Consider the following 144,179-nt stretch of genomic DNA (forward strand, 5'->3'; position numbering starts at 1 on the left):
CTGTTACGGAGCATCTCGCATTATTCCAGTTGCCAACAACCAATCATTGGTGCCAGCGAAGCCTATTCCAAGGCCCAGCCAACCACAGTAATCCTGTGATCCATGGGACCAGGACAGCCTTGAAGGATCAGGATCTCTTACTCTACCACCAAAGCTGTGAACCCACAACATATTCATGTGAGTTGTGAGTGAAAGAAAAACAAGAGCAGGTATTTAGATCCACACAGATTCAAAGATAGTGACAGGCACCAGAGAGGCAGAAAACATATCGGTACTCTTCAATACATAGTATGCTCTTTGTTTTTCGTGTGCTTTGTAGAGATTGATGTGTTATTGTTTTTGCTGCCTGGCAACTCTGTGCTTAACTTCCATTTTGCTTAAACATTTTAAATCTAGGAAAAATGGAAGTTAAGCTAGAGCTCCCATGAAGAGCTTGAGTCGCAAGAGCCCAACTCCCCTGACCCATAAATGTAAGAATGTTATGGGATGTCAGTTGGATGACACTGTTTACAGGTCAGTGCACAAATAGTGCACTCTCTGAAGTAAACTGTGTGTGCAGAGGGTTTTCTGTGACATAGAATGGTCTGGAGTGGATGCCTCTTCCTTCATTGAGTGTAACTACCTGCAACTCGCAGGACTGTAGAAACTAACATTGGTGGCAGTAAAAGATTGTAGAGGCCTTTTTACAAGTTATGTGTCAGAAAGAGTTTCCTGCTGGACTGTGGTCTGCATTTTTTCAGTTGGACTGCCAGTCATTTGTTCCATCAAAGTGGGACACGGATGATCCATGTGTGTGAGCATGTGTGATCCATCTATGTGCAATAGGCTGTGGGTGGAGAGATGAATAGAGCTGTAAGGGGCAATGTGAATGGCAGGGCTATCATCCAGCATTTCTTAGTTCCTTTGTAGTGAACCAGACTCCAGAGTATGTAGGATAGGAGATAGAAGGACCCTTTATTGTAAAGGGAAAATCGTTAACTTTTTGCTGCTTAATTCTTCGCTAGAAGTGTTGCCCGCAATAATTTCAGAGGTGGTTAAGTGACGATTCTGTGCCTTTGTTTTGGGTTTGCCTTAGAAGAGACTCCCAACTCTACCCCTCCTTTCTACTGACACTGTAGAACAAAGGGCCTGATTACAATATTGGCGGATGGGATACTCCATCACAAAGGTGATGGATAACCCTTCCGCTGTATTTCAAGTTCAATAGGATGTAATGGAACTTGTAATGTGGTGTACGGGATATCAGCCAAATTTGCGATGGAGTATCCCATCCGCCAAGATCATAATCAACCCCCCAGTCTGGGAGGTATACATGTAAGTCAGGAAATGCCTGAAACAAATATCCGAGTTAGACTCTGGAGTATGCACACTCCATTTGGAAACATGGTATTCATGTGAGGCAGAAACTACCAGGCAGTGTCTCATGGTTTGTCTTGCAGAATCCAGGGTCCCACAGCAATGGAGACTCAGAAATTCTTTTTTGCTTGAGGTTTGGGGCTTCTAAATGCCAGCTACCCTCGGTCATGTGTGAGAATATGAACTTTGATGCTCTGCAGTCTGCCGGGAAAAAAGGTGCCTGGAGTCCGCCTTGAAGAAAGCAGCTGGCTGACTGCTGAGGAAGGGTGCTACATGAAGAAGATCATACCTATAAGGAGGGGACAGTGAGGAATTGAGAGGAGGAACTGAAAGATGCGAGCGGCTAAACAGAGAAGTATCTGCACCTCAGGCTGTGTGGAGAGGTCTTGAGACCCTTGTGGCACTGCTGTGTGTCCAGGAAATTATCTCCTGTAGCTGAGGCATGACCAGGGATACCACAAATTCATTTTGTGGCATTCCTGCCATGAAGACATGGAGCTTGTGATTACTGGAAACTGAGAAAATCTTGATCACATTTGATAGCCTTATCTGAAAAACTGAAGTGCAGTAAGCAGCTTAGCACTAGGTCAGACCACTCTTCAGAATCAGTGAGGGCCTCTGTCTCCATCTCCTGATCATTGCTGCAACATAGGATGGACAGGTCATTTGGGTGCTGGGGTTGTGTGTTGATGACATACACATCCTCCTCAACTGAGGAGAAACAGCAGCTTTGATCCTCCTTGTCCTCTCGGCAGCCTATACCCCACAGACTGATTGAAAGACTCCACTATATCGGCATCCAAGGGGACACACTCAGATGGATCACCTCCTTCGTCACAGGAAGAACCCAGAGGATCGACCTCCCACCTTCACCTCTGAATGCAAGGAGGTCACCTACGGTGTCCCCCAGGGCTTATCCCTCAACCCCACACTCTTCAACACATATATGACCCCAGTGACCAACATTGTCAGATCCCACGTTCTCAACATAAATTCCTATTCAGAGGACACCCAACTCATCCTCTCACTCACCAACAACCCCACCACCACCAGAACAAATTTCCACAGATTCATGACAAATGTCACCGACTGGATGAAAAACAACTGCTTGCAGCTGAATACAGACAAAATGGAAGTACTGATTTTGGCAAAAGCAGCAACACATGGAAGGATTCCTGGTGGCCATCAGACCTAGGACCCACACACTCGCTTTAACCATGCCAGAAACCTCAGAATATTAATTGACAACAAGTTCACCATGAACTCATAGATCAACGCCTTCTCCTCTGCCTGCTTTCCTCACTCTGCTCATGCCATGTAAGATGGATCCTCAAGTTACTCCCCTTAAACAAGAGGTGTACCGTGACACAATCCATACTCACCAGCTGACTGGACTACAGCAATGCCCTCTATGTAGGAATTGCCACCCATTTCCTACAGAAACTTCAGAACATACAGAACGCTGCAGCCAGACTCATCATTAGCCTTCACCGATAAACCCATATCACACTCCACCTCAGGAAACTCCACTGGCTCCCTGTACAGAAAACATGCCAATTTAGGCTGCTGATCCACGCACACAAGGCTCTACACAACCAAGGACCTGCCTACATTAACCACCGTCTGAACTTCCACCAACCGTCAAGAAAACTACGTTCTGTAAGCACGCAGGACGACCTTTCAACCAAGAGGCCTGAGGGTGGTGGGTCGCAGGAAGGGCTTGGACGGCTCTGTACTACAGAGGTACCTGGGGGTGCGTGCTGTGCAGCAAGGCAACATGGACAGGTTAAATGATAAAGACCCCAAGCATCCCAAGCAGGGGACACTAGATCGCTATGCTAAGTCGGGGCTCCCGCTGGAGGAGGACATTGGGGTCACCCGCTTAGATATGGCCCTGCTGATGAACGCAACACAGGCCTCGCGCGAAGCCCTGGAGAATTAAATTGGAGCGGTGGGGTCGGACGTAACTCTCCTGCGACAGGACCTCCGAAATTTGGCGGCAAGGGTGACAGAATCGGAAACGAGTTTAGGTGACGCGGACGACACACTGCACGACCTGAAAAAAGGGATGGCGGAGCTTCAATCATCCCATAAGCAACTACTGTGGAAGGTGGACAATGCCCAAAACAGGGCAAGACGCAACAACCTCTGCTTTGTGGGATTTAGAGAAGGATTCGAGGGAGCCAACATGGCGGAATTCCTGCACTCCTGGCTGATGCGCATCTTCCCTAAGGAGACATTTTCGACCAGTTTCATCATTGAAAGGGCTCACTGCGCACTACTGGCTAAACCGCCAGTGGGAGCGAGACCCAGGCCGGTCATAGGCCGCTTTCTAAACTTTTTAGACATGATACTACGGGAGGTGAGGATTCTTCCCGGACTACAGCCAGGAAGTGCAGAGGCAGAGACGCTCCTATGACTTGGTTAAATCCAAACTAAGAGACCTCCAAATTCAATATATGCTACTGTTCCCAGCAAAACTAAAAGTGATCTATAAGGGCAAGTCACTATCCTTTCAGACCCCGGAGGAGGCCTGGCACTGGCTGGAGGAGCGCCTGCCGTCGGCACGGAGGGAGTCTGGGGCCCCGGCGGTCGTTATGAGGCCATAGAGAGGTACGAGGCCACATAGCTCTCGCCAGGAACGGGGTCCTGCTCCCTGGCGGCGACTCCATACTCCATGGCTGGGCTTGCAAGGCAAAGACATCGAGACGCTGTCTCCCTGGATTCTCCCTGACCCTCGGGATCCCGCTATCAGTGTCTGGCGGAAAAAGCACGCTCTGAGGAGGAATAAGATCCACAAGGCACCGCATCTGAAGGAGAAGAGGCAGACGGGCAGTCTCTGCACCCTTTGGCGTTGGAAATACACGAACTGGAAAAAGGACAGACGCCGGACGCAGCGGCATCTCAGGGGGACCCCTGGACTCTAACTCATGAAGCTCGGACCGAGTTGGCTGACCAAGAGACGATGGAACATGCCTAGAGCACGCAAGTTGGACACTCCCCCCTTGCTTGCTTGTTTTGTTTCTCGAATTTGACTCTGTTTGCCTTTCTTTTCCCTATCTCATTCTTTACTTTCTTTCCTAAGTGTTATAACTCCTAAAGTTTGCGTCTTCAGGGCTCGTCCCTGATGGTTTAAGAGTACCCACAGGAGTTGAAACTTGTGGATTGAGTTTGCTGTGGGAGTGCGACAGACCTCCACCTGCCCTAGAGTCTACCTCAATGAAATGCTGCCGGGAGGGGGTCGCTGGGGAGGGGGGGGTCAGGAGAGGGAGAGGGTCACAATGGGTTCTGGGTTACGAGACAGTTGTTTTGTGTTCTATTTCTTGTTTGATTGGCATATGGCATACAGCTCCCCACCACCGGACACACACGCTGCCGCACCCGCCCGTGGTCCACACCTACCTGCTACTACAATATGACTGCTGTAAACACACACAATGCCCCCTGGGGTAGTAGGGAGACGGGACCCTGTCGGATACTCACATGGAACGTCAATGGTTTGGGGGACAAGGTAAAACGAGGGCTGGTAACAGCGTATATTGAACGATTGCACCCAGACATAGTCTGCCTCCAGGAGACTCATCTTAAGGGCACGAAGTGGGGATTCCTGGTACGAGGAGCCTACACAGTCCTAGCACATGCGATATACACATCCGGGTGACGGGGGATGGCTATCCTGATAAAAAAATCTCCACCCTTTACTCTGACTCGAACCTGGGTAGATCTACAGGGGACCTATGTGGGGGTGACAGGAACATGGAGGAGACAACGGATCACTCTAGTCTTGGTCTATGCCCCCACGAAACTACAGGCCAGGACACTGACCGGGAGAACAGAAATATTGTTGGACACGCCTGATAGGCTACATATTATAGCCGGTGACTTTAATGATGTTATGTCCACCCCCCTGGACCGGTCTGGGACGAGATTTGACGGCTTCCACGCGATGCCCCTCGCTAGGACCATAAGAATGATGGGTTTGATGGATGTGTGGAGACTGTTGCATTCCGACGTGAAAAATGATTCCTACTACTCAGGGGCACACAACGTAATTTCCCGCTTAGATTATGGCTTCCTTCCCCAACACGCCCTAGGAACTGACGACGAAGCTGCGTATCTAACAGAAAGGGGATGGGAGCACACTGCCTTACCTCCCAGCACAGTTTGCCCCTTAGCATTGCGGTAAATGCAGTTCACAGTGATTGCTTACTTGATTTTTAGCTGTAGCTTTTCACCAAAGTTGGTGCAGGTTAGTGCTGTAAATCTCTAGACACATGCGTTTCTGGATATGATCCTTTATCAGTAGAGATCAAAAACGAAATTCATTCTTGGGTGGCTGAGAAGGCTGCCACAGTCTCTCAGGTCTCAGTACCTCTCTCTGGCGCACAGGTGCATCTCCAAAAGCTCGTCAACTCATTGGCTCAAGGGAGCCTTTTCAAACAGAAGGGGGATGGGAGCACACTGCCTCACCTCCCAGCAGTTTGAACCTTAGCATTGTGGTAAATGCAGTTCACAGTGATTGCTTACTTGATTTTTAGCTGTAGTTGTTCACCAACGTTGGCGCAGGTTAGTGCTATAAATCTCTAGACACATGCGTTTCTGGATATTATCCTTTATCAGTAGAGATCAAAAACGAAATGCATTCTTGGGTGGCTGAGAAGGCTGCCACAGTCTCTCAGGTCTCAGTACCTCTCTCTGGCGCACAGGTGCATCTCCAAAAGCTCTTCAGCTCAGTGGCTCAAGGGAGCCTTTTCAAACAGAAGGGGGATGGGAGCACACTGCCTCACCTCCCAGCAGTTTGCACCTTAGCATTGTGGTAAATGCAGTTCACAGTGATTGCTTACTTGATTTTTAGCTGTAGTTGTTCACCAAAGTTGGCGCAGGTTAGTGCTGTAAATCTCTAGACACATGCGTTTCTGGATATTATCCTTTATCAGTAGAGATCAAAAACTAAATTCATTCTGGGGTGGCTGAGAAGGCTGCCACAGTCTCTCAGGTCTCAGTACCTCTCTCTGGCGCACAGGTGCATCTCCAAAGGCTCGTCAACTCAGTGGCTCAAGGGAGCCTTTTCAAACAAGCTCTCTAATACTGCTCCTCTCTACTGAAGACTGGCTCAACCCAGAAACACGTGTCTAGAGATATACAACAATGTCTGCATCAACTTTGGTGAAAAACTCCAGCTAATTTTGAATTACGTTTGAACTGAGTACTGCATTTACCAGGATCAAATGGGGCAAACTGTGCTGGGACTGTGAGGCAGTGTGCTCCCAACCCCCTTTCTGTTTAAAAGGCTCCCTTGAGCCAGAAAGATGACGAGCTTTGGAGATGCACCTGTGTGCCTGTGAGTGGTACTGTGACCTAAGAGGAACTTGGCAGCATTTCCAGCAACCCCGGAAGATTTTTTTTTTGCTCTCTAATACTGCTGCTCTCTACTGAAGACGGGCTCAACCCAGAAACACGTGTCTAGAGATATACAGCAATGTCTGCACAAAGTTTGGTGAAAAACTCCAGCTAATTTTGAAGTAAGTTTGAACTGTGTACTGCATTTACCACGATGCAATGGGGCAAACTGTGCTAGGACTGTGAGGCAGTGTGCTCCCAACCCCCTTTCTGTTTAAAAGGCTCCCTTGAGCCAGCCAGCTGACGAGCTTTGGAGATGCACCTGTGTGCCTGTGAGTGGTACAGTGAGTAAAGAGGAAATTGGCAGCATTTCCAGCAACCCCAGATGATTTTTTTTGTTTGCTCTCTAATACTGCTGCTCTCTACTGAAGACGGGCTCAACCCAGAAACACGTGTCTAGAGATATACAGCAATGTCTGCACCAACTTTGGTGAAAAACTCCAGCTAATCTTGAAGTAAGTTTGAACTGTGTACTGTATTTACGAGGATGCAATGGGGCAAACTTTGCTGGGACTGTGAGGCAGTGGGCTCCCAACCACCTTTCTGTTTAAAAGGCTCCCTTGAGCCAGCAAGCTGACAAGCTTTGGAAATCCACCTGTGTGCCTGTGAGTGATACTGTGCTTGGCAGCATTTCCAGCAACCCCATTTGAATTTTTTTTTTTGCTCTCTAATACTGCTGCTCTCTACCGAAGACGGGATCAACCCAGAAACATGTGTCTAGAGATATACAGCAATGTCTGCACCAACTTTGGTGAAAACTCCAGCTAATTTTGAAGTAAGTTTTAACTGTGTACTGCATTTACCAGGATGCAATGGGGCAAACTGTGCTGGAACTGTGAGGCAGTGTGCTCCTAACCCCCTTTCTGTTTAAAAGGCTCCCTTGAGCCAGCAAGCTGACGAGCTTTGGAGATGCACCTGTGTGCCTGGGAGTGGTACTGTGACCTAAGAGGAACTTGGCAGCATTTCCAGCATTCCCAGATGATTTTTTTGCTCTCTAATACTGCTGCTCTCTACTGAAGACGGGCTCAACCCAGAAACACATGTCTAGAGATATACAGTAATGTCTGCACCAACCTTGGTGAAAAACGCCAGCTAATTTTGAAGTAAGTGTGAACTGTGTACTGCATTTACCAGGATGCAAAGGGACAAACTGTGCAGGGACTGTGAGGCAGTGTGCTCCCATCCCCCTCTCTGTTTAAAAGGCTCAGTTGAGCCAGCAAGCTGACGAGCTTTGGAGATGAACCTGTGTGCCTTTGAGTGGTACTGTGACCTAAGAGGAACTTGGCAGCATTTCCAGCATCCCCCGATGAATTCTTTTTGCTCTTTAATACTGCTGCTCTCTACTGAAGACGGGCTCAACCCAGAAACACGTGTCTAGAGATATACAGCAATATCTGCACCAACTTTGGTGAAAAACTCCAGCTAATTTTGAAGTAAGTTTGAACTGTGTACTGCATTTACCAGGATGCAATGGGGGAAACTGTGCTGGGACTGTGAGACAGTGTGCTACCAACCCCCTTTCTGTTTAAAAGGCTCCCTTGAGCCAGCAAGCTGACGAGCTTTGGAGATTAACCTGTGTGCCTGTGAGTGATACTGTACTTGGCAGCATTTCCAGCAACCCCAGTTGATTTTGTTTTGCTCTCTAATACTGCTGCTCTCTACTGAAGACGGGTTCAACCCAGAAAAACGTGTCTAGAGATATACAGCAATGTCTGCAGCAACTTTGGTGAAAACTCCAGCTAATTTTGAAGTAAGTTTGAACTGTGTACTGCATTTACCAGGATGCAATGGGGCAAACTGTGCTGGAACTGTGAGGCAGTGTGCTCCCAACCCCGTTTCTGTTTAAAAGGCTCCCTTGAGCCAGCAAGCTGACGAGCTTTGGAGATGCACCTGTGTGCCTGTGAGTGGTACTGTGACCTAAGAGGAACTTGGCAGCATTTCCAGCAACCCCAGATGAATTTTTTTTGCTCTCTAATACTGCTGCTCTCTACTGAAGATGGGCTCCACCCAGAAACACATGTCTAGTGATATACAGCAATGTCTGCACCAACTTTGGTGAAAACTCCAGCTAATTTTGAAGTAAGTTTAAACTGTGTACTGCATTTACCAGGATGCAATGGGGCAAACTGTGCTGGAACTGTGAGGCAGTGTGCTCCCAACCCCCTTTCTGTTTAAAAGGCTCCCTTGAGCCAGCAAGCTGACGAGCTTTGGAGATGCACCTGTGTGCCTGTGAGTGGTACTGTGACCTAAGAGGAACTTGGCAGCATTTCCAGCAACCCCAGATGAATTTTTTTTGCTCTCTAATACTGCTGCTCTCTACTGAAGATGGGCTCCACCCAGAAACACATGTCTAGTGATATACAGCAATGTCTGCACCAAACTTGGTGAAAAACGTCAGCTAATTTTGAAGTAAGTTTGAACTGTGTACTGCATTTACCAGGATGCAATGGGGCAAAGAGTGCTTGTACTGTGAGGCAGTATGCTCCCAACTCCCTTTCGGTTTAATAGGCTCCCTTGAGCCAGCAAGCTGGCGAGCTTTGGAGATGCACCTGTGTGCCTGTGAGTGATACTGTACTTGGCAGCATTTCCAGCAACCCCAGTTGATTTTGTTTTGCTCTCTAATACTGCTGCTCTCTACTGAAGACGGGCTCAACCCAGAAACACGTGTCTAGAGATATACAGCAATGTCTGCACCAACTTTGGTGAAAACTCCAGCTAATTTTGAAGTAAGTTTAAACTGTGTACTGCATTTACCAGGATGCAATGGGGCAAACTGTGCTGGAACTGTGAGGCAGTGTGCTCCCAACCCCCTTTCTGTTTAAAAGGCTCCCTTGAGCCAGCAAGCTGACGAGCTTTGGAGATGCACCTGTGTGCCTGTGAGTGGTACTGAGACCTAAGAGGAACTTGGCAGCATTTCCAGCACCCCAGATAATTTATTTTGCTCTCTGTTGGACTTGGGCCTTAGGGCAGGTTCACTCCTAATCTTTTTGCTTTTATTTGTGACCCAGTGTTAGTGATTTTTGGGTCTTGGTGCACTTTTTCCCTGTGTCCCAGAGTAAAGTGCGTGCGTGTAGTATGCCTGGCCTGCTCTCCCATAGGAATGCATGGGGAATGTGTGTGTCCATGTTAGTTCCTGATGCGTGGGGAGTGCAGGCTCGAGTTTAGTATGTGTGAACTCGTGAGAGTGAATGCTGCGCGATGGTATGTGCGGCTTGTATGTGTCTAGAAGGGAAGTGCTACTTCTGGACATTGATGTATGTGTGCAGTGGGGGTGCTGGAGCGTGATTGGCTGGAGCTGGCTGGCATGCCAGGCTCCAGGAAGTCTGGATGGGTCTGCCCGGTGGTGAGTGTGAGATCAGCATGAGTGATGTGTGGGAGGAGTGCACCTGGGTCCTGGATGGGCTGGGTTTTTCCCCACACAATGCTGGCTCCGCCCCCCTGTGGTTTGTCTAACGACCCAAGCCTCCCCAGTGAATGAAAGGGGTGGTTGGGCCATCAAGGGTACTCCCAAGCCAGCTGCAACTGGTTTCCCCCCACCCTGCACCCTGGAAACAAAGGATTTCTCTGTATAAAAATGGGGCTGTGTCCCCACAGAAATGGTTCTACTTTTGGATCCTTGCCAGAGGGGGTTGTTGCTGCTGCTGGGGCCAGGAGGACCGCCATTTGGCTTGTCTCCCTGCCTGGAGACCCAGTGTGCTGGCTCTGGCCCTGCCTTGCCCCCCTGCCTGCCTCCAGACCCTTGCTGGAGCTGTACTTTGCCAGAGCGCCTGGAAGCGCTTTGTATTTGCCTTATAGCGCTGGCAGCGCTTTATTTCTGCCCCAGCGCTCAATAGCGCTTATTTTACTGCCTAGCGCTTGGGAGCGCTTATGTGCCTGCTAGCGCTGTGGAGCGCTTTATTTACGAGCCGGTGCCCACCCGGCATTGGACCCGTTTTGCCGATTTTTGGCAGAGCGAGTGCCCACCTCGCTTTATATTTTAATTCGGAGGCCGGTGCCCACCCGGCATTGCCCCGTTTTATTTAAATATTGGAAGCCGGTGCCCACCCGGCATTGCCAGAAATCACCGCCGCAGCCCAGGGACATTGAAGCCGTTGCCGGGCCGCTGCCTAGTGCGACCCGGAAGTCCCGCCTCCGCATCCCCAGGGCCGCGCTGCCATTGGCGGCCCCAGAGGAAGTCAGGCGGATTGCAGCGTGACGGGCCAGGCCAAAGCAGCAGGAAGCGCCCGGCGCGTCTCCCCGAGGCTCCCGAGTGAGAGGGAGCCCCGGAGTAGCAGAGGAGCCGCGAGATCGTCCCGCCAGCGTCCCTGAGCAGCCGGTGAGTGTGGGTGGGCCTCGTTGGTGCTCCTGGGCGGCCCCCATTGTTTCTTTGAGCCCCGAGAGGCTCCAGGCATCCCGGGGGTGATAGAGCGGCCCCGGTAGGCAGCGGGCCGCTCCGACGTACATTCCGAGTCCACGAAGGACTCCAACAGCCCCGCATTTTTAATTAGGAGCCCCGAGGCTCCTGGGGGCAATTTAAGTATTTCTAGCCCCACGAGGCTTCCAGCCCGTCAGTGTTTGCGAGCCCCGAGAGGCTCGAGGGGCATTAATTATTGCAGAGCCCCGAGGCTCTGAGGGGCCATTTGTCTACAGAGCCTGAGAAGGCTCACAACGCCCACATTTGGTTTTAGAGCCCCAGAGAGGCTCTTGGGCGCCATTCCTTGTTCTTGAGCCCCGAGGCTCCAACGTTGCCCAGCATTATTTACAACTGTCCAGCACTTAGTGGACAGTTGCTACGTTTAGGTTTGTGCTGTGCTGCCTGCGCAGCTTCCCTGACATTGAGACTCAGGGCATTCCAGCCCTTGCGAGGCCAGTTGGCCTGGGGGACAATTCTAGTGTTGTGCTACGTGCACCCTGCGCATTTTATGATTTACTGCTTATTTGATGCCTGCGCAAATGTTCTACCTGCACCTCTGAATGTGTTTTAATGTTTCATGTGCAATTGTTTGTTATTACCTTTGCTAAAAGTGACCTGCTTAGGTGATTCTTTATGTTTTATTCCCCTTTGCTAAAAGTGACCTGCTTAGAGGAATGTTTGTTATTACCTTTGCTAAAAGTGACCTGCTTAGGTGATTCTTTATGTTTTATTCCCCTTTGCTAAAAGTGACCTGCTTAGAGGAATGTTTGTTGTTACCTTTGCTAAAAGTGACCTGCTTAGGTAATTGTTTATGTTTTATCCCCTTCGCTAAAAGTGACCTGCTTAGAGGATTGTTGATGGTTTATTGCCTTTGCTAAATGTGACTTGCTTAGGTGATTATTTTAGGTTTCCTTCCCTTTGCTAAATGTGACTTGCTTAGGTGATGGTTTTCCTTCTTTAGGTCCTGATGATAAGGTCCTAGTTCCCTGCGTGATTTCCCTACAGTGTTTAGGGTGGCGTAGGAGGTATTTACCCTTTACCAGTAGTTACAGGTTGTATGCTACATTTACTATTTCTGTGTTACAGTCATTATATGTTTATGTGCTAAGTGTTATACCTACAAGTGCTATTTCTAAAAAGTGCATACCCCTGACAGTGGTCCAGGTGGCCCTGTCCTGTACATAATCCCTTGTAAATCTTGCCCGTGCCTGTTGGCACATTGTAAAGTGTGTGTGTTATCTAATGTGTTTTTATTATTATAATACAAAGGCTATTTTTGATATAACCTTGTGTGGAGTTTCCTTTGTGGTGGGCCTAGGGTGTTGTCACTGGGGTGCGCGCGCAAACGCTTTACACATCGCCTCCGAGATTAGCCTTGCTGCTTGCGCCACGTTACCTAGAGGGTGAGCAGGGGTTGCCTTGGTGTGTGACTCCCTTGCCCTGACCTTAGAAATGGCGATCCCTGACTGACTTTGGCGTGAGCCTTGGCCGGCCGGGGGTCCCGTTTCTAACATTGGTGGCAAGCGGTGCGGATTGGACTTGCGTTTGCGCTGTACCACAGTGGCGACAGGCCACACTACAAAACTCTGCAATTTTAGATAACCACATTTTTGGGGATTATTGTTTTTTAGGGAAGATAAGTATTGCTTCTCCTGAAAGGTGTCATTTTGTAATTTCTGTCCAGTACATTTGTTCCCCGCCCTGCTTCCAGAGTTTGGTACCTTTGTCTTTATGGTCAGGTTGAGAAGTCAGGGGTGGTAGAAACTGCCTTACCAGTCCGAGGGGAGGGTGTGTGTGAATGAGTGGTGTGTTACACTGGACAGAGGAGTGCAAGTTCTCTGAGATAGGAATCTTGCTGAATTTTGTAATTGTGTACTCCTGTGTAAGCTCAGACCCCCAGGTTCCCTGTGTCAAACTCTTCTTGAGAACGTCCTGCCAAGATGGAGCTTGTCTTTGATCTCAGTGATCTAGTTTGGTACAATACGCAGGAGTTGGAAGGGTTCTGTAGAGAGAGAGACATAGGGGTGGATGGGTCAGATACTAAGTACGAACTTAGGAACTACCTGGTCCAATGGTGTAAGGTACAAAGGGATCTTGAGCGCAGTGAGGAGAGGGCCCGGGCCGCACGCCATGAGGGTGGTGAGTCTGTGGGGAGCCCTGAAAAATGTGAAGTGAATGAGGATGACAGTGATTGGGCACCAGCAGATAGTGAGGACCCCATAGATAGGGAGTCCCTTGCTGGGTCCAGTGTCAGTACCAGCGTCCCATCCCTTGTCCTGTCCCCAGAGGAGTGGTTGGATAGGAGGGAAGAGCGGGAGCATCAGCTAGCGATGGAACAGCTCAGGTTGGAACACGCCAAGCTAGAGGCTGAAAGGGCCTTGTTCAGAGAGAAGGTAACCCTAGAGGATAGGTTATCCCCTGAGTGCAATTTTGATTTTCTGGATTCCCCAGGGAGGGTTGAGTCCAGTGGTGGCAGCTATTTAAGTGTTAGTGTAGACAGTCCCACTCCCAGTTCCCCGAGTATGGTACCTGTTTCCCAAGAGGAGGAGAACAGGTTGAAATTCAGGAACCTTAGGAAACCACCTCACCAGGGGTGGGAGTATTTTGTGGATGACTGTTCTGATGCAATGTGGGATTGGCTGAGGGCTAACTCGGACAATGAGGTGGACGAAGTGGTGAATATGTTCCTCAAAGAGCAGTTGCTCAGTGTTGTTTGTCCAGAGTTGCGCCAGCACCTGCTGGAGTTGAAATGTTTTTGTCCTTGGGACCTTGCAAAGGAAGCAGAGCGCTGGGACAGTGCGAGAGGTTCTTTAGAGTCACTAGTGAGTGATTCCAACAATAGTGGGTCAGGTGTCCTCCAGCCCAGCGTGGTGGAGGAGGGTGAGAGTAGCCCAGCTAGGTCCCAGGTTAGTGAGGAGGGTGTAGGGGCTGACTGCCTGTCTCAGTGGAGCAGGAGTGAGTGTGTGACCGAGAGTCCCCAGACGCCCGAAGCCCTGTCACAGAGCCTGGATGGTTTCTTTAGGGAACACCAGGATGGGAACCTAGGCTTGCCAGTTAGTTCACTTGAGGGAGATCTCCTAGTGTGTAGAGGACCTGGAGCATCTGTAAGCGGAGCTTCTATGGTTCTAGAGTCTGGCAGTACCGCTCCAGTGGGGAGGGTACAGGAGTCCAGCGAGAAGAGTGATTGGGGGATAGTATGTGAGTCCCCAGAAGTCCTGGAGTGCCAGGCATTGGTTCCACCAAAGGTTCTAGACCGGAGGTTGGAAGGCCAGGTTCAGGATCCGCCTGACCTGAAGGGTGGGACTACTGTAATCAGTGTCCTGACCATTTCTTTTTCCAGAGGTACCGCCCCGGTTGGGAGGGAGCAGGACTCCTGGAAGGGGGTGCAGAGGGTGGGAGAGCCCACCTCTGACCCCGGTGCAACCTGAGGGGTTAAACCCTAGGTTGGGAGGATGGTGTTTAGAGGGTACCCCTCGCAGGAGGAGGAGGAACCCGAGAAGAAGAGGTAGGGGGAGGAGAGCTTTCCCTGAGACTCCTGGTCCACCTAAGGTTGTAGACCCTAGGCTGGAGAACCAGTGGCAGTCTAGCCCTGTCTTGCAGACAGGAAGGGTGGAGAATGGCTATTATGTGCATGGGGTTACTACCCCCCACTTTGTGAGTAGGCAGGATCCAGTGGTACCTGGGTGGCCTAGGGCCTGGTCCTGGCCGAGGGCAGCTGGAGAGTACCAGTGGGGTTCCCCAGTTAGTCCCTACAGTAGTTTTAGAAGGAACCCCAGGGGCTCGCCGTGGCGTAAAACCGGAGGGTGTCCCTGCAGTTGTGGGCCCGCGTCCGTGTTTTACCGCCCCAAGCAGGGAAGCCCATCACGGTGGTGATTGGTCTGCCCTGCGTTTTGGCTGGAAGGGAGTTGTGTTGGACTTGGGCCTTAGGGCAGGTTCACCCCTAATCTTTTTGCTTTTATTTGTGACCCAGTGTTAGTGATTTTTGGGTCTTGGCGCACTTTTTCCCTGTGTCCCAGAGTAAAGTGCGTGCGTGTAGTATGCCTGGCCTGCTCTCCCATAGGAATGCATGGGGAATGTGTGTGTCCATGTTAGTTCCTGATGCGTGGGGAGTGCAGGCTCGAGTTTAGTATGTGTGAACTCGTGAGAGTGAATGCTGCGCGATGGTATGTGCGGCTTGTATGTGTCTAGAAGGGAAGTGCTACTTCTGGACATTGATGTATGTGTGCAGTGAGGGTGCTGGAGCGTGATTGGCTGGAGCTGGCTGGCATGCCAGGCTCCAGGAAGTCTGGATGGGTCTGCCCGGTGGTGAGTGTGAGATCAGCATGAGTGATGTGTGGGAGGAGTGCACCTGGGTCCTGGATGGGCTGGGTTTTTCCCCACACAATGCTGGCTCCGCCCCCTGTGGTTTGTCTAACGACCCAAGCCTCCCCAGTGAATGAAAGGGGTGGTTGGGCCATCAAGGGTACTCCCAAGCCAGCTGCAACTGGTTTCCCCCCACCCTGCACCCTGGAAACAAAGGATTTCTCTGTATAAAAATGGGGCTGTGTCCCCACAGAAATGGTTCTACTTTTGGATCCTTGCCAGAGGGGGATGTTGCTGCTGCTGGTGCCAGGAGGACCGCTACTTGGCTTGTCTCCCTGCCTGGAGACCCAGTGTGCTGGCTCTGGCCCTGCCTTGCCCCCCTGCCTGCCTCCAGACCCTTGCTGGAGCTGTACTTTGCCAGAGCGCCTGGAAGCGCTTTGTATTTGCCTTATAGCGCTGGCAGCGCTTTATTTCTGCCCCAGCGCTCAATAGCGCTTATTTTACTGCCTAGCGCTTGGGAGCGCTTATGTGCCTGCTAGCGCTGTGGAGCGCTTTATTTACGAGCCGGTGCCCACCCGGCATTGGACCCGTTTTGCCGATTTTTGGCAGAGCGAGTGCCCACCTCGCTTTATATTTTAATTCGGAGGCCGGTGCCCACCCGGCATTGCCCCGTTTTATTTAAATATTGGAAGCCGGTGCCCACCCGGCATTGCCAGAAATCACCGCCGCAGCCCAGGGACATTGAAGCCGTTGCCGGGCCGCTGCCTAGTGCGACCCGGAAGTCCCGCCTCCGCATCCCCAGGGCCGCGCTGCCATTGGCGGCCCCAGAGGAAGTCAGGCGGATTGCAGCGTGACGGGCCAGGCCAAAGCAGCAGGAAGCGGCCGGCGGGTCTCCCCGAGGCTCCCGAGTGAGAGGGAGCCCCGGAGTAGCAGAGGAGCCGCGAGATCGTCCCGCCAGCGTCCCTGAGCAGCCGGTGAGTGTGGGTGGGCCTCGTTGGTGCTCCTGGGCGGCCCCCATTGTTTCTTTGAGCCCCGAGAGGCTCCAGGCATCCCGGGGGTGATAGAGCGGCCCCGGTTGGCAGCGGGCCGCTCCGACGTACATTCCGAGTCCACGAAGGACTCCAACAGCCCCGCATTTTTAATTAGGAGCCCCGAGGCTCCTGGGGGCAATTTGAGTATTTCTAGCCCCACGAGGCTTCCAGCCCGTCGGTGTTTGCGAGCCCCGAGAGGCTCGAGGGGCATTAATTATTGCAGAGCCCCGAGGCTCTGAGGGGCCATTTGTCTACAGAGCCTGAGAAGGCTCACAACGCCCACATTTGGTTTTAGAGCCCCAGAGAGGCTCTTGGGCGCCATTCCTTGTTCTTGAGCCCCGAGGCTCCAACGTTGCCCAGCATTATTTACAACTGTCCAGCACTTAGTGGACAGTTGCTGCGTTTAGGTTTGTGCTGTGATGCCTGCGCAGCTTCCCTGACATTGAGACTCAGGGCATTCCAGCCCTTGCGAGGCCAGTTGGCCTGGGGGACAATTCTAGTGTTGTGCTACGTGCACCCTGGGCATTTTATGATTTACTGCTTATTTGATGCCTGCGCAAATGTTCTACCTGCACCTCTGAATGTGTTTTAATGTTTCATGTGCAATTGTTTGTTATTACCTTTGCTAAAAGTGACCTGCTTAGGTGATTTTTTATGTTTTATTCCCCTTTGCTAAAAGTGACCTGCTTAGAGGAATGTTTGTTATTACCTTTGCTAAAAGTGACCTGCTTAGGTGATTCTTTATGTTTTATTCCCCTTTGCTAAAAGTGACCTGCTTAGAGGAATGTTTGTTGTTACCTTTGCTAAAAGTGACCTGCTTAGGTAATTGTTTATGTTTTATCCCCTTCGCTAAAAGTGACCTGCTTAGAGGATTGTTGATGGTTTATTGCCTTTGCTAAATGTGACTTGCTTAGGTGATTATTTTAGGTTTCCTTCCCTTTGCTAAATGTGACTTGCTTAGGTGATGGTTTTCCTTCTTTAGGTCCTGATGATAAGGTCCTAGTTCCCTGCGTGATTTCCCTACAGTGTTTAGGGTGGCGTAGGAGGTATTTACCCTTTACCAGTAGTTACTGGTTGTATGCTACATTTACTATTTCTGTGTTACAGTCATTATATGTTTATGTGCTAAGTGTTATACCTACAAGTGCTATTTCTAAAAAGTGCATACCCCTGACAGTGGCCCAGGTGGCCCTGTCCTGTACATAATCCCTTGTAAATCTTGCCCGTGCCTGTTGGCACATTGTAAAGTGTGTGTGTTATCTAATGTGTTTTTATTATTATAATACAAAGGCTATTTTTGATATAACCTTGTGTGGAGTTTCCTTTGTGGTGGGCCTAGGGTGTTGTTGCTGGGGTGCGCGCGCAAACGCTTTACACATCGCCTCCGAGATTAGCCTTGCTGCTCGCGCCACGTTACCTAGAGGGTGAGCAGGGGTTGCCTTGGTGTGTGACTCCCTTGCCCTGACCTTAGAAATGGCGATCCCTGACTGACTTTGGCGTGAGCCTTGGCCGGCCGGGGGTCCCGTTTCTAACACTCTCTAATACTGCTGCTCTCTACTGAAGACGAGCTCAACCCAGAAACACGTGTCTAGAGATATACAGCAATATCTGCACCAACTTTGGTTGAAAAACTCCAGCTAATTTTGAAGTGTGAACTGTGTACTGCATTTACCAGGATGCAATGGGGCAAACTGTGCTGGGACTGTGAGGCAGTGTGCTCCCAACCCTCTTTCTGTTTAAAAAGCTCCCTTCAGCCAGCAAGCTGATGAGCTTTGGAGATGCACCTGTGTGTGGTACTGTGACCTAAGAGGAACTTGGCAGCATTTCCAGCATCCACATATGATTTTTTTTGCTCTCTAATACTGATGCTATCTACTGAATACAGGCACAACCCAGAAACACGTGTCTAGAGATATACAGCAATATCTGCACCAACTTTGGTGAAAAACTCCAGCTAATTTTGAAGTAAGTTTGAACTGTGTACTGCATTTACTAGGATGCAATGGGGCAAACTGTGCTGGGACTGTGAGGCAGTGTGCTCCCAACCCCCTTTCTGTTTAAAAGGCTCCCTTGAGCCAGCAAGCTGACGAGCTTTGGAGATGCACCTGTGTGCCTGTGAGTGGTACTGTGACCTAAGAGGAACATGGCAGAATTTCCAGCAACCCCAGATGATTTTTTTTTTGTTCTCTAAAACTGCTGCTCTCTACTGAAGACGGGATCCACCCAGAAACACATGTCTAGAGATATACAGTAATGTCTGCACCAACCTTGGTGAAAAACGCCAGCTAATTTTGAAGTAAGTTTGAACTGTGTACTGCATTTACATGGATGGAATAGGGCAAAGTGTGCTGGGACTGTGAGGCAGGGTGCTCCCTACCCCCTTTCTGTTTAAAAGGCTCCCTTGAGCCAGCAAGCTGACGAGCTTTGGAGATGCATCTGTGTGCTTGTGAGTGGTACTGTGACCTAAGAGGAATTTGGCAGCATTTCCAGCAACCCCAGATGATTTATTTTTTGCTCTCTAATACTCTTGCTCTCTACTGAAGACGGGCTCAACCCAGAAACACGTGTCTAGAGATATACAGCTATGTCTGCACCAACCTTGGTGAAAAACGCCAGCTAATTTTGAAGTAAGTTTGAACTGTGTACTGCATTTACCAAGATGGAATGGGGCAAACTGTGCTGGGACTGTGAGGCAGTGTGCTCCCTACCCCCTTTCTGTTTAAAAGGCTCCCTTGAGCGAGCAAGCTGACGAACTTTGGAGATGCACCTGTGTGCCTGTGAGTGGTACCCTGACCTAAGAGGAACTTGGCAGCATTTCCAGCAACCCCAGATGATTTTCTTTGCTCTCTAATACTGCTGCTCTCTACTGAAGACGGGCTCAACCCAGAAACACGTGTCTAGAGATATACAGCAATGTCTGCACCAACTTCGGTGAAAAACTCCAGCTAATTTTGAAGTAAGTCTGAACTGTGTACTGCATTTACCAGGATGCGATGGGGCAAACTGTACTGGGACTGTGAGGCAGTATGCTCCCAACCCCCTTTCTGTTTAAAAGGCTCCCTTGACCCACCAAGCTGACGAGCTTTGGAGATGCACCTGTGTGCCTATGAGTGGTACTGTGACCTAAGAGGAACTTGGCAGCATTTCCAGCAACCCCAGATGATTTTTTTTGCTCTCTAATACTGCTGCTCTCTACTGAAGACGGGCTCCACCCAGAAACACATGTCTAGAGATATACAGCAATGTCTGCACCAAACTTGGTGAAAAACGCCAGCTAATTTTGAAGTAAGTTTGAACTGTGTACTGCATTTACCAGGATGGAATGGAGCAAACTGTGCTGGGACTGTGAGGCAGTGTGCTCCTGTTAGACCTGTCAGCCCTTTGGGTGGTCCCTCCTATTATTTATTTACTTTTGCCCCCTTTTTGCCCCTCAATCTTTTTATTTTTTTTATGTCCACTGGCATTTTTCAGATGTTGACCTAGGGTTTAGGTGCTCCTTGCCCCTGTAGGTTTTTGTTCCCTGCCTTAGGTGCCTTTTCTGACCAAAACTATGGGATACACAAAATGGTGGCCAGTAACTGCCGTAACTGTTTTCCTCAGAGGATAGACCCATAGGACAACATAAGGAAACTCCAGAACCTTCCAGCTGGTTCTAGATGCCTGAGGTTAGCGATAAAAGGGTCAACGCCAGGGCAGCCATTTTAGAAGTGGGAAACCAGAGAGTTCAGTTAGGAGTCCAGACCACCAGACAGGGAGATCAGTGCACTGAAGGAGGGTTGATTGTCCCTTGGGGCTGCTATCCCCTGCTGTCGACACATCCCCTGCGTGTGGATCTGGCCCTGCTGCTTTGAGGTTAGGAAATCACCTCAAACCCCTTTCTCCTTAAAGCTCCTGTGAGGGAAGTCTTGGACTCAGTGGAGGGGTGTGAGGGCATGCAAGGCTATAGGAATGAAGGTAGAGAATAGCCTCTTCAAATAAGGGACTGGATTTGCTGTATTCCATCCCCCTTCTGTCCTTGCTGAATCGCCTGGAGGTCCGGTTCACAAACCCGGTGATAACCTGACCGGACTCCTTGGAATCTGCCCCCTCCCCCTGGCGCGAGTTCCAAGCTGTCATCATTCCTGACTGGGACGGAGAGTACCTGACTGGGCTGCTGCAGGCCGCCCGGAGCCCCGGCCGTGGAGTTGGTGCGGAGTGGGATTCGGTCCCGTTGGTGGCCGGGAGTCTGTTCGTTGCGGCAGAGGGTGGCGATCTGCATGTGGTGAGGAGATCGGGTCCGAGTATAGTCCCGCCCAGCGCTGACAGTGAAGAGCGCAAGGAGGCGGAACGTGCCCGAAGGAAGCCAAACTCCGGGGAGGTTCTTCCCTTCTTGGAGAGTGGAAGGGCGGAGACACCAGGAACCGGCTTCTGGCAGGCGGGGTCAGCTGAAGCTCCTTTCCGTGCACCAGCCGCTGAGGGCCCTCCTGACTGCAGAGAACGCCGGATGTGGGGACGTTACATCTCCGGGCACTCGAGAACACGAGGGCCTTGATTACCACTCGTTACGTCAAGTAAGGTGGGGGAATTGGGCTTGAGGGAGGCCAGGCAGTGTTCCCAGGTCTCCGGTGAGAACGTAAGGAGACTAGTCCCCTTTGATTTTAATAAGAAGAGGCCTAGGAAGGCCAGGGGGAGCAACTGTTCGAACTAGGAGCTCAAGAGCCACCCTATTTAACACCGGGCAAATCTGGGACTGGTGCTGAAAGACAGAAAGGAACAAAAGTTTATGTGGAAATGAAGGTGATGCAGGAGTTCATTGAAGAAATAAGCCCCCCCCGTGATTGATTAATTTCAGGAGTGGCCTCCATTAAGTGGGTTATTCCTTCTAGAGAAACCCGAAAGCCTGTATGTAAAGACAATCTAAACTGTATTCTTAAACGAATGTTAGTAATCGAATGTAATGTAAGGACAATAATGTACTGTTACCATCCTCAGTTAGTATTCTAGGCAGACAGCGGACTATTTTCTTTGACAAGGTACCAGTGCGCAGAATTGACACCAGTTTATATTCTCTTCCTATTAGGATATGTAATAGATTTGTGAGTAATCCACGTCAGGATAATTTAAATGCGAAGGGAGAAGTGCTCCTGAATGGTGTTCCTATGCTATTACATGTGTTTGCCAAACATTTATAAGGGGAAAACAGTTTAGATGATGATCTAATGAATTGTGAGTAACTGCAAAACTAACTTAAGGAAAGATAAAGCTTTTCTACTTTTATAAAAATTATGGTGTAGTGTCATTTTTGGATGGATGGACACTGAGTTACTGAGAGGGTGAGACGCAAACATAATACTTTGCCTCTAAGTTAGGCCTTCCTATTCAGTACCAGGCTACCCGATGTGACTGGGAAACCCCCAGGTCTAACAGCTCCCAACCCCCTTTCTGTTTAAAAGGCTCTCTTGAGCCAGCAAGCTGACAAGCTTTGGAAATGCACCTGTGTGCCTGTGAGTGGTACTGTGATCTAAGAGGAACTTGGCAGCATTTCCAGCAACCCCAGATGATTTTTTTTGCTCTCTAATACTGCTGCTCTCTAATGAAGACGGGCTTAAACCCAGAAACAAGTCTCTAGAGATATACAGCAATGTCTACACCAACTTTGGTGAAAAACTCCAGCTAATTTTGAAGTGAGTTTTAACTGTGTACTGCATTTACCAGTATGCAATGGGGCAAACTGTGCTGGATCTGTGAGGCAGTGTGCTCCCAACCCCCTTTCTGTTTAAAAGGCTCCCTTCAGCCAGCAAGCTGACGAGCTTTGTAGATGCACCTGTGTGCCTGTGAGTGGCAGCATTTCCAGCAACCCCAGTGGATTTTTTTTTTTGCTCTCTAATACTGCTGCTCTCTACTGAAGACGGAATCAACCCAGAAACATGTGTCTAGAGATATACAGCAATGTCTGCACCAACTGTGGTGAAAACTCCAGCTAATTTTGAAGTAAGTTTTAACTGTGTACTGCATTTACCAGAATGTGGTTGTTTTAAGGTTTTCCCTGGGCGTTATAGGGGTAAGAGCAAATGCCCTGGGTGCGGCTGGTCGAAAGACGCTGGTCCACGGCCACCTCCCCTTCGGGAGGTGGTTTCGGTGAAGCATCTGTGTACGCTATTGAATACCAGATCAGTGCGTAGTCACGCTCAGGAGCTCTTTGATCTCCTTACTCTGGAAAAACCGATTTGTTTAATGCTCACAGAGACCTGGCTGGGAGCTTCCTCCAACCCGGATATCGCCTCAGCTATCCCGGCAGACTATAGCATCTATAGGCAGGATAGACAGGTAGGAAGAGGGGGTGGTGTAGCCATTGTGGTGAATAACTCTGTTGCATGTTCTATCATTCCCACTGAGGCCATCAAAGGGTCTGAGTCCCTTGCCTTTTCTCTAGCTTTGGCGCCGCATCAGTCAGTGAAAGGTTTGTTAGTCTATAGACCTCCGGGTCCAGCAGGCTCGTTCTTTGATGAACTTCAGTCTGCTATGTCATCGCTGGCCATGAGAGCTGACCATTGCATTCTGGCCGGTGACTTTAACTTTCACATGGATGATGCCCAGGACTCTGACGTGATCAAACTATCGGATATCACGACCCCTTTGGGCTTAGCCCCTTTTCTTTTTGAACCTACGCACGATAAAGGCCATATCTTGGATCAGGTCTTCTCCTCCTCTCCCATAGAGGTGACAGCACTTCTGCCGGTGCTTTGGACCGACCATCGCCTGGTACAGTTCTATATACCGGCCAATGAGAGACCCCGGAGCAATGCCCCTAGGCAGCTTGGTTCAGAGACAAGGGCGTTGCACCAGGTGACTCCTGAATTGCTGTCTAAAGCACTACGTGAACACCCGTGCCCGTTGACGGGAGATTTGGATAGTGACCTGGAATCCTTGCAGGCTTGAGGAGAGGCTAAATGACCTGGCCCCGGTTAGACCTCCCCGACCACTACCTAAGCGGGCTCCTGCCCCGTGGTTTACGGGCGCGCTGCTTGCTTCCCGCAGGCAGTGCAAGGTAGCTGAAAGGACCTGGCGTGCCCAGTATAAACTAGAAGCCAAGCTCGAATATAGGACTATGGTCAAAGCCTACCACCAAGCGATTCTGGCTGAGAAGAAAAGCTATTTTGCCAGGAGGATCGAGGATGCCTCGAACTCCTGTAAAGAGATCTTCTCGATCGTTAGGGAATACATCGCCCCGCGGTCGGACGTGGCCCAGTCTGCTCCCACTCAGAAGTGGGCTTCGGATTTGGCCTGTTTCTTTACCGCGAAGATCAGGATGATACAGGAGTCGTTTCCACCACGGCAGGGGGCTGTCCTGCCTGGCCCCAAGATTGGCCCTGTTCCATTGATCCCCTCGGGACCTGTCCTGTCAGACTTCCCGCCTTTACCTATGGCCTCATCCTTGGCTCTGCTGGCCAATCTCAAATCTGGGTCACCGCTTGATCCATGCCCGGCCAAATTTTTGGCGAGGATGGCGGAGGTAGTTAACCCGTTGGTTAACCCTCTCCTGAATCGTTCTCTTAGCCTAGGTGAGGTCCCTTCGGCGTGGAAGCAGGCCATGGTTATCCCTTTGATTAAGAAGCCCGGTCTGGCTCCTGAGGTCTTGGCCAATTATAGGCCGATCTCTCTTCTTCCGGCTATGGCCAAGACCCTGGAGAAGCATGTCCACAGCGTGCTTTCCAATTTTTTGGAATCCAACGACCTGCTTCACCCCACTCAGTCGGGCTTTCGCCCTAATCTGAGCACGGAGACGGCGTTGTTGGAGGTTTCTGAGGCCATCAAGGAGATGCTAGATCTGGGTGGGAGAGCTATGTTGATCATGCTCAATCTGTCCGCGGCCTTTGACACCGTCCCCCATGAGGGCTTGCTCATCAGACTTCATGAGATCGGTCTGAGGGGGACGGTGTTCAGCTGGTTTACATCTTTCTTAGCTGGTCGCCGACAGTCGGTCTGGGTTTCCTCGGCTTCCGCCGAGATGCCGCCACTGGGAGTCGGAGTCCCGCAGGGCTCTGTATTGAGCCCGACTCTTTTTAACATCTTTATGACCCCTTTGGCGGCTCTGGCGGAGTCCTATGGAGCCCAGATCGTATCCTATGCGGATGACACCCAGCTGCTCTTCACCTGCCGGAAAGGGGAGGATTTCGACGGAGAGAGTATCCGTGAGTGCCTTGGGGCTGTTTTCAAATGGCTCCAACTGAACAGCCTCAAGTGCAACTCAGATAAGTCGGAGGTACTCTTCTTCGGCTGTCAATCCGACCCGGACTGGCAGATGTGGTGGCCGGCGGATATGTCTCCCCCGAGCCAGTCTTCACAGGTAGCAAAGAACCTGGGGGTCAAAATTGACAACGGCTTGACCCTCAGATCTCAGATCCTCACCCTCACAGGCACATGCTTTGGACTTCTCCGCATGCTGCGGAAGTTTTTTCCGTTGCTTTCAGAGGATCACAGGAGGATCACGGTGCAGGCCTTGATTGGTTCACGATTGGACTATGCTAACATCTTATATCTTGGCCTGCCCGAATACCTCCTGCAACGGATGCAGGTGGTCCAAAATGCGGCGGCTCGCGCCATTTTGGGTCTGCACAGGCGTGCGCATGTTTCTGGCCTATTACAGGCACTTCATTGGCTGCCTATCCGACAGCGGATAGTTTTTAAAACCTTGACCCTTGCGCATAAGGCCTTTTATTCCACCGGGGCTAAATACCTGCAGAGGAGGTTTAAGCAATACTGTCCATCGCGATCTCTGAGATCAGAATCGCAGCTTCTTGCCATTGTCCCCCGCGTGAGGAGGACCCGATTGGGAGGCCGCTCTTTTATGCTTCGGGCTCCTCAGCTTTGGAACTCTTTGCCTTTTGCGTTACGAAGCAATTCCAACATGCTATCCTTTAGAAAGGGCCTAAAAACCTGGCTGTTTGCCTCTTAGATTTTAAACTTCTTTTTATCCCCTTCTTTTTTTTTTTCTCTCTGTGTGTTATGTTTGCTTTTCAGGATGTTAATAAAGCGCCGGGACACTCTCTGAGTAGCCGTGCGCTATAAAAGCCACAAAATAACATAACATAACAGCAATGGGGCAAACTGTGCTGGAACTGTGAGGCAGTGTGCTCCCAACCCCCTTTCTGTTTAAAAGGCTCCCTTGAGCCAGCAAGCTGACGAGCTTTGGAGATGCACCTGTTTGCCTGTGAGTGCTACTGTGACCTAAGAGGAACTTGGCAGCATTTCCAGCATTCCCAGATGATTTTTTTGCTGTCTAATACTGCTGCTCTCTACTGAAGACGGGCTCAACCCAGAAACACGTGTCTAGAGATATACAGCAATATCTGCACCAACTTTGGTGAAAAACTCCAGCTAATTTTGAAGTAAGTGTGAACTGTGTACTGCATTTACCAGGATGCAATGGGACAAACTGTGCTGGGACTGTGAGGCAGTGTGCTCCCATCCCCCTTTCTGTTTAAAAGGCTCCCTTGAGCCACCAAGCTGACGAGCTTTGGAGATGCACCTGTGTGCCTGTGAGTGGTACTGTGACCTAAGAGGAACTTGGCAGCATTTCCAGCAACCCCAGTTGATTTTGTTTTGCTCTCTAATACTGCTGCTCTCTACTGAAGACGGGCTCCACCCAGAAACACATGTCTAGAGATATACAGCAATGTCTGCACCAAACTTGGTGAAAAACGCCAGCTAATTTTGAAGTAAGTGTGAACTGTGTACTGCATTTACCAGGATGCAATGGGGCAAACTGTGCTGGGACTGTGAGGCAGTGTGCTCCCATCCCCCTTTCTGTTTAATAGGCTCCCTTGAGCCAGCAAGCTGGCGAGCTTTGGAGATGCACCTGTGTGCCCGTGAGTGATACTGTACTTGGCAGCATTTCCAGCAACCCCAGTTGATTTTGTTTTGCTCTCTAATACTGCTGCTCTCTACTGAAGACGGGCTCAAGCCAGAAACACGTGTCTAGAGATATACAGCAATATCTGTACCAACTTTGGTTGAAAAACTCCAGCTAATTTTGAAGTAAGTGTGAACTGTGTACTGCATTTACCAGGATGCAATGGGGCAAACTGTGCTGGGACTGTGAGGCAGTGTGCTCCCTACCCCCTTTCTGTTTAAAAGGCTCCCTTGAGCCAGCAAGCTGACGAGCTTTGGAGATGCTTCTGTGTGCTTGTGAGTGGTACTGTGACCTAAGAGGAATTTGGCAGCATTTCCAGCAACCCCAGATGATTTTTTTTTTTGCTCTCTAATACTCTTGCTCTCTACTGAAGACGGGCTCCACCCAGAAACACGTGTCTAGAGATATACAGCTATGTCTGCACCAACCTTGGTGAAAAACGCCAGCTAATTTTGAAGTAAGTTTGAACTGTGTACTGCATTTACCAGGATGGAATGGAGCAAACTGTGCTGGGAATTTGAGGCAGAGTGCTCCCAACCCCCTTTCTGTTTAAAAGGCTCCCTTGAGCCAGCAAGCTGACGAGCTTTGGAGATGCTTCTGTGTGCTTGTGAGTGGTACTGTGACCTAAGAGGAATTTGGCAGCATTTCCAGCAACCCCAGATGATTTTTTTTTTTTTGCTCTCTAATACTCTTGCTCTCTACTGAAGACGGGCTCCACCCAGAAACACGTGTCTAGAGATATACAGCTATGTCTGCACCAACCTTGGTGAAAAACGCCAGCTAATTTTGAAGTAAGTTTGAACTGTGTACTGCATTTACCAGGATGGAATGGAGCAAACTGTGCTGGGAATTTGAGGCAGAGTGCTCCCAACCCCCTTTCTGTTTAAAAGGCTCACTTGAGCCAGCAAGCTGACGAGCTTTGGAGATGCACCTGTGTGCGTGTGAGTGGTACTGTGACCTAAGAGGAACTTGGCAGCATTTCCAGCAACCCCAGATAATTTTTTTGCTCTCTAATACTGCTGCTCTCTACTGAAGACGGGCTCAGCCCAGAAACACGTGTCTAGAGATATACAGCAATATCTGCACCAACTTTGGTTGAAACACTCCAGCTAATTTTGAAGTAAGTGTGAACTGTGTACTGCATTTACCAGGATGCAATGGGGCAAACTGTGCTGGGACTGTGAGGCAGTGTACTCCCAACCCTCTTTCTGTTTAAAAGGCTCCCTTCAGCCAGCAAGCTGATGAGTTTTGGAGATGCACCTGTGTGTGGTACTGTGACCTAAGAGGAACTTGGCAGCATTTCCAGCATCCCCAGATGATTTTTTTTGCTCTCTAATACTGCTGCTCTCTACTGAAGACGGGCTCAACCCAGAAACACGTGTCTAGAGATATACAGCAATATCTGCACCAACTTTGGTGAAAAACTCCAGCTAATTTTGAAGTAAGTTTGAACTGTGTACTGCATTTATTAGGATGCAATGGGGCAAACTGTGCTGGGATTGTGAGGCAGTGTGCTCCCAACCCCCTTTCTGTTTAAAAGGCTCCCTTGAGCCAGCAAGCTGACGAGCTTTGGAGATGCACCTGTGTGCCTGTGAGTGGTACTGTGACCGAAGAGGAACTTAGCAGAATTTCCAGCAACCCCAGATGATTTTTTTTTTTGTTCTCTAAAACTGCTGCTCTCTACTGAAGACGGTCTCAATCCAGAAATACGTGTCTAGAGATATACAGCAATGTCTGCACCAACTTTGGTGAAAAACTCCAGCTAATTTTGAAGTAAGTCTGAACTGTGTACTGCATTTACCAGCATGCAATGGGGCAAACTGTACTGGGACTGTGAGGCAGTATGCTCCCAACCCCCTTTCTGTTTAAAAGGCTCCCTTGACCCACCAAGCTGACGAGCTTTGGAGATGCACCTGTGTGCCTCTGAGTGGTACTGTGACCTAAGAGGAACTTGGCAGCATTTCCAGGAACCCCAGATGATTTCTTTTTTGCTCTCTAATACTGCTGCTCTCTACTGAAGACGGGCTCCACCCAGAAACACATGTCTAGAGATATACAGCAATGTCTGCAGCAAACTTGGTGAAAAACGCCAGCTAATTTTGAAGGAAGTTTGAACTGTGTACTGCATTTACCAGGATGGAATGGAGCAAACTGTGCTGGGAATGTGAGGCAGTGTGCTCCCAACCCCCTTTCTGTTTAAAAGGCTCCCTTGAGCCAGCAAGCTGACGAGCTTTGGAGATGCACCTGTGTGCCTGTGAGTGGTACCCTGACCTAAGAGGAACTTGGCAGCATTTCCAGCAACCCCAGATGATTTACTTTTTTGCTCTCTAATACTGCTGCTCTCTACAGAAGACAGGCTCAACCCAGAAACACGTGTCTAGAGATATACAGGAATGGCTGCACCAACTTTGGTGAAAAACTCCAGCTAATTTTGAAGTAAGTTTGAACTGTGTACTGCATTTACCAGGCTGCAATTGGGCAAACTGTGCTGGGACTGTGAGGCAGTGTGCTCACAAGCCCCTTTTTGTTTAAAAGGCTCCCTTGAGCCAGCAAGCTGACGAGCTTTGGAGATGCACCTGTGTGCCTGTGAGTGGTACTTTGACCTACGAGGAACTTGGCAGCCTTTCCAGCAACCCCAGATGATTTCTTTTTTTGCTCTCTAATACTGCTGCTCTCTACTGAAGACGGGCTCAACTCAGAAACACGTGTCTAGAGATATACAGCAATGTCTGCACCAACTTTGGTGGAAAACTCCAGCTAATTTTGAAGTACGTTTGAACTGTGTACTGCATTTACCAGGATGCAATGGGGCAAACTGTGCTGGGACTGTGAGGCAGTGTGCTCCCAACCCCCTTTCTGAAGCTGCGTATCTAGTCCGGGGTATTTTGGACCACTCACCTTTGCTGGTCTGGCTGGGAGGGAGGCCGCGACCACAGACAGGGGGCTGGAGACTGACACAATGGGACCTACAAAACCACACGATCTTACAGGGCCTCCGGGCTGATACAAAGGTTTATTTTGCTGAAAATCTAGGCTCCGTGCAGTCAGGGGTGACCTTATGGGAAGCCTACAAAACGGTCCTTCGAGATAAGGCACAGAATAGGGAATCCTGGGAGAAAGGAAAGCCCAAGAGGAGTTGTGCGCACTGGAAACAAAAATTTTAGGCCTTGAACGACAGCACTTGATTGACAGAGAACCGCAGCAACAGTATAGGGACCTGGCCACCAATGAGGCAAAGGCACAGGCACTTGCAACCCTGCACAGGTTATACGACATAGGGGACAAATCTTGGAAGCTCCTGGCTTGGCTGAGTCTCAGAGAGAGAGACGCAGGATGGGTAGAGGGAGTGACTGATAGGCAGGGACGATTGTAGAGGGGAGACTCCCAGATAGCCTAGGCGTTTGCCTCCTATTTCCCAGATTTTTTTGCTGCTCGGGACCTGGGAGATACTGGCGACATAGCGGCCTACCTGGCTGAGATCCACACCCCAGTCTTAACTGAGGAAGACAAAGAAACCCTTGAGGCTGATATCACGGCCATGGAAATAAGGGAAGCGATAACTAGGCTCCGGCCAGGGAAGGCTCCAGGCCCAAATGGGCTTCCAGCGGAATTCTTTAAGAAAGGAGCTGACCTTTTAATTCCCCACCTTCGGGCCATGTATGGAGACGCAGCCCAAGACGGTGAGCTCCCGCCAGACCTGAGAATGGCCACAATTGTACTGATATATAAACAGGGCAGGCCTCCAGAAGCCTGTGAGTCGTATAGACCGATCTCTCCTCAATGTGGAGGCCAAGCTGCTGGCTACGGTTCTGGCCCTCCGCTTACGCCAGGTGATCTCCGGATTGGTGCACTAGGACCTGACGAGGTTCCTACCGGATAGGGCGACAAGGCAAAACCTCCAACTGACCCATAACAGGCTTATGGAGGTGCAACACAGGAAAGACCCACATATGTTCCTCTCCCTAGATGCCGATAAGGCGTTTGATGCGGTCCACTGGCCCTTTTTGGAAGCGACAGTGATCACGTTCGGTGTCTGCCCCAATTTCCGAAGATGGGTAGGTCTATTGTACACGGATCCTAGGGCCCGGGTACAAATCAATGGTGTAATGTTGGAAGATTTCCCCGTTCGGAGGGGGATTCGCCAGGGGTGCCCCCTTTCCCCGCTACTGTTCGAAATAGTGGCATGTGATATCCATCAAGCAGAGGGGGTGCACGGCTTCCGAATCACACAGGCGGACCTCCATGAGGAGAAAATTTCATTATATGCAGACGATATCTTCCTATACGTGACACAGCCGACGATTCCGATTCCGATGCTGTTTGAACTTCTAGACAAATATGGCTCCTTCCCAGGTTACAAGATAAACTGGCACAAATCGATTCTATATAGCCCACGCCCGAAAAAGATTGGCCCCCACTACCGGGAGCCCTACAAGTCACCTAGTCTGGATTTAAATACCTGGGGGTCCACCTGACAACAGACAAACAAGCCTCCTATCAAAAGAACATACTTAGGGTAATTAAGAACTTTGCAGAAGACGCCCTCCGATGGAAGTCCCTACCTCTGACGATCCGAGGCCGAGCGGCAAAGTTCAAAATGATTACACTACCACGATTTCTGTATGCCCTACAGAATGTATATTTTCCCCTACCCCACCAGACATTTCAGACAATTAATGCCGAACTGCGCGCCCTCTTATGGCTAGGGAAGCAACCTAGAATAGCCCGAACTACACTCCAATGAAATCAATACAATGGGAGGATCTCCCTGCCGGATATAGAGGCCTATTACTGAGCGGAGCATCTTGCACCAATAAATGAATGGCTACATGCACCGGCAGACCACCCAACCTATTTGGTAGAGCGGGCCACCATGATACACCGCACCAGTTTGCACTATTTATACGGGGGAACTGGGAGGCGACGGCTTCTACCGGCCACACAGATTACCGTAGATGTATGGGGCAGGGCGACGAAGATGATGGGATGGACACACAAACCAACCAAGCAGACACCGATCTGGACCTGTACGTGGCTAAAAGAGCTGCACAAACTTACCAGCTTTGGTGGGTGGGACACCATTAGGATTTCAACGCTCGGAGACCTAGTGGTAAAAGGAGAGCTTAAGACGTATGACTCCCTAAGGGCGGAATATGGGCTGACCCCAATGCAGTTCTTCAAATATGCACGTTTGCGTCATGCCTGGAAGGCTGAGGTAGCGTTAACATCTCCACTACCGGAGTATGCTACCCTGGAGGGTCGACTATTACAAATACAGGTCCCCAATAAACTGGTATCCTTGACTTATAAAACGCTGAACAATAATGCACCGGACGGGTTAGGGAAGCTGAGGAAAATCTGGGAGCGGGACGTGGCCGACATGGACACCGTAGACTGGGAGGCGGCCCTGATGCACCACAGGGAGGTAGCAATCAAAACCCGACTATGTCTCATCCAATACAAAATGTATTTATTTATTTACTTATTAGTATTTTGTAGAGCGCACGGTTACACTAGCAAGTGTGTCCCCGCGCTGACGAATTGCTGATGATGTTTCCACGACTTCCTGCTCCTGTCTGATCTTAGTGCTTGGGGAAGAGGATTGTTTTTAGATCTCTTCTAAAATGTTGCTCAGATGGTTCAGTCCGCAGTTTTTCTGGCAGCTGGTTCCATGTCCTGGCCATCTTGACTCTGAAAGATTTACCTCCCATCCTGGCTGTTTTAGCCTTCGGGATTTGTACTTGCCCTGTGCCGCAGGATCTCAGCTGGCGAGTGGGTTCGTACCATTTCAGAAGGCCATGCAGGTATCTAGGGCCTTTTCCATGCAGGATGCGGTGTCCTACACACAGGGCTTTAAAGGTCACCCGTTCCCTGATCGGGAGCCAGTGAAGGGTTTTCAGAGCTTTCATTGATGATGCTCTTCTGGGTAGTTGTAGGATCAGGCGGGCCGCTGCGTTCTGTGTTCGTTGTAGTCTAGAAAGACTTTTTCCGCTGGCACCTAGAAACAGTACGTTTCCATAGTCTAGCCTGGATGTTATCAGGCTGTGGACTATGGTCTGTCGTACCGATATGGGCATAAGGTCCAGCGTTTTTCTAAGGACCCGCAGTATCCCAAAACAGGTGCCTGCCACTTGTTTGGTTTGGTGGTCGAACGTTAGATTTTTGTCTACCCAGACCCCTAGATTTTTGACTAAGTTGCTGGGTGTGGGCAGCTCACCCAGTTCTTCCGGCCACCAGGCTGAGGTCCATACTGATGGAGATTTACCTATGATCAGTACCTCCGTCTTATTTCCATTTAGGCGTAGGCAATTGTCTGCCATCCAGAGCGCCACCTTCTGCATGCAGAAAATACTGCACAGGGTCTATTATGACTGGGTTAGAATGGACCGCATAGGCAGGGCTAGTGACCCTTGTTGCTTGAGATGCGGACTCCCCCAGGGTACATTTTTCCAAACCCTGTGGCAGCTCTGCATCATAACCACTTATTAGACACGTATCTTGGGTGAGCTGAATAACATTTTGGAGGTGACGTTACCAATGGACCCTAAGTTTGTGTTACTGGGAATAACCATGGAGATAGATCTGACTCGCCCGCACCTGATCTTTGCCTTGCTGGTGCTAGTAGTGGCAAAGAGAGATTTAGCACGAGCATGGGGAGCACAATTACCTCCAAAGGTGGGAGATTGGCGGAGGGGAATGGACATGTACATGGCGGCAGAAAGAGTGACATAAAAAGCTAGGGGCTGCCCCCAAAAGTTTCATAAGGTTTGGGGGAAATGGAAGAAGTACCATGGATTTGATGTGGGATTGCGGATTGATTGAAAAGCTTCTGGGCACATAGGCTAGGATGTTGCCTGTGGTCCACGGCTTGTGGTGCATGACACTGGGACCTAAGGGACCCCCCTTGAAGGATGCCACATGTAGGGACTTGGTGTTTGATGGGCTAGGAATGGGCAATGTTGAATTGCTGTATGCAATATCACTGAAATGGATGAGGGGCGGAGAGGCGGGGAGGTGCTTGATGGGGTGGAAAATAACTGTGATGTGCCAATTATGAGTATGTTGATTCAAAATTCCAATCAAAAAAGTAAAAAAAAAAAAAAGAACACTACGTTCTGCCCTCTTTCACTTGCCCGTACTCCCTCCATCTACCGAAGTAGAGGACACTACTTCTCACACATCGCAGCAGAGACCTGGAATAGCCTCTCCACATACCTCCGGACAATCACCTCACTTTCAGAATTTCAAATGGCTCTCAAGACCTGGCTGTTCAAATAAGCCTGTGGGGCCTGCAGGCCCATGAATACTCTATCAGGTGATTAGCCATGCTTTATAAATCCTGATCGATTGTTCGATTGACCATTTCCCTGACAAGCCTTGGTCTGCTCAACTTCTCTACCCTGAGGGCCTAGTGTTAAAAGGGTATACTTGTTGCTCATTTTTTGGTTCATCTGTAAGCTTAGCCACAGGACGCCATTGGTAAAAGGCTCTCATTGTTATAAACTAAGATCAGTAACAATTTTCTGTCTTGGGCCGCCTAAAAATGATACAACTTGTCTTAAAGGCTACCTAAGAGACATCTCATTTTGCCCTGTAAGTTATAGTCAGTGGAGTAATCGGGGTAGGAGAAAGAAGTAAAGTGGGCCTGCTGCAGTCTCACTTCATGTAGTACATATTGTCTCAGCTGTCAGTAAACTTGTATAATCTCTTGTAGAATGTTTTTGCCGACCACTAATTACTGTTGGTCTCTTGGTAGGTGAAAGGTGTATTCTACTAATTCTGGGCATTGCTGACAGGTAACATTAATGGACTCGCCCACCCTGGCTTCATGACATGTGGTAACCCTCCTTGATATCACTTAATATGCTCTGAATATGTTAAGAGAAGCTCTTTGCATTGGTAATGATGATTTTGGGCAGGTATAATAGCAAGTAATTTTTTTTCATCATGTGTTATCATCGGCTGCAGCTACAGCTACCCATTAATAATAGATTTAACGAGTGAACATGTCCCTGGAATGAATGTGACTTCTTCTTCTGTCGGTAGGAACTCTATTCCCTGCCAAGTAGGCTGTAACCACAGGATGCACTTTTTGGGGAATATTTACTTCATCAGTCACGATTTAGTAACATTGAGGTTTCTTTTGTATCTGTTACACTTAACAAGCCCTGATGGATAAGGGTGACAAATGCAAAAACAACAGTTGATGGAGAGAATGCAGAACAATGTCATACATTCATCCCAGTACAGAGTTCTGGGTCTAAAGAACAAGTTACTTACCTTCGGTAACGCTTTTTCTGGTAGATACAGTATCTGCCTGTGGATTCCTCACCATGTGAATATCCCCCTTGCGTCAGCAACATTCGGAATTTTTCTTCGTAGCACGCCGGCGTGAGCGACATCATAGGAGCACAGCATCGCGCGCGACTCCGTCTGACGTCACCGACTCGTTATCAGACCCACGTCGGCGTGATGACGTCAGTTCCGCCCTTTTTTCCGTGCCTTCGAGGCACCCGGACGGACCAACGACAGTAAATATACATATATACAGTGTACACAGTACATACAAATCAAAACTGCACACAAAGTGCGTAGCAAAAGTATAAATACATAAAACCAGGTATAGCAGAGCGGACAACGGGGAGGCGGGTGGGCATGTGAGGAATCCACAGGCAGATACTGTATCTACCAGAAGGTAAGTAACTTGTTCTTCTGATAGATACATCTGCCTTGTGGATTCCTCACCTTGTGAATAGAGTCCCACAGCAGTCCCCACTCCCGGAGGAGGGTGTCCACTCTGCTATACCAGGAAATCTTGGAGGACAGAGCGCGCAAAGTGGCCGTCCCTCCTCACCTCGGTATCCAAGCAATAATGCTTCGCGAAAGTGTGGAGGGAGGCCCAAGTCGCGGCCCTGCAAATGTCCTCAACAGGAACACCTCTAGACAAAGCAGATGTTGCAGACTTTGCTCTAGTTGAATGTGCTCTAATACCCTCAGGAGGGTCCTTACCCGCCAGGGAGAAGCAAATCTTGATGCACAGGATTATCCACCTGGAAAGTGTGCGCTTGTGCACCGCTCTGCCCTTCTTGCAACCAGCAAAACCCACGAAGAGCTAATCATCAACACGATAGTCTTTAGTCCTATCGAGATAGAAACTGACTGCTCTCTTTGGGTCCAAGCGATGAAGTCTCTCCTCCTCCTTGGAAGGGTGAGGGGGAGGGTAAAAGGTAGGAAGGGTAATGGATTGTCCTAGATGGAAGGGAGTAACCACCTTAGGCAGAAAAGCAGCCCTGGTCCTAAGAACCATTCGATCAGCATGAATGGTCAAGAAAGGGGGCTTGTAACTAAGAGCTTGAAGCTCACTTACCCTCCTTGCCGAGGTTATTGCAACGAGGAAGACTGTCTTAAGAGTCAAAAGCCTCATAGGACATTTGGGAAGAGGCTCAAAGGGAGCACCCATCAAAAAGGTCAAAACAAGATTTAAGTCCCCCTGAGGCACAATAAAAGGAGTAGGAGGGAACTTATTTGTGAGGCCCTTCAAAAACCTTAAAACAACAGGAGATTTAAAAAGAGATGGCTGGTCAGGCAAACAAAGAAATGCCGACAGCGCTGAAAGATAGCCCTTCACTGTGGCAACAGCAAGCCCCTGCTGCGCCAGAGAAAGAGCAAACTGAAGAACATCAGACAAATGGGCTCTCAAAGGGTCAATAGATTTTTCCCCACACCACGTGACAAATTTCGCCCATCTATAAGAATAGATAGACTTAGTGGAGTCACGCCTGGCTGACAAGATGACATCCAAAATGTCAGGCGGGAGGGAAAAGGAATTCAGGTTGCCCCGTTCAATCTCCAGGCATGAAGGAGTAATGTCTGGAGGTGGGGGTGAAGAACCTGCCCCTCCATCGGAGAGAGGAGGTCTGCCCTGAGAGGGAGACGGTGCGGCGGGTGAGAGGAGAGGTGGAGAAGATCTGTATACCACACCCTTCTTGGCCAGTCCGGGGCGACCAATATGACTTGGGCCCGGTCTTGGCGAATCTTCCTCAGAACCCGAGGAATCAAAGGTATGGGAGGAAACGTGTAAAGGAGTTGATTTCCCTAACTCAACTGGAACGCGTCCCCCAAGGCTCCTTGCATCGGATACTGGAGACTGCAGAATGACAGGCAGTGAGCATTCTCGCAAGTGGAAACAGGTCCACCCGAGGAGTCCCCCACGTCCGAAAGACGTGACGAACCACCTCCGGGTGAAGCCTCCACTAGTGGTCAGCAGAGAACTGCTGACTGAGACTGTCTGCACGAACGTTCAGAACTCCGGCCAGATGACTTGCCATCAGACAAATCGGATGGTCCTGAACCCAGGACCAGAGACGCAGAGCCTCTCTGCAGAGACACTGCGACCCCACTCCTCCCTGTTTGTTGATGTACGACATCGCGGTCGTGTTGTCCGTCAGGACCTGGACCGAACGACCGCAAAGGGAAGGGAGGAAGGCCTTGAGCGCCAAACGTATCGCCCGCAATTCCAGAAGGTTGATGTGAAGCAACCTTTCCTCTGGAGACCAAAGACCCTTGACCTCCAGATCCCCCAGATCAGCACCCCACCCTAGAGTGGATGCATCCGTTATCACTTTGGTCACCGGAGGAGGCAACTGAAAAGGCTTCCCCTGAGACAGGTTGCCTTCCACGCCCCACCAAGACAGATCCGCCGCAGCTTCTCTGGAGATCCTCACTGACTCCCTGAGATCCCCATTGTGCTGATACCACTGCCTGCGGAGGCACCACTGGAGCGCCCTCATGTGCCAGTGTGCATGGTTGACCAACAGAATGCATTAAGCCATCAGACCGAGCAGGCGAAGGACCTTCAGGACTGGAACGACCGCTCCATTGTAAAATAAAGGAATCATTTCCTGTATGTCGCGAATCCTTTGAGGAGGAGGGAATGCACGACATACAGTTGTGTCCAGTACAGCACCTATGAACAGGTTGCGCTGGGAGGGCACCAGGTGAGACTTGGTTACATTTATCGAAAAACCCAACCTGTACAACAACTGGGTTGTCTCTCGCAGATGATGGAGCACTCTCTCTGACGACTCTGCTTTGATCAGCCAGTCGTCCAAATAAGGGAATACAGGAATCCCTGACCTTCTAAGATGCGCCGCCACCACTGGTGAAGACTCGAGGCGCAGTAGTAAGTCCAAACGGAAGGACCGCAAACTGATAGTGCTGCGATCCCACCGTAAAACGGAGATACTTCCTGTGTGACTTCAGGATCGGGATGTGAAAGTACGCATCCTGCAAGTCGAGTGACACCATCCAGTCTTCTTCCAGCAGAGCCTGAAGAACCTGAGCAAAGGTGAGCATCTTGAATTTCTCTTGTTTCAGATAAAAATTCAAGATCCTGAGATCCAGGATTGGACGAAGCCTGCCATCCTTTTTGGGAATCAGGAAATACCGGGAGTAGCATCCCTGACCCCTTTCCTGCTCTGGGACCACCTCTATCGCACCTTTTCTTAACAGAGTTTGAACTTCCTCCTGTAGGAGTAACAGATGTTCCTCTGAGCAATATCCCTGGTAAGGAGGGTAATTGGGAGGGAATTCCCGAAAGGGAAGGGCATACCCATTCTCTACGAGATTGAGAACCCAAAGATCTGATGTAACCGATTCCCAATCTCGTAGAAAGTGGGTAAGCCGACCCCCCACCGGACCCACATGATCCTGAATGGCGGATTAAGGGCTGCTTTTCTGTGGCTGGGGGGTTGGAGGACGTGGAGGAGGAAGAGGCTTGACGCCCTCGAGGACGTGACCTTTGCTTACCCCTGTATGACCTATACAAGGTACTTTGCTGCTGCTGTTGTTGTTGCTGCTGCTGACCTTGCCTATAGGTACGAAAAGAAGAGCGTCCAAAACCTCTGAATTTTCTGGTTGTTGAACCTCTAACTTGAAGACCAAGAGATCTAGCAGTCGCCCTGCTATCCTTAAATCTTTCTAAGGCTGTATCTGCCTTCTTGCCAAAGAGTCCTTCACCATCAAAAGGCAGATCTAATAATGCAGACTGCACATCAGCAGAAAAATCTGAAGATTTTAGCCAAGCTGAACGTCTTGTGGCGACCGCAGTGCCCAGGATCCTTGCAACAGGATCTGCAGTATCTAGACCGCTCTGGCTAACTTGACGAGCTGCCGCCTGAGTATCCAATAAAACTTCCTCAAAGTCACCTCTGCAGTCGTCTGGAACCTTTAGGATCAATGAACGCATAGCGTCCATAAGTGCGTGTACATATCTTCCCATAAGGCAAGTGGCATTCGTTGATTTTAATGCCATACTTGCGGAGGATAAAGTTTTCTTGGCCGTTTGATCCTGTTTTTTTAGCTTCTTTGTCACCAAGAACTTGTGGAAAAGCACCAACTGACTTTTTTGAACACGCAGCTTGAATCACCAGACTTTCAGGAGAAGGGTGAGATGACAAAAAGGCAAGGTCCTCAGGAGCCACTCTATGGGCCAGATGTAGGTCGCCAATTACCGGTCGGTAACGGCCGAAAATCGGTAATTTTGGCCGTTACCGACCGGTATCCATGAAATGAGATGTAGGAGCCTAATATTTACCGAATCGGAAAACACGAGTCGGTATAATTCCGACTCGGTAAATATGAGTCGGTATAATTCCGACTCGGTAAATATGAGTCGGTATAATTACCGAGGCGGAATCTACCGAATTCATATTTACCGAATTCTTATTTTCCGAATCGGTAAATAACAAACGGTAAAAAAAGGCCATGGAGATGTAGGAAAGCCCAAAAATACTGATTTTGCGGAAATTCGGTATTTATGAGACGGTATTTACCATGGATTGAATGCAGGTGGTAACCAGGGGAGGGCCATAAAAAGAGTCCCAAAATGCACCTCTGGAACCATAATGGCGGCTTTTTACGTCATAGCAAGGCGGCAAAGACTACAGGCAGCAGAAGAGAGAGAATGGCAAAGGGATGAACAAGTGTACAGGCAGAGGATAACACTGTTCCAACTGACAGAGCCAGAAATACTCCAGAGGTACAGGCTACACCCCGACACCATCAAGGACTTGATCAGGGACCTACACCCACTCCTGGAGCACCCAACACCCAGGGCCCACGCCATCCCACCCCATGTCCAGGTGCTATGTAGCTTACACCTGCTGGCCTCTGGGAGCTACCAGAGTGTGATAGCTGCAGTGGGTGGTGTGTTCTTCAGGAGGTTTCTTGACGCCATGATGCAGAGGATGGAGCATTACATTTCATTCCCTGCTACACCAGCAGAACTAGCAAAAACCAAGACAGACTTCTATCACCTGGCGCACTTCCCTCACGTGATAGGCTGCATCGATGGTACCCACGTACCACTCTGTCCACCTGCAGCCACAGAGCACATATACAGAAACCGCAAGTCAACACACTCCATCAACGTACAGGTCATATGTAACGCAGGGAACCTCATCACAGACATCGTAGCGAAGTTCCCCGGAAGTACCCATGATTCTTACATATTCCAGAATAGTGGAATATACAGACGCCTACTTGCCGGAGAATTTGGAAATGGATACCTGCTAGGTAAATCACATTGACACACCATGACACTCACAGCAGATCTACGTATCATGTACATGCAATTAATGTCATTCTTTCTCCCCCCAGGCGACAGTGCATATGCCCTGCGGTCCTTTGTGCTCACCCCCTACCTCAACCCATCCACCAGGAGTGAAAGGCGGTACAATGTGGCTCACAGATCTACACGAAACGTTGTGGAGCGCACATTTGGACTCCTTAAGAGCAGGTTTCGCTGCCTCCACAAGAGTGGAGGGGCACGGCAGTACACCCCAATCATCTGCTGCAAAATCATAGCGACCTGTGCAATGTTACATAATCTCGCCTCAAAGGAAGGCACAGAGGTGGAGATCACACATCATGAGGACATTGATGATGACACAGAAGTGGCAGAGCCCCATGGTACAGTAGCAGCAGCAGCAGCTACAGATGGGAGACTGAGACGGGAAGAGGTCACACAGCAATATTTCTGAGTGAGTAATGAGACACAGGCAGGCAAAGTTAATGGCGTACGTAGTTTATTATTCACTACGCTACTGCATTGGTAGCACACATCGGTTACACAATATCAAACTGTCCATGACTGTGTTGTCACGGTTAACACCACCGTGACCTCTTCCTTGGGTGGAGGGCAAAGTCACTGTTTGTGGCCATGGACCACAGGACGGGACTGCTGTGGCTGTGTGTCAATGTTCTCGATGTGGCCTGTCTCACTTGCCCGACGTCTGCCGCTCCTACGTAAGTCTTGTACAGGAGTGCTTGCGCCACTCCTGCTGGTGGACCCCTCACTTTCCAACACACAAGTGTCGCCTCCAGTGCCAGTCTGTTGAGCGAGCATGAGCTCCATTGCAGAGGTCATTCTGGCCATTCCTACTGATAAATTGGTGCAGCACTGCACAATGGCATCCTGCATCGCCACTGACCGTCTGCACAGCACGGTGGTAGCAGTAGCAAACCTGTTCAGGGCTTTTGTCTGCTGCCGCACATCAACACGAGCCTTGCGTCACTCCAAATGGTCCCTGTCCAACTTGTCACACAGGACAGTCATGCACTGTGTTATGTCGGAAATGCCAGACGCCATTGACTGCATGCTCTCAGATATTTCCCCAATGCCCTTGCCTACTGCTTCGAGCTTGTTGTTTGTTGTGCGTGCCTGCCTCTGAACCCCCATCATTGCTTTCGCCTGCAGGCGCTGTACTTTGACCATGGTGGCCTCCAGTCCGCAGAAGACACCCTGATCATGACGCACATCATCTGCCTCCCATGTCCTTCGCCCTCGGACACTGGCCCGCAAAACTCTGGGAGTGGGCAGCTGCTCAGTGTTGGCTGTTTCCTGTGTGTCACCCTCCTCCTCCTCCTCCTCCTCAGATGTTTCCAGTATTCGGCGAGGGGGCACATCAAGGCGCCTTGCCCTTCCCAGCACTGGGGATGGTGTTGTGGGGGTGGGGGACTGTGCAGCCGCTCCTGTCTCCTGACTCCCAAATAACAGAGGGGACTGTGGCTGTGGTGCTGTTGGCTCCTCAGGTGACTGGGCTGCCTGCTCTTGGTCCTTCCCTCCGTGTGATGTGCTGGGTCCAGCTTGTTCCCTCCTCTTCTCTCTATCCTCTGCTGTGCTGCGCATTGACTCTCCTGTGGACAGACATGGACATTGTGTCAGTGGAGTGGTTCACCTGTGTCTCATGATTAAACACAGTACTATTGCACTTTTGCCTGTCTCTCAATTTGCCTATGCTAGTTGTCTGTTGCTTCCCTTGCTGCATGGCATGCAGACTGCTTAGAGGTGTCTACCCATTACTACATTTCCCATGATGCATTGCAGAACATTTTTAAAACCTGTTCAGGAGTATGATGTGGGCACACAGAGTGTGTGAGGGGAATAGGTAAATGTGTAATTGACAATGTACTTGCATCTTACCTTGTTTCTTCGCACCTCTTGCTGAGCTGTCAGCGTCCCCGATGCCGTGGATGCATTCAGCCTCAAGGGTGGATGCCACCAGCTCCTCTATGTCGGTGAGTCGTGGGGATCGGTTTCTTCCTCCCCCTGTTACAGCACATTCCTTGCGGTGGGCAGCTAGTTTCTTCTTAGTGATGATGTGGATGTCATACCACCGTTTTTTAAGATCTTCCAGTTCACGGTGGGTGACACCAATGGCATTTACCTTGCCTTGTATTTCAATCCAGGTGCTGCGCTTGATGGATTCAGCTACATGCAGTGATTGCTTCCCAAATATCTTGCTGTAATTTCTTGCAACCTCTGCTACAAGCACCTGCAGTTCTTCTTGGCTGAACTTCTGCTTCCTTTTGCGCTCTGCAGCATCCCTCTGTGCATCCTGACTCTCCATGGTGCTGTGTTGGTTAGCTCAGGGAAGCCTGCTCCACACTCTGTCCTCCTGCTCTCCTGACTGTTGGTTTCTGCACCTGCATGGGCGTGGCCAGTCCCAGGTACTGGGGAGGGGTGCTTGAATCTGATTGGTTGATTCCCCAGTGCCTTTGGAATTGGGTGTGGTTGGAGTTCCTGATTGGTTTACCGGCTCACATGTTTGTCAGTTTCAAATTTCCGATTCGGTATTTACCGATTCGGTATTTACCGAATCGGTATTTACCGATTCGGTACTACCCATTCATTCCTATGGGCCATTGGCCCGTTGGTATGTATGGGTTTTACCGATTCGGCTTTTACCGAGTAGGTAAATACCGATTCGGTAAATACCGATTTCAGATACCGAGTGATTTCGAACCGGTAATTTTTACCGATTTTTTATCTACATCTCATTTTCCGATTCTGAAATACCGATTCGGTATGACTCGGTATTTTAGAATCGGTAAATTAAATTTACCTACATCTGGCCCTATATCTCCTAGCCAGACCTTTTGAGACAGCAGGAGCAGAAAGAGGCTTTTTCCACACCTCCATAATTGGTTCAGTCAAAGCCTCATTAAACGGGAGTAATGGTTCCACAGCTGAGCTCGGTGAGAACCTCAGTAAGCAGATTCGATTTAAATTCAACAGTAGGCAATGTTAAACCTAAAAGTCCTGCTGCCTTTTTCATTACCACATGATATGGTTGAACATCCTTAGAGGGTGCATCAGGACCTGATGGTAATACCCACTCTGGGGAAAATTCAAGACCACTAGCATCAGCTAGCTCACCTTCTTCCAAGTCAGAATGAGACTCATAATACCTCCGTTCTTCCAGGAGTCGTTGAGCTTCTCTCCTAGATCTCTGCTTAACATGGATTGCAGCCGGATCCACTGCCGACTCCGACGGCGCCGGAGCCGACGTCGGTACCGAAGCCACAGGTTTAGAAGGATGGTCCAGAGATTTGCTTGGAGCAGGCGACGCCGGTGCCGGAGTCGTCGACTTCGGTCAAGCCAGCGTCGATAACGGCGTCGACCTCGGTGGAGCTGGGTACTGCCACAGCGGAGTCGGGGCCAGCATATACGGCATGAAAGGTGCCGGGGCATAAGAGTGAGGCACACCCAAAATAAATGCCATTGGACCCATGGGACACGAAGGCGCTCCAGAGGGGTACCATGACCTCGAGAAAACACCATACATAGCGTTGAGAAACGCTGAAGGATCCTGACCTGGAGCTGGAAAAGGTAGATGATCACCTTCAGGTCGATCTCGAGGCAGATTCGAGTCTGTTTCAACAACAGGAGGCGATTCTTCTTCCTCATTAGGAACCTCACCGACCTCTTCTTGAGCTGGAGACGGTGTCGGGGTCGGGTCGGACACCGGAGTCGGAGAATGAATTTGCGACTCCGAAGGCGAGGCCTCGCCTTCTTGATCTGAAATCTCTTGTGGAGGAATCACTTTCGATTTAATCTTCTTGGGTGATCTCGACCTCGAGTCTGACTTCTCACCCGAATGACGTCGAGATTCATGTCTCCTTTTCTTATGCTTCTTATGTGACCTCGAAGCATGATCCGATGAGGACTTCGAAGCCGACGCCTCCCGAGATCTTGATCTCGACTTCGACCTCGACTTCTTCGAGCGGGATTTCGAATACTTCTTTCCTTTATCAGCCTTCAGTTTCGCCACAAGAAGCTTGGTCTCCCTTTCTCGCAGGGCCTTTGGATTCATCTTTTGACACGACGAACATCCATCTACGTCGTGGTCGGAGCTCAAACACCAAATACAGTCCTGGTGTGGGTCCGTAACGGACATCATCTTTCCGCATTCCCTGCAGGGTTTAAATCCTGTCTTCTTTGTCGACATAATAAAGAGACAAAGATGCAAGAGAACAGAGAAACAAAGAAAAACAGTAACAGAGTTACCAAAAGCTACTGAGTATCCCGAAACCGTTAGCGTCGACGACGCGGAAAAAAGGGAACTGATGTCATCACGCCGGCGTGGGCCTATTGTAGGCGTCGGTGACGTCAGCGGAGTCGCAAGCGATGCCGTGCCTCTATGACGTCCAAGTCCACGCCGGCGCGAAGCTACAAAAAGAATTTCCGAATGTTGCTGACGCAAGGGGATATTAACAAGGTGAGGAATCCACACGGCAGATGTATCTATCAGAATAGTAAGCCTGGGTGGAGTTCACGAAGTCATAAAAAAACTCCACTGTGCTCCGCTGAGCTCCGCATGCGGCGGAGTGAGTTAAGTCACGCTACAGATGTTTCGTACTGGGATTATTACAGCACACATGCCACCACCTGCAGCACAAGAGGGTACAGCTTCCTTCTGCCCCTTGAGCTGATGTTCTACTTGAGTGGCAGCTTTCTCAACGCAAGTGGCAGGCTTCTCAATGTGAGCGGTAATCCCCTGCTGTGACCGCCCGTGTTGAGAAATCTCCCCGGGACATAGTCTAGCAGTGGATTTTCCTAGCTTGTTCTTGCCAAATTAGAGTGGCAAACCATCCGAGAGGAAAATCTCAGTTCCATGCTACTACATAGAGTTTTTTCGAAACTCTGCACTCTGTGCGGAGAGCAGAGTGGGGAAAACTCTGCAAACTCCACGAGTGGAGCAGTTTACCCCCCAGGCTAACGAAAGGAATTCTTTATTTCATATTGCTTCCCCTGCACAGGACTGACCCAAGTGAATTAATAGACAAAGATCAGTGGGTCCCTGTGTTTCAAACTTTTGAATGTGATTGAAGAAACATGTTTAATCCAAATCTTAAATTCTGCATAGAAAAACCTTGCTGAGAGTGATTTTTCATGAGTGACGAATGGTGATGCAATGGGCCCCACACCTACTTAGTTTTGAAACTCGATCTTGAAGGATTACTGTGTAGCCAAGAATATATGAGAGTTCTCATTAAAGGCAAGAGTGATTTATTTAAAAAAAATATATTTACTGCAAAGAGCCCTAAAAATAGATTACATACAAAAAATGTACAATGATTATATTCAGTGGGTCTGGGAAACAACATTCGCAATACAAATATTTTAAAGAGTCCGATCCACATTACACATAGTAGGCAATTTAAAATTCATCATGGCTGTACAATAACTATTTACAACTCCTTAATATTGCTCAGGTTGTGATGAACCAACGTGTCAAGACTGACATCAGTTAATTATTTGATGTAGGAGCCCGAGACCGGAGGAAGCAAAACTTCGTTGTCATTCAAGGTGATCCTCAACCGTACTCCTGAGATAGGGTCATCATCCTTCACCAAATCACAAAAGTCGAATCTTCGTGTTTCTCTATGGCTGGTGAAGCTTTACTGTTCAATGATTTCTAATGGTTCTCTGCATGTCCTCTGGTGCGATATGGTGTTTCAGCTCTGAGTGCTTATCAGACAGGGAGATGGTGAGGGATCCTCAATAAATGCTATCGGTGATATCAGCTACAGTGGTCCGAATCAAAGGCCAAAGACATGGCACTTAGGCTGGTACCTGGAAGTCGAAAGGTACATGGTCAGATAGGTCAAGTAGGCAATTGTCCATCCTTACAGTGCAGCAAGCAATTGAGGCACCATGAGCTCTTAAGATATATTTTGGCTTGTTTCCAACTTTGGCTTGCAAAGAATTTGAATACATTTAACCAAGGTGAAGGGGATTCAGCACTGAAAAGATTGTGCCTCTTCAAATATGACAAGAGGTAAGTTAGTTCATAAAAATGTGCTGCCTTCAAATATTGTACCCCGCAGCTGCTTCTTGCTCTATTCAGTGTCACACCCTCTACTACACTGGAGCTACTCTACAGAATTGAAGACTCTGTGAAGTCCCTAAACAGGCAGTAGGTGTTTTGTAATCAGATGGATTATTTTTAACAATGTGATCCCGACCTGATAAATGCCAGTCTTAGACTCAAGGGAGCAGATACCCATGCTTACTCATAGCCCCCTCTTGCATCTGAACTAGATTTTCCGAATTATTATGCTCTTCTTTTGAAATCACAAAGCATCCATACTGGGATTACAGCCAAGCTCCTGGTGGCTGTATTTTCAGATGATACATCTATGAATTCATAAAAACAAAAAGGGCTTGATTCACAAAAGTAAAGGTCCACTGTCATTCTCTTCTAAAACGTTTTGCACCCAATCTTTCCTAACATAGACGTATTTCTTTGATGACAACTGCTTTGGACAACCCTACCCCAGAATCACTCCTTCTCCAGCACCAATGGGATGTGATCCCTCAGTCTCTCCATCTCCATTGTTGGTTACATATTTCTCTACATATTTCTCTAGACTTGAAAACCTATGTATTTCGTTCCTTTTCAACACACCCAATTGTAATGTAATTTAATACATTATTCAAAGGCCTTCTGTCAGAAGTGCTTTTGGAATTATGAGACTATGAAGGGCCAATTGTACTCTTGAACGTCTGGTACAAGAATATTGTGGCACACTAATGCCATGGACAAAATATCGAGGGACAAAATATTGAATGGTAAATGCAAAGAGGGGCAGATATATTTACCATTCTTAACTCCACATAAATGAAGACATATGTATATATATTTTTGGTACACATATGTGGAATTAGGGTACAGAAAATCTGTTCATATTTACCTTTTAATATTTTGGCTCGCTTTTTTGTCAGTTATATTAGTGTTCGACAATATCAATGTTCAGGAGGCACATTTGGAATGCTATATTATGGGACACAGTGAAAATTATGCAGCATAATTTATTACATTCTGTGAGAATACTATTCTGCTATTTTATCACACATTAATGCTGTTCTCCCAAAAAAGCTTTGCCTCTCGTATCCCAGTATAGCACGTGGGTGAGGTAATCTGGTGAGTAGTTAATGTTTGCCGTGGCGCAGCACCATGTGTTATTTTTGATTATTCTAAACTATCAATACATTTATTTGTGGAAATCTGTAACCTATGTAGAATAGAGTGGATTATTTGGTAAGTACAGCAAACCCAAAATTGTATGGAAGAAGCGCCTGGCTACCCTCATGGGTGAGAAGCAGCACTGTACAAATCCACCTTGCATTTACATTTTATTCCAGTGACTCCATCGATTAGTGATGGTTTGTTGTGTGATCCTTTCAATCTGATACTACTCATACTCTCACTGACATTGACAGAAAAAACAAAAGCATCAAAATCTTACCTCACCCTACTTAGAAAGTATGTAGTCGCACAACTTGAGAGTGTTTTTCATACTTTTGATCATGTCCTCGAGCTGGTAGATAGAGAGAATAGAAACGAGAAGGCTATTTAGATGTGACAACATGCATAACATGACTTATTTTTCTAAAAAATGGTAAACTGTGGGCATTGTCAGTAACTAGTTTATCCCAGGGAATAGGAGATTGTGTTCTCTGTTGCTCATTGCCAATGCAGCTGAATCCTTTGCCTGGTTTAGAAATGAGGATAGAAAAATCTAAATTTGCTCCTACGGTGAAAGGGAATTTTCGATCCCATAGTTCCTTGCTCGTCCACAAATACGATCAACCCCTGTGTGCTTTGTTCTCTTCTCTCACAGAAGAGGTTAGTCTTGTAGTCAGAAGGGGGATTGTTTTAATTAATTCCTGTTTCCAGCAAGAGATAGCTTCCACCTCTATCCATTTACACTGTGCAGTAAAACCAGCGTTGAAGTTACGAAATCGGTTCTAGCTCTCTAAGGGTACCACTGGATGAGAGACTGAGTGAGTTACTACACCATGCATTCCTTGGTAATATTGTAATGAATTCATTTTGTTTCTGAGAATGGAGTACAGTTTCCATGGGCAGTTATTCCTCTGGTATCTTGTGTATTTACTTTATTTTGTGTAGATAGAATGGAAGCGACAAAGTTTCAGAGAGAGGGCACATGAACTTGCTGGTATAGAACTTTAAAGAAGACTCACATATTTCTCAGCTGCAATGGTGGGCATATCGAAGGCATCCCTGTGTTCCGGTGGTGTTACTTCTTCAAGCAGAATAGATGGATCCTGAAAATATAATTAACATATCAGCATTACCAAGACCGTTGTCAACACATCTAGACTCTCATGAGTCTCACAGAGACAGAAGTCACAAAAGGCTGCACACCTCAAGAAACTACAAAACTAAGAAAAACATTTGTACAAGAGATAGCATACTATGTTCGATTCCTATTGGCCATTTCACAGCCTTAGCACCTTGTGTTCATCCCCTCTAAAAGCAGAGAATCCTGCTGAATCCGACCCTTAGGCTACCTTTTTCAGCCGTAAATACCGGTGCGGTGGCCCATATACTAACCACCTTTGGTCCACCGGAGCCCATCCAGGGAGCCCGGGATGAGAGACAATTTTGGCGATCGACAGCCTGGGTGTTCGTACGACCTGCCTGGAGACGATTCTGCTGGTGACAAACATCACCTGAAGCTGTGAAATCGCAATGGTAAACCTCCCTGTGCATTGACTCCTGGGTCGTGCAAGGGAGAGAAGACAGCCAAGTGGCTGGGGTGTGGCACAAAGCCGCTTTCACTCTCCAAGAGGTGGCTGGAAACAGCAGAACAGGTACCTTAGAGTGGAGGAGCCGGACTGGGCGCCATACGTGGCCAGGGCTGCAACTTCAGACTGGGCGAGCCGACTATGGAGCAACCTTTTCTCTGATGCAAACATCCATGTTGTGGCCCCTACTCTTGTACCCTTTGTCCTACCCAAGCCCATGCAGGTAGCCAGGGATAAGAGAAAAGCATTAGGCAAACAACGACATGTCGGAATACTGGACTGCTGCCAACGTACCCATCCTGGTGCTGCAAATCCCACAGCGGCGATCCATCTTTACCTCCGTATTGACTCTTGGGGCACAAAGGAAACAGCCACATGGGAGGGGAGTGGTAGGGACTGCTTTCCATGTTTAGGCAGCCACATCAGATTGTGACAGCCAAATTGCTGGGCCAGAGTAGAGGAGATTGGATAGGCAGCATGAGCATCCAGGACTAAGATTATAGCCCAGGTAGGCCGGGAGCCACACAAGATGTCTCGCCCCAAAGGTAGGAGACTGGGTACATGGCTTCAACCTCAGGAGGTGATCCCCCTCTGGGAGCCCAGAAGTCCTGGGAGACTGCTATAGCCAATGGGGGGGCAGTGACGGTAACACAAGCCCAGCCTTACTCCACGCCTGATCACCGTGGCGTCTCAGGAGGACATCTGGAGAGAGGAGGGGAGAGAGAGTGCCCCAGCACTGGGCCAGTAAGACATGGCCTCACAGAAACAAGCGAGGGCAGATGTCCCTTGCATTGTGTGTAAGGAGGACCCTCCCAGCTGGTAGACCTGCCAGATGGCGTGGGGGACCAGCACCCAGAGAAATTCCTCACAGAATAGTTCAGAACCAGGGTCCCGGATTGTGAGCTATCCCCCTACTTCGTTCTGGAAAGGGCATACAGAGCGCTGGCCCCATGCCCTCTGCCGGTGACACAGCCTAGAGCCATTATCATTAGGGTACTGAACTTTTTAGGCAGAGACTCTATCCCACGGCAGGCACGCCAACATCCAGACGTCCTTTGCACCGACTCCAAGTTTATGCTCTTCCCCAATTACACAGTTAAGTGCAGCTCCTTCGTAAATGTTTCTTAGAGGTTAAGTGGAAAGTCAGGGCTATGTACATTGTATGTGCTGATGTACCCTGCCAAACTAAAAGTTATGTATCAGTAGGGAACCATTTTTATTTTAATGCCCGGAAGAGACCTGGATCTGAGCGTCGGAGATGAAATAACTGCCCATATCAACAAAGGAGCCAATGACATCTCGGGAGACTGAAGGGGGTCTACCATCCCACTCGAGGCTGAAGTGCAGCAGACTGATAGGAGACCAAATCTGGTTATAACAGGAGGATAAACATAGGGCATCCTCCTCATAGAGCTCTGGTGAGTACCAGGGAGGGGACCCTACTAGTGGATGATGAGATATTATTCAGCGACATAGAGGAGGGGTTTAGTCTCCTTCCTTTCTTTCCTTCATGTAGAGCTACAAGTGTGTTCTCATTCACGGAGGGCTAAGAGACACATTGCCTCTGGGGAGAGGGGCTGGCCCGAGGCAAACCACTCCCCACAACACAAGATTATTGTGGTTACTTTATTTTGATTTAGTATTACATTGTATTGTATGTTGTTTCTATTGGAGCTGCTTTTTTAGGGGTGAAAAATACTTCCACCTAGAGGTGTTGAGTAGAGGGTTGTTGGGGGGAGAGTTGGGTACTTTAGGGTTGATTTGGTCACAATACTACGTCTCATGCAAGAGATTGCGGACCCCAGTCAAAAGGGCGCAATGACCTGCCATGACCTCGGGCAACAGCATCATCCACTACAAGCAATTGTCTTGGAATTTCAGTGGGTTGCTGGATAAAATAAAATGCACACCCATCCTTCGACAGGCCCACAATCTGGTCCTAGTGGTTCCATTGTTGCAAGAGACACATTTTCTTGGGAATAGGGGTGCCTTTTTGGACACTATGGGCCAGATGTAGGTAGAATAGATTACCGATTCTTAATTACCGAAAATTACCGAATCAGTAATTAAGAATCGGTAAATCTGAGGGGTGGATATGTAGGTATTCCAGATGTGCTGGAATACCGAATCGGAACAATTCGGTATTTACCGATTCGGTAAATACCGAATCGGTAATGCCCATTCATTCCTATGGGCTTTGAAGCCCATAGGAATGAATGGGCATTACCGATTCGGTATTTACCGAATCGGTAAATACCGATTTTCACAAGGGTGCAGGGGGTGTCACTTTGACACCCTCTGGCCCCCCAAAACAGGCTCGGGTGCCATGTGGCAGGCATACATGCCCTAAGGGCAGGTGTGCCTGTCATATGGCATAGGTGTGCATGCACACATGTGCATGGACACCGGAATCGGTATTTTACCATCAAATTGGATTTGATGGTAAAATACCGAATCGGTACGGCTCTTGGGACTCAGAAGAGTCCCACCTACATCTCAGATTTACCGAATTGGTAAAAATACCGATTCGGTATTTTACAGAATCGGTAAATTTACCGAATCGGTAAATTTACCGATTCTGTAAAAAATTGCACCTACATACCGAAAACCCATTTACCGGTCGGTAACGGCCGAAATCGGCCGTTACCGGTCGGTAAATGGCCTGAAACGGCCACCTACATCTGGGCCTATGTCTTTAATTATGCAGGGTTCACTAGGGGTTCCAGATAAGTTACTTTTCCCCTGATGGTCATGGACACTATCTGATGGTTACAGGCTTCCTGTTTGGCATTCCATTGGCAGTAGTGTTTGTGTATATTCCACCGACCCTGCACGCGACCACGATGAAAAATCTGATGACAGTTATCACCTTGGGCCTGGGCCTGGATGAGGAGCTTATCGTACGGAAGATTTCAATGATATCATGTACCTACAACTTGATTTGAAAAGAGGGGCTAAACCATAGGTGGAGTCCCTGCGGCTTTGTAATCCTTGTAGAGCAAAGAACAAGTCGGCATGTGAGTTCACATATTATTCCCCCTCCCATAGGTCACATTCAAGACTAGACTACTTCTTCCTCCCAGCTGCTGGACTCTGATAGTCGTCAGGAGCTACAATTCATGCAGGGGTACTGTTGGGCCAATCACCGATTTAATTAACTATGGGGCTGGGGAGGTGTAGGTCTAACATGCACTGGAGCCTTTAGGTTGGGTGGCTGAAGGATGTTAGGTTTTAAGAACACATGAAGAAACAGATAGAACTCTACTTAAGAGCAAGCTCCACAACAGAAGTCTCCCTAATCACATTGTGGGAGGCAATGAAACAGTTCTTTGGGGGTTAATAATGGCAGACTCGCCATTCAGGTAACAGAGACCGAATTGCCACATCGCTGGAGCGAGTGGCAAAGGGCTCCCATTGATCTTAAACCTCTTCTGCTCAGGAGACCTTGCACTCTTTCACTTTTTAATCAGCTAAATTCGCCTTTTAGTCACACAGTGCTCACCTTGTCAATCACCCCCTTCTCCGGTCCACCACTGACGTAGTCAGATTTTTGTGGAGGGAAGGCGGGACCGGAAGTGATTACAACTTCCCCTCGCTTGCGGCGCAGGTTAGCAGGCTAGTTGTTCTGCCCACCCTTAGTACAAGAACTGAGCATTCACACGCGCCGGCAGACTCATCATTCAGGTAACAGAGACTGAATCGCCACATCACTGGAGCGAGTGGCAAAGGGCTCCCATTGATTTTAAACCACTTCTGCTCAGCAGACCTTGCGCTCTTTCACTTTTTAATCAGCTAAATTTGTCTTTTAGTCACACAGCGTTCACCTTGTCAAACACCCCCTTCCCCGGTCCACCACTGACGTAGTCAGATTGTTGTGGAGTGAAGGCGGGACCGGAAGTGATTACAACTTCCCCTCGCTTGCGGCGCAGGTTAGCAGGCTAGTTGGTCTACCCTGTTTGACCATAAAAGAACGATGCCATTGTGTTCGCGCAGGCAAGCCCGTCTGTGCCCGTCCGTGCCAGAACAGGCCCAGGGCCAGGAATCGCTGCCCCCCTCCATCAGCCCCTAGAATTTACACTCGGGAGACACTACTACAACTCAGACACAAATACACCATGCCTCCACTCATTTTCCCTGGAGGAACGACAAAGCAACTACACTCACTGCTCCTACACTCTATCACTATCTCCAAAGATAATCTCACCCCCCATCGAGCACTCAATCAGCATGGCTCTGCTGAACTGCAGGTCCCTACCCAAACGCTCCTTGGAAATCAATATGCTTCTCCAAGACACAGAGCTAGATGTTCTGTTTCTGACAGAAACTTGGCTATCCCCAAGCTCAGAGCCAGACATCGTTCAAGCCCTCCCCCCAGGATACCTCACCCAACGCCTCGACAGAATCACTGGGAAAGGCAGTGGAATCGCAATCATTCACAAAAGTCACCTCTCCTGCCGCATACTAGACAGCCCGATTCTTGATTGTGAAAACGTTCTTTTTATCATCCAACTCTCCCCTTTAAAATCACTTTCGGGCATTCTCCTGTACCGCCCACCAGGAGCACATGTAGCACCCTGATGGAAGCCATCATCTCACGTGCCTGCTCCTCTTCCAACTTTACATTACTCGGAGATCTAAACCTCCACTTTGATGACCCTTCGGACGAAGTGGCAGGGAACCTAACACTTGACCTGGTTTCCTACCACCTTCTCTTGAAAAGCCAACAAGCCACACATGTAAAAGGCCATTTACTAGACCCCATCTTCTCAAACATCACCGAATTAAAAACGAGTAAGCCCCTCCCCATCCCCTGGTCAGACCACTTCCTAGTATCATTCCACTGGCAAACCAACACCGAACCCGCTCACGGGCCTCCACCTCGCTTTCCAGAACGCCCATGGTCAAAATTAGTCCCTGAGTACTGGAGACGCGAACTCGAAATCACCACCCCCTCATTCGAACCAGACCCAGTCTTAGTAGACGAGCAATTCTCCACTCATTAGATCAAGTACTGGCAAGAAAAATCTTACCTAAAAAAAATGGAACCTTCAAATCCCCTTGGCTCACCCCAGAACTCCGCGACTTGAAAAAACAATGCAAAAAACTTGAACGCATATTCAGGAAGGACTGGGCCAATAACAAAAAAATAGAATACAAAGCACCCATCAGGTCCTACAAAGCTAACCTAAAAACAACCCAGGCGGCCTTCTATAAAGAACAAATCCAAGCCTCCGCCAACTCCTCTAGGGAAACATTTCGTATTGTCAAAAAACTGCTGAAAGTTTCAGATCCACCCCCCTTCACCGACCCCTCGGGTCGCAGATGCAACGAACTGGCATAGTTTTTCTCCACTAAAATTCTAAATATCCTAAAAACACTCCCCGTCCCGACTACTCACCAGATTACCTCCCCCCAGCACCCCGCAATTAACACCCCCCGCTTTGACTCCTTCTCTCTCCTGATAAGGGAGATGCTCCCCCATATCTTAAACTCAATCAAAAGTAGCTCCCCACTCGACCCCGCACCTTTCAACATCCTGAAACTCATGACACCAACCATCACCCCCCCCATCACTAACTTAACACCTCCCTAGAACTGGGCACCATCCCCCCCAGTTGGAAAAGGGCTACAGTTATAGCACTGTAAAAGAAATCCCATCTGGACCCCCTAGAGATGGGCAACTACCGGCCCATATCCTTACTGCCTGAAATCAGCAAGGTGGCGGATAAATTCATTAACCTACAGCTCTCCACCTTCTTCGAATCCAACAGACTCCTACACCGCTCACAGACAGGGTCCGGCCTGGCCAGGGCACAGACACAGCCCTGATGGCAGTGGTGTAAGAGGCACGAATGGTCCTGGATGCAGGTGGATCTACAGCAGTGATCCTCCTAGACCTAAGCGCTGACTTCAACAGGGTGGACCGCTCTATACTTGTCCATCGTCTAAGCAGAATAGGAGTCACAGGTTCAGCAATATCCTGGCTCAAATCTTTTCTAGAACATAGAACCTTTCAGGTCGCCGAAGGCAACATTAGATCCAGAGCTGTGCCATTCCCATACGGGGTGCCTCGGGGCTGATCCCTAAGCCCTACACTTTTCAACGTGTATATGTCCCCTCTGGAGGAAATTGTAGCCCCTTTCGGCATCAACCTGGCCACGTATGCCGACGACACCCAACTCATGATCTCTCTAAATCAGACGGACCACTGCCAGGAAAATCTATGCTCCTCTCTCAAAGAAATCTCCAGATGGATGAGCAAATCTCTCCTCAAACTAAACGGAGACAAATCAGAGATCCTAGTGCTAGGCAATCAATCTAAACTCACCACAAAACTTTTGTGGCCATCGTGCACGGGACCAGTTCCAGCTCCCAAAAAAGAAATAAAAAGCCTGGGTGTCTGGCTCGATCAAGACCTCAATTTTCAAATACAAGCTAGGAAAACTGCGGGAACCTGCTTTGGTCTCCTACACACCACATGTAAAATCCTTCCCCTTTTATCCCCACACTCCAGAAAACTCCTAATTCAGGGTCTCATCCTGTCCAGACTGGATTTCGGAAACGCCCAATATCTTGGCGCCCCGAAATCGGTCATAAACAAACTTCAACTTGTCCAGAACTCTGCAGCTAGGCTGCTAACAGGCACAAAAAAATTATGCTCTGCTAAGCCTGCCCTAAGCTCCCTACACTGGCTCCCAATCCATGAGAGAGTCAATGTCAAACCCTTCTGTATTACACATAAAATTCTACAGGACAAGGGCCCCCCAATCTTGAGATCCCTGATCAAACCATACAAAGCCAACAGGAAGTTAAGATCCGACCACCTCTTTCTGGCAAACGGTTCCAGAATCAAGAAAGCGCGGTCAGGAGGATGCCTATTCTCATACAATGCCTCCAAGCTCTGGAATTCCCTTCCCCTCAACATTCGCAGGGAAACCAACCTACTAAAATTCCGTAAGCTCCTGAAAACCTGGCTGTTCTCCTAGGTCTCTTCTGTTCCCGAGCTAATTCCTCGAGTCCAATACAGGGTGACGCCCCCGGGTAGCTACGCGCCTTACAAATCCACTTCCAATTCCAATTCCATACCCTGTGGGAGGAGAAAGACAAGTACAGCACTGGAAAGGCAGATTGGGGAATTAGATTATTGCCTGAACCAAATGAGAGATCATGACACATTTTGTAGTCTAGAGGCTACTAAGGAGGCCCTTAAATAGAAACTGATGACTCATGCCAGGGCACCAGTGTCTGATTTTTAAAAACCGAGAGTAGGAATTTGAGGCAAGACAGGATAATTGCTAAACAGGCTTGCAGCCAACTCTGGAAGACAGGTTTGTCCCATAGACATGGGGCCTGACAGTGGGGTAACCCATTACAAATCACACATTACTCTCAGGCACTTTACAAATCAAAGCCGCCGGGCGGGTTGGAGCAACAACACCTCTTAGCTGCAAACCTGGTCATGCCGAGGCTCTCCAGTAGTGAGAGGGTGAATTTGGATGCTCACCTGTCGAAGGAGGAGTTATATGCAGCCTTGTAGGAGATGCAATCTGAGAAGGTACCTGGTTCAAATGGATTCCATATGCAATTCTTGGAAAGGTTTGCATCAACACTACTCTCACTTCCTCACGAAGGTTGAAGCTGCAGAGACAGCTTTGCTACTTCCTTATGATATCTGGAATGCCTCAGTGGTAGCCCTCCCCAAACCATAGAGCCACCTACAGACTGCGCGTCTTACAGACTGATCTCCCTAATAAATATTTAAGTCAAAATAGTTGCAAAGGCCTCAGCAACCAGGCTACTGAAAAAGGTGAGACCCCTAGTGCATTGCGATCAAAATGGCTTTATGCCATTCAGAAGCACAAGGCCTTGTCTTAGGAGGCTAAATATGTACTTGGACCACATACATTCTGTATCTGACCACACAACCATGATGCAACTTGACTTTGAGAAGGCCTTTGGCCCATTTGAATGGTCTTTCCTCCACAATATCTTAAAAAATATTAATTTTGGTCCTAGATTCCTTTAGTATGTGAGGCTGTTATACATGATGCAATGGGCTAGGGTCAGAGTGAACAGGATTTACTCAAAGCAGTTCCAGATAGGCAGAGGCCTACTGTCTCCTCTCCTGCTCACTCTTGCAACTGAACCACATGCCAAATAGATTGGCAGGACGTGCAGGTGTAGAGTTTGAGGTATGGCGGAAAATTAGAGGGCTGCATCTCTTTTTATGCAGACAATGTCCTCCTTTATATCCAGTGCCTAAACCAATCCATCCTAAAGCTAATTTATATTCTAAAAATCTGCAAAGAAGTGTCTGGCCTGAGGGTGAACTGGGTGAATCAGCCATAAACCCTATGGTGGGTTCTCCTCCAGATTTACTTCCAGACTCCCCGGCAAGCTGGAGTTTTTAAATACTTGGTGTTAGACTTGTCAGTCTTATGGTGGTCTTACCTCAATCGTTTTGGCTACACATTTTGCTGAATCTTTTGTTGGCCATAGGACTTTGAGCACTTTACCACTGCTAATCAGTGCTAAAGGGCATGTGCTTCTTCCCTAAACATGTGTGCAATTGGTGTATACTTAATTGACCTATTTAATTAACTTGTAAGTCCCTTGTAAGGTGGTATACCACATACCAAGCCTCTGTAAATTTACTGCCGCTAGTGTGCTGCAGCCATGATTGTCCCACCAACAGAAGAAGCCTGTCTAACCCATCTCGGCCTGCCACTGCAGTGCCTTTGTGGGCAGTTTACTGCCACTTCGACTTGGCATTTAAAACTACTTTCCAAGCCTTAAACTTCCATTTTATTGCATATAAGTCACCCCTAAGGTAGGCCTCAGGTAGGCTTAGGGCAGGGTGGTATGTAAGCGAAAGGTAAGACATTTACTCTATAGTTTGCATGTCCTGGTAGAGACAAACAGCATATTTCATTTTTCTCTACTGTGAAGCCTACTCCTCTCATAGATTAGCTTCAGGAATTCCTTAATACACTTTTTAAGCTATAATTCCTGATCAGAGAGGAGTAGCTGTTTCCTGTTTCATATGTTTGGAAAGGTAGTGATAAACCTTACTTACTGGTGAGGTTTAATTTACCATTACTATTTTTGAAATTCCACTTTTAGAAAGTGGACATTTCTCTACACTTACTGCTTTGTGTGCCTGACAGCCTGTCTCTAATGCATGTCTGGGGTGGCGGATAGCTATACTTTGTGCTTTCCCTCTAGACAGCCACAACACAGGAAGGATAGGTGGGTTTGAGTACCCATCTACATACATCTGCATTCTGATGGCCTTGCCTGGGCTGGATGGAATGGAGAGGTTAAGACTTCACTTGAATAGGTAGTATCCTGTCTCCACACAAAGGACTGATTACCCCCCACAGATAGTCTGGCAGACAGGTCTGGCCTGTAAGGGGAACATGTGCATTTAAGAGAGCTGCCTTGAAGTCATCCCACGCCACAACAAAGGCACTTTTGGGTATAAGTACTGGGTTTCTGACCCCCCCCCCCAAAAAAAATTAGGCACTTATGGATCTTGAACTTGAATCTTTGTTACAAGGACTGTTGTGCTGTTTAAATAACTAATCTTTGGACTGCAGGCTTGGAAGGTTTGCTTTTCTCTTGTGTTTCCCTGCTGTCTGCTGCTCTTTGACTCTGCGGAAGGAGAGCTGGACTCTACCATCCCTACAAGTGATCTCCAAGGCTTGCCTCCTCTTGCTTGAGACTCAAGATATCAAAGTTTCTACCCCTACTCCTGTGCCTGAACTCACTGGATGTGGCCCAGATACTTGCTGCTTGGAATTTGATGCATCTTCTGTCTGTGTATATCAGAACGGGTGCATCGATCCGGTTGCGCAAGTAAAATGAGCACATCACATTGGAACCAGCACTCTGCCTTCTGAGTTCGATGCATCAGACAGAGTACACCGCCACTGCTGCTTGGTGAGATTGATGCATCCCCTCGACTGTGTGGTAGAATCCGATGTAACAAATTGTTCGACACCTCATGACTCCAGCACCTGTCTTCGGAGCTGACGCATCGCCTTCACTATATGGCGCAGATCGACACTTCTCACTATGCGATCAGGAAAGGTGCTTTGTTCACTAGGTCCTGCGTGGATTCTTTAGCTGGCCTGCACTTCCATGTGGTCAGCCTGATATTTGACTTTGACCTGGTCCAGCACGACTTAAAGTAACCTTTTTAGCAGTACTTGCTTCTAAGCACTTTACTGCATTTATGCCTTTAAAATTCAATAACTCAAAGTCTGTACATTGGATTTCTGTCATTTTGGTCTTATTTTCTTTATAATATGATAACCTGCTTTTTCTCAACCTGTTCCTTAGCTGGCCTGCACTTCCATATGGTCAGCCTGATATTTGACTTTGACCTGGTCCAGCACGACTTAAAGTAACCTTTTTAGCAGTACTTGCTTCTAAGCACTTTACTGCATTTATGCCTTTAAAATTCAATATCTCAAAGTCTGTACATTGGATTTTTGTCATTTTGGTCTTATTTTCTTTATAATATGATAACCTGCTTTTTCTCAACCTGTTCTTTAGCTGGCCTGCACTTCCATGTGGTCAGCCTGATATTTGACTTTGACCTGGTCCAGCACGACGTAAAGTAACCTTTTTAGCAGTACTTGCTTCTAAGCACTTTACTGCATTTATGCCTTTAAAATTCAATATCTCAAAGTCTGTACATTGGATTTTTGTCATTTTGGTCTTATTTTCTTTATAATATGATAACCTGCTTTTTCTCAACCTGTTTGGAGTCTATTTATGGTGTCTTCATTGTGTTACTGTGTGTGTGTTGCACAAATACTTTACACATTGCCTCTTTAAATAAGCCTCACCAGAGGGTAAGCACAGGTTATCTTTAAGTGTGGCTCTAGCTTACCCTGACCAAGATTATGGCTTCTGCTTGGACAGGGTGCATACTTTTGCCAATCAGAAACCAATTGTCTAACAATAGAGCATGCGCATATCAAGAGACAAACAGGAACGCTGGGACAGGATAATCACCCCTTTGACTTGCAAATTTAAGGGATATATGGCAAGATGGAGCTCCCTCACCCGATCATTATGGGGCGTATAGCCCTCTTAAAAATAGTGGCCTTGCCATAGCTGTTATAAGTTTTGCAACACTAGCCCCACAAAATCTGTACCCATTCATTTACAACCCTACTGGCCAACATCAATAGCTACAAGTAGGGAGGATCGCACTTTGAATCTCCCTTATGAAGTGCATACAATCCCCTTATGATGGCAGACTAGGGGGAGTAAACATCAGACTGTATTACTAGTCGGTCCACCTGCTTGCGATTAATGAGTGGATCTTTGGGGATCGGAGGGACCCAGCTACGAGATTCGAGCGGACTCTCTTAACCGGGCGGGACCCAGGCTTTTGGCTGTATGGGGAGTCCCCCCTGCCCACTCTCCCAGCTATTTCAGCTATTCCTGTGATTAGCTGGCAAGAGGCACTGCAGTAGGTTGGATAGTGGAGGGTGCCCACTAGGAATAAGCCACTGTGGATTAGTACATGGCTATAGAAAATGGTTGGGGTCCAGGGCACTGAGATAAGTTGGGGATCCCTAAATTGGGAGATGTCTGGCAGACACACCATATGATGATCTATGATCCACTCAAAGCTTAATATGATTTACACATAAACCAGTTCTTTCTTAGAGCGCTGACATGCACCAGTTAGGCTGCTAGACACACACCAACTAGAATCAGCAAAGGAATATAAATACTTGGGTGTTCTACTAGATAATAAAGGCTCCTTCAACCCTCATATGGAAACACTGAAACAAAAAGGTAATACAATATCTTTCACCAAGAAAACTTTTTAAAAAGTGTTTGCCGGGCCCTCTCTGAGCCCTCTATTAGAGATTATCCAAGTCAAACAACTGCCAACTATAACATACAGGAGCGAGGCCATGAGAGGAAGAGATACCACTACTGTGGAATATAATCACCAGCTCATTTAGAACAATCTTCAGCCTCCCGAAATACACCTCCCCTGCCCACATAAGGATAGAGTTTGGGTTACCGAAGCATTTACTGGCCAGAAGGGGTGCATTTATAAAATGCTGGCACAAGATCACAGGGGCAGAGCAAGATACACTGAACTGGCAACTTTGGGTTGAACTATCACTAAGAAAGAACTTACCGGTGGGAATGTATCTTAGAGATTCCCTTGGTCTGGAAAACCTATGGGCAACATCAGTGTCCCACACCAGCTTCAGGGAAGTGGTTAACAAGACCATCAAAGTACTGTCAATGGAAGAAGCTAAGCCTGCACTTGCGAAGAGAGTACATGCCTGGTATGTACTAAACAACTATGTAGCAGCCAAACTACTAAAATAATTTAGTTATGAATTCAATATCCATCTGAAAGAGAAATGTTTACAATAGAGGATGGGTATAATGCCGATCTTACCACACCTTCCACCAAGGAAGAGAAACCCAGAGACAACAAATGTCAACTATATAGCCTCGGAACGGAAGCTCTCGCGCACATAATTTGCAACTGCAAAAGCCTAGTACAAGAATAACATCTAATCTAGCTACCTCTTTAATCTATACAGGATCTGTTCCTGCAGACAGGCAGTGCCGATTAGTTTAATATCTGTCAACATGCAATTGACCTGTTGATGTACAAAATTTCTCAATATTTCAAAGAAGAGACTGAAGTTAGAACCATTCTAGCCCAGCACATTGCACAACTCCAGTAAGCATTACAATACAGCCAACACACAACAAAGGACTGCTTAGCGGAAAGACCATAATAGGAGACACTTGGTCCCACGAATCTCATAAGCCTAGTCTGCATAGCGGCACTTTGCACAAGACTTATTTATATGCAAATCTATGCAAGATTCCCTTTCAGGCAAAACAACATCGGCACGGGAAAGTACAAATGGAGGACAGAGCACCTTTCTTTCAATTTTAACCCAAAGAATCACTAAATGGACATAATTGGCCAAATAAGGCCCTTTTAACCTTCATTTTAACCTTGCTATTTAACACAGTCAATCCTATTTAATCACTTATACTATGTGTATGTAACAGTTTTAATTATTGATGCATAATCAAAATTACCAATTGGCGGTCAGGTACAATGCACACATATCAGCTCTCACAGAGTACAGCCCATAAGAAATCTGACTCATGATGTCAGCTATTGGTAGGAAGGACAGATCTTGCTTATACAGAACTCTGGTGATAAACGTTCCAGACCTGCTAAACAAATTGCAGGAATCGGACCTGCGGCCCGTGGATTATAACAAATGGATTGAGGCAAACAATGTAAATGTCATTGTACTTATAGAGCGCACTGTCACCAGATGGTCACCTTGCGGTGTCGCCTATTCGGCTTCCTGGCGCTGATACTCATACCACTGTGGAACCCCTCCTGGCTTTCCCTGTGAAGTGTCCACTCCTGGGTGAAGCCAGGCATCCTTAGCGCTGTTGGGGCCAGTGTGGAGGCTAAGCAAGCTATTGCCCAGAGTTGCAGCATGGGGCCCGTGATTAGAATAGGCACCGAGGCGAGAATTAACAGGTCCAAGGAAATTGAGCCCGAGACCCCGCGGAGGCGGGAATCAAACCCTGGTCCCTGGCCAGAACTCTGCATCAGGGTCTGCCGCTCTAACCATTGTGCCACACTCCTCCACACCACTGGCAACTGGAGAATTAGAAATATTGCCTTGCTTTAGATTAGACCAGGTTAAATACTTTCCAAGAATGTATTACACCCCTGACAGGCTGTGGAGGATCTCTTATGCATGTTGTATAGGAATGACGGGTCATTCAGGTGTATTTGAACCTGCTTTTCTTCAACCTAGAAATGGTATGTCGATTTCTGATAGAATGCAACTCCATATTGGGAATCATGGAAGTATTCCACGGGTGGGATGGGTAAGGGGGCAAAAAATGATGGCTGGGATAGGTTGTGTTTTGGTTAAACGTCACATAGCGGGCCATTGGGGATCCATGAGGCCTCCCCAATCTCAAACTGGCTAAGAGGGATGGATTACTGCTCTTTAGTTAAGGAAGCAGTGTATAGGTCCAGAGGATGCTCACATAAGTATGATAGACTGTGGGGACTGTGGAAAGAGCAGAAAAAAATACCCAGAGTAGACAACCCATAGGAAGTTCTTGGGGAAAGCACACAGTTGTCTGGAGCACAGATCCCGCCATAGTTTACTGGACTGGTCGCAGTTGACTTAAGTGGGGTCTACTTCATGGTGTTCTTGAACTAAAAGGGTTGTTGTGCAAGGGAAGCATGGGGTGGATGACAATGCAGCGTTACGTTGTTAAAAATTCAAGCAAAAGATTTTTTTAACCTAAGAAGTGCCACGGGCCGATCTAATCGGCCCTGTGTTAAAAGCGAAAGTGCTCAGGCCGATCAGATCGGCCCAGGAGCTAACCCTCATTTGCGTGTAGTTTCTTTCCTGTTATACCTCTTGGAAATGAAAACTGGCCTCTAACACCAATCTGGAACACCTCCCTCTTTATTTACATAGTTGTAGTTGGCAAAATTCCGAACCATTCGCAAAGATTTCCTCACTTAAACGTAACGAAGAAATCTCATTCTTCAGATGTTATCAGCGTCTGCTGAAAGCTGCACTGGCCCTTGTTTACCAGTAGAGGGAGCAGACGGCTGCGAGACATTGCTGTAATCTGCCGAACGCCCCAGAGACAGTGCAGCAAGTGAGTGCGCTCGAGGTGTCCAAGCTGCTGGCCTTGATATGAAAACAACAAGAAACCAGTGCAGGTGTGGCTTACCAAATTTCGCTAATGAATTAGGTACTGTGGTGAGTTTATCTCAACTTTATCAATCACTTGAATTGTGTAAAATGTTAAAGTGCCACGATCCGATCTAGTCAGCCCCAGCCTCCAGTTTACACTTTCCACATTATAATATTCCTTGGTACAGTACACAATTATAGAGCTTTAGAAAAAAAATGAAAGGAGTTTTAAAACAACTTAATCTGTGTTCGAGGCAAATGAGGTACGTATCCGGTAACACCTTGGAGAAACTTTGAGAGACGATACACGACCGACTGCAAAGGAAGCAAGGTTACACCATTATAAATGTAAAACAAGTTTCCTTATTTTGCAATATCTGCACGCTGTTTTTAAATGTCCACCGTTATGCTACAGTACTTTTCAAAAGCTATGACGGTTATAACTGGGCCTGTAATGGGCATTCGCACAATCGAGGAAGCAATGAAGGATGCTGGTTGGCTTTTAGCAAGTGTTTTACTGAAGGACGCAGCTGCTGTGAATGATCCGTGACTAGTGTATATTTCACATACCCTCAGGATAGAAAATTGCTGTCAGCTACTCTTTAAAAAAAAAAACTTGAATTACAGAATCACTTTGTAAAGGAACTTCAGGCAGGGGTGGAGAGGCTGGGTGGGGAAAACAGCATGATCTGCTTTTTTAAACTTATTGTTTTATAAAGCGCGAACTGTACCCGAATGGATTGGTGCGCTTTACTTGAGCACCAGTTACATTACCCTTGCACACATTCATTTTTAGGTCTCGTGGCGATTACAGCGCGCAGCGCTGTTTTGCCAGAGATCTATTGTTACTGACACAGCTTTCCTGGAGACAGCACCTGGCCGCGCGCATTTCCTCTCCAGAGAGGCGATCGGAGCAGGCCACGCGCACGCGAACGCGCTCGCGGTGGCCAGCTGCTGTCTCCTGGGAAGCTCCAACAGCACACACGCATGCGCATACACAGAGACACGCACACGAGCGCCCATGCACGCGCGCACATACAGACACACACACACCCCCACACATACACACACATGCGCACACACACACAAGTGCACCCCCCGCCCCCCCCGCCGTCGCACACATACACACACACGAGTGCACCGAGCCCCCCCAGCCTTTTTGAACTTACCGGGCCAATCTCGGGGGACTCCGCTCTCAGCACGCGGCAGGGGCAGGCACCGGGCATGTGCCTCGTGCCCCCTCCGCAGAGTTCACGCTGCGGCTCTTGCCAGGTCCTTTCCCGGGGCTCCCTCTTGGTCAAGGGAGCCCCGCAACACTTGCGCAACCTCCTGCTGGCGGCCCCGGGGCTCTCCACCGCTCACAGGAGCCCCGGGCCGCGATACGCATTTACTCCGCCTGCCTCCTCTTTCGGTCCGGACGCGGCCCCGTCACAGGCGACATTGCCTGACTTCCGGTGCGTGCGCGGTGGGATTCCGGGGGCATTTTCTGCCACGCAAACCCTGCAAATTTTTCACTCTCTACCCCGCCCGCTGCCCACGAAAGAGGCCCGGCCCCCAGGAGCGGGACCGGGTGCCAGAGTCCCGCTGCCCTGGGAGCAGCGACGCTGCCGACGGAGCCCCGGAGCAGCACGGAGACAGAGTGAAGTCCCCAAGAGGTACCGTGAGTGCGGGCGTCTCGAGGCGGGGGCCCCAGTGTTCTTTAGAGGCCCCGTGGGGGCCCGGGCATACTCCTGGAGCGGCCCCGGAAGGCAGCGGGCCGCTCCCCCTTTAATTCCAGCAGCTCTGCGGGCACTGTTATTTCGAGTCCCCAGAAGGGGGACTCCAACGTTTGGGGCATATTGTTTCAAAGCCCCCCAGGGGCTCCTGGCGCCATTATCATTTTGAGTCCCCCGAGCGGGACTCCAGTATCACGGGGGCAGTTGTGTTTGCTTTCTTAGCCCATGAGGGCTCCGGGGGCCATCATTGTACAAGGGGGTGCGTCGGGGCACATTGCCGGTGCCTGCCCCCCTCCTGCTAAAGTGGTAGCGGCATTTGGTTATTTTAGAGCCCAAAGAGGCTCACAGCCCACCGTGCCTGAGGTGCTTCATCAGAGCTGTGTGAATAATAACAGCTGTGAGCCCGTGCCTGAGGTGCATCATCAGAGCTGTGTAATTAATACCTGCGTCAGCCCCGTGCGTGAGGTGCATCATCAGAGCTGTGTAGAGCTGTGTGAATAATAACATCTGTGAGAGCAAGGAAAAGTCCTCCAGCCTCCCAGTCCAGCAGGCATCCAGGCAGCCAGGGTTGCAATTAGTGTTGCAATATTTAGCAATGCCAAAAGCTCAAACTTAATTACTGCGAGACCTATTGCATTGCAAATGCTTGTTTGGTAGGCACTGGGAAATTGTGATTAGTCCAGGAGCTGACACCCAGACTCGAATCTCAGCTCCAAAGTAGAGAAGCAAGCAAAATGCAAGAAATGAAATTGCTGGTATGGCAACAAAAACACGTTGATGTAGATTTCATTTCTTGTACTTCGCCCTGCGCTTACCTCTCTGCTGACTTTGGAGCTCTAACCCCAGCATTATTCATGCTATTATGTTGAAAGTAAAGACTTTCAAATTGTACTTCACAAACCAAAATATGTAAAATGGGGCACTTGAAAATATCAGTGAACATAATTTCTGTATATTCTTCAGCTCACCTGGTCGGGTGGGGTGAGTCTTTTCTCTACGTTTTAAGGCATGGGCAATGTGGGCTCTGGCCCTGGCCCCCAACTTTCAGGGGCCCCCCGTGATAGACCCATCTTTGTTCTGTAGAGTCTTGCCCCAAAGACCTTGAATAGTATTTAAAGAGGTGGTTTTAAATACCGTTTTCTTTCCAATTATTTTTAGTGTGTGTAATTTGTGGGAAATATTACTGACATTTAAAAAAAAGTGTATAATTTTCAAGCAAAATCCATCAAAAAAGTTTCTTTTAGATCAAAGCAGGACCTCATATATGAGAAATGCGAGGTTGTCACAGAGATTATTTGCAGTAATATTAGTGAGCTGCTGCTGTTACAAATTTGAAAACTCGTCACTATTCAGCCATATTAAATGTAAACACATTTAAAATGTGCACCATTGTGCCTGTGCACTGCCAGTGGCCTGGCCAGAGAGGGCATGGAAGGGCTGAAATTGGGTCAAAAATTCAAACCTGTTCGTATCGGAGGCCCCCAAAATACGATTGGCTCAGGGCCCCAAAAATCCTTAAAATGTCCCTGACCTAATTTTCTCAAAGAACAGCTCAACGAAATTTCGTAGCATTTTCCTTCAAAAACATTGCAGGTGTATTTGTAACATGCAATTTTATCAATATGTGTGTTTGCTGGGCTGGCCAGTTCAGCCCATAATCTGAAAATTGGCATCAGCTAAGTGTGTTCCAACCAGAAGAATGTGTCTGAGTAAAAAAAAGCTGCTTTCATGAAATTAAACATTATACAAGAAATGTGCTGAGAGAGGCTGGGACAGATGGGCAACAATACATGGTTTGTATGTGTGACTGTGACTGCAAATGTGATTTTTGAACAAGTTGGCAGCTTGCAGCCAGACGACAACTCCGAGCACCGGCTGGGAGTGGGAACACATGCACTCTTTAGCTTTGCGCAGCTATTGGCTAATGAAGTCTAACCTGCAAGTGTTGTAAGTCCCAGAGACAGTGCAGCATGTGGTCCCAGCAGATCATGAGTTTTGCTCATTTCTCACACATACCCTGCGGTGTACCACTAGGCATTTATTGTGGTGTGGAAAGTTTCTCAAGCCACGGCAGTAGGCATGGGCGAGGTGAGCCGTTACCTTGTGCGCAGTGCCAGGCATCACCAAGGGATGTCACACACCAAAGATAAGGTGGGCGCAACATCAGAGAGGATGGGTCTGAAGTGGAGCAGCGACATTGCACCTGATGGTAGCTTGAAAGATAGGCACCCTGTACTATGTTCTGAGAGAGTGCCAGTGGCATGAGTGTAAGTGGAGATGGCATCCCAACGCAGTTGGATGATTGGTCAGGGGGATCAGAACCTTGGCTGGACACATGATGCTTCCTTGACTGTGATAAAGCATGAGTAGAGGTTGGGAACATGAAATGTAAGGAGCAGTGGCAGATTGGAGAGGGCTTTGCTATCCTGGCCCCAAAAACATGGTTAATACCTTGGATTGTGCAATATTTTCCGGAAAAAAACAACCAGTCGATTGGAGTGGTTAGTGAACGATGAGGTAGGTTATATAATATGCATAATATGGAAAAATTGATAAATTGTATTGAGGGAGTGATGTGTTTTGGGAAAAAGCTTACATCAGGTGCTTGAAGCATTCTAATATTCCCCTAACTCGCACAGACACCAGGCTTTTGGCTGTCTGGAAGGAAGGTGTTTGCATGATCTCTTGATGGTGAACAGTTGGAATCTTGCAGTTCTTGTGGTGCTAGGTAAAGAATGATGAAAACAAGAAACTGCTGTTGAAGGGAACACCTAAGTTGCTGAGGGAGAGGGAAGATCCCAGGATGTCAGGAAGAAGTTGATGGGAATTAAGTGGGCTACAGAGACTATTGGGGCCATGACACAGATGGTTTAATTCTCAAATGACTTAAGCATTAAGAAATAGAGCAACAGCTAGAGGCGTAGCCAGAGATTTTTGATTGGGGAGGGAGTGTACTTAGCAAAGGAGAAAAAGATTGGTGTGTTAGTATAAAGATGGTATATGATTCAAAAGGAGTGATCATGTTGCCATGAGTGGTGGTGCAAAGAGAGATGAATAGATGTCTCAGGATGGATCCGGGGGGGGGGGGGGGGCGCCAAGTGGCAGTGGGTGTGACTGTGAGACTGACGAGCATCAAAACATGGAGAATAAAAGGCCAGCGATATAAAGGCTGAATAAGGAAAATGCCTTTCCCAAGATGCTTTGAAAGTTGACAATCACAGAGAAGGTTCACGGATCCAGTACTGAATGCTAGCATTAGGTCGAACATGCTAAGGGTAAAGAAAAGGCAGTGGTGTGTCTGTGTGTAGAGGTGAAAATGTTTGAAGAGTGAAACAAAGCAGTAACTGATTAAGAAGACCACCTCATCTGACTCCGGAAGGTAACCTGCAGCTCATAGCCAGTCCTCCATCTTTGTCCATACAAGACTCCAAGCAAGGTCTAACCATTCCTGGGACATCCATAAAGCCCTGTTATTTTCTATAGCTGTGCTCCATCTTGGGAACAGTTCTGCAGATGAGTGTGAATCTGGCAAGAAGAGTGATAACGTGAATGGCTCTGTTATTTTTTTTGCAGAGTTTTATATAGCGCAAACTTGACCCGAACCGAATCGGGTATCAGAGCACTTTACATAGCACCAGTTACGTTACATGAGGACACACATTCATTTTTATGAGGCACGGGAGATTAAGTGATTTGCCCAGAATCACAGGATGTTTGGCTTCGTTACCGAGACTCAAACCCAGATCCCCAGGTCTGAGGTCGAGCGCCCTAGCCGTTAGGCCAAATCCTCTCCCCTTAGGCCAACTCCTCTCCCCTGTTGTACATTATAAGTAGTGCTCCATGATTTCCTTCTTGCAGTTTGCCAGATTTCTGCTTGGGACACTAGATGAGTTGCATCTTTATAGGTGCATGTGGGGTAGAGAATGAAAGGTTGCCAATGCAAACTGCTCATGACTCCTTCTTGTGACTGGTCTCCATTCACTTTCATTGTTGGGCAAAATAAATTAAAACACATTTAAGATTGTGATCATTCACAACTAACTTCAAAAGACCAAGCTCATAGATACTAAACACCAGGAATTGGCTGAGCAGATGGTGACTGGTTTGGAAAGGTTCACATGATTATATCTTCCTTTGTAAATGTAGCTTTGTGTATTGGGCCCTGTATGTTCATTGTTAGCATTACTGGTGGTGATGTGAGGTTTTCTGAGGAATGATTTTCAGTTCATTTTGAAGTGTGTCAGGTTGCGTGGTCTTTTGATTGTGTTTGGGGGCATTCATAGTGTGTCAGGTGGAGGTGCATGAGGCAATCTCGTGTACTCTGGGATTGTTTGCTTGAGTGTTGTGTTGAGGCAGTTGAAAGTGCATATACTGCAGTTGTTAGTGTGCATGAGGTGTTGTATAGGTCTGTGGTAATTTGATAATGCATTGCCTCACTTGGAGAACCTCTGTGTTCATTTTGAGAGTATAGGTTGGAATTGTGTGAAGGGAGCCTAGAGGCATTTTAGAGTTCTGGGAGTGCTGGTAGAGTGTTGTTTTTGGCCACATGTGAAAGGGTTTAGCATTGTTAGAGTATCTGATGGCATATTGGCAGGTAAAGGCAGTCTCAAGGTAAGTCATGCATCACACTAATTAACCAGCTAATTTCCCAAACTCTCATCTCCCTATAGTGGCCTAAATAGCCACTATAGGGAGACTTACTGCTCTATGTGTGTCTTTTACTCACTTTTATCTTTTTCAATTTCCCACTCTTGGTCTCTCCTTAGAAATTCAGTGTTTGGCCTGACTCCTCAATATGTGTCTGTGAACATTGGTATTTGACTGTAAGCATAAGTGAAATACACCATGAAAAGTGTTCTTATCTAAAATAATGATTTGTGTTATTACAGATGATTCCCAGCTGAAACTGCTTCACTTCGCATATTTTGTCTTATGATGCAGTGTTACTTCTGTAGGTTCAGCTCTGCCATCATGCATATAATTCATATAAGTTCTGTGTTTTTAAATATGCATGATGACGCATATGTGTTTGTGAATGTGGGTAGGTGCATGTTGCAGAGGGGCCTTTTTTTGCTTACGTGATATTGTACATGGCTGTCTGGTGGCCTGCAAGGGTGTCAAATGAACTGTAAGATTGTCTGTTGGCTTGCTTGGGTGTTTGAAAGTTGCTTTTTTGGGTTGAGTAAGGGTTAGACGGTATGAATGGTTGTCTGTGGGGTATGTGATTGGACACATTAATACTAATAGCTGGTGTGCATGGGTGTCAAATCACATTTGATGATGATGATGATGATGAACTATACACACACATGATTACTCATGTGTGTGTATATGTAATGATGTGTGAGAGAGTATCTGTTATATTTCTTTTTCTTATGAATGTATGAGAGTAATTTATGGGCTATCTCCCATGCATTGATGTTTGATTATTATTAATGTGGGTGTCTGCTGGTATGCATGTATGTCTGCGTGTGTCTATGTATATCTATATCTATACTACTATTATAAAGAGAGAACTGGAAACCTTTGAGGCGGGTAAACTCAATAAGTACAGCACCAATCACAACACCCAATACACCATGGTAAAGGGTAGGTTCAGCAGATGGACATAGGCTATACAGCTGGCCACCATATACATTAGAAAGGTCAAAGAACAAAGGGGGGTAAAGTAGTCCCTTGTGGGCGTGTCAAATTCCAGTGGGCGTGTTGTGGGTGTGATCGTGGGACGAGGGGGCGTGGCGTGTGGCGTCTCATCAAGCTCCAAGTTCACTACCTTCACTACAGTGGGCGTGTCGTGGGCGTGGTTGTGGGGCGTTATGCTGTGGCGTGTGGCGTCTCATCAAGCTACAACTTCACCACCTTAACTCCAGTGGGCATGGGCGTGGTTGTGGGGCGTTATGCTATAGTAAATGCCCGTGGCATGCCGTTGGCCACGTACTACAATCAATCAATATGGGCATATTGTGGGCAACCATCATATGGGCGGGTACATGGGCGCGTACTACAAATGAAGCCCAATCGGCGCACACTACAAATGAAGCGTCGCCGCTTCAAGCACTACTTTCGATATAGGCACAAGTAAATATCCAAGTAGTAACAACAATATGCAAGCCCCAAATCATGCGCAACGTTAATCATATGGCCCTGTTAATCGCTGCATACTATTCATTAGCATAAAAAGGGGCGCTGCTACCAACCCCAATCACGCATCCAACATAGCTTTCTCATGATTGGACGTGTCACCGAGTAGACCTGTTATTCGCCGCGTACTATTTATTAGCATAAAAAGGGGCGCGGCTAACAACACCAATCACGCACTGACATACCTATCTCATGATTGGACGCGTCACCGAATACAAGGAAGTAAGGAATAAAACACGTGCCTTCAGGAAACATTGATGAACCGCCATAACGTTAAACTTTCACTCTGTTTTGGGCACTTGGCGCTTTACTCTAAACTCCTCCGTCGCAGGACTACACCGACCAAGGCTAATATTCAACATCATCACGCACGCACATTCACGCCAAAAAAACTTTCACAATCAGCACAAACACACAACAAACAAACTAAAGATACGGGCAACGCACAGGCACTCAAAGAAGCCCCCTGCCAGAACGTCATACATTCACTCTGTTTTGGGCACTTTGCGATTCACTCTAAACGATCCAGGCAAAAATTAAAAAACATCACCCAGGCACATTCACGCCGGAAAAACATTCACAATCAGCACGCACACACAACGAAGGAAATAAAGATATGGCCAACGCGCACGCACTCAAAGCAGCCCTCGCTAATACATTGCCTTTGCTTCTACCATTAACAAATCTCAAGGTCAAACTTACAAAGTCATAGACATAGACTTGCGACAAGACTGCTCCACTCATGGACAGTTATATGTAGCACTCTCTAGGACCGGCAATTTACTAAATCAATTTATTCTACGGCCACATTCCAATGAAACCAAAAATGTTGTATACCGTGAAATCTTAAAATAAATTAAACTTTGCCATTACAAACATTACACACATACTTTTTATATCCCGGACAACGTCGGGACGGGCTGCTAGTATACATATATATGTGTATATATATTTATATTTGCTAAAAACCAAAGGTTACGGGGCGTGGCTAGCAGCCGAACATGGCGGCAGCATAGTTGTGAGGCCCCGGGAGTAGAGCGGCTTTCCCCAACAATCCTTACAACTATCCGTTAAAGCGCAGCCTCGGAGGAGAGGGACCTAGGTCCAGGACCGAACGGGGTCCGACCGGAGCAACCTTGGAAAACAGCGGACTAGGAAACGGCAGTAAAGATCTCCAACCGGTGGGGGCCTGGGAAAGCCGACCAGCACCGCGCTGGGGTGATCCTTGAGGCCGGGCGGAAGTGCTTGTATCGTGGGGTGAGAGACGCCGGAAGTCAGCCCGTCTGCAGAGAATCGGCAGTAGCGGAGCACCGAATATTCTGTCACCCCTCGGAGCCTCGGCTTCAGCCGAAACCAGACTGTGGCAGATCGAGGGGCGAGGTTCCCGGAGCAGCGCCGGGCGAGAAGACGCGAGAAGACGCGAGAGCGCACTATAAGCCCCACCGGCTGCAGTGCCTTACACACCACGCGGGGCACCCGTTCCCGGGGAGAGAGGCACCGGAGTTCACCGGCTTTGAGGCAGAGGTACGGCACAGCCCCCCCTAAATCTCGGTGGGGGCTGACGGCGCACTGGAGAGGCGCGCGGGCCTGTAATCACCTAAGGGAGCCTAACCATTACGGAGGGGTGAGGTCCCCGAGCGCAGCAGTTGCCGGAGGTCTCTTCCACGTCGCGAGTGCCCTTGAGGACCCCTTGAGAAGTGGGGGATACGGCTCGCAATCAGCGGGGCAAATATTGGGGTGCTGCACACCCCCGGCATAGCGCCTGACCGTTGACTGCCCGGGTTTGGCCCGACCAGAGAAGTGGAGAGGAGCAGGAACATTATAGCGCGACGTAGGGCCTACCGAAGGCGGGACTACCAGGGGTCAGGGCGACCCTTTGGCAGCGGAAGGGCAATACCGGAGGGAACTATGGCAGGTAGAGGCCCGAAGCATAACTCAACGCAATCCAGGCTGGAAAAATTTGCGTATGACAAACATAATCCTCCCCAGGCGGAACCTCGTATGTCCACCGGGAAACCGCCTGACGGAGAGGGGCCCAAGAAATCGACGCTTGAAGACGTCATGAGAGCATTGGCGCAGGTACACGCAATGGTGGGATCCACTGCCATGGAAGTCACCCTATTGCGAGCGGACTTTCACAAAATGAGTGAGAAAGTGAAACAGGTCGAAGTGGTCACAAAATCCTTGGTAGAGGACGTATCGGAACTGCAAACGGCAATGGAGCGCATTGAGGCTGAAAACAAATCGCTCAAGGAGAAACTGGACGACCAGGAGGGGCGCTCGAGAAGGAACAACATCCGCATTCTTGGGGTTCCGGAATCTGAGGGCACCCGCACAATGGACCTATATGTGGAGGAGCTGATCAAGACGGAACTTCAGCCAAAGGGGCTCTCACACTTCTTCTCCGTAGAAAGGGCGCACAGAGTTCCTGGCGGGAAGCCAAAACCAGGGCCCCCTCCGAGACCAATAAAGGCAAGACTCTTTATTTTTCGCGACCGGGACACAATCCTGCAGGCGGCTAGGGTGTCGGCACCAATCCAGATACAAAACTCCACTGTCGCCTTCTTCCCAGACTACACGGCAGAGGTCTCTCGACGGAGGAAGACCTTTCCTGAGGTTAAAAAGGCGCTCCGAGCGAAAGAACTATCTTACTCAATGTTATTCCCGGCTCGGCTGAGAGTAGTAGCGGACAATAAAGTGTGGTTCTTCGACACGCCAGATGCGGCCCGGGACTGGCTAGACGGATGGAGGCAAGTGGGACTGCCCCGCCGCCAGAACAAACCTAACCGAAGTCAAAGAGGTAACAGCCAAGCGGAGTCACAGGCATCGGGCGGAGATGGCGCGGCGCGATCACCGGCACAGGAGAACTTTGGAGCGGAAGGATTAGTGGAACCCTGACTACCCGGTACACCCGCGAGAGGCAGTGATAAGTACATTTCCGGTTGGTTGAGTTTGGACACTGGCCTGGGAGGCTCCAAAGAGGGCAGGGGAGCCTCCTGCTCCGGGGGACATCCCACCCCAGCAGGCAACGACACTGTTAACGGGATGGGCTAAGCACTCTGCTAAGTTGGGGGGGCGGGCGGTTCTATGTCCGTTAAGCAGGGCGGCAGGGAGGGGGGGTAAGGGGGAGGAAGTTTTGTTGTTCTTCTTGTTCGATATGTAGGGATACGGCACAAAGCGTGATGCACACTCTCTCTAGGCCTATGGGACAGACACTGCGCCTGGGTGGCGAGACACACATGGCACCACTTGGTTATAATGGCGAGCATACATGATTCCCAGTCCACGGCACCTGAAGTTGGGACACTGAGGTCTACAGTTGCGCCCCTCCGAATTATGACCTGGAATGTACGAGGGCTGGGGGACAAAATTAAGAGAGGCTTAGTGCTGCACGCGGTGAAGAGGCAGGGACCTGCTCTAGTACTACTGCAGGAAACACACCTCACAGGAGGTGCGTCCAAAGCACTAGACAGGAGGGGATATAGGATGGCGATACACTCGGAACACACATCGGGCTCTAGGGGAACGGGAATTCTGATTAGGAAATCCTTCCCGTTCATAATACTGAGCACCAAAATTGATGACCAGGGCTGCTTTGCGGCGATTCAGGGGCAGTGAGAAGGGAGGCTTTTGAATATAGTATCAGTGTATATTCCTCCGGCGCTCCACTCAGTAAAGTTGCCTGCACTCCTAACGCTACCGGAGAGAGATATAATTATTGGAGGAGACTTTAACGCGACAGTGGATGCACAGGTAGATAGATTCCCGGTCCTGGCCCAGTCCCCGGGATCCTCTCGCTTCCAAAGATACATGGAGGCCTTGGGTTTAGTGGACATATGGAGACACGTACACCCTACTGCAAAACAATACACCTACTACTCCACAGTACATAACAGCTTGACTCGGATAGACTACTTCCTGGCGTTGGGAAACGGCCTGCAGCTAGTAGATAACATTGAAATTCAACCCAGGGGGATATCAGATCACTCTCCGATCGTCATAACCCTGTCCACCCAGGAAACATTGCGCAGGAGGATCTATCCCATACACGCATCATACCTTAAGTCCCCAAGGTTAAAAAGGCACTTAGGACAACGACTAAACATTACTTCGTAGAAAACACGGCGTCGGTCCGGTCGCCCACTGTTCTGTGGGAGGCGTACAAGACGGTGTTAAGGGGTCAGGCAATAGCGTCCATTGCAGGATACAGGAGTGAGAGAATGCGAGACCTGACCAAGTTGGAACTGGCACTGCACGAAGCACATATGGCCCATACGGCTGACCCAACGCCGGACACGTCCCACACACTACTCCTATGTCAGCATAGGGAACACTTACAACATCAGACGGCTGAGCTGCTTACTGCGACTGCGCACAGAGTATACGACATTGGAGATAAGGCGGGGAAGATGTTGGCCTGGCTGAACAAGAGGGGGGTAGCACTAAGGGGATACAACAAGTATACAATAGGGAGGGGATAATGCAAACACGCCCGTAGGAGGTAGTAAGGGCCCTTGCAGAACACTTTGAGGCTGTATACACCCCGGGTAGAGTGGTGACGGCGGACATGGCCCAAACGTCCCTCAGTCAGATTGTTACACAAACTCTACCGCCAGAGGCAGTTACGGAGCTGGAGGCAGACATCACGTCAGAAGAAATACAGCGGGCCATACACTCGGTACGTGCAGGGAAAACGCCGGGACCTAACGGCATCCCAATAGAATGGTATCAATCCATGTCGGACCACCTCAGTGGGCCTTTATTGGCTATGTACACTGAGAGTCTACAAACTGCTGAACTTCCGCTGGATCAACGAACTACCACAATAGTGGCTATTCCCAAGCCTGGAAAGCCTCCGGCGGAGTGTACATCGTATCGCCCCATTTCTCTTCTTAATGCGGAAGTTAAAATTCTGGCGAAACTCCTGCCCACTAGGCTGATTTCCCACCTCCCGCAGCTGGTACATCCAAACCAGTCGGGCTTTATGCCCCACAGAAACACCGCCCTCAACCTGAGAAGGGTGCATGGGGTGCTGGCTCGTGCGCCGTCGCACTCCGCTCCAGCAGTCATACTGGCACTTGACGCGAAGATGGCCTTCGATTTGGTGGAATGGCAATACCTCTTCGAGGTTCTGTCCCATATGGGGTTCGGCCCAAAGTTCATAGCCTGGGTTCGGTTATTGTATGCCAATCCCATAGCGCAAGTCGTGGCGAATGGCCACATTTCCCCTACGTTCCCTCTAGCGCGAGGCACTCGGCAGGGATGCCCTCTTTCCCCGCTACTCTTTGCGATAGCGCTGGAACCCCTGGCGACACTGATACGCTCGACACCACTACTAAAGGGGATCACCTGGGCGGAGGGGTGGGAGGATCGTCTCTCCCTCTACGCAGATGACATGCTCGTCTACCTGACAGACCCAGACCGTGGAATACCGGAACTGCTGGCCTTGTGTGATACACTATAAACTGGGCAAAGTCTGAAATGTAACTGCTGCAGGGACCACCCCCCGTATTGGACGTTGCTTGTCCATTACGAATAGCTGGGTCTTCCTTTAAGTATCTTGGCATACACGTCACTAGAGACCCACTGGAATTCTACGACAAAAATCTGAAACTGCCGTTAGAACGGTTGAAACATGATGTTCAATTTTGGGCGTCGTTGCCTTTGACACTACTGGGCAGAGCAGCACTCTACAAAATGATGTCGTTACCAAGATTCCTTTACGTCCTAGATAACACACCCTACCCGATACCACCCGGATACTTTAAACGGGTATCGGCGATGGTTTCCAACCTGTTGTGGAGCAATCGCCCAGCGCGCATAGCACAGGCTAAAATGAACAGGAGTTGGTATGACGGGGGGATTGCATTGCCGAGCCTGCTGTTGTATTACTGGGCGGCCCAATTAAAGCCCATCAATCAGTGGCTACATGCCCCCCCAGGAAGACCCAGCCTACAAATCCGACAGAGCACAGTTGGGCACCAATAGCATGCTCGCAGCCCTATAAGATAAACGCCTCATAAACAAAATGGTGGGACCCACCAGACTTACAGCGGCACTATGACACACAGCGCAGGCTAAATTGGGGTAGAAAGGGTGAATCACTAAGCTCACCCCATTGTGGGACACTCGGGCCTTGGGGTGCCTGAGACACTGCAAGGGCTTAACACAATGGGACAATATTGGTATATCAGTGGTGGGTGACATGTGGGATAAGGGGACCGTAATCCCCTTCACCCAGCTGCAACAACAGTACGAGCTGAGAGAGACGGAATCGTACAGATATGTGCAGATTCGACACGCACTACTTTCGGCTATACCACCGGATTCAGAGGTCCCAGAGGCATCCCTCCTTGAAGACCGTCTCCTTACCGACTTCATGCAACAAGGAGCAATATCACTTACCTATCGCAAATTACTTAACAACCTACCGGACCCTACATTAACACTAAGAAGAAAATGGGTAGCAGAAGTGGGAGACATAGACGATTCAGAATGGAACGAGGCTCTGGCCTCGCCGAAGGAGGTGGGCATTTCGGTTAGATTCCGTTTAGTGCAGCTTAAGATCTTACACAGGGTGTACTATACGAGAACGACACTGCACACAATACAGCGAGCACAGCATCCCTACTGTCTGCGTGGGTGTGGGGAGGAGGCACATTTCTACATACGATATCGGATTGCCCTCGTATAGTGGAATATTGGAGGCAAATAATGCGAACCGTATCGCAGACGGTGGGGTTGTCCCTAGTCCCTGAGCCAAGTAAATGCTTGTTAAATATATGGGAGCCGACTGATCTCACCAGACAAGGTCAAACGTGGTCTACGATAGGCATGCTCATAGCGAAACGAGATATAGCACAGAAATGGGGTGCGGCAGAGAGCCCCACACTGGCGCAATGGTGTAGGAACATGGATAGGGTGATGATTACGGAGAGGGCGGTATACACAGCACGGGCTTGCCCACGCAAATGGAACAAGATATGGACCCAATGGAATATATATAGGGGGGAGATCTGTGAACCACTGAAGGAGGACGAACAAACCACATCAGACGAGGAGGAGGAGGGGGACTGACACGAGATGGGGAGGGGTAGGTAGATTGAGGGGCCTTATAACCCAACAATGGATCACAATACGGTTGGAAAGGGAATCCAGGGACAGATCGCCGGAACCACTACCAATCATGACATGGTCACCTGCCTGGGGGAGGTAAGGACCAGAAATAGGCCGACAATAGTGACTTTTATTTATCCACAGATAATAAATGTCCCATACCGATTGGGACAGACAGTGTGTGCTCACTAAGGTATCTGCCCTACGGTTTGTGTGTTGTTGGTTTTTCACTTCAGTTGGAGTGTGTTTAACTTGGAAACTGGAAATATAGACCTATATTTTATCCGGTGTAAATCTACAGATCAATTGCACGAATTATTCTACTATGCCGCCGGACCCCAGGGTTGTCGGCTGGTGGGCTGTGTACTTGACAGAATTGACCAGTATCGGTGTCTGATGCGGCCGGCCCTCGGGGTTGTAGGCCATAAACTGTATGGATGTGGACTTGTATAAATAAAGGTCTTTAAAAAAAAAATAAAACAATGGCAAAATAAAGAGAAGATTTTTCACTTAAAAAAACCCAAAGATTACACAGATGTTATAAGTAGGTTCAGATTTTGCACGCACAATGCCATAGAAATTCAGCTGTTATAGAGAGTTATTTCATGTAACTATAAATTGTGCCCTAAGTTAACTATAACTCGCACCCTTGCCATGCACAGTTTTATTACCAATAATGTTATGGCAAATGTTACTGTGATATTATCAGTGATGTCATAGAAGATGTCATGAGTGATGTAATATCTTATGAGGTCATGAGGCTTCAGAATGTATAAGAATAACATGAGCATGGGATTGCATTGGTTGCTTTGTAAATGTGTTTGAATGTATTGTCAGTGTATGGGGGAGAAGTGAGTTTGTGTGGGTGATGAGTGACATCTAAGGCATTGCTGTTTTGCTTGATTTTACTGGAACGACTTTCAAGGATGTAACTTCTTCATTGCTCTGAGCTCATATAGGAAAAGCTGCACCCCACCAGACTTACACTCAAAGTTGCCTAATAGGAGTTTCTGATAGGATGATTTGCCTCTGAAAGTGCTACTTACTATCCAACTCTGTGTGGTAAGAGGGTAGGTGTAAAAAAAAAGGTTGGGTGCAATTTGGGGATGTGTGATTAGTGGTACTTAATCATTCAAATATGTTTTTTCTTATCATTGTGGAAAACATACTCAGTAGACACTTTGAGGATGTCTAAGATGAAGAAGATAAACAATCACGTCAGGCTGGCAAGACTTTTGGATGTTGCCAAAGAAACATCATTCAGGTAAGTTGTGACTAGAAGGTATACCAAATGTGTGGGCCTCCTGGGAAGCATCTTGGTGTACGCTCTAGGAATCCGGAACTGGTTCTTATTCTTTCAACAGGAGGAGCATAGGGTCAGGTTATAGACATACTCTTTCTTCCCTCGTAGGTGGACCACGAACTTCAACAACCGTCAACTTCACATGTTTAGCCTAGAGACAGCTTGTAGGTTTCTGGCAGCTTGCCTTGAGCCAATGCCCTCACTGAGGTGTTTTTACGACCAGGAGAGCCACAGCACCACTTTGTACAGTTGGTTCAAGGCAACCTGCCTCTCGTTTTGTATCTCCTCGTTGTGCCATGAATGTTTGGTACATGGACAAGTTGTAGGCACTCTCTCTCTCTTTTTCCTCTTCTAGGTGGACCAGTAACTTCAACAACCGTCAACTACACATGTTTAGCCTAGGGATAGCTCGTAGGTTTCTGGGAGCTTGCCTTGAGCCAATGCCCTCACTGAGGTGTTTTTGTGGCCAGCAGAGCCACAGCACCACTTTGTATAGTTGGTTCAAGGCAACCTACCTCTCGTTTGGTATCTCCTCGTTGTCCCATGAATGTTTATTACAGGAACAGGTTGTAGGCACACTCTCTCTCTTTTTCCTCTTCTAGGCGGACTAGTAACTTCAACAATCGTCAACTACACATGTTTAGCCTAGGGACAGCTCGTAGGTTTCTGGTAGCTTGCCTTGAGCCAATGCCCTCACTGAGGTGTTTTTGCGGCCAGCAGAGCCACAGCACCACTTTGTATAGTTGGTTTAGGGCAACCTACCTCTCGTTTCGTATCTCCTCGTTGTGTCATGAATGTTTAGTACAGGGACAGGTTGTAGGCACACTCTCTCTCTTTTTCCCCCTCTAGGTGGACCAGGAACATCAACAACCGTCAACTACACATGTTTAGCCTAGGGACAGCTCGTACGTTTCTGGTAGCTTGCCTTGGGCCAATGCCCTCACTGAGGTGTTTTTGCGGCCAGCAGAGCCACAGCACCACTTTGTACAGTTGGTTCAAGGCAACCTGCCTCTCGTTTTGTATCTCCTCTCACTGCCAAGAATGTTTAGTACAGGGACAGGTTATAGGCACACTCTCTCTCTTTTTCCCCTTCTAGGTGGACCAGGAACTTTAACAACTGTCAACTACACATGTTTAGCCTAGGGAAAGCTTGTAGGTTTCGGGCAGCTTGCATTGAGCCAATGCCCTCACTGAGGTGTTTTTGCGGCCAGGAGAGCCACAGCACCACTTTGTACAGTTGGTTCAAGGCAACCTGCCCCTCGTTTTGTATCTCCTCATTGTGCCATGAATGTTTAGTACCGAGACAGGTTGTAGGCACACTCTCTTTCTTTTTCCCCCTCTAGGTGGACCAGGAACGTCAACAACCGTCAACTACACATGTTTAGCCTAGGGACAGCTCGTACGTTTCTGGTAGCTTGCCTTGGGCCAATGCCCTCACTGAGGTGTTTTTGCGGCCAGCAGAGCCACAGCACCACTTTGTACAGTTGGTTCAAGGCAACCTGCCTCTCGTTTTGTATCTCCTCTCACTGCCAAGAATGTTTAGTACAGGGACAGGTTATAGGCACACTCTCTCTCTTTTTCCCCTTCTAGGTGGACCAGGAACTTTAACACCTGTCAACTACACATGTTTAGCCTAGGGACAGCTCACAGGTTTCTGCCAGACAATTTAGAAAAATGGGGCCTCATAGATCACCAACAAAACTAACCTAGGTAACCTAGACTTTATCTAACTGGTCATTCATTGTATAAATCCCATGTTCGTAAGAGACACCACTGTCTAAGGATGCAGACCGCTGCAGTGGCTAATGCTTTTGCAGTCTGCCGCATCTATTCATATGCAATCTCAGGGTATAGGTCAAGATGGCATAGAAGAACTTTATGCACTGTCAGGTGGCTCTTATGTCCACTTTATCCCTCATCTCCACACCTCTATCCAAAGGTTATTCAACATGGTACCTTCCCAGAGCAGGTGGGCAATGTCCCCTTCTGAGGTGTAATATCTCTAGATTGCGGCCAAAGAAACAATTTTGGCAGCACTCAATTTCTATGGGGAACTGTGTCATCCATTCTCTACTTTCTATTAGCTCAGTATAAAATGTGCTTCTATAAGTGTTTCATCATGCTGTGCCATGAGGACTGACCATTCATTGTTCAAGTATTTCCTTGGAAACCCATTCAAACACTAAATTTTCACGTTTTGGGATATAGATGATTTAACAGGTTTGTGAGTAGTCTGGATAACACCTCCTTGTTTGGTCCCCACTTGCATAAATATTTAAAAATTGCCAGATTTGGAATATCCATGGGAATGGGCCCAAAAGCCTACTGAAACTGCAGTTGAGAGATTGGTAGTCCCCAAAATATTGGTGTAGGAACACAATCGCCTCTTGTACCTTTGCATATTTTTTCAAACTGTGATTAGTGAGGAAGTCATACATATCTTTAATACATCTGGTCTAAAAGTTCTCCCATTCTTGCTCCAAGTCTCAGAGTTGTATTGCATTATTTCATCCATACGGGCCTGTACTTGTATAACTTATTTTGTGCTCTGTGCCAGACATAGCTCATTATCGTTAGCCTTCGATGAGATTCTACTCGTCTTTTACTGTTCCCGGTATAAGATATTCTAATGCTACCAAAAGTGCACAGCAGGGATTTCATCAGCTCTACCCATCTGGGAACATCTATTGCGTTAAGAAGTATGTATCATATTTATGCCAATTGGAACACTAGCCAGTACGTGTGTTAGAGGCAGGGGGGTGCTACAGGGTGAGCTAGCAAGATGGCCGCTCCTGAGTGAGCTTCCTGAAGTCCGTGACCGATCAATGGCATGGTCTTGCCCCAGGAGACCTAATGGGCTATCAATAATGAAGAGTACTGTCCCTTGAAGACCAGAAGCAGACGGGAGGCTGTTTTTTTACACTCTACTTCCCAGCAGATGACTGCAGAGGCAAAGACGTAAAGTGGCCTGAAGAACCGTGATGTGGTTAAAGTGCAGGTGGCGACGGCTGCAGAGCGGTGGTGTGGCGAGCTCCAGGGTCGCATTGGCCTGCCCCTGCAGCTGATCACAACACAGCAATGCTGTAGAAGACCATCATTGATGTGAAGCTCAAGGCCGGGCAGCGCCAACCATCGGAGAACCTGCCTAGGCACCGAGGATTACAGGTGACTGGCTGAGGTGGGGGAAGGAGGCGCGACTGAGTCAGAGGCCTAGAGCTATGCAGGGGGAGTGGCAGTGGCAGCGTTTTGCTACAGGAGGACAGCAGAGGTCTGCCAGATTACCCAAGTGAGGCCTGGACACATGCCAACCCCCAAAGGTTACCGCTATCATAAAGCAACTGCTCGGCCGCGAAGGAAAGGAAGGACAGGTGCAAACTGGTGTCAAAGCACAGTAGGTCCACTTGTTGGGAGGACAGCACAATCTTTCAGACAACACATCTAGGGCTCATCAGTGCCCCATGTTTGTACTAGCAACCCAGCTCGACGGGCCCAGTAACTCCAGTCACTTTTTTCTCTCAGACAACGTTAGATCAAGTCTTCTACTGGTGAGGAGTAATCTGTGGTGGGGTACCACTATCATGCACAGAGGCCAAAGAGTCTGAGGCCATCGGTTCCAGGATGCCCAGTCTCTCTGAGATGTTCTCTACATTACGGTCCAGTGCCTTCTGTTTTATTAGTGGTAGTGTTGGTGTTAGATTTGGGGGTTTCTAGTTGGCAGAGGTAGGAAACTTTGACCAAATAGGGACCCTTGTGTCTAGTCAGGATAATGGGTTACACTTCTAAAATAACCCCTGCTCACCCCCTTGGTAGCTTGGCACGAGCAGACAGGCTTATCTCAGAGGCAGTGTGTAAAACATGTGTGAACACATACAGTAACCCAGTGACAACACTACAGATGGACACCACACAAGTTGTGGTATAAAAATAAGTATTTTTATATAAACTTAACACAAGACCACAAACAACAAAAATCCACAATACTGTACTTTAGGATGGTAAAACGAGCTTAGTTCTATTTAGATGGTAAATGCAACACTTTATACTCAATGTACCTTTGGATGCGTAACGCTATACAACAAAGGTTGTGCAGGGAAGGTGATGTGTCGGTTCCATACACGCAAGAACGGTGATGCGTCAATTCCCTACTGCTGCGTAGGGGACAGTGATGCGTTGGTTCTTCTCTGCATTGGTAGATGATGCATCAGTTTCTTACTGCGCTTCCGTGGCAATGTGACCCGCAACGCCGTGATGCGATGAAGATCCGGTGCAATGAAACAAAATGGTGTATTCTTCTTGATGCGACAACGATGCGTGCACCCCGACGGCCGTGCAGTGACTTAACAAATCTTCTGAGTCGCGACAGGCCCTGCGACATGATTCTCTGGTGATGTGACGGCTTCTGCTGTGATGGCAACACTCTTCTATGGTGATGCGAGGCGCTTCGGTGATGCGATGCGACAGCGGCAGTGGCGACTCCCTTCTTCAGTCATGCGACGACAGCGGCTGCGGCGGCCACACGCTTCTCCGGTGATGGGACGGTATCTGCTGCGACGGCTACACTCTTCTCTGGCAAAGCGAGGCACTTCTGCGATGCGATGCGATGCAGCAGCAGCGAAACCCTTCTTCAGTGATGCGATGACGACGGCTGGGGCGGCATCACGCTTCTTATTCGTGAGTCGTGCTTCCAGCTCCTTGCGACACACAGTCCCTCAGAAGGCCCAGCACAACAGCAGGCACTTCAAAAGAATTCAGGAGAGTTGGTTGGTGAAGTCTGTTATCCCTGAGACTTCAGCAGGAGGCACGCTCAATTTCCAAACCCTAGGAGATCCTTTACAAGTTGATGAAAGTAGCACAAAGTTCCTTTCTCCTTTCTTTGGCAGTCAGGCAACCACTGCAGGCCAATCCCCCAAGCAGCACTCAGCTTAGTGTTAGTCTCCTCCTTGAGTTTCTTTCTGGTTCCTCTCCTCAGCAAAGCTTCTCCTTGGTTCCAAAAGTGATCAGGCATACTAAACTCGAATTTCTACCTCGTTCCCTGAGTCAGTTAGGATTATAAGATGTTATAATCAAACTGCCCATTCTGGCCTATGGGGAGCAGTTAGCCTTGCAATAGTGAAAAACGAAAATGGCTGTAATTCACTATCAGGACCATCCAAACACATCAGGATATGTCCTACCTTTTACATACAATGCACCATGCCCTTGGGCCTACCTTAGGGGTGACTAATATGTAGAAAAAGGAAGGTTTAGGAGCTGGCAAGTGGGTGCACTTGCCAGTCAACATGGCAGTACCAGACTGCACGCAGATGGCACAACCAGTGCAGCAAGCCCACCAGCAGCATTTGATTTACAAGCCCTGGGCACACGCAGTGCACTGTATTAGGGTCTGACAAGTAAACCAAACCAGTCAATCATGGAGTGACTAATCATACATCAATTTACCAATGAGAGAGTATATGCAGTTTAGCACTGTTCAGCAGTGATAAAGTGCCCAAGTCATAAAACCAACAAAAACAGGTTAGAAAAAATACAGGAGGAAGGAAAAAAGTTCAGGGATGACCCTGCAAAAAGGGCCAAGTCCAACAGTTGGCAAGCAGCTTAGGCCTAAAAAAGAGGAGTGTAAGACATGTATTGCACAACCATGATCAATGAAGGACACACAACTTCAAAAGGAGATCCACAACAATTTTAGAAAAATATACTTTTTACTTTCGTAAGTTGACAGAATATTTTCAGAACAGTTCAATATCCTATAGTGAAAACAATATAGCGGTAAAACAAGCGAGTACCACACTTTCAGTTCCAGTCTTTGGGACCAAAGGTCAGCTAGAGCAAAGGGTAAGGTGAGTACTAAAACTGTACCACCAGTGGCACAGGGGAGGCTGGGTGCAGAGGTCAAAGTCGGAGGTTGGCCCAATGCTTTTCAAAGGAGACTGGGAATGCCTAGAGCCACACTGTTTGCAGATAAGTAGATTGGTTACAGGTGCCAAGCTTTGGGGGTTAGCACAAGCACAGGGGGGCCTCAAATAAGCACCAAACATACACCACCAGCGGCACAGGGGTGGCCAAGTGCAGGGTGCCAATTAAGCGTCAGGCACTCAATGCTTCTCAATGGATTTTCTTCTTTTGACAAAAAGGCTGCAGGCGTGGCACCGGAGGTATGAAGAGGTGCAGGGGGTCATAGGGGCAGGAAGGATCCAGCCGTAATGCATTAATGACATTGAAAGACTTAAAAAAGTGTAAGTAGATTTCAAAGGTCTACAGACATGATCTCCCTCGACACCAATTAAACCAGTGAAAATGCAAGTATTTATCAAGACAATAACAATAATGCAACACTAGTAACAAATGATCCAAGGGAGTGCAATAACGACCTTGATACACCTAAACAAGTAAAATTAGAGGTCAAAGGTCAAAAAGCATATCCTCCTTCAACACAGTAACTAAGGAGGATGTAGGTACTCATCATTACAATTTCGATAATGCCTCACTTGTAACAAATGATCTAACATTAATGGATTAATGGCCATGAAATACTTAGAACAGTGTAAATAGAGGTCAAAGGTCAAACCACATGACCCCCCTCCAAGCAACTTAATGAACAAACATTTAAATACTTATCATTACAATTCAAGCACTGCAACACTTTTAATAAATGATCTCACCAAAATGGAAAAAACACCTTAAAAACACCCACAATAAGTGCAAATAGAGGTCAAAGGTCAAATATTATGACCTCTACAATAATTTCAACAAGTAAAACGATAGTACTTTGCATGTCGAGTCCAATAATGCCACACATATCGAAATTGATCCAAGGGTAACAGAATAAACAGATTTTTTTTTACAAATGTGTATTTAGGGGTTAAAGGTCATGTTTTTTTCACCTCTTATACAATTTGACTAGCTGACCTGTGAGATCAGACAATGACCTTTCCAAAGATACCTCACTTTGCAAAAATAATGTCACTGTTACAAAGATATATCCTTTGCTCACTTCCAGGAGCTACCATTTAGGGTCAAAGGTCAAGGACTGTGACCTTCAGGAATTATATGAATGAAATCATATCCCAACTATTCACACCATATACATCACTACTGTGCATAAAAGTCAGAAAATACATTTTGAGATATTGAACATATGTCCAATACCAAGACTGAGATCATTATATGAAAAACATCAACAAGACGAAACAGCATGTCGGCCATTTTGTAGTATATAAAGTGCTGTCAAAAGCAGGAAAAATATGTATTTTCATATATATACTAAACGTAGTCTCTGAAACATCCATTTTACTTCTGTGAGCCAATTCTGCTAGGCTTATAAGTTTAGATTCTGCACAACAATAGAAAAACATGAAAAATGTATGTGCCTTATATCTATGTCATTGTATGACTAAGAGCCATAAAAAACACAAAAAATAAAATCTGAATTAAATTCTGCCCTATTCCGGGTGAGCAAACAGACTAATAAATATTCCTGCGTATCTGCTTTTGGAAAACACTATTTTTTTTATTAGCCTACTGACGCGGTCATTTACACTTATCATTTTCACTGTCACCTGGCGGCCATCTTGAATTGTGTCATGTGACTTCAGGGTATTTTATAAATGTATGTTTTATATATAAATTAATAGTACAAGATGTACTGAAACCAAAAATATATAGTTTCCCAACATTATAACCGTAATTACACAAACTACAGCATGTTAAAGCAAAGCTCTCCAAAAAGTCAATAAATGGCTTGGCACTGAAGGATTTTCAATGGGCACTAATAGAAATTACTATTCAGCTACAAGACAAATCAACAAGAATTGCCTCTTGTGCAATAGCTGCTCTTGAATCAGGGTGAAATGCAGCAATGAAACGCCACTAATCTGTTCACTTCACAGTCAAACCCGGACCTGCAGTTGTGCGAGCTGGATTTTACCACAACTTTTGAAGTTATTGACTCCAGTCCTACAAACTAGTATGGAATTTTCAGGCTGGCAGAAATCCCTCAATATGGTGGGCTGTATGTCCAGTGGAGTACATGCCTACACTGCCCCATCCAAATGGAGTACATTATTTGATGGGCTTGCCCATCCATGAAATGAAATGAAATGAAATGAAAAAGAAATTTAATAAAGCGCACTGCGGCCAAGCGGCTTCCTGGCGCTGAGACCAAACTAGACTCAACTGAGGAAACCAAAGGAGCTAACAGGGGAATTCCTGGGAGAAAAGAAATGTTTTCAAAGCTTTGCGAAAGTGAGCATAGGTGGGAATAGAACGGATAGAGAGAGGGAGGGTGTTCCAAAACCGAGGGGCCAGAACCGAAAAGCGAGTGCCCCCCGTTCTGGATTTACGAAAGCGGGGGACATGTAGGAGGGAGAGAGAAGAGGAACGAAGAGTGCGGGTGGGGGTGTAAGGAGTAATCAAAGAACTAATGAAGAAGGGGGCTGAGTCAGTGTAGGCCCGAAAAGTCAGACAGGCCTATTTAAAAAATTATCTGAGGTGCACGGGGAGCCAATGGAGGGACTTAAGTGCAGGCGTGATATGAAATGATTTGGGGAGGCGGAGGATGAGACGGGCAGCCTGGTTTTGAATGGCCTGTAGGCGTCGGGTTTCATAAGCAGGAATGCCTACATACAGACCATTCCCATAGTCAAGGCGAGAGGTGATAAGGGCCAGGACTATGGATTTAAGGGCGTCCGCTGAAAAATACCGGGAAATCTTCCGGATGAGACGAAGGGACAAAAAACAAGAGGATACAACGGAACTGACTTGGGCGTGCATGGTAAGGTCATGGCTGACCTTGATGCCCAAGGTCCGAAAGAGGGGACCGGAGAAGGGGGGGAGCCGAAGGAGGGGGGCCAGTGGATCGGGGACCAAGGGTTGGAGGGACCACCCGTGAGGACAAGCTCCGTTTTATCGGGATTGAGCTTTAAATGATTGGTTCACATCCAATCAGAAATAAAGACTAGAGTGGAGCAGAATTTAGGAAGAGAGATCGAGGGAGAAGAAAGATCAAAGACGAGCTGGAGGTCATCCGCGTAATTATACACAGAGACCCCCAGCTCGCGAAGGGAAATAATGAGAGGATGAATATAAAGGTTAAAAAGAAGGGGGGAAAGGGAAGAGCCTTGAGGGACCCCACAGGTGACTGAGCGGGGGGGAGCAGAAAAGCCCGAGAGGTGAACCGCTTGAGACCTGCCCGAAAGGAAGGACGCCAGCCAAGAAAAGGCTACGCCACAAATGCCCGCTGCGCTGACACGGTCGAGAAGAGTGGCATGATCGACCGTGTCAAACGCAGCGGACAGGTCGAGGAGAACCAGGGCTTGGGGAAGATTGGTGTCCGCTTTCCCCTTGAGTTCGTCCAGGACAGCGATGATAACTGTCTCCGTAGAGTGTCCTGGTCGAAAGCCTGCCTGGTGGGAGGCCAGGAGGTGGTTCTCCTCGACGTAAGAGGACAGGCAAGAAGTGACATGGCTTTCGAGGATCTTTCCCAAGTAGGGGAGAAGGGAAATAGGCCTGAAATTAGAGGGGAGAGAAGAATCTAATCCGGGTTTCTTTAGAATGGGAAGAACCCTTGCGGTTTTAAAAGAAGAAGGAACAGAACCCAAAGTCAAAGAGGCATTAAGAAGAGCAAGAGGAGGAGCGGGGCAACTGGTAAAAAGAGCTTTAAGGATCCGTGCCGGGGCACAGTCCGCTGGCGAGCCGGATTTGACTTTGGAAAGCAGATTGAGAAAGCAATCTGTAGAAATGGGAGAAAAATGATCCATTGACGAGGAGGACAAATGAAGGGGACAGGGAACACCGGTATGCTGTGCCAAGGGAATGTTAGCCTTTATATTGGCGATCTTGTCAATAAAATAATCATTGAGTGAGAGGCAGAGGGTGTGGGTAGGGACAAGACTGGTGCTGGTGCGATCAGAGGTAGCGAGATGATGAACCAAGGAGAAGATTTCTCGAGGTTTATTGGCAGAGAGAGCGACTCTCTCAGTGAAATAGTTAGTTTTAGCCGTCAAGATCGCTTTTTTGTAATCAGTAAGAAGGAGTTTATACTTGGCACGAAGGGTGGGGCAGTAGTTACGTCTCCAGTGACGTTCCGAACGCCTAAGACCGAGCTTAAGATCCTTAAGCTCCTTGGTGAACCATTTGTGTGCGTCGTAGGGTCGGACAGATTTAACCTTTTTGAGAGGGGCTACCTGATCGCAGGAAGAGGAAAGCCAGGTGCTAATGGCTTCTGTCTGCGAGTCTAAGGAGAGACCAGTAAGATCTGGCATTGAAGAGGCCAGAGAAGATGAAAGTATGTTAAGATCCGTTTGGTTCCAGCTACGAGCTAGTAAATTTTTAGGTAAGGGTAATTTGACCGCAAGTGCAGAAAAAATGGAAAAAGAAATAATAAAATGATCGGACCAAATGCAGGGAATTAAAAAAGGGGGTGAGATATCGCGGCGCAATGACCAGATCTGGTCAAGGGTATGACCCTTGGCGTGGGTGGGAGCAAAAATGTGAGGTAAAAAATTCAGACACTGGAGGGTGGCAGAAAAGTCTTTGGAGAAAGAATCTTCTCTAGGGTCACCTGGCCAGTAGTTGAAATCGCCAAGTAAGATGACCGATGAATGGTTGACCGCCAGAGTGGCCAAAAGGTCCTGCAAGGTGGAAAAAATAGGGGCATGGATTGGGGGGGACGGTACATAAGGACGACAGTGAGGGGATCAGGGAGATTGAGGGAACGGGCCACCGGGTAATCCACATTGGGTATTGGTGGGTGGTCAAGGAGCTGAAATTTAAGGGTGGAGCGAATAATCATCGCCACGCCACCCCCAGCCTTCCCAGCCGGGCGATCCGCACGAAGGGCATAATAGGTGTCGGGGAGAATAGCCAGGAGATCCGGGAGGGAATCAGTGGAAAACCAGGTTTCGGTGAGAAATAAATAATCAGGGGAATCGGTGCTCAGGAGGTTAAAGTCCATCAACGCTCCAATATTTCTGATGTTCAGATTATAGAAATATCTCTGCATACATACATGCAATACCAGTGCAGTGTGAAAAGGTTACCTCGAAAGAGCTGGGACTGCTGTTGTGGCTGACGTATTCTTAGAGAATCATATTAAATATTTCTGGATCGACAGCTATTGGTTAAGGTAGGCACCTACTTTTTGGTGCTGGTGCATTTTTCTAAACTATTCATCTAGTCTGAGCATTTCATTGCCTTGCTTTTGTTAGCCACTGAGCATCTTCATCACCCCTGTCATACCCCTCGGTCAATAAGCAGAGACCTGCGCAGTTATTGGCTTGGATAATTTAATAAACATTTGCAATACAATAGGTCTTCGTTTCGCGAGAGTTAGAGCTATTGACATTGTAAATGACAAAATCTTTTACCTATGTGTCTTGGTTTGGAGTGTAGTAGATGTGTGTGGTGTTGAGATGTATTATGTGGGTTGTATTGGAATTGTTAATCGTGGAATTGTGTGGGATGGAATTGTATGGTGTATTTCTGTGGTGGAATTATGTGGCATGATGAATAGAAAGGGGTGAGAGCTGCACAGAATAGATAGAAAGGAGGATACACAGGAATAGGTAGTTTGTGCACGAAGTGATGATTGAATTTGAGATTGAGGAGCAGGAGGAGAGTGTGAGAAAGAAGGGAAGAGCAAGCCACAGATGCATAAAGAGGGAGCACATGTGTACGCAGAATACACGCAAAGAAGAGGAGGACAGCGTGGGTTTGAGGGATGGAAATTTTTTGAAAAGGCCAGGAAAGAAACTGTGCTGGAAGACATGAATTGAACCATATGAGAGAGGCAAGAACAAGTGTGAGGGAGCGAGAGAGAAGGGTGAGAGAAAGTAAGAGACAGAGAGAGATGGAGGTACGAGTAAAAGGGGCCCATATGGGGGAGGCGAGAGTTGGACCAGGGCAGAGCGTGAGGTGGTACAGGAAGGTAGAGTGTGTGAGCAGGCAGTATAGAGAGGAAATAGGGAGTATGAGGGAGGGATGAAAGGGGTGGTGGGATTGAGATGAGAGGGAGTACCGGGAGTGTGAGGGAGAGATGAGGGGGCAGTGGGTGTATAGGGGAGAGGTGACAGGGCTGGTGATAGTACAAGTGAGAGATGTGGTAGATTGGAATTCTTTGTTGCAGAATTGTGTGGCGTGGTATGAAGTTGTGTAGTGGAGATATGTGGCATGGTATGCAGTGGAATTATGTGGACAAAATTGAAGAGCGACGATGGTGACAGCAAATGGGAACCTTATGGGCAGGCGTAAGCCCATATACTAGATGCAGTACGTCTCATTTTGAGATACTTGAATAGCGCTACAATGCTTTGCCTTTGCCGGCGCACATGTGTTCTCTTCCCCGTTCTCAGAGTGAGGCAGAGAGCAAGCTAGAGCGACCAAGCAGATATTGTGGTTTATGAATCGGTGGTAGCAGTATGCCCAATAAAGAAAATGGCTGCGTGTGCTTTGGCCACAATATAGGGGCAGTGGACAAAATTGTAGATGCAGAAATTATAAGTGCTAATACATGTGCAACATGTCATCATGCCCATGGGACAATGCCCACGAAAGCAGCACAAGTGTACAAACGTAATCTTAGGAAAGAACAAGTTACTTACCTTCGGTAACGCTTTTTCTGGTAGATACAGTATCTGCCTGAGGATTCCTCACCTTGTGAATATCCCCCTTGCGTCAGCAACGTTCGGAATTTTTCTTTGTAGCACGCCGGCGTGGACGACGTCATAGGAACGCGGCATCGCGCGCGACTCCGTCTGACGTCACCGACCCCTTATTATGTCTACGTCGGCGTGATGACATCAGTTCCGCCCTTTTTTCCGTGCCTTCGAGGCACCCGGACGGACCAATGACAGGAAATATACATATATACAGTGTACACAGTACATACAAACCATAATAGCACACATAGTGCGTAGCAAAGGTATCAAAAACCCAATAAACATACAAATAAATATACAAATAAGACCAGGTATAGCAGAGTGGACAACGGGGAGGCGGGCGGGTCAGTGAGGAATCCACAGGCAGATACTGTATCTACCAGAAAAAGCGTTACCGAAGGTAAGTAACTTGTTCTTCTGATAGATACATCTGCCTTGTGGATTCCTCACCTTGTGAATAGAGTCCACAGCAGTCCCCACTCCCGGAGGAGGGAGTCCACTCTGCTACACCAGGAAATCTTGGAGGACAGAACGCGCGAAGTGGCCGTCCCTCCTCACTTTGGTATCCAAGCAGTAATGCTTCGCAAAAGTGTGGAGGGAGGCCCAAGTCACGGCTCTGCAAATGTCCTCAACAGGTACACCTCTAGACAATGCAGAAGTAGCAGACCTTGCTCTGGTAGAATGAGCTCTTATACCCTCAGGAGGGTCCCATTGAGGCACGATAAATGGAGAAGGAGGGAACTTATTTGTGAGGCCCTTCAGAAACCTCAAAACCACTGGAGATTTAAAAAGAGACGGCTGATCCGGCAAGCAAAGAAATGTTGATAACGTCGAAAGGTAACGTTTGACTGTGGCAACAGCAAATCCTTGCTGTGCCAAAGAGAGAGCAAACTGCAAAATATCAGACAGAAGAGCCCTCAAAGGGTCAACAGCCTTCTCCCTACACCAAACAACAAATTTAGACCATCTGTACGAATAGATGGACTTGGTGGAGTCACGCCTGGCCGAAAGAATGACATCCACCACATCGTGAGGGAGAGAAAAAGAGTTCAGGTTGCCCCGTTCAATCTCCAGGCATGAAGGTGTAATGTCTGGAGGTGGGGGTGTAGAACCTGCCCCTCCATCTGAGAGAGGAGATCTACCCTGAGAGGGAGACGGAGCGGCGGGTGAGAGGAGAGGTGGAGTAGGTCCGTGTACCACACCCTTCTTGGCCAATCTGTGGCGACCAATATGACTTGGGCCAGGTCTTGGCGAATCTTCCTCAGAACCCGAGGAATCAAGGGTATGGGGGGAAACGCGTAAAGGAGTTGATTTCCCCAACTCAACTGAAATGCGTCCCCCAAAGCTCCTTGCATCGGATACTGGAGACTGCAGAATGACGGGCAGTGAGCATTCTCGCGAGTGGCGAACAGGTCCACCCGAGGAGTCCCCCACATCTGATAGATGTCGTGAACAACCTCCGGGTGAAGCCTCCACTCGTGATCGGGAGAGAACTGCCGACTGAGAACGTCTGCACAAACGTTCAAAACTCCGGCCAGATGATTTGCCATCAGACAAATCTGATGGTCCTGAACCCAGGACCAGAGACGCAGAGCCTCTCTGCAGAGACACTGCGACCCTACTCCTCCCTGCTTGTTGATGTACCACATCGCGGTCGTGTTGTCCGTCAGGACTTGAACCGACTGACCGCGAAGGGAAGGGAGGAAGGCCTTGAGCGCCAAACGTATCGCCCGTAACTCTAAAAGGTTGATATGAAGCAACCTCTCCTCTGGAGACCAAAGACCTTTGACCTCCAGATCCCCCAGATGAGCACCCCACCCTAGAGTGGATGCATCCGTTATCACTGTGGCCACCGATGGAGGCAGCTGGAAAGGCTTTCCCTGAGAAAGATTGCTTTCCACACTCCACCAGGACAGATCCGCCGCAGTTTCTCTGGAGATCGTCACAGACTCCCTGAAATCTCCGTTGTGCTGATACCACTGCCTGCGGAGGCACCACTGGAGTGCCCTCATGTGCCAGCGTGCATGGTTGACCAACAGAATGCAAGAAGCCATCAGACCAAGCAGACGAAGGACCTTCAGGACTGGAACAACCGCTCCATTGAAAAATAAAGGAATCATTTCCTGTATGTCGTGAATCCTTTGAGGTGGAGGGAATGCACGGCATACAGTAGTGTCCAGTACCGCACCTATGAACAGGTTGCGCTGGGAGGGCACCAGGTGAGACTTGGGTACATTTATCAAAAAACCCAACCTGTGTAACAACTGAGTTGTCTCTTGCAAATGAAGGAGCACCTTCTCTGGCGACTCTGCTTTGATGAGCCAGTCGTCCAGATTCGGAAATACAGGAATTCCCGACCTTCTGAGAAGTGCTGCCACCACTGCCATCACCTTGGTGAAAACTCGAGGTGCAGTAGTAAGTCCAAACGGAAGGACCGCAAACTGGTAGTGTTGCGAACCCACCGTAAAACGGAGATACTTCCTGTGCGACTTCAGGATAGGGATGTGAAAATAAGCATCCTGCAAGTCGATCGACACCATCCAGTCTTCTTCCAACAGCGCTTGAAGAACCTGCGCAAGAGTGAGCATCTTGAACTTTTCTTGTTTCAGATACAAGTTCAAGATCCTGAGATCCAGGATTGGCCGAAGCCTGCCATCCTTCTTGGGGATCAGAAAATACCGGGAGTAGCATCCCTGACCCCTCTCCTGCTCCGGAACCACCTCTATCGCACCCTTTCTGAACAACGCCAGGACTTCTTCCTGCAGGAGAAGCAGGTGGTCCTCCGAACAATAACCTTGGAAAGGAGGGTAATTGGGAGGAAATTCCCGAAAGGGAAGGGCATACCCATTTTCTACGAGATTGAGAACCCAAAGATCTGATGTAACCGATTCCCAATCCCGTAGAAAATGAGTAAGCCGATCCCCTACCGGACCTGCATGATCCGGAATGGCGGATCTAGGGCTGCTTTGCTGCTGCAGGTGGGGGGTGGGTATTAGAGGAGGAAGTAGAGGAGGAAGAGGCTTGACGTCCATGTCCACGACCCTTCTGTCTACCTCTATAAGACTTGTACAGAGGGTTCTGTTGCTGCTGCTGTTGCTGGCCTTGCCTGAAAGGACGAAAGGAAGATCTGCCAAAGCCTCTGAACTTTCTGGTGGCTGTACCTTTCGCTTGCAAACCCAAAGATCTAGCCATCGCTCGGCTATCTTTGAACCTCTCCAGAGCTGTATCTGCTTTCTTCCCAAAGAGACCAACCCCGTCAAAAGGTAAATCCAAAAGAGTAGCCTGTACATCAGTGGAAAACTCTGAGGACTTTAGCCAAGCAGCTCTTCTGGTAGCTACTGAAGAACCCATTATTCTAGCCACAGAGTCTGCAGTGTCCATGCCACTCTGGATAACTTGGCGGGTGGCAGCCTGAGTGTCCAAAACAACCTCATTAAAGTTTTTCCTGTCTTCTTCTGGAACTTTAGCAGATAATTGTTTGACCGAGTCCATTAAGGCATGCACATATCTGCCAAGCAAACAAGTAGCATTTGTTGATTTTAAGGCCATGCTACCTGAGGAGAAGACCTTCTTAGCGGCCTGATCCAACTTTTTGGAGTCTTTATCTCCAGGAACTTGAGGAAAGGAGCCAGCTGATCTATTCGCACAAGCAGCCTGAACTACTAGACTCTCTGGCGAAGGGTGAGATGACAAGAACTCAGGATCTCCAGGAGCCACCCTATAACGTCTCGCCACCGACCTAGATACTGCAGGTGCAGACAAAGGCTTTTTCCAAACTTCCAGAAGTGGTTAGATTAGAGCTTCAGTGAAAGGTAGAGTAGGCTTAATGATAGAAGAAGGCGAATGCAAGACTTCTGTGAGGATATTAGGTTTGAACTCAACTGTTGGTAAAGTTAAGTTCAGTAAATCAGCAGCTTTTCTAATTACCATATGGTATGGTACCACATCTTTGGAGGGTGCATCTGAAACCACAGGTAATCCCCATTCCGGAGAAAGTTCAAGACTGCTAGCAGAATGAAGATCCTCAAAACAATCATCATGTTCCTGAAGTTCACCTTCCTCCACTTCAGGTTCCATATACTCTTTCTCCTCTAGTAGACGCTGGGCTCTACGTCTCGACCACTCCATACGGATCGACGTCGATGGATCCGGCAACGACTCCGATGGAGTCGGAGCCGGCGTCGATCGAGGAGCTGGAACAATGGGAGGTAGAGAAACAGGAACCGGCGTCGAGCCTCGATCCGAATTCCGAGGTCGCTCCGGAGTCGGCGAAGCCGTGTGCGGAGTCGATGACCTCGGCGGCGCTGAACCGATCCAAGAAGGATATGGAGTCTGCATGAAGGGTAGAAAAGGCACCGGTGCATAAGCTTGGGGGACACCCAAGTTGAAAGACAAAGGACCCATAGGTGCTCCAGTGGGGTACATTGCCCTTGCATATACTCCTTACATAGCATTTAGGAAATGCGATGGATCTTGACCAGGACCACGAAAAGAAGGGTAAGAACCCATAGGATTAGTAGGAGGCTGTACTGGATTCGGCTCCTCCTGATCCTTTTGATTTTCTGGTTCATCCTCCGGAATCGGAGATTGAGGAACATCCACGACGTCCTCATGCTCCGAAGACTGACCCGAAGCCGGATTCGGATTCAGTTCCGGCTCCGGTGTATGCTCTCGAGATCTTACCGGAGTGGTATCACCAACAGGAGACGGAGACACAAAGTCCTTGTGATGCTTTCGAGAAGATTTCTTCTTAGAGTCCGAAGACCCCGAATGATGGTGAGAACTATGCCTCTTCCTTTTATGTTTTTTCTTCGAGGAACCCGAAGCATGCCCAGAAGCTGATTTCGACGCCGACTCCGATCTGGCCCTCGACCTCGATCGCGACCTCGATGACTTCGATCGTGACCTCGATCGGGACTTCGATCTTGACTTCGGTCTCGATTTGGAGTGTCTTGATCTTGATCTCGAAGATCTATCGGCTTCTTTACTTTTAATTTTGGGCAATAAAAGTTTTGCTTCTCGTTCACGTAGAGCCTTCGGATTCATTTTTGAACAGTATCGACAGCCCTTGACGTCGTGATCTGATCTCAAACAACATAAACAATCCTCGTGTGGATCAGTAATTGACATCATCCTGGCACACGAGCCACACTGTTTGAATCCCGTTTTCTTCGACGACATCCTCGACGAAGAACAGAAACAGTAACAGACAAAAAGTAACAAAGTCTCTATCTGTAACTACAGAAGATCCCTGAAACCGTTAGTGTCGACGACACGGAAAAAAGGGAACTGATGTCATCACGGCGACGTAGACCTAATAAGGGGTCGGTGACGTCAGACGGAGTCGCGTGCGATGCCGCGTTCCTATGACCTCGTCCACGCCGGCGTGCTACAAAGAAAAATTCCGAACGTTGCTGACGCAAGGGGGATATTCACAAGGTGAGGAATCCACAAGGCACATGTATCTATCAGAAATCACCTGTACATGCAATTACAGTATAATCCCATTTAAGAAAAGAAACATATGTAGAAGGTTTCTTCAGATGAGATAATGATTGTAAAATGACTTCCACTTTTGCCAAAATGTTTATAGTGTGATACCGTAGGGTTTGCCACTCATTTCCGTACACATGCCAACCTTTTCACCCACATTTACTTTCTATGAAAAATTGCAGATGTTCACATTTTATTGAACAGGGGGCACACGGATTGAGAGGCTGCTTCAGTGTGCGCCGCGTTATGCACTGAAAGGCCCTACCTGCAGATTGGGCGGTGGCCAGGGACAATTAATCGCTTGCGCTTTCAGTTCCACTGGAGTGTGAGGGGTGCAAGGCCACAGGAGTTAGAATCAGAGAACAATTAACAAGATTAGCCACACAATAATTGAAACAAAGCCCCTAAGCAATTTGCAACAACCCCAGCTGCCAGGGTGCATTATGCAAATATCCAACACGATATCACTATGCTTCCCCCAGCTTTGAATCATTCTGAATTACCACATGCATAAACATTTACCACAGTTGCCAGTTCATCATGCTCAGAAAGAAAAAAAATGAAATGTAGCAAGTTACTGTTCGGAGCATGCTTTGTGAAATACACCCTGGCCTGGGACGAAGGGCCTATGTGGGATGAAAAAACACTGGTGGGTCTCTCAAAGAGGCGAGGCAGATATAAATAAGCACGTGGCTTAAGACACTTAAGCTAAAAATATGTGCTTTTGCATAGTGTGCCGCCCCACTGATATTTTGGTGCTTCTGTCATTGCATCCAGATATATACTACAGCAAGTAACATTACATATACAACAAGCCAGGGCTGTCGGCTTTGTCAATGGTATGTTTTTTCTGTTGGCTATATCTGAGGGTAAACATGCTTGGTCCTTTTCAAATAATGTGTTTCCTTTTAAGTCTTTTCTCTCTCAAAGGGTGGATTTGCAAAGGTTAGTTTAAATAGGCCCTCTCCTGTTTTTTCCTGTTTTTAAAGAAGGATATTCAAGTAAATTCCTTGCCTTTCCCTCATAACTATTTTTTCAGGGTAACTTCTTTTTAGCAACATTGGCGTGTAACAAAATGCATGTTCCAATTATTATTATTATTATTTTGAATTTGTAAGGCGCACAGCTACTCCAAGAGGTTTCCCGGTGTGATTACACACTCAAAGCATTTCGTCCTGCAAAACGTATTGTTTACATGTAAAGTGCTTTAGTGCCCCCGGACAAAGTTCGCTCTATATAAACTGACAGATTAAAAAACAGAGAACAGCATAACGTGGCCTTGGATTGCCCTGGCTGGGGAATATGTCCTTTTGTGTAACAACAGCATGTAAGTATCATAGTTGCCTTGACTGTAAAAGTATATAAGCGTATGAAGGGTATAAACCTTCTCTAGTAGAGGACAATGAAAGTTAACGTCATTTGTGGTGAACACTGTAATGATGTACTCTGCATTCTATTAGAAAGTGCCTTGCTGTTCTGCACAGTGTGCTGCACTGGAAAAAGAGCCACGCTTCCCAGCAGCAATGAACATTAGTTCTTTAAGCAGCGGGGTCAGAGCAGACATTCCAGGGAAAACAGGAGTCAGACAAAACTGAGGTTTCTACCCGGAGGGTGTGGGCAAATAAAGAGCCTGATAAGGAGCCGTCCCCGCACATGCTTTTTAGAACAGCTGGTGCACCAGCAAGACCCAGCCCACTTAAAGCCCTGGGCCTACGTGATATTTATTTGTGCCTGGGTTATTAATTTATTAAAAATAGTATCTTCAAGACATGTGGCAACGCTATGAAACGACAAAAATACAGCTCCAAGACCTATAAATGAAAACGTAATGTATTATTATTACAGTGTTCACGCTGTTAAACATGAACAGGTGTACAAAGTGAAAGGAGGAGACCAGAAAGAAAGTACACAAGTAAACCAAGTGTTTCTGCTGGGTGAGGACCAAACCTGCAGAGAAGAATGCAGCCCTCTGCAGCTTACTCCCCAACGTTTCCTGTCTTGCTTGCAGCCCCTCTTAGTCCCATCTAAGATCTCATTGCCGGGTCTTATAGGCAGGGTTGCTTCCAATGAGATCTGACTGAGCGCTCCAATTTGATTTTAATAACTTGGAAGCAGTATTTTAGCCAACATAGCATTGGATGCTATCAGAACTATGCTCTCAGCCCTTATAATGCAACCACACTGCAATACACTGCCATTTGTCAGGGTGGGTTGTTCACGTTGACCTTATGAAGGCCCCTCCACCTTGCCAAAAGAGAGGACTGGTAATCCTGTAACAAAACACACCAGGGTCAGTACCAATTGCCTCCTGGCCAGGACCAGTCACTATTTCAGCAGCAGTTTTGAACACAGTAAGCTGAGTGCTATTGAATATATTCTCATCCTTGTCCCATTCCTCAATGTAGCTGTATTCTGTATTCTGGGGATACAGAGCCCAGCCTTTACCCATGCCTGACGTTTGGTCCTGAGCACCCCACCACCCTTGAGTCCAGGGCCTGGTCTTAGACCCGGTCTTGTATTGAACACCCACATTCCTAAATATGAGTTGTCTTGGAGAGCGGCCTTTCCGTCTGTGCTCTATCACTTCTGAAGTCATGAGTAATCCAAAGGAGGAAGTGAAGGTTGAATTACTTGTCATTAATGGTGAATTTAAGAGGTTGTTGCATTTGGTATCATAAGTGCCTTCAAAATACAAAATGTATACAAATTTCAATATTTTTTCAACAAATGTTATGTACACATCAGGCACGGGAGGCTGCACTGGCCATCTATCTGATACATTTTTGTTTTCAGTATTGTAGACCGCATAAGTCTTTAGACATATTTTTGTTTTTTTCCTTGTAAACTTTTATCTAATTTTAAAATACACTTTTGAAAATGTGAACCGCTGCTGCTGGGGAAAGTTCAAAATATGACACAGAAAGAGATGCATGGTTCTTACCCGCTCAGTAGCTAAAAGGGAACACTTGAACTCTTCAAGTACTTGACGGCATTCGAATTCATGAGCTCTGGCACATGTTTGAAAGCCAATTACTATATCCTGCAAAGAATGAAAGACAACTCACAGCCTCAGGGAGACATTAACCAAACACAGATATTTAGGACAAGAGATTCCATATTAGAAAGAAAAGCTAAAATGGGGTTCTTGATTGGACCTTCAGTGTTTACAACTGGCATTGGCGAATGATTCTCCACTACTAAAGCAAATATATTCAGTGCCCAGAAAGCATGATTTAAGGATACTCTTATACAAATATGCTGGAGTGTTCTTACCATGGGACTGAAGAAGCATCTTTGGATAGGAAGATTAGAGTTCAGTCATTATCTGTGCTCCGTCACTAGGTGCTCTCTCTAGTGTTCACATGAAGGCACTGCAAGGAAATTTCAGTTCACAAGCCTTCTTTGTGACGAAGGAGTGAGATTTCTTTAGCAGGAGGGCTTCTCCTTTCTTCCTCAAGTCTACTGTGCAGGGATTACACCAGATTCGGTTTTGCCCTTCAATCCTTGAGAACCCCCCCCCGACAATAGGTAGAAACAGACAGCTTTGTTGTCTTTTTTGTAGGTCTCTCTGAGAGAATCATTTCAAAGCTTTTACATAGCTTTAGGCCTTCCTCCGCTTTATCTGCTATATTGATTAAACTTGGCTAATCTTATTCAATCACTTGCATCTATCAGGAGAGATCACCTAAAGAGGCGCCTAACTATCCCTGATGAAATGCAGCAGTGGTCACCTGAACAAAGGAACTATTTGTCTAGTTTGCTAACTTAGTCCTCATCTACTCTGTGGAGGGGTTTCAGTCTGATATGATTTGGCTATCCATGGAGTAGATATCACACTTTGGGATGAGAGGAAGTGCTGAGTGAGGAAGGTTTCATGGTCATCGTTAATTTACCGTCAAGTTCCTGTAATGAAGTTACAAACCTGAACAATGTACACCCAGATGCTCCTCAGTCCTTTATGACTTCCTTCTCAACATGTGTCTGTTCTGGTCGTACAGGGGGACATTTTATCTCAGGGGAATAGATCTATGATTATTGTAAGAAATACACTTGGTACTTACTGAATGGTTAGGAGTTAAGATGAACCGGGCAGATAAGAACATGCTTCGAAGGAAGTGTAAGATCAGCGCATTATCATCACAGGCGGCGAGGCACTTACCGATGCACCGGAAAATAAAACCCTAATATGGGAGTGAATTAAAGACAGTCAGAGTTCAGAATAAGCAGCAACTCCTGCCCACTCTATGAGAGTCTTACTTATAGAGGAGCATTCATCTTTGATTAAACTCTACACATGTCGTCTCTCACTTTGAAATTGCTTTTAATGAGTTGAGAGAAATGTTTATTATGTAATGTTATGTTATATCTTGTGGACATTGTAAAGATTCGTACATGGCCATGAATATGACTCAAAACAACAAAAAGGGGGAGGGGATGGGAGCCAATAAAGGTCCTGTACCTAGGCTAAAAAAGTGCTAATGCAAAAAAGCAGTGGAGGTACTTTTCTTCTAGAAAGTGAAGAAGAAAAAAATGGTGGCAAAGAAGCAGGAATCCTAAAAAATATTTCTTGGTACCCTCACACAACCATGAGGATGTAATGTATCATCATTGGACTTGCTCCTCGTAAGGCTCCACAAAGAGACGCTTTAGCAGAGACCTTTTATTTTTTTGCAGTCTGATGAGAAGCGCCAGTGTGAGGGCGTTTTGAATGTATGGGGTGAAGTGAATGTGTATATTGAAATAAAGGGACACTAAAGCTGTCTAAGACACACCGAACTAATGTGATGGTTCTCCTGGCAGGATTAAAAAAACATAATTTGGTAGAGGATACTACAGGAACATGATGTATCCTGTGAGTGTGGTCAGGTTGGCATGTTTAACGACTGATGGCCCAAAATAGGTCTCCGCTACTTCTTCAGGGTCAAAAAGAAAAGGGGGATAAACCTACCCCACACTTAAGACGTAATAGTAAGTAAGTAAGTAAGTAAGTAAGTAAAGTTTATTGTGTTGATTATTTAAAATCTTACAATATTGCACGTTCAATAGGAAAGGGTCATATAAAAGCTATATACATGCAGCAAACAATTAAAAGACAATACAAATTTAAAAAGTTAAAATAGTTGCATCTCCTAGTTTCCCTTTGACAATCTTAAGAAATTTTACAAACGCAGCATTTAAAATAATGTCATTTGAGTCCAAACACCTTATTAGGGCCTGCCTGCATGTCCTTACGCCTCGTACATTAAGAAGAATCTTAAGCAAGGTTTTTCTCTCTTGGGAGAGTTCCGGACAAATACAAAGAAGATGGAGGATATCCTCCTCACAGGCATTGCACAATCTACAATTGGTTTGCGTTACTGTTCTTTCCCAGGGAGGGCGATGGCATAGGCCTGGAGTATTGCCAAATCTTGCGTTGAGGAGTACGTGTTTATTTGTTTCCGTCCATGGAGTCACCAAATATTGTTGGATTTCTTTCTTTTTGTAACCATTTATTATTGTCCAAGCATGTTTTCTTTTGATAAGGATAGCTTTATCATTGAGAATAGATAACAAGCTTGCAGTTTTGTTGATTATCCTCTTAAATGATGTCTTGGTAATATTTGTATCCCATATTGACGTCACCTCAAACTCTTTTATCGCTTTCATTAGATACAGCCCTGCCAATGAGTTTGTGTCATTACTTAATTCCTTCCATAAAAGTTGCGATATTTCATTTTGGTGGTCGGTTTTTATCTGATTCCAAACTTTTATGAAATGTGCTTGCCTTGTATATAGTTGATTAATTAGTCCAAACTCCAACCTTACTCGCGCCGGAGAAGCATTTACTGGAAGCCGGAATAACGCCCGATATACTCTGGTTATGTTTTTATTCAGGGTTTCAGTATCCCTACCCATCGCAGCTTCACTACCATATGTGATAGTTGGTTCAAGTCTTGCAGAAATAATACTGAGAAGAGGGCCATAAGTTAGATTGGAAAGTGATTTCTGCACAATTCTGAAAGCAGCAGTGAGTGCATTTGTTTTCCTTTGGATGTCCCTTTTTTGTAGTTGAAAATTGCCTTTTGAATCAAATAGAACCCCCAGATATTTATAGGACTCCACTTGCTCCAGCTCGATGTTATCCATATACATCTTAATAGTGTGTTTTTTGTCTTATTTTTAGTAACTACCATAATCTTGGTTTTTGTATCATTTATGACCATACCATTTGCCTTAGAATACGTAAGAGTCCTCCTAATTAATCGCTGTAAACCCACTTTGGTATGGCTCAATAATATCACGTCATCTGCGTATAATAGGTTTGTGAGCCGCTTATCTGCTAACTTTGGGGGGTGCGCATTTTCATTGTCCAATATTGGCGTCAGGTCAGCAAGAAACAAATTAAAAAGGAGGGGAGCCAAAACACATCCTTATTTCAGACCTTCATTTGCTGGAATTTCATTGGATAATGTTCTGCCATCCCCCATCCTCACGCTTACCCACGTGTCTGTGTACAAGAGACGGATCAGTTTTAGTAGTGAGGATGGTATTTTCATTGTCTCGAGTTTTTCCCAAAGTAGATTCCTGCCAACACAATCAAATGCGGATTTAAAGTCTATGAAACATAAATATAAGGGTAGCTTCCGTCTAATTGACTTGTCAATAAGAAGGGTAAGAATAAGGATATTTGTGGTTGTACCCAAACCTTGAATAAAGCCTGTTTGATTTAAAGGCAATTTCTTATTGTCCGACACCCATTCTGTTAGTTTAGTCAACAGGATTCTGGCAAACAGCTTGGCGTCAGCGTCTTGTAGGGTGATTAGCCTATAGTTTTCTGCCAGTGCCCAGTCCCCTTTTTTGAAAATTGGAGTTATTAGGGATCCTCGCCATGACCTGGGGACAGTTCCTGTTAGTATGACCTCTGAGAATAATTTCTCTAGGATAGGCGCCCAAAGTTCGGGGTTTTCCCTAAAGAGTGCAAATGGTAACCCGTTTGGTCCGGGTGCACCGTTTTTCTGTTTTTTTAATAATTTAATTATCTCTTCTTCCTCGACTAGTATTTGCATATCCAGTTCTTTACCATGAATGGAAGATTCCCTGTTGTTATCGTTATTATCTTCATGGAGCTTATCCGACGTAATATGCAGTGTAGGTATTCCCCTGAAAGAAAATACCTTGTCCAAAAAGTTTAAAATTGATCATCCAACCTAGAAAATGAATGAGAAAATAGAGAAAACACACAGTAAACAAATGTTTTGAATGTATGGTCCAATGCGTCACCAGACCAGGATCCCTTTTCCAGCACAGTGTATCATAGTGTCTCCTAAGGTAGATATGCTCATGCTATTGTTGGCGCTGATCAGTTACCACAACGTGAAAGAAGTGAAGCACACGCTGATGGTAAACAGCATTTATCACAAATCTTTTTCCCAGCAGGTAATCACAATACGGTTGTTACAACAACCGCGTTATGATTCCGCATACCATTACTCCGCAAGTCGGAACAACAACTTGCCGGGGGGGGGGGGGGGGGGGGAGGTGTTGGATTATTATCCAATACCTTCCCTATTGTCCGCCCAGACTGGAGTTGGAATAATAAATTATACTATTCCAACATCCAGCGCCCCCATCCTCAAGTCGTTGTTCCGACTTGCGGAGTAATGGTATGCAGAATTACAACACGGTTGTTGTAACAACTGCGTTGTGATTTCCGTGAAACAGACAACATAAAACCAATCTGTGTTGGTGTTACACAGTGTATCATAAGTGATTAGTTGTCCTCAGGTGTGAATGGCGTGTCTTATCCTTTGGATCAATCTATAATGCCCCATAGGTCAAAAGCAGAGGGTAGAGCTTAGCTGCTATTTGTGGTAAGAGCAATGATACTCAGCATAAAGAAACAGTAAATCAAGGGGACCCAATTATCTTAGGGTGAAAAGAAAAGGAAAAGCTGAGAGTTTTCTGGAGAAGTAATCATACTCATGTGATTTCTGCGAAAGAGAGTGCCAGAGACCTACCTTCCTCCGGTCACCTGGATAGAGACTCAGCAGAGGAGAAGACCTGCCTTTTAAGGTGCGGGTATTGAAGTGATTGATCTCAGGTGGGTGCGTGTAGCTACAGGAAGGAGGGATGACAAAATGGCCAATGAGGACAGGAGAGGAGGGGCGATATTGATCTAATAGGAGCAAGCCCCTCACATGCTGGTGTAACATAGGTATCATCCCTCAGTGGGGGCCATCTCGGAATGTGTAGTGGTCAAATGCAGGCCAGCCGAAAGTCAACAATGGTTTTTGAAAGGCAGCATCTTAGTAGTAAACTGAGACTGTTGAATGTTTTCTAAATGGACAGTGACAGTAGTAGAAAACTATGGTGCACCTAATTGCTCTCAGATAAATAGTGACGGAGAGAAAGCCTGGTGCAGATAACCGCTAGCCTTCCCTCATGGCGAAATCTAAGTAAATTGACATCTACGTACATTTTGCATATATGGGCCTATTCATTAAAAAGTAACATGGGGCGGCCAAGTGGTCTATTCCCAATATATTAGGATGCTTGGATAGCACTATTGGGCCTATGGCTAATGAGGAGAAGAGAAGGGGTATGCTCAAGCCAATAGGAGCGAACCCTTACCTGCTGGTGTAGTGAAATTATCATCCCTCAGTGGCAGCTATCTTGGAGTGTGTGGCAGTCACATGCCCAAAGTCACCAATGTTATTAGAACAGCAGTGTCTAAAACAGTAGACTAAGACAGTTTAACCCCTTTAGTGCTCCCGTCAGCCAACGGCCATCGCGGGCACTACCTTCGTAGTGCTGTGCATGTCCGTTGGCTGAAGCAGCCCTGCCCACTGATTAAAACCGCCGCACTGCAGCGGAATTTGCGCCGCGGTTAAGCAGTTAATGTTTTCATGGGGGGGGGGGGGTACTGCCTCATTGGTATCAACGGAAAAATTTGTGTTAATGAGGAAGAGGTCCATTCGCAAAATGCTCATCATAAGCACGTCTTAGTGTGGTGTGTGAGACTCCATAGCAAGGCGTCCCATATGTGACATGGTTTTAGTGGTGATATGTTAAATCAGATGCCATGTATGAAGCGAATATTAATGCTTCCATGGTAAGGGAGTATCTGATGTCGCAGGGGACTGACTGGGGAATTACACCTCGCACCAAAGGATTTCATCGTTCGCACCTTTGCTGTTGGTGTAGAGGCAGAAAATCCACTGTAGCTCCTTTCTGAAAAGGTTACCAGAGATCCATGAGCTAGTTGCTTCTAAAATCGTCTACTGGAGTTCATCTGGAGAGTGGTTTGAGTCACAAAAGTTATTGCACATTTTTGTATTGCTGCACCTGCAGCAGATATTGCCCGGGTGCTCTAATATTCTTGCTTTGATAGCCCTCATGGTCATTCCCACGTAAAGAAGACCACACCCAGAGGTGATCAGGTCAAAACTGTTTTTTGGTATCGCCTGTATCCAGGTGAATTGGGGGCGCAATTTGACCTCTTTGGAATGTTTAGTGAGTGGGCATACCCAGCAGATCCCACAGGGATATTGTCTTGTGACAGGTGGTAAGGCCCACAGGGTTTTCTGCATGTGGGAATGTTGAACATGGGGTCTCATGTATACCAGGAGGTCCTTCAGGTTGCTCTGGGTGCACTTAAAAGTGAATTGTGGCTGTGGAATCTAAGGGGACCCAGTGCATAAAATATCCCAAGTTACATAATGGTGCATTGGATCTGTTCGCAGTTGGAGGTGAAGGTGGTCACACAAGTAAGGACATCTTCAGTGTACCTTAGAGCCAATATAGCACCCAATGGGTTCTTAGTGACTGCAGCACCACACCTGTTTCTTGATGATATGGTGTTCAAGATGAGAATGGTCACAAATTGCAGGAAATACACACATTACTGGCTCCTTCTTATCATCAACATGGCCATATTCCTGTCTGAGGCACTCATCATCAAAATCAACATTACAGGGATTGCACTGAAAGCTGGGTTCAATATCTCAGCATTCAATTCACAGCTCCCGGAGATCAATGCCCAGATGAACGAGCACAAGGATTACCTCCTGCAGCATAATCTCTCTTCAGACGAAGGTTCTATCACATCTCCCAGGACACATCATTCTTCAAACGGCATTTTGAGTAATGACAGTTGGGGCAGCAATGAGAACCGATGGGTTAAGGGTTCCCCACCATCCATGTATGAATATCCAATACCCCCATTTTCAGCACACCGACAAATGTTGTACCCTAGATTCCAGATATCCCCTCCAAACCACTGCAGACCTTCTTCCAATACCCCTTTCCCCAACCTTTTTTTGGGTGGGAGCAGAGGAAGAAGAAGAGGAGGCAACACACAAGTGCACTGGAAACAGCAAGAAACCAAGATGCAGACCAGGAGTCAATCGGCCAAGGAAGACTAGTCATTAACCTCTCAAAGATGGCTCTGACCGAAGACAAGATTGCAGTACTACACAGAGGCCTTGTATTCGTGCCCACCTCTTTGGAAGACCAATTCCGTCTCATAAGCAAAAGTCACCAGGTCTTCCGCAAATTCGCCTTCAGGATTTGTTTTCAGGACAGGAAAATCCCTGACAGTTGGGACTCAGGACTACGTATTCTATCTGAGTTGACACCTACCTTTAGCCATGACACCCAGTGAGGTCCTCACCTTTGAAAAAGCCATATTGAAGAAGACTGCACAGAAAAGAGCTCCTAGGTTCTTCAACAATTGGTCATCCAGAAAAACGCAGATCAGTTAAAGCCTTGACTGAAGATCCTTTGATCGTGATCAAATCAGCAGACAAGGGAAGAGCGATTGTTGTGATGGACATCACCGATTACAACCAAGAAGGGCTACACCAGCTAGCGAATGGGAGATACTACCGCTCAATGAGCTCAGATCCAACTGAGACCTTGATAAAACAAATTCAATCCATGGTCATGATGGGGGAGGAACAAGATTGAATCGCTAAACATGAAGCAGTGTTCCTGGAGAATACCTTACCAAGGATCCGCTACTTTTACGTATTGCCCACAATACACAAGGAAAACAGCCCCCCTACAGGAAGGCCAATCGTCTACGGCATTGGATCTCTATTGGAACCTTTGAGTAAGTTCTGCGACCACTACCTTATACCACTGGTCTCTAGGACAAGGGACATGCTGAACCTGATTGCTGACACCAATGATCAACAGGAAATCAACCTCCTTTTGACCTTAGACTTAAAGGCCTTGTACACCAACATCCCTCAAGATGCCACCATAGTGGTCATTGAGGCCTGTCTCAGAGCACAAACTTGGACAACAGCAGTGCTGATCGAATTTATCATCAAATGTGCCACGTTAGCGTAGAATAATACCTTTTTTAAATTCAATACCTGGATCTATCATCAGATACAAGGGACATTAATGGGCAGCACACTTTCCCCAAGCCTGGTCTGTCTATACATGGCCCATTTTGAAGAACAACACATCTTTACTGACATGAATCCCTTCAATGCCAACATTCTAACGTGGCAACGATACATAGATATTATTCTGGTCTTCTGGAAAGGTGATAACACCACACGCCAGGAATTTGGATGCTGGATCGGTACTCTTAACCCATACCTGAGATTCACCCAGTCTGCCTCAACAAGGCAGATACCATTCCTGGATTTACTAATCTCCATTAAGGTGGGGAAACCTTGCACTAAGACATATAAAAATATCACAGATAGCAACAGTCTTCTGTTATTTAATAGTCACCATCCAAAAGCCTTATAGGAGAACTTGCCATATGGGCAGTTTCTCTGTGTCCGGAGAAATTGCAGCTTTTTGAAAGATTATAGCGCTCAAGCCAAAACACTTAGTAGGAATCTGTCCTCCTGGTACTACGCATCCAGAGTTATCAAAGGAGCTGAGAAAAGTACACAAAACAATTAATAGGAATCTCTTTTAGAGACCAACACAAGACCCACTGAAAATGTCCTAACTAGTGTCCTTATCTTCACCCCCAACTCCAATCGAATCAAACACACCATAATGAAACATTGAGGAATTTTATGCACTGGGTCACTTGAAATTCCACGGCCACAATTTGCTTCAAGTGTACCCAGATCCTGAAGGACCTCTTGGTACACACCAGGCCCCGCATTCAACAGTCTTTCATGTAGAACACCTTGTGGGTCTCACCAGCTGTCACAAGCTACTATCCCTGTGAGTCCTACGGGGAATGTCCCCTATTATAAACATTTCCAAAGAGGTCAAGTTGGGTCCCCAGTTCACCTGGATACAAAAAAATGACACTAACTGCAATACAAACAAGCATTGGCATTGCCAATAGGTCTCGCTTGTGGGACCTTATAAGTATTTAGTTTTGCAGCACAATATCCTTGTTGCATAATCGGATATTGTGCTGCAAAACTAAATACTTATAAGGTCCCACAAGCGAGACCTATTGGCAATGCCAATGCTTGTTGTTGTTTGGTGGTGGGGTATGAATGGGAGGATGGCACATTAGGAAAGGGTATTTTTTTTTTAGACGAGTGTAGAAAAACAGAAGGCGGTGTTTATTGTTGTAGTTTTATTATGCACCGATCCGGTCAAGTGGGCATCTCGACTCTATTCGGAACAAGCTCTCTGCATTGCGTAGGGGGAGCGGAGCGGACCCTTTGAAGTCTGGTGCCGAGGCTCAGACAACAAATGGTATGGGATGTGGCTGGTGACGTGCACGCGCCAGTGGGCTGAAGCGATTCCAAAAAGAGCGGATTGCATGGCGGCACGATGCGCGTGGTTGGGCGCTTTCTCGCCATGCAATTCGCTTTTTGGGAGCACTTTGAAATGCCCCTTTACTATAGTCTCGCATAGCGATTGCTTACGCAATAGCTAGGACGAGACCTAAAAAGGAGGAAGGTTGGTTTGGCATAAACTAGTGGTTTAAAGTTTTTAAACCCTATAAATAATGTAAGGATTCAACCTATCTACAGCGCACTGATACCCGTGGGTCATGTGCACGCTTTCTGAAACACTCTAAATAAAATTAAAATAAATAAGGATGCCGACCCTACAAAATAAAATGGTAGCCAGTTTCTAGGAGTGCATTACATTTTGGACTGTTGGAGGTTTCTTGGGTGCTTCTGGAAAATATTGTGAAGTCCTGAAAGTCGTAAATATGCTCCCATTTGAGGCTGTCGACCTGTAGGTGCAGATGAATGACTTTCTTTGAGGAAACAAGAACCCATGAACAGAATGTATTTTTGCTATAATCTCACCTGGTTTCTTTCTCGAAAGTTGCCCTCCCTTGTATCGGTTATTATTCACAGCATGTTGACGCACAACTTTGCACTTATTTCGCTGAGTGGTACAAGCAACCGTTTTTCAGAAATCCCATTTCCTAGGTCTTAGCATCTTTATTCAACTTGCACGCAGAATGATAGCACTTTGTGGAGCACTTATTTTTCAATAAGGCACAGGTGTGCCAATGAACATTAAAAAATGCCTGCAGTCAGCATGAAAGCTGACCCCACTTCCTCTGGCTCCTATGAGGCCCAGATAAACTGATGGGGGGCCGGTGTTTGCGGTCGGAGGGGAGATTAACACCCAGGCGGCACAAGAAGAAAGCGGAGAAACTTCAGGGGGTGGCGGTGGGGGGAATTGGTGGCCACGAAAAGTGGAAAGTAAAGGAACATGCACGCACGCACACACACACAAACGCTTTGACATACACAGGCAAACACACACAGATGCTTTCACATACATAGGCAAACATACACAAGCATGCACACACAGATACACACACACACCCCCAGGCACGCACACAGACACAGATGCGCATACACGCCCAGGCATGCACACACAGGCCAAGGTACGCACACGCACACACACACACAGATTTATTTATTTATTTTATTTTTAAAGTTGTTTATAGCGCTAGATTGACCCGTAGATGCGCACACCTATACAGGCACACACAGATTGGGACGCACACGTCCCCAGACACAGATGCTTTCACATACACAGGCAAACACACACACACACATACACACACACAGATGCTTTCACATACACAGGCAAACACACACAGATGTGCACAAAAGCCCAGGCATGCACACACACACACACACACTGATGCACACACACACACAGATGCGCACACATACACAGGCACAACACTGAGCTTTGATGTTCGCTACAGAGATGTTTTCCAATTACTGAAAACTGGTTGAATACTCGTTACAATCAACAAGTAGAAACCCCTTAGTGCACAATTTGCACCACAGCTGGGATTCCGTCTTGGATGCAAATTTCTTTTGCAGCCCATCGGGATGTCGTGCGCCTAAGATGGAACGGAGAAGGGGGTCGTCTCTGCGTCTAAAATGCAGTGGGCAGCCTTGCGCCTTAGTGAGAGAGAGTAACCCGTTCTGTGTCCGGGATGTCGAAAGGAGCACTGCGAGAGAGCGTGTTTAAGTGTCTTTTGAATGCCGTTCTTGATTTACATGTAACAGTTTAATTAACAGGACACATCTTTAATCTATACCAAAACCAACAAGAAGAATTAGTTCACAAAGGAAATTCATACGCTGACAGCGGGCGTTTGCATTTTTCTGTTGGCTATGGCATGGCATTTTTTTGTGTGTGATCTAATAACCAAGTCCAATTCTAATTTTGAAATAAACCCAGGCAAAATCGACAACAATGCCCTTACAATAGTTAAGGATACCTCGTGCCTGATTAAGGCGAATGCAGACATTTGCACTAAGGAGCTGCACTGTTAAATACTTTCTACCAAGAGAACCAGATCCTTGAAAAAGAAAAACGCAGAACTTGGCAGATTCCGAGTTGAATAAATTGGTGCACAGACATAATATCGACTCCAAAATATCGTTTGGACAGAATATCGAGTTTTAAATATCGTTTGGACAAAATATCGACTAGACAGAATATCGACAGCCAAAATATCGTTTTTAAGGTAAGTGAAGTAATATCGACTGTAAATAATATAGACAGTGAAAATATCCAAGTATATAATCTAGATAGTAAAAAATATCGTTTTTTAAATAATATTTAATTATTTATAGTGTTTTTATGTTATAATATGTGTGAAAAGTGACATTTTATGTTATAATTATTTTTAATTAATGATTTTTTTTAATTATTGTGTAATTTTATTCTGTAGCGGGTTGTGGGTTTATAGGGGAATAGGGTGGGAAGTAATTTAATTATAATTAATTAAATATGTAAATGTATTAATTGGTAGTAATAATTAATTAATTGGTAATTAAATAATATATGTTAATTATTTAAAATTTAATTGGTAATTAATTTAATTTAATTGATTAATTGCTAATTATGTAAATTAAAATAATGTATTTTCTGTAGCGGGTTGTGGGTTTATAGGGGAATAGGGTGGGAAGTAATTTAATTATAATCAATTAAATGTGTAAATTTAATAATTGGTAGTAATATTTAATTAATTGTTAATTAAAAAATATTTGTTATTTGATTAAAATGTAATTGGTAATTAATTTAGTTTAATTGATTAATTGCTAATTATGTTAAATTAAAGGGGTATTTTTAGGGTTCAGGGTCAGTTTTGGGTTTTTGGGTAAAGGGGTATTTTTAGGGTTCAGGGTCAGTTTTTAGTTTTTGGGTAAAGGGGTATTTTTAGTGTTCAGGGTCAGTTTTTAGTTTTTGGGTAAAGGGGTATTTTTAGGGTTCAGGGTCAGTTTTTAGTTTTTGGGTAAAGGGGTATTTTTAGGGTTCAGGGTCAGTTTTTAGTTTTTGGGTAAAGGGGTATTTTTAGGCTTCAGGGTCAGTTTTTAGTTTTTGGGTAAAGGGGTATTTTTAGGCTTCAGGGTCAGTTTTTAGTTTTTGGGTAAAGGGGTATTTTTAGGGTTCAGGGTCAGTTTTTAGTTTTTGGGTAAAGGGGTATTTTTAGGGTTCAGGGTCAGTTTTTAGTTTTTGGGTAAAGGGGTATTTTTAGGGTTCAGGGTCAGTTTTGGGTTTTTGGGTAAAGGGGTATTTTTAGGGTTCAGGGTCAGTTTTTAGTTTTTGGGTAAAGGGGTATTTTTAGGGTTCAGGGTCAGTTTTGGGTTTTTGTGGTACATATACAATATTGGCTATTATTTAATTAAATTTTGTTACTATACTATATATATATGTTTTAAGAAATATGATTAAAAAAATATTATTTTTTTACTTTCATTAATTATTTAATTATTAAAAGTTATTTTAAGTATTGTTAATTATATTTTAGTAATTAATTTTTTATATTAATGTAATTAAACATTGTTTTTAGTAAAGTCGATATTTTTTACAACGATATTTTTGTAAACGATATTTTGTACTCGATATTTTTGTACTTACCTGTTTGTAGATAGAAACTCGATATTTTGACTGTCCCCAGACACAGATGCTTTCACATACACAGGCAAACACACACACACACATACACACACACAGATGCTTTCACATACACAGGCAAACACACACAGATGTGCACAAAAGCCCAGGCATGCACACACACACACACACTGATGCACACACACACACAGATGCGCACACATACACAGGCACAACACTGAGCTTTGATGTTCGCTACAGAGATGTTTTCCAATTACTGAAAACTGGTTGAATACTCGTTACAATCAACAAGTAGAAACCCTTAGTGCACAATTTGCACCACAGCTGGGATTCCGTCTTGGATGCAAATTTCTTTTGCAGCCCATCGGGATGTCGTGCGCCTAAGATGGAACGGAGAAGGGGGTCGTCTCTGCGTCTAAAATGCAGTGGGCAGCCTTGCGCCTTAGTGAGAGAGAGTAACCCGTTCTGTGTCCGGGATGTCGAAAGGAGCACTGCGAGAGAGCGTGTTTAAGTGTCTTTTGAATGCCGTTCTTGATTTACATGTAACAGTTTAATTAACAGGACACATCTTTAATCTATACCAAAACCAACAAGAAGAATTAGTTCACAAAGGAAATTCATACGCTGACAGCGGGCGTTTGCATTTTTCTGTTGGCTATGGCATGGCATTTTTTTGTGTGTGATCTAATAACCAAGTCCAATTCTAATTTTGAAATAAACCCAGGCAAAATCGACAACAATGCCCTTACAATAGTTAAGGATACCTCGTGCCTGATTAAGGCGAATGCAGACATTTGCACTAAGGAGCTGCACTGTTAAATACTTTCTACCAAGAGAACCAGATCCTTGAAAAAGAAAAACGCAGAACTTGGCAGATTCCGAGTCGAATAAATTGGTGCACAGACATAATATCGACTCCAAAATATCGTTTGGACAGAATATCGAGTTTTAAATATCGTTTGGACAAAATATCGACTAGACAGAATATCGACAGCCAAAATATCGTTTTTAAGGTAAGTGAAGTAATATCGACTGTAAATAATATAGACAGTGAAAATATCCAAGTATATAATCTAGATAGTAAAAAATATCGTTTTTTAAATAATATTTAATTATTTATAGTGTTTTTATGTTATAATATGTGTGAAAAGTGACATTTTATGTTATAATTATTTTTAATTAATGATTTTTTTTAATTATTGTGTAATTTTATTCTGTAGCGGGTTGTGGGTTTATAGGGGAATAGGGTGGGAAGTAATTTAATTATAATTAATTAAATATGTAAATGTATTAATTGGTAGTAATAATTAATTAATTGGTAATTAAATAATATATGTTAATTATTTAAAATTTAATTGGTAATTAATTTAATTTAATTGATTAATTGCTAATTATGTAAATCAAAATAATGTATTTTCTGTAGCGGGTTGTGGGTTTATAGGGGAATAGGGTGGGAAGTAATTTAATTATAATCAATTAAATATGTAAATTTAATAATTGGTAGTAATATTTAATTAATTGTTAATTAAAAAATATTTGTTATTTGATTAAAATGTAATTGGTAATTAATTTAGTTTAATTGATTAATTGCTAATTATGTTAAATTAAAGGGGTATTTTTAGGGTTCAGGGTCAGTTTTGGGTTTTTGGGTAAAGGGGTATTTGTAGGGTTCAGGGTCAGTTTTTAGTTTTTGGGTAAAGGGGTATTTTTAGTGTTCAGTGTCAGTTTTTAGTTTTTGGGTAAAGGGGTATTTTTAGGGTTCAGGGTCAGTTTTTAGTTTTTGGGTAAAGGGGTATTTTTAGGGTTCAGGGTCAGTTTTTAGTTTTTGGGTAAAGGGGTATTTTTAGGCTTCAGGGTCAGTTTTTAGTTTTTGGGTAAAGGGGTATTTTTAGGGTTCAGGGTCAGTTTTTAGTTTTTGGGTAAAGGGGTATTTTTAGGGTTCAGGGTCAGTTTTGGGTTTTTGGGTAAAGGGGTATTTTTAGGGTTCAGGGTCAGTTTTTAGTTTTTGGGTAAAGGGGTATTTTTAGGGTTCAGGGTCAGTTTTGGGTTTTTGGGTAAAGGGGTATTTTTAGGGTTCAGGGTCAGTTTTTAGTTTTTGGGTAAAGGGGTATTTTTAGGTTTCAGGGTCAGTTTTGGGTTTTTGGGGTACATATACAATATTGGCTATTATTTAATTAAATTTTGTTACTATACTATATATATATGTTTTAAGAAATATGATTAAAAAAATATTATTTTTTTACTTTCATTAATTATTTAATTATTAAAAGTTATTTTAAGTATTGTTAATTATATTTTAGTAATTAATTTTTTATATTAATGTAATTAAACATTGTTTTTAGTAAAGTCGATATTTTTTACAACGATATTTTTGTAAACGATATTTTGTACTCGATATTTTTGTACTTACCTGTTTGTAGATAGAAACTCGATATTTTGACTGTCGATATTTTCTCAACGATATTTTGGGTAGTCGATATTCTTTCAGTCGATATTCTTTCAGTGATCCGAATAAATTGGATGCGAGACCTGCCATTAGTCTTAGTAATTGAAAGGACATGAAAACAAGTGTACAATTCTCAGTGGTAACAGTTAGTATGAGCGCTCAGCACAGTAAAGGTACAAGTAAAATCTAGAATCAAAGTAAATGTGGTGCTCAAAGGATGAGGGGGCTGGTTACCACAACCCCAAAGATAACCACAAGGGTACAGGCTGTAAATTGTCCATCCGAGCACTCGTTCAGTATCACAAAAGTCTTTTATGGTTTTCACCAGTCCATTTAATATCCAATTTCTTCAGTTGTATCACAAATCATAAGTTCCAGTCGTATTCCAAATCAAAAATCCAACATATGAAACGATGCAGCCAACACGTGTTTCGTCTGGTCAGTAAGACCATTGACTTCCTCAGGGCTGCAACCCAAAATATCCACAATAAGTAACATTATCTATATACATTATTTACAATTTAACCAAAGATTTTCCTACTCTCTAATAGAATTCATAGAGAGAGAAAAAGAGATACATCCACAAACCGTAAGATGCTTAATAGTGTGTGCAGAAAGAGAGGACATGTAAACCAAAGTCGTGTTTTCATCAGTAATGCCTTGTGTTCAGACATAAAGAAAAATTAATTTAGACAACTAACGTTATGTCATGATCAAAGTATCCTAAATAAGGGTCCCTGGTGATGCCACAGACGCTAGGTCCACGCCCAATGAGACTGAATATTATAAATAATAAGTCCTCGCCCTAACTTAGCGCAACAACATGGCAATTCGAACTTCATCTAAAACCATAAATTTGGGGACTCTCACCTCCAAATTTAAGTATCCAGCACCGTATTCCAAACTGTATTCCCGATATCTATTCACGTAACATCCTGCAAGTATATCCAAAATTATATATGTATATGTCTCAAATATGCGTACTATAATACTCTCACATAACACAATATTATATTTATATGCAAAGTTGATTATAACTTTATTGGTCTCTGTTAGACTACATAACTTTACAGAAACTTTAATTCTTACCTCCTAGTCTCGATTCAATATACTCCTAATATTTTGCTCCTATCTTTAATCAGCACACGTGTACGTGTCTGTAAGTAAAATAAACCATAATGAGATATATACTCTCTTGTCCTTAATACTATGAGAACAGCCCCTATCTTTGGCTTACCGTTTGTAATATTTCTCTCTCGTGTCAAATGGCGTTCTGCGCCAGCGCCATCTTGTAATGGCTTTTTATACTACGTTGCTCCTCACGTCCTATCTCGCTGTTCATACTTATTTATTCCTGTAATTGCTATCCGTATTTATTTAGACCGTATTTGAACAAAATACTTGTAAATTCAGTTCAAAGTGAATCTCAGTTACTGAGCTATGTTACTGTACTCGTAATTTGAAAATCAACTCCGCACTCGTAATTTCAAAATCATACATCTAATGCCTTTAGAGTATTTAAAGTCCGCGTCGTAATACACCCCATTAGTTGGATATGCCATGTTGATTTAGTGTTATATTAATATTCGATTAAACACCAAGTATACAGTTATACTGTTGTGTCGCAAACAGGCGCCATCTTAGGTCAGGCATAGTATGTCACCTACTATATTCATTCTCGTTCCTTTCACAGATATGTAATATATACTCGTAAAGAGTCTACATAGAATTATAATGTTCTAATTGTGTATTATTCTTATCTCATCTTAGTAACAAGATGTCAGTACTCATTGTTCGTGTGTCCCGGGCATCCACGGTACCCTCAGTCCCCCATTTCTTATACAGTTGTTGAGCAAACGATTTGCACAACAAAGAAAAAAGGCTCGGAGAGGTAGTCTAGAGTAATAATTGATAAAAGCTATGTACATCCTCATTTTTTCATAACATATAGTAAAGCTTTCCAAGTAATCAAGTGAAAATCATTTCTTAACATGAGCTGTTCTTGTAGTGAGACAAGATAGTTATAGTATTACTCCATCATTCTATTAATGACTGAGATGATTGCGGTAAGTATTGTAGGCGGGGATCATAGTAATCATACATCAGTATTATCAAAAGTATATACAAATTGATAACTAGTTGTTACTTCAGTCCTGTCTGACATATACATATACCTACTGTCCCAGATAAAACTCAAATTCATGATCGACATTGAGCCCGCATTCCACAGCTTTCAATTTAATCAGCCATAGAACCTCCCTTCTTCTCAGTGTTAGAAGTCTGTTACCCCCACGGGGATCAGGCTTGATGTGATCAATTCCATGGTATGAAAAGTTGTGTTGATCTTGATTGTCATAATTCTGTACTATGTGTGATGCGATCGGATAACGTGTATCTCCGTTTTTTAGGGCTCTGAAGTGCTCAGCCATTCGATCTCTCAGCCTCCTGATCGTACTCCCCACATATATCTTACCGCAAGTACAAGTAATAACATAAACCACGAATGTAGTATCACAGTTGATAAACATACCAATCGTGTAATCACCTGAGTCATTATAGTTAAATTTCTGAACTTTCTTTTTTGCCCATCTACATGAAAGGGAGATGTGTTTCATTGGTATGTTTATCAACTGTGATACTACATTCGTAGAGATACACGTTATCCGATCGCATCACACATAGTACAGAATTATGACAATCAAGATCAACACAACTTTTCATACCATGGAATTGATCACATCAAGCCTGATCCCCGTGGGGGTAACAGACTTCTAACACTGAGAAGAAGGGAGGTTCTATGGCTGATTAAATTGAAAGCTGTGGAATGCGGGCTCAATGTCGATCATGAATTTGAGTTTTATCTGGGACAGTAGGTATATGTATATGTCAGACAGGACTGAAGTAACAACTAGTTATCAATTTGTATATACTTTTGATAATACTGATGTATGATTACTATGATCCCCGCCTACAATACTTACCGCAATCATCTCAGTCATTAATAGAATGATGGAGTAATACTATAACTATCTTGTCTCACTACAAGAACAGCTCATGTTAAGAAATGATTTTCACTTGATTACTTGGAAAGCTTTACTATATGTTATGAAAAAATGAGGATGTACATAGCTTTTATCAATTATTACTCTAGACTACCTCTCCGAGCCTTTTTTCTTTGTTGTGCAAATCGTTTGCTCAACAACTGTATAAGAAATGGGGGGCTGAGGGTACCGTGGATGCCCGGGACACACGAACAATGAGTACTGACATCTTGTTACTAAGATGAGATAAGAATAATACACAATTAGAACATTATAATTCTATGTAGACTCTTTACGAGTATATATTACATATCTGTGAAAGGAACGAGAATGAATATAGTAGGTGACATACTATGCCTGACCTAAGATGGCGCCTGTTTGCGACACAACAGTATAACTGTATACTTGGTGTTTAATCGAATATTAATATAACACTAAATCAACATGGCATATCCAACTAATGGGGTGTATTACGACGCGGACTTTAAATACTCTAAAGGCATTAGATGTATGATTTTGAAATTACGAGTGCGGAGTTGATTTTCAAATTACGAGTACAGTAACATAGCTCAGTAACTGAGATTCACTTTGAACTGAATTTACAAGTATTTTGTTCAAATACGGTCTAAATAAATACGGATAGCAATTACAGGAATAAATAAGTATGAACAGCGAGATAGGACGTGAGGAGCAACGTAGTATAAAAAGCCATTACAAGATGGCGCTGGCGCAGAACGCCATTTGACACGAGAGAGAAATATTACAAACGGTAAGCCAAAGATAGGGGCTGTTCTCATAGTATTAAGGACAAGAGAGTATATATCTCATTATGGTTTATTTTACTTACAGACACGTACACGTGTGGTGATTAAAGATAGGAGCAAAATATTAGGAGTATATTGAATCGAGACTAGGAGGTAAGAATTAAAGTTTCTGTAAAGTTATGTAGTCTAACAGAGACCAATAAAGTTATAATCAACTTTGCATATAAATATAATATTGTGTTATGTGAGAGTATTATAGTACGCATATTTGAGACATATACATATATAATTTTGGATATACTTGCAGGATGTTACGTGAATAGATATCGGGAATACAGTTTGGAATACGGTGCTGGATACTTAAATTTGGAGGTGAGAGTCCCCAAATTTATGGTTTTAGATGAAGTTCGAATTGCCATGTTGTTGCGCTAAGTTAGGGCGAGGACTTATTATTTATAATATTCAGTCTCATTGGGCGTGGACCTAGCGTCTGTGGCATCACCAGGGACCCTTATTTAGGATACTTTGATCATGACATAACGTTAGTTGTCTAAATTAATTTTTCTTTATGTCTGAACACAAGGCATTACTGATGAAAACACGACTTTGGTTTACATGTCCTCTCTTTCTGCACACACTATTAAGCATCTTACGGTTTGTGGATGTATCTCTTTTTCTCTCTCTATGAATTCTATTAGAGAGTAGGAAAATCTTTGGTTAAATTGTAAATAATGTATATAGATAATGTTACTTATTGTGGATATTTTGGGTTGCAGCCCTGAGGAAGTCAATGGTCTTACTGACCAGACGAAACACGTGTTGGCTGCATCGTTTCATATGTTGGATTTTTGATTTGGAATACGACTGGAACTTATGATTTGTGATACAACTGAAGAAATTGGATATTAAATGGACTGGTGAAAACCATAAAAGACTTTTGTGATACTGAACGAGTGCTCGGATGGACAATGAAAACAAGTGTAGCCTGCAAGCAAGAGAAAAGTGCAAAAATCAGAGAGATGTCTTTTTTTAGTAAATTCAACAAGCTCTGACTGCAGGCAGCAAATGCTTGACGGCCGGCCGGCGGCGATGGAGGGCAGGAAAGTTAGAGAAAGAGGGGTGAGGGGTGGCGAGGGCAAAAACATAAACAGGCATGCTGTGACGGAGGTGTGAGAGGTCTGGCAGGGAACAGATGGCCTGGCCGTGAAGCAGGGGGCGGGGCAGCGCTGGGAAAGCCTGTGGGAGGGTGATTGATGCCTTTGATGTGGGGAGGGAGGAGAGCCTTTTGCGAGCAGATGTCCGTGAGGTGCGGGAGGAGTGCCTGATGCGCGTTCACGTGGTTCACGTGAACTGCATGAAAACGCCAGCAAAAAGCTGGTGGTTTCACGAGCAGTTTGCCTACTTGAATTCTCGCTCCGCTCGATGCGCTTTGCGCGCATCGATAGGTCGCGAGACCTAAAAACGGCATCTACCTGATCACTTGCCTGTGTGGCCTTCATTACGTGAGAATGACCCCATGCACCATCAAACCAAGAATAATGGAGCACTGGCGCAACATCCACTGCAGACACAGCACTACAAAAATGTCCAATCACTAATTACTCTCCAGATGACCTCCGGTGGACAATTTTGAAGCAACTAACTCATGGGGCCTGGTTAACCTTTTCAGAAGAGAGCAACAGTGGATTTTCTGCCTCTCCACCAACAGCAAATGTCTTAAACCTCTGGCTGGTGCGAGGTGTAATTCCCCAGTCAGTCCCCTGCAAAAATCAGATACTCCCTTACCATGGATATACTGACATTCTCTTCATACATGCAATCTGATCTACCATATCACCACTGACACCATGTCACATATGAAATGCCCTGTTATAGAGCCTCTCACACCACACTAAGCAGTGCTTATGATAAGTATTTTACGACTTGGCATGGGTCTCTTCTTCATTAGCATGAATGTTTCTGTTGATACCAATGAGGCAGTACCCTTCAATAAGAAAACATTTTACTGTGTCAGCTGTTTTAGATTGCCCCTTACTAATACCATTGATGACTTTGGGCCATCCTCCATCTGACCGCTACACACTCCAGGATGGCTGCCACTGAGGGATGATACTTCTGTTACACCAGCACTCGAGGGGCTTGCTCCTATTGGCTCTAGCGTACCAGCGTACCCCTTCTCTTCTCTCTTCTCCTCATTAGCCTTTTGCCCAATAGCGCTCCCAAAGCACTCTAACCCATTGGAAATAGACCACTTGGTCATCCATGTTACTTATTACATGAGGAGGACCATATTTCCAACATGAACACAGACACCAATAGGCCTAGATTCCACCATCAGGGATGGCTAGCAGTTATGTGCACCTGACTTGCTCTCCGTCACTATATATGCCAGTGCACCATGCTTTTCTCTTACCGTCACTCTCCATTAAGAAAACATTAAACTGTCCTATTTTACTGCTTAGATGCCCCATTTATAAAACCATGGTGTCTTTGGGCTGGCCAGCATTTGACCACTACACACTCTGAGACGGCCGCCACTGAGGGATGATACTTTTGTTGCACTAGCATACAAGGGGGCTCGCTCCTATTGGCTCAAGCTCTCCCCTCCTCTCCTCATTGGCCATTTGGTCATCCCTCCTTCCCGGGGTCGTACACACCACACCTGAGAACAATCACTCCAATTACACATTACACGTATGTCTACTTGCCTGTTTTGTTATATTGTGTGCACTAGCTTGTTTTTTTCACATCTTTCAGGTTGTGGCGACTGATCAGCACCAACAATAGCATGTACATGTCTACCTTTGGAGACACTATGATACAGTGAGCTGGAAAAGCGATTCTGGTGGTGTATTGGACCATACATACAAAACATTTGTTTACTGTGTGTTTTCTTTATTTTCATAATTTATTGTCTAGGTTGGAAAATCAATTTTAAACATTTTAAAACAGGTATTTTCTTCTGAGGGAATACCTACCTACAGTGCATATCACGTCTTAGGTGTAGGGAAGGGTTTCCCCATTTATTTGGGTCCTGAAGAAGTGTTGTGGATATTTTTAGGCTGTTTGGGGCCAAAGATGTCAACCTGGCCACACTCACAGATTTAGGCTACTTGGGTACATCACACCACTGTAGTAGCCCCTATCAAATTATGTTTTTTATTCCTTCCAAGGGAACCATTACATTAAAGTCAAGTTTGGTATCTCTGAGACAGTTTTAGTCTCCCTTCACTTCACTGCACACATTCACTCCACACTCACATTCAAAATGCCCACACACAGGCTCATTGTGGGGCCCATGGGGCATTGCAGCGCTGACCCTACCAACAGAACGCCCACTATGATGCCTGACATCCTCATGGATGTGTGAGGGCACCAGGAAATAATCCTTAGGATTCCCCCTTCTTTGTTTGCCTGTCTTTCTTCTTTGCTTTTTGATAGGAACAATACCTAAACTGCTTTTTGCATGAATATGACCTCAGGCCGATTGAGTGGAGAGTGGCTCTAACATGAACAGTACCTTTTAGCTAAAGGAGATCCATTGGGGCAATGAGTATAACCCTGACATGTGGTGGCTCCTAATGAGCCAGGTGGAGATGAATTACCTCATGGAGTTCATCTCCATCTGATTCTTAGTAGGTCGGCTTTTACAGGGAGTGGGAGAACCATACCTTATTTTTACGACTGTCTATTCCAGTCCTGTGTACCCATAGTATAAAAATGAACTTTACCAATCACTGTGCAATTGGAATACACAGTTCTATCCTTCTCTGCCTTTGTGTTAAATTGACTTCCCCAGTGGTTCAATGCTGACCTTTGAGAGCACTAACCTCCTCATTCTCATGATGGACGAAACTGGGAATCTGAAAGCTGAACTCCTCCATTAATGAGACGTGCCATTCTCTGTATGGGACTTGCTTCAGGATAGACCCCAGGAACTGCAAGGAAAACAGAAATAAACTTTAACGCAGTAATATATACTTAAATGCAGTATCTACAGCTGACGTCTGGGTGCATTGACTTTGAGAAGATGAGTGAAAAAACTACGGCTAACAACAAACTCAGTAAGGACGAAATATTATGATGGCAGAAGAACCAGAGAACACATACAGCAACGCTTAACTAGTATGGTGTGAAATCAGTGGTCAGAAGTAACAAGGAGACCTTTACAGTGTCCATGATTTACAAAGAAATACACGAAACAACAGCCTGCTACCAACAAATTACTGTGAAAAGAGCAACAGTGCAGCAATCCAGATAGAAAGCAGATGGAGACTGTGCAACAATATCACATACTTAGGAGCAGAATGCAAACATATAGACTCTTTGATCACCAGCATGGGGGTCAAATGTAAATTTTATTTTAACAAGGGTGAAGACTGAACACAAGGAAAAGAAAATTGCATTTCAGAAGTGTGAGAAGTTGGTCTGACATATGCTGTCCACTAGTTATAGAGGGCACCTTGCACCAGTCCAAGCAACCCTTATTGATGATAAGTTAAGACAAACTTTATTGAAAGCTATCCTAGTGGTAGCTATGGAGAGCAGCCTTTAGGCTAAGTCTTGAAGGAGTGTAAAGCAGCTTGGTTTACCAGATCATACCCACTTAAATGTCTAAATGAAAGGAGAACCACAAAAGGTGTATATATATATATACATATACATATGTATATATATATATATATATATATATATATATATATATATATATATATATATATATATATATATATATATATATATATATATATATATATATATATATATATATTACCTACTGGCGATAGCCAGTAGGTATATATAGTTAGGATTTTTTTCCTATGGGATTTTTGAAAATTCTGTGTCGAATAACTTTGGCGTTTGAGGACAGAATTGGCTGACATTTTCAGGAAAATTGAACATTTTGTTTCGGAGCAGCCCCTGAAAATTTGGGGGGGTTTCGTCAAGGGGGGGCCGAGAAAAAAGGGGGGTCCCAAAACGTGTTTTTCCCATGCAATTTTCCATAGGGCGGTTGGCCTCACTTTTAGCCTGAACGGCTGAATGGATTTACACCAAACTTGGCAAAATTGTAGGGACTGGTAGCCCGATGTGCCTTTGCTATGTCTCAAGATATAGGCTCCAGTGGTTTTTACGAAAATTAACTTTGAAAAATATATATTGGGCTACATTGGGCTATATATATGTTGGAGCCCAAATGTAGCCCAATGTAGCCCAATGTAGCCCAATATAGCCCAATGTAGCCCAAAGATGGCCACCAGAGACAAAAAAAAACAAATGTAGCCCAAATATCAGCCAGATGTAGCCCAACTATAGCCCAATGACAGAATGTCCCAGAGTGTTCTAAATAACAACTAGAGTGCTAACAGTCCTACTTATTACAAAGTTATGGCACACCTGAAGCCATCTTGATTGGAATAAAGTGGTAACTCTTAAAACATTTAATTTAAAAAGGAACAAAATGAGGGGGTTCATTTTGCCATAGAAAGTATGATTAGCGAATATATGACGAAATCCCGCATACCATCAGTCCGCAAAAAAAATCCCGCATGTACTATTAGGCCGCAAATTAAAATAACGAAAACTTTTAGAACGAATATGCCTTTAGCATACACTAAACAACTAAACTACCCTAAACCCTAAAACACTACCCCCAGCATGACCCTACACTACACAAACAGTACAACACTACCCTAAACCCTAAAACACTACCCCCAGCATGAACCTACACTACGCAAACACTACAACACTACCCAAAACCCTAAAACACTACACCCCAGCATGACCCTACACTACGCAAACACTACAACACTACCCTAAACCCTAAAACACTACCCCCAGCATGACCCTACACTACACAAACACTACAACACAACCCTAAACCCTAAAACACTACCCCCAGCATGACCCTACACTACGCAAACACTACAACACAACCCTAAACCCTAAAACACTACCCCCAGCATGACCCTACACTACGCAAACACTACAACACTACCCTAAACCCTAAAACACTACCCCCAGCATGACCCTACACTACGCAAACACTACAACACTACCCAAAACCCTAAAACACTACACCCCAGCATGACCCTACACTACGCAAACACTACAACACTACCCTAAACCCTAAAACACTACCCCCAGCATGACCCTACACTACGCAAACACTACAACACTACCCAAAACCCTAAAACACTACACCCCAGCATGACCCTACACTACGCAAACACTACAACACTACCCTAAACCCTAAAACACTACCCCCAGCATGACCCTACACTACGCAAACACTACAACACTACCCTAAACCCTAAAACACTACCCCCAGCATGACCCTACACCACGCAAACACTACAACACTACCCTAAACCCTAAAACACTACCCCCAGCATGACCCTACACTACGCAAACACTACAACACTACCCTAAACCCTAAAACACTACCCCCAGCATGACCCTACACTACGCAAACACTACAACACTACCCTAAACCCTAAAACACTACCCCCAGCATGACCCTACACTACGCAAACACTACAACACTACCCAAAACCCTAAAACACTACCCCCAGCATGACCCTACACTACGCAAACACTACAACACTACCCAAAACCCTAAAACACTACCCCCCAGCATGACCCTACACTACGCAAACACTACAACACTACCCAAAACCCTAAAACACTACCCCCAGCATGACCCTACACTACGCAAACACTACAACACTACCCAAAACCCTAAAACACTACCCCCAGCATGACCCTACACTACGCAAACACTACAACACTACCCAAAACCCTAAAACACTACACCCCAGCATGACCCTACACTACGCAAACACTACAACACTACCCAAAACCCTAAAACACTACACCCCAGCATGACCCTACACTACGCAAACACTACAACACTACCCAAAACACTAAAACACTACCCCCAGCATGACCCTACACTACGCAAACACTACAACACTACCCAAAACCCTAAAACACTACCCCCAGCATGACCCTACACTACGCAAACACTACAACACTACCCTAAACCCTAAAATACTACACCCCAGCATGACCCTACACTACGCAAACACTACAACACTACCCAAAACCCTAAAACACTACCCCCAGCATGACCCTACACTACGCAAACACTACAACACTATCCTAAACCCTAAAACACTACGCCCAGCATGACCCTACACTACGCAAACACTACAACACTACCCTAAACCCTAAAACACTAGCCCCAGCATGACCCTACACTACGCAAACACTACAACACAACCCTAAACCCTAAAACACTACCCCCAGCATGACCCTACACTACGCAAACACTACAACACTACCCTAAACCCTAAAACACTACCCCCAGCATGACCCTACACTACGCAAACACTACAACACAACCCTAAACCCTAAAACACTACCCCCAGCATGACCCTACACTAAACAACCACCACAACTCTACACTACACTAACACAACACTACACTACACAACACTACACTACACTACACAATCACTAACCCACGAAAAAATTAACACAAACCCACTTACCTCTCTCGTCATCGTGGTTTTCACAACGCAAATGCATTTACTATACATGCCTTTAAAACGTAATTCTTTGTAAAGGCATGCGCGATAAATGCACATGCGTTTTGAAAAAATGCGGGATAATGGTATGCGAGGTCAATGACCTTGCGGGATAATGGTATGCGGACTGAAAGTCTGCGGGATAAAAAATGCGGGAAAATGGCTGCAAACCATGATTAGCAGCAGACTTCCCTGGTGAGCACTAGCTTTACTACAGTGATCTAATGAGCAACTAGAGTGCTAACATTCAGAATTTATGGCAAATGTGTGACACATCTGAATGGCTTCTTGATAGAACCAAAGTAAACAAGCATTGAAAATGCAATAGATCTCGCCCTCGTTTAAGTTAAAGCCATTCTGTTTGTAATGAGGTGGCTTTTTAGCTTTGCTTTTATTAGTGTTTTTAAAACTTTCATGTAAATAACATGCATATGTATGCATATATGTATATGTATGCATGCATTTATATTTATATAGATATGCAGATTATATATGTTTATATATGTATATTACCTACTGGCGATAGCCAGTGGGTATATATAGTTAGGATTTTTTCTCTATGGGATTTCGGAAAATTCTATGTCTAATAACTTTGGCGTTTGTGGACGGAATTGGTTGAAATTTTCAGGAAAATGGCACATTTTGTTTCTGAGCAGCCCCTGAAAATTTGGGGGGGTTTCGTCAAGGGGGGGCCGATAAAAAAAGGGGGGTCCCAAAACGCGTTTTTCCCATTCATTTTTCCATAGGGCGGTTGGACTCACTTTTAGCTCGAACGGCTGAATAGATTTACATGAAACTTGGCAAAATTGTAGATATGGTTTGCCCGACGTGCCTTTGCTATGTCTCAATATATGTGCTCCAGTGGATTTTGAGAAATTAACGTTTAAAAAAATATATATATCTGTGACAGCGCTCCGGTTAGCGCCCCGGTTCGCGTACCTGACGCGTAACGGAACTTCGCGAAGCGAAGCTGATTGGCTCTCCGGTGTCTGTCAACATTCTAAACAGTCCGGAGCGGCCGGCATCTTGTCTCTCGGTACGATCGAGAGACAAGAGGTGGAAATAAACGAAGGGGGAAATGAATGAAAGGGGGCAAGGTAGACCCCTCCTGACCCCCTAGGATTGATGTGGGGGCTATTAAAGGGCCCCGCGGGGCAAAAAACAAAAAAACTAATTTAGAATTTTTTGCGATTTTACGCCGTAGAGGCGCGTCCCGGTACGCGAACCGGGCAGCTCACCGGGCAGCTAACCGGGCAGCTAACCGGCAGCGTAGCTGTCAACACTGTTAACTGTCCGGAGCGGCCGCCATCTTGTCTCTCGGTAGGTTCGAGAGACAAGATGTGGTGAAAAAAGAAGGGGGAAATGAAGGAAAGGGGGCAAGGTAAACCCCTCCTGACCCCCTAGGATTGATGAGGGGGATATTAAAGTCCCCCGCGATTTTTCGCGGTAGAGGCGCTTCCCGGTACGCGAACCGGGCAGCTAACCGGCAGCGTAACGGGAGTCCGCCATCTTGTGTTTTTGGAGCGTCCGGTTCGCGTACCGGGTAGCGTCCCGGTAAGCGTAACAAGGGGAAGACCAAGAGAAACAGTAAAAAAAAAATTAAGGGAATAGATTTCCAGCAAACTTGGCAAAATTGTAGGGACTGTTTGTTTGATGTGCCTTTGCAAGGCCTCAAGATATGTGCACGTGTGGATTTTGTCTAATTAAGGTTAAAAAAAATATATATATCTGTAAGCGTGCTCCGGCACGCTTACGTTACGGGTTTTGTTTGCGCTGCAGAGCCGATACGTCACGGTTATGCGACGCGTCATGAGGCGTCTCACGTGGCTACGTGATACGTCACGTAATAAAGAATATATTTTACAGCTATAGATATTAGCTTTTAAAAAACCAATGAAATTCACTGAAAAAAACATAGGTTATAGACCATATATAGTTAGGAATATGCATTTACAAAACCTTGAAAATTCACTGAAAAAACCATAGGTTAGAGACCATATATAGTTAGCTGGACATTTTATTGACATAAAACCAATGAAATTCCATATATAGTTAGTTGCACTAACTATATATCGCGCACCCGCAATCCACTGCTGATGATGTCACATATTACATCATTCATGACATGGTCAGTGACATCACTGATGACATCACTGATGACATCTCAAATGACATCACTGATGACATCACTGATGACATCTCAAATGACATCACTGATGACATCATGACACACCAATACCAGTTACTACATACGCACTCACTGATTCCTACGTCTACACACACATTCATTCATTCACCCATACAATCACTCATACATACAGTCACTCATTATTACAACACTATCATATGCACTCATACACCTATGCAGACACTCACACACTGCCACTCATCCATGGAGTTACTCACACACCTAGTCAGTCCTGTAAAGAATCAATCACACTTCCATTTCCTCATCTATACAGTTAAACACAGAACACCATACTTCAGTGACATCACTGATGACATCACTGATGACATCTCAAATGACATCACTGATGACATCTCAAATGACATCACTGATGACATCATGACACACCAATACCAGTTACTACATACGCACTCACTGATTCCTACGTCTACACACACATTCACTCATTCACCCATACAATCACTCATACATACAGTCACTCATTATTACAACACTATCATATGCACTCATACACCTAGTCAGTCCTGTGAAGAATCAATCACACTTCGATTTCCTCATCTATACAGTTAAACACAGAACACCATACTTTTCACACATATACTAACACATACTTACTCTCTTATACAATCACTGATACAAGTACACATTGATATGCACAGAGTCACACACCTCCCAGCCAGCCACACACACACTCAGTCTTCCATACATCCACTCATTCTTCAATATGTAAAACATATTTAAACTTTACAAAAACACACAGACACTAGATGATGTCATCAGTGATGTCATTTGAGATGTCATCAGTGATGTCATCAGTGATGTCATTTGAGATGTCATCAGTGATGTCATCAGTGATGTCACTGACCATGTCATGAATGATGTAAAATGTGACATCATCAGCAGTGGATTGCGGGTGCGCGATATATAGTTAGTGCAACTAACTATATATGGAATTTCATTGGTTTTATGTCAATAAAATGTCCAGCTAACTATATATGGTCTCTAACCTATGGTTTTTTCAGTGAATATATATATATATATATATATATATATATATATATATATATATCCTGATTTTCGCCTCCAGCACACAGGACTCCGATCCAAAGAGACGATGCAGACCCAAATTCGTGCAAATATTCCTTTATTTCTTTATTCGCCCAAACACCTCCGCCATGACGCGTTTCGGTCCCACTCGGACCTTGATCACATGACACATCACATGGGCATAACACCACTATTTAAAGTGACAGTGCAATTGTAAAAAGTGCTGGACATGGATGAAAGACTCTGTTCCTGCTTTAATGCAGTTGTACCTGTGACATACACGTCTGTACCTTTTTTCTTGGCCATACCTCTAACCTCCTGTGCAAATATTGCTGTTTAAATACATATTATGATACCAACTGTGCTTGTATCTCGTGCAAAATCACATTTCAAGTAAACATTGACAATAAATATCATACATATACATATATATATATATATATATATATATATATATATTACCTACTGGCGGTCGCCAGTAGGTATATATAGTTAGGATTTTTTCTCTATGGGATTTTTGAAAATTCTATGTCTAATAACTTTGGCGTTTGTGGACGGAATTGGCTGAAATTTTCAGGAAAATGGCACATTTTGTTTCTGAGCAGCCCTTGAAAATTTGGGGGGGGTTCGTCAAGGGGGGGCCGAGAAAAAAGGGGGGTCCCAAAACGTGTTTTTAACATTGAGTTTTCCATAGGGCGGTTGGCCTCACTTTTAGCCCGAACGGCTGAATGGATTTGCACGAAACTTGGCAAAATTGTAGGGACTGGTAGCCCGATGTGCCTTTGCTAGGTCTCAATATATGTGCTCCAGTGGATTTTGAGAAATTAACGTTCAAAAAAAGATATATATCTGTAACAGCGGACCGGGCAGCGCTCCGGTTCGCGGACTTTTCGCGGTACGGAGCTTTGTGAAGCGAAGCTGATTGGTTCTCCGGCGTCTGTGAACATTCCAAACAGTCCGTAGCGGCCGCCATCTTGTCTCTCGGTAGGATCGAGAGACAAGAGGAGGCCAAAGCGAAGGGGCAAATGACCATAAGGGGGCATAGTAGATCCTCGCTGACCCCCTAGGTTTGATGTGGAGGTTTTAAAAGGGCCCCGCGGGGCAAAAAAATAAAATAATAATAATAATCGAACGGCTGAATGGATTTGCACAAAACTTGGTAAAATATTAGGGACTGGTAGCCCGATGTGCCTTTGCTAGGTCTCAATATATGTGCTCCAGTGGATTTTGAGAAATTAACGTTCAAAAAAAGATATATATCTGTAACAGCGCTCCGCTTCGCGTAACGGAGGTTTGCGAAGCTGATTGGTTCTCCGGCGTCTGTAAACATTGCAAACAGTCCGTAGCGGCCGCCATCTTGTCTCTCGGTAGGATCGAGAGACAAGAGGAGGCCAAAGCGAAGGGGCAAATGACCATAAGGGGCATAGTAGATCCTCCTTGACCTCTTAGGTTTGATGTGGAGGTTTTAAAAGGGCCCGCGGTGCAAAAAAAATAATAATAATAATAATCGAACGGCTGAATGGATTTGCACGAAACTTGGCAAAATTGTAGGGACTGGTAGCTCGATGTGCCTTTGCTAGGTCTCAATATATGTGCTTCAGTGGATTTTGAGAAATTAACGTTCAAAAACAAGATATATATCTGTAACAGCGCTCTGCTTCGCGGAGATAAAATTATATCTGTATTACCTAGCTGTTGCTAACACCAGTTAGCGACGGCTAGTAGGAGATAGCGACCATCTTGGGCCCCACTTTGCATGTGAGTGATATTTATCACTAATGACATGCAAAGTGGGCATGCCAAGATGTTAGCGACTGGAAACAGTCGCTAACATCGCTATCTCCTATTATCAACTTTTGGAAATATTCGCGATAAGCGCGAATATCTCCAAAAGCTAGCACCTGCCCTGAGCAGTTCTTAGCCATGTTATCCAATGGGAGGTGGATAACATGGCTAAGAGCATTAGCTCGGTAATGCATGAATATCGCTGAGTTTTCAGCGATATTAATGCATTGCGGTCGTTTTTTGACACGGTGGATCATACCATCTTACTTTCCCGTGTCAGGGCGGCGGGGATCGGGTGGACGGCCTTGGTCTGGCTTTCCTCCTTCCTGAGTGACCGCACCCAGGCTGTTCGCCTGGGTGACTTTACAGCGGACATCCGGAAAGTTCAGTGCGGAGTCCCACAGGGCTCGTCCCTTTCTCCCCTTTTATTTAACCTTTACATTGCTCCCCTTATTTTTTCCCTGCAACAAATGGATGTCGCCGTGTTTAATTACGCGGACGATCTCCAGCTTGTTTTTGACCTGTCTTCTTCTCCCTCTTCTGCTCTTAACTTTCAATCTATTATGCTTCATATCCGGGACTGGATGAGCCACAACCACCTTAAACTCAACCCTGATAAGACCGAGTTGGTGTTGACGGGTGGTTCATCCAGCCCCTGGACTCCTTTGTTTTGGCCCCCCTCTCTTGGTCCCCCTCCGACTCCTGCTACCTCAGTTAAAACCCTTGGCATAAAAATCAATTCCCAACTTTCCCTTCACTCCCAGGTTAGCTCTGTGGTTTCTTCTTCTTTTCTTTCACTGCGCACTATTCGCAGGGTGTCCCGTTTCTTTTCCTTTTCTGCTCTCAAACTTATCGTCCTGGCCATGGTGGTTTCCCGCCTGGACTATGGGAATGCCCTATATGCAGGTATCCCTGCATATAGCTTACGGCGTCTCCAACTCATACAGAACCAGGTGGCCCGCCTGGTCTTCAATCTCCCGAAGTTTCACCACTCCACCCCCCTTCTGAAGTCTCTGCACTGGCTGCCTGTTCGAGCCCGGGTCCAATTTAAGATCGCCTCCATCGCTTTCCTGGCTCGCCTAGGCTTAGCCCCAGCTTTCATCTCTTCTGAGATTACCCCTTATGTTCCGTGCAGAGACCTCCGTTCCTCCTCCCAGGCTCTTCTCATGATTCCTCGTTTCCGTAGAAAGAAGTGGGGAGGCTCTAAATTTGCCACTTTGGCCCCCTCCCTGTGGAACTCTCTTCCTCTGGAAATTCGATCCCTCACTTTGTACCCACAATTCCGTAAACAACTTAAGGCCCACCTATTCAAAAAAGTCCTTTGAATAAATCTTCACGTTCCCCTGCCTCCCTTTTCCCTTGGAAGTCTGTTAGTTGTAGCGCCAAGAAACCGCTGGTGTATGCGCGCTTTTACAAATAATTTTAATCTCAAACTTTAAACTCAAACTTAAACTTTTTATCGTATTTGCGATAAACCTTGATAATAGCAAGGTTTATCTGCGATAATTTCTGACGATGCTTAGCGGTAAAAAAATCGTTGCTAAGCATCGTTAGGGATAAATATCGCTTAACTTTGGTAATATGCCCCAACGTCTGTTAACGTTCGATTCGAAGGAAATCAGGAAGTGTTGAAAAACATTGTCTGCGCCATCTTGTCTTTTTTCAAATGCCACACTTTTGTCGTGCACGGCAGTCATTTTAGATGCCTTGACCAGACCCACTCTGTGCACGCTGTCGATCCTTAGCATGGCTCCCCACCCTCGCAAGCATCTCCCCCAGGCAGTGGTCACCCCCGCTCTCTGTCTTATGCATGGGTAATAAATCTCCCCCCATCTGCGCTGCTCTTCCCTGAGAATCACACCCTGTGCCCGCCCGACACCTCCCTTTCGCCCTATTCACTACCGCACCCTCTGACACTCCTTTTCCTCTGTGTCCGATTGTCCAGGCCGGTCCTAGGGTATCAGCTAGCCCTGCAGATGTAGTTTATGGCCCCAGCTGTAAAGAATCACCCCTCTTCAAAGGAGTTATAGTAGATCAAGGCCCACACTCGATGAGATCCGTCACAGCAGACGCGTTCCTATTATCTGAAAACCATCCTGTATTGTGATTGGGGAGGGGACCGAGCCTGAAGCGGAAGATTCCAGGGATGACTCTTTGTACATCAAAGTTTTTACAATTATGTGTCACATTAAAAATATATAGCACTCCGACAAAGTAGTAAGATTATAAAACTTTAATAACTTATAAATATATACAAGAAAACAAAAACAGTAATAACATATAAACATTTTTAGGGAAAAACAACGAAGTAGCGGTCGGCTGTGCGAATAGTCCCAACGCAGCACAACGTCCAGATTTCTGGCGTGGGGCGTCGCGGGGGGTGGGTCATCAGTAGCAAACTGTTGTGCGAATAGTTCCAAGGCAGCAGAACGATGGCACCAAGGTGATGTCCAGTAAGTTGCCGCACTGGTTTTGGTATCCTACAATGCTGCTCCGAATAACGGCGTGGGGCGCCCCGGGGGAGGCGGCGTGAACGGGCCTCTCCAGGTGGAGTCTCCTCTGTTGTAGTGGGGCGCCCCTTTACCGTTTCAGTTGCCATTCCGTCCGTTTTTGGTCCACTGTGTCAAAAGCCGCAATTCAGCTGAGTTGCGCCCACTCTTCCGGTGCAGCGATAGGCGGCTGTCACAGGACTCTCAAAATGGCGGCAGGCTGTTTCCTATTTGGGCCTGGTCCACTGAAATGGCCCTGGGACACCTTCGAAATCGGACGCTTGTCTGCTAGGTCTTGGACCCCATTCTCGAAAGCGTCCCCTTGAGGATTCATCAAAAGTTTTGGGGGCCCCCGACTCCTGTAGGCTTCTGGTGGGGAGCGGCTGCCATGATTGCTCGCGGAATGACCACGACGGAGCTACGAGATGGTGGTGCTCTCATGCTGACGCCAGCTTCAGTCTGAAACATCCAGAAACAAGGTGGGGCTTTCATCGTTTGGGAAAAAAAAAAGTTTTCATCCAATGAAAAGTGTTGTTTTTAGGTCATATGATCAAGCCTTCCATCATTAGGAAACCAAAAGTAAAATGAACCAATGAAAAGTTTTATAAACAAGTCACATGACCTGTTATGCGGCATAGGGTATAAAATGCGGAGAAAATACGTTGGCACGTGAGGCGGCGTCAGTAGCGGACCGATGTGCGAATAGGCCGAAGGTAACACAATGCGCCAAGATCCGGATGGCACCGAGGTGGTGTCCAGCAAGTTGCAGCACTGGTGTGGCCATCCTACAATGCTGAAAGTCGGCGTGGGGCGCCCCGTTGGCCTGTGAGTTTGCGTCAGTAGCGGACCGATGTGCGAATAGGCCGAAGGCAGCACAACGCGCCAAGATCCGGATGGCACCGAGGTGGTGTCTAGTAAGTTGCCGCACTGGTGTGGCCATCCTACAATGTTGAAAGTCGGCGTGGGGCACCCGTTGGCCTGTGAGATGGCGTCAGTAGCGGACCGATGTGCGAATGGGGCCAAAGGCAGCGCAACAATATTTTCGGAATAGAAGACACCACAAGGCGCTGAGATGCCAAGATCCGGATGGCACCGAGGTGGTGTCTAGCAAGTTGTGGCACTGGTGTGGCCATCCTACAATGGTAAAAGTCGGCGTGGGGCGCCCTGTTGGCCTGTGAGATGGTGTCAGTAGCGGACTGATGTGCGAATGGGGCCAAAGGCAGCGCAACAATATTTTCTGACTGACACCACAAGGCGCTGAGATGCCAAGATCCGGATGGCACCGAGGTGATGTCTAGCAAGTTGCTGTACTGGTGTGGCCATCCTACAATGGTAAAAGTCGGCGTGGGGCGCCCTGTTGGCCTGTGAGATGGTGTCAGTTGCGGACCGATGTGCGAATGGGGCCAAAGGCAGCGCAACAATATTTTCTGTATGGAAGATACCACTAGGTGTTGAGATGCCAAGATCCGGATGGCACCGAGGTGATGTCTAGCAAGTTGCTGTACTGGTGTGGTCATCCTACAATGCTGAAACTCGGCGTGGGGCGCCCCATTAGCCTGTGAGATGGCGTCAGTAGCGGACCGATGTGTGAATAGGCCGGAACCAGCACAAGGCGCCAAGATCCGGATGTCACCGTGGTGGTTTCATAGTTGAGAGGCATTTCATCTGCAGTGGGGCGCCGAGATCCGGATGGCACCGAGGTGATGTCTAGCAAGTTGCTGTACTGGTGTGGTCATCCTACAATGCTGAAACTCGGCGTGGGGTGCCCCATTAGCCTGTGAGATGGCGTCAGTAGCGGACCGATGTGCGAATAGGCCGAAGGCAGCACAACGCGCCAAGATCCGGATGTCACCGTGGTGGTTTCATAGTTGAGAGGCACTTCATCTGCAGTGGGGCGCCGAGATCCGGATGGCACCGAGGTGATGTCTAGCAAGTTGCTGTACTGGTGTGGTCATCCTACAATGCTGAAACTCGGCGTGGGGCGCCCCATTAGCCTGTGAGATGGTGTCAGTAGCGGACCGATGTGCGAATAGGCCGAAGGCAGCACAACGCGCCAAGATCCGGATGTCACCGTGGTGGTTTCATAGTTGAGAGGCACTTCATCTGCAGTGGGGCGCCGAGATCCGGATGGCACCGAGGTGATGTCTAGCAAGTTGCTGTACTGGTGTGGTCATCCTACAATGCTGAAACTCGGCGTGGGGCGCCCCATTAGCCTGTGAGATGGCGTCAGTAGCGGACCGATGTGCGAATAGGCCGAAGGCAGCACAACGCGCCAAGATCCGGATGGCACCGAGGTGGTGTCTAGTAAGGTGCACTGGTGTGGCCATCCTACAATGTTGAAAGTCGGCGTGGGGCGCCCCGTTGGCCTGTGAGATGGCGTCAGTAGCGGACCGATGTGCGAATGGGGCCAAAGGCAGCGCAACAATGTTTTCTGAATAAAAGACACCACAAGGCGCTGAGATGCCAAGATCCGGATGGCACCGAGGTGGTGTCTAGCAAGTTGTGGCACTGGTGTGGCCATCCTACAATGGTAAAAGTCGGCGTGGGGCGCCCTGTTGGCCTGTGAGATGGTGTCAGTAGCGGACCGATGTGCGAATGGGGCCAAAGGCAGCGCAACAATATTTTCCGAATAGAAGACACCACTAGGCGTTGAGATGCCAAAATCCGGATGGCACCGAGGTGGTGTCTAGCAAGTTGCTGTACTGGTGTGGTCATCCTACAATGCTGAAACTCGGCGTGGGGCGCCCCATTAGCCTGTGAGATGGCGTCAGTAGCGGACCGATGTGCGAATGGGGCCAAAGGCAGCGCAACAATATTTTCTGAAGAGAAGACACCAAAAGGCGCTGAGATTCGGTTACCACCGAGGTGATGTCTAGCAAGTTGCCGCACTGGTGTGGCCATCCTACAATACTGCTCCGAATAACGGCGTGGGGTGCCCGAAGGGGGGGGGGCGGCGTGAACGGGCCTTCCTAGGTGGAGGCTCGTCTGCTGTAGTGGGGCGCCCCTTTACCGTTTCAGTTGCCATTCAGCTGAGTTTCGGCTGCTCTTGATGCTACAGCGACAGGCGGCTGCAACAGGACTCTCAAAATGGCGGCCTGTTCTTTGGATTTGGGCCTGGTCCACTAAAATGGCCCTGGGACACCTTAGAACTCGGACGCTCGTTTTTTTTTTCCTTTCCTGTACATGCAAAAAAAGGTAAATGCCCGGTACGTTACACGCTTCATCTGCCACGATGAACTCTCCAGAGGAACCAAAAAAAAATATAGTTATGGTAACTATACCATGCATCGTCATATGGAGAGGTGGCACCAATTAATTATAGTGCTGCATAAAAGAGAGATTTGGAGGAGAACCCCTGACCTGCTAGTACATTCATCAAAGAAGTGGCACTGACAGCATCAGAGGCAAGGGAAACGGTCCCAAATATTTAGAAGAACTTTGGAAAGATTAAAATGACATGTTTAGATTGTGGCAAATTAATTTCATGTGGACAGATGAGTGTTACTCTAATAAATATAGCATATGAACATCATCATAGTCGATGGTTGGTAGAGACATTTTGACTATATCCTGGACCTGCCCGTCCTCGCCCAAAATGGCGCCGGAATAAATGGGACTCGTAACTCCTTGTTGTGTACTGGTTGCAGAACCTTGAAATCACGAGATACGTATGCAGTTTTGAAGCACATGGCGGGCGGGGACGAGAATTGATTGAATATTTCGACATCCCTATTGATATTAAGTTCTGATGTGTTATTGATTACTGTACTATTGAAAGTTCGAATTAACGTCACCCATGGTACTTGCCCGCAAATGTATATCTAGATAATTTTATTGTAACTGGCCCTGTCGTATTTTAATTATAAAATGTACGTCCACCGATTCCGTAACTGTTAGACACCTTAGTTCTTGCAACCTAATGGCCCGCCCGTTACGTTCCTCTACAGTGTAAATGTCTACTCATCATATACGATTACAGTTTGCTCCGTGGCCGGCCCACGTGGTTATAGGCTCGTATTTGTATAATGACATTTTCACAATAAAGGTTTTTAAAAGAAAACATGGTAGTAGTATATACATTGGTAAAGTTTTTAATAATAGTCACTGTTTTAGAATCATTAAAAGGCAAGTGAAATAAAGCAGACCAATTACATGAAGGGTAAAAGGTATAATACGAAGGAACGCAGTAAAGATAAATGGTCAAGGGCTGTTGTGTTTTCTATTCCTGCAACATAAAGTGATCGATAAGAATCTCATATTCAGGCGTATCGGCGACTAAGACAGCAGGTCGACCCTCTTTTGCTCAACGGCTCCGTCATGGGACGAAGAAACGCTCTTTTTCTCGAAAAAAGAATATATTTTACTTGCAGGACAGTTGTAAATTTTCCGGGAAAGTACATTAGCCTGGAACATTATAACATATATTTAAGAAAAAATAATGTTCGGAAGTAATAAAAAGCGTAATTTTTAGGTCATATGACCAAGCCTTTCATCATTAGAATAAGAAAAGTAAAATGAACCAATGAAAAGTTTTATTAACAAGTCACATGACTTGTTATGCTTACGTTACGCGCTGCGCGCCCCGGATGACTTCCGGATGCGCTAACGCGGCGCGTCATATGACGCATTACGCAACAACGCAGGTCCAGAATATAGTCAAAATGTCTCCACCAACCAGCGGTCGGAACACAACCCCTTTCAGCAGGCTAAATAGTTCTGTTAAATGACAACAGAAGGGACAGGCAACAAGAACCATTAGTCAAAGAGGGGAGGGCTAGTTCTTCTCTACCGGGTTACATTGGGGCGCTACCGGAACTGATCGAATTGGTAGTCTACAGTGTTTCTGGATGTTTCAGACTGAAGCTGGGGTTAGCATGAGAGCAGCACCATTTCGTAGCTCCGTCGTGGCCATTCCGCAACCAATCATGGCAGCCGCTCTTTATCGTTATTTTGGGCGGGGTGGGTGGCGGGGCCGAGCTGTTTTGCAGCCATCATTGTGTGGAGTTCAGTTCATTTCACTAGTTTTGTATTTGTCATGAGGGGTTGTTCCTAATGTTTCTATTTTAGCGAGGTCAAAAAGAGATCCCATTAGTGGCCTACTGATTTTGCTCGATTCCTTTTCTTTTTTTTTTACACGATTTTTCGTTATCTGCAAAGACTAAACAGAGTATTGCGACTCTGTGTTTGTTTGTAAATAGAGAATGAACCAAAGAGAACCAATTCTAAAACAGTAAATACTTGGATAACAATCAATCAAATGGAGAGAGAAGCAGGCACGACGTATTACAACGGGGGCAAAGGCCTGCGTTAACTACCCTTCACTATGTGCAAAGAGAGAGTACTCCTAATAGAAATGAGGGGGGGGGGCACCATTCAAAGCAGATCAGTGTGCATAAACACGAAAAAAATGTCACTTACCACGTACTTGACATTCGACAGCTTATGATATTTGCTATTAAAAAACCATTGAAATTCACTGAAAAAACCATAGGTTATAGACCATATATAGTTAGGAATTAGCATTTACAAAACCTTGAAAATTCACTGAAAAAACCATAGGTTATAGACCATATATAGTTAGGAATTAGCATTTAAAAAACCTTATTTTACTCACACAAAACCATTGAAATTCCATATATAGTTAGTTGCACTAACTATATATCGCGCACCCGCAATCCACTGCTGATGATGTCACATATTACATCATTCATGACATGGTCAGTGACATCACTGATGACATCACTGATGACATCTCAAATGACATCACTGATGACATCACTGATGACATCTCATTTGACATCAATGACCACATCACTGATGATATCATTCATGTGACAATACAATGCATCTCCTCACATTTTAATATAACCTCTGTTTCACCCAGTGTTAAATACAGAGTATAATTTTTGAAACCATTGACACACCAATACTAGTTACTACATACGTACTCACTGATTCCTACGTCTACACACACATTCACTCATTCACCCATACAATCATTCATACATACAATCACTCATCTTTACAACACTATCATATGCACTCATACACCTATACAGACACTCACACTCTGCCACTCATCCATGGAGTTACTCACACACCTAGTCAGTCCTGTAAAGAATCAATCACACTTCCATTTTCTTGTCTATACAGTTAAACATAGAGCACCTTACATTTTCAAACATATACTAACACATACTTACTTTCTTATACAATCATTGATACAAGTACACATTGATCTGCACAGAGTCACACACCTCCCAGCCAGCCACACACACACTCAGTCTCCCATACAAATACTTGGACAATCAATCAATAACCCATATAGTTAATCATATAGCTACTGATCAACACATGCAGCAGTTTACAGAACAACAGACATAATGATGCACAAATTAAGACAGTTTAGTCACTAACCCATGCACTCAGTGAGACACATTTAATCACTCACTCATACATTCAGTCATGCACCTACTAAATCCTTCGTCCAGACAGTTATACATCTACTCATTCTTCAATATGTAAAACATATTTAAACTTTACAGAAACACACAGTCACTGGATGATGTCATCAGTGATGTCATCAGTGATGTCACTGACCATGTCATGAATGATGTAATATGTGACATCATCAGCAGTGGATTGCGGGTGCGCGATATATAGTTAGTGCAACTAACTATATATGGAATTTCAATGGTTTTGTGTGAGTAAAATAAGGTTTTTTAAATGCTAATTCCTAACTATATATGGTCTATAACCTATGGTTTTTTCAGTGAATATATATATATATATATATATATATATATATATATATATGTAGTATGTATTGATTACTAAACACTGTCTAGTAATCTCTTTATGAGAATACAGAGCCAGGTACACAACAAAAACACAATAGAACTTAAGTAAATAGCACAATACACAATGGGCCCCACAGGGAGACCAAACCATATATTAAGAAAGTGGTATAAGAACCACGACTTGAGTGGACACAAGGCCTAGAGCCTATAGAATCGCCGGGACCCCAAGGAACTATCCAAGGTAGTGACACAGGGGACCCATGGGCGACGTGTGCAGTGAGAGAACACAGCCGCGAGCTCCGTTAGCTTCTATGGGGAAAGTCACACCGAAATGTTAGAGTTTAAGGACACATAGGAGAGGACTTTGAGCAGACCCCTTTAGACTTAAGGGGTTCTAGGGCCAACACCCACAGGTGCACTAGAGAACTCAAGTTACCTCACCCAGGGAAGCCGGGTGCATAGGTGTCAAATGGTGTTGAGAATTGTTGCTGTTTTCAATGGCGACCTGCTGCAAAGTGCTGCTGCCATGAAGAAGGAAAGTGTCCAGTGTGATCCAAGCCTGGATTGAAGATGTGAAGAACCTGAAAGCAGAGGGGACATAGTCTGGGTCACTTGCCAGTGAACAGGGGCATGATAGACGAGGCCCACCGATGTCGGGTGATTCAGGTGCGAAGATGTGAAACTTGACTCTGCAGCAACGAGGACCCGGAGGCATAGATGATGACCAGGAGCTGGATTTGAGCTGTCCCACAAAGCATGTCGAGTGCTGCGGCATCGGTGCTGGGATTGAACACAAGCCTTAGCAACAGCAACCCACACAGAAGGAGAAAAGATGCTTCGGTGTGGATCAGCAGGGTCCAGGGGACTCACCAAGTGATTTAGAGTCAGGGCACATCTGGAGCAACCAGGGTAGCCCAAGTAAAGTTAAAGTTGTCTTCTCAGGGACCCACAGGTCGACGAACCAGGGATCGCGAAGGTACCTCGAGAGAAAACACAAAGGGTCGGCTCACGGAACACTCGTGAAGTGTAGGTCAACAATCTTTGGTGGGAATGCTGCTCGGGGTCTGGGCTACAAGTAACCCAAAGCACAACCTCAAGGATCGCCAAGAAGCATATGCACTTTCAAATGTGCATGGTGTCCGGGGTTACGGTTTCACTGTCCCCACGAGGGCTAAGGGTCCCAGCCTTGCTGAGAGCTCAGGTTAGCCTCTGGGAAGTCTGGAAACCCACCTCCTGTGTTGCAAATTCTTTGGAGTCTGGAGGGAGCTTCAGCGATGCAAACCGGTCAGATGCGTCTTTGGTGCCTTCCACACAGGGGAGTAACTCCTTTACTCCAAGGGAGATTCTTCAGTCATCTAGTGTCATGTAGATCGTCAAAGTTCCAGGATTCAGTATCAGAGTTTCTTCCAGGCAAATCTAAAGTCCTGTAGTCAGGGGTTCCTACTTTATACCCAAGGAAGGGGTGGGACAAACTCTGGGGACCCACCTATGGGAGGGTGTGGGAAGAAGGGTGGCTACACCCATTTTCTTTGTCCAGTTTCGCGCCAGAGCAGGGGCTGGTAGCCCCTGCAACTTGTATGAACTGGGCTATGCACGGGGATACCAAATGTGCCCCCAGTGCAGACTTCAAAGCGCTCTTGGAGTGCACCTGCACAGCCCCAAATACACTAAAGCCTGTCTGGGAGGTGGTTATACCTCCCTGTGATAGGAAACCTATAGTCCAGGCCTCCCCTGCCAGAGTTTTGTCC

At 46.3% G+C, this 144,179-nt stretch overlaps 1 long non-coding RNA gene across 1 annotated transcript; it reads right to left on the bottom strand.

Moving 5' to 3' along the window:
- Positions 1 to 45,551: 45,551 nt before the first annotated feature.
- Positions 45,552 to 102,133, bottom strand: LOC144782932 (uncharacterized). Its single transcript, XR_013601320.1, has 5 exons — positions 102,018 to 102,133; positions 100,898 to 100,996; positions 48,210 to 48,293; positions 47,471 to 47,542; positions 45,552 to 45,794 (listed from the first exon to the last, which is right to left on the bottom strand). It is a non-coding gene; the product is annotated as an uncharacterized LOC144782932 (long non-coding RNA).
- Between the last annotated feature and the right edge of the window lie 42,046 nt (positions 102,134 to 144,179).

Source organism: Lissotriton helveticus, chromosome 9 (assembly GCF_964261635.1).
Source record: "Lissotriton helveticus chromosome 9, aLisHel1.1, whole genome shotgun sequence".
Taxonomy (NCBI): domain Eukaryota; kingdom Metazoa; phylum Chordata; class Amphibia; order Caudata; family Salamandridae; genus Lissotriton; species Lissotriton helveticus.